General features: G+C 45.3%; 1 protein-coding gene, 48 non-coding genes and 3 pseudogenes across 49 annotated transcripts; 11 read left to right on the forward strand and 41 right to left on the reverse strand.

Annotated features, from left to right (window-relative positions):
* Positions 1–2,746: 2,746 nt before the first annotated feature.
* trnan-guu (transfer RNA asparagine (anticodon GUU)) lies at positions 2,747–2,820 on the reverse strand. Its single transcript has one exon. It is a non-coding gene; the product is annotated as a tRNA-Asn (tRNA).
* A 1,576-nt stretch (positions 2,821–4,396) lies between these two features.
* Positions 4,397–4,468, reverse strand: trnaw-cca (transfer RNA tryptophan (anticodon CCA)). The gene has a single exon. It is a non-coding gene; the product is annotated as a tRNA-Trp (tRNA).
* Positions 4,469–10,101: 5,633 nt separating this feature from the next.
* Positions 10,102–10,173, forward strand: trnaw-cca (transfer RNA tryptophan (anticodon CCA)). The gene has a single exon. It is a non-coding gene; the product is annotated as a tRNA-Trp (tRNA).
* Positions 10,174–10,834: 661 nt separating this feature from the next.
* Positions 10,835–10,908, forward strand: trnan-guu (transfer RNA asparagine (anticodon GUU)). The gene has a single exon. It is a non-coding gene; the product is annotated as a tRNA-Asn (tRNA).
* A 1,440-nt stretch (positions 10,909–12,348) lies between these two features.
* On the forward strand, positions 12,349–12,420 carry trnaw-cca (transfer RNA tryptophan (anticodon CCA)). Its single transcript has one exon. It is a non-coding gene; the product is annotated as a tRNA-Trp (tRNA).
* Positions 12,421–24,047: 11,627 nt separating this feature from the next.
* trnak-uuu (transfer RNA lysine (anticodon UUU)) lies at positions 24,048–24,120 on the forward strand. The gene has a single exon. It is a non-coding gene; the product is annotated as a tRNA-Lys (tRNA).
* Positions 24,121–26,527: 2,407 nt separating this feature from the next.
* trnat-cgu (transfer RNA threonine (anticodon CGU)) lies at positions 26,528–26,599 on the forward strand. The gene has a single exon. It is a non-coding gene; the product is annotated as a tRNA-Thr (tRNA).
* A 13,848-nt stretch (positions 26,600–40,447) lies between these two features.
* trnar-ucu (transfer RNA arginine (anticodon UCU)) lies at positions 40,448–40,540 on the forward strand. Its single transcript has 2 exons — positions 40,448–40,484; positions 40,505–40,540. It is a non-coding gene; the product is annotated as a tRNA-Arg (tRNA).
* Positions 40,541–46,176: 5,636 nt separating this feature from the next.
* trnah-gug (transfer RNA histidin (anticodon GUG)) lies at positions 46,177–46,264 on the forward strand. The gene is given in 2 exon segments: positions 46,177–46,213; positions 46,229–46,264. It is a non-coding gene; the product is annotated as a tRNA-His (tRNA).
* Positions 46,265–49,756: 3,492 nt separating this feature from the next.
* On the forward strand, positions 49,757–49,838 carry trnal-uag (transfer RNA leucine (anticodon UAG)). The gene has a single exon. It is a non-coding gene; the product is annotated as a tRNA-Leu (tRNA).
* Positions 49,839–53,288: 3,450 nt separating this feature from the next.
* On the forward strand, positions 53,289–53,361 carry trnaa-cgc (transfer RNA alanine (anticodon CGC)). Its single transcript has one exon. It is a non-coding gene; the product is annotated as a tRNA-Ala (tRNA).
* Positions 53,362–63,423: 10,062 nt separating this feature from the next.
* Positions 63,424–63,542, reverse strand: LOC138244678 (5S ribosomal RNA). Its single transcript, XR_011193293.1, has one exon. It is a non-coding gene; the product is annotated as a 5S ribosomal RNA (ribosomal RNA).
* A 536-nt stretch (positions 63,543–64,078) lies between these two features.
* Positions 64,079–64,187, reverse strand: LOC138218765 (5S ribosomal RNA; annotated as a pseudogene).
* A 537-nt stretch (positions 64,188–64,724) lies between these two features.
* LOC138218984 (5S ribosomal RNA) lies at positions 64,725–64,833 on the reverse strand (annotated as a pseudogene).
* Positions 64,834–65,370: 537 nt separating this feature from the next.
* On the reverse strand, positions 65,371–65,489 carry LOC138244679 (5S ribosomal RNA). Its single transcript, XR_011193294.1, has one exon. It is a non-coding gene; the product is annotated as a 5S ribosomal RNA (ribosomal RNA).
* Positions 65,490–66,025: 536 nt separating this feature from the next.
* Positions 66,026–66,144, reverse strand: LOC138244680 (5S ribosomal RNA). Its single transcript, XR_011193295.1, has one exon. It is a non-coding gene; the product is annotated as a 5S ribosomal RNA (ribosomal RNA).
* Positions 66,145–66,681: 537 nt separating this feature from the next.
* Positions 66,682–66,800, reverse strand: LOC138244681 (5S ribosomal RNA). Its single transcript, XR_011193296.1, has one exon. It is a non-coding gene; the product is annotated as a 5S ribosomal RNA (ribosomal RNA).
* Positions 66,801–67,336: 536 nt separating this feature from the next.
* On the reverse strand, positions 67,337–67,455 carry LOC138244682 (5S ribosomal RNA). Its single transcript, XR_011193297.1, has one exon. It is a non-coding gene; the product is annotated as a 5S ribosomal RNA (ribosomal RNA).
* A 537-nt stretch (positions 67,456–67,992) lies between these two features.
* On the reverse strand, positions 67,993–68,111 carry LOC138244683 (5S ribosomal RNA). Its single transcript, XR_011193298.1, has one exon. It is a non-coding gene; the product is annotated as a 5S ribosomal RNA (ribosomal RNA).
* A 537-nt stretch (positions 68,112–68,648) lies between these two features.
* Positions 68,649–68,767, reverse strand: LOC138244684 (5S ribosomal RNA). The gene has a single exon (XR_011193299.1). It is a non-coding gene; the product is annotated as a 5S ribosomal RNA (ribosomal RNA).
* Positions 68,768–69,304: 537 nt separating this feature from the next.
* On the reverse strand, positions 69,305–69,423 carry LOC138216923 (5S ribosomal RNA). Its single transcript, XR_011180636.1, has one exon. It is a non-coding gene; the product is annotated as a 5S ribosomal RNA (ribosomal RNA).
* A 536-nt stretch (positions 69,424–69,959) lies between these two features.
* LOC138244686 (5S ribosomal RNA) lies at positions 69,960–70,078 on the reverse strand. Its single transcript, XR_011193301.1, has one exon. It is a non-coding gene; the product is annotated as a 5S ribosomal RNA (ribosomal RNA).
* A 537-nt stretch (positions 70,079–70,615) lies between these two features.
* On the reverse strand, positions 70,616–70,734 carry LOC138245497 (5S ribosomal RNA). Its single transcript, XR_011194107.1, has one exon. It is a non-coding gene; the product is annotated as a 5S ribosomal RNA (ribosomal RNA).
* A 536-nt stretch (positions 70,735–71,270) lies between these two features.
* LOC138216635 (5S ribosomal RNA) lies at positions 71,271–71,389 on the reverse strand. The gene has a single exon (XR_011180347.1). It is a non-coding gene; the product is annotated as a 5S ribosomal RNA (ribosomal RNA).
* Positions 71,390–71,926: 537 nt separating this feature from the next.
* On the reverse strand, positions 71,927–72,045 carry LOC138244687 (5S ribosomal RNA). Its single transcript, XR_011193302.1, has one exon. It is a non-coding gene; the product is annotated as a 5S ribosomal RNA (ribosomal RNA).
* Positions 72,046–72,581: 536 nt separating this feature from the next.
* LOC138245498 (5S ribosomal RNA) lies at positions 72,582–72,700 on the reverse strand. The gene has a single exon (XR_011194108.1). It is a non-coding gene; the product is annotated as a 5S ribosomal RNA (ribosomal RNA).
* Positions 72,701–73,236: 536 nt separating this feature from the next.
* LOC138245499 (5S ribosomal RNA) lies at positions 73,237–73,355 on the reverse strand. Its single transcript, XR_011194109.1, has one exon. It is a non-coding gene; the product is annotated as a 5S ribosomal RNA (ribosomal RNA).
* A 537-nt stretch (positions 73,356–73,892) lies between these two features.
* Positions 73,893–74,011, reverse strand: LOC138244938 (5S ribosomal RNA). Its single transcript, XR_011193555.1, has one exon. It is a non-coding gene; the product is annotated as a 5S ribosomal RNA (ribosomal RNA).
* Positions 74,012–74,548: 537 nt separating this feature from the next.
* LOC138217620 (5S ribosomal RNA) lies at positions 74,549–74,667 on the reverse strand. The gene has a single exon (XR_011181332.1). It is a non-coding gene; the product is annotated as a 5S ribosomal RNA (ribosomal RNA).
* Positions 74,668–75,203: 536 nt separating this feature from the next.
* Positions 75,204–75,322, reverse strand: LOC138244688 (5S ribosomal RNA). Its single transcript, XR_011193303.1, has one exon. It is a non-coding gene; the product is annotated as a 5S ribosomal RNA (ribosomal RNA).
* A 537-nt stretch (positions 75,323–75,859) lies between these two features.
* Positions 75,860–75,978, reverse strand: LOC138244689 (5S ribosomal RNA). The gene has a single exon (XR_011193304.1). It is a non-coding gene; the product is annotated as a 5S ribosomal RNA (ribosomal RNA).
* A 537-nt stretch (positions 75,979–76,515) lies between these two features.
* LOC138244690 (5S ribosomal RNA) lies at positions 76,516–76,634 on the reverse strand. The gene has a single exon (XR_011193305.1). It is a non-coding gene; the product is annotated as a 5S ribosomal RNA (ribosomal RNA).
* Positions 76,635–77,171: 537 nt separating this feature from the next.
* On the reverse strand, positions 77,172–77,290 carry LOC138244692 (5S ribosomal RNA). The gene has a single exon (XR_011193307.1). It is a non-coding gene; the product is annotated as a 5S ribosomal RNA (ribosomal RNA).
* Positions 77,291–77,827: 537 nt separating this feature from the next.
* Positions 77,828–77,946, reverse strand: LOC138244693 (5S ribosomal RNA). The gene has a single exon (XR_011193308.1). It is a non-coding gene; the product is annotated as a 5S ribosomal RNA (ribosomal RNA).
* A 536-nt stretch (positions 77,947–78,482) lies between these two features.
* On the reverse strand, positions 78,483–78,601 carry LOC138245500 (5S ribosomal RNA). The gene has a single exon (XR_011194110.1). It is a non-coding gene; the product is annotated as a 5S ribosomal RNA (ribosomal RNA).
* A 536-nt stretch (positions 78,602–79,137) lies between these two features.
* Positions 79,138–79,256, reverse strand: LOC138244694 (5S ribosomal RNA). Its single transcript, XR_011193309.1, has one exon. It is a non-coding gene; the product is annotated as a 5S ribosomal RNA (ribosomal RNA).
* A 537-nt stretch (positions 79,257–79,793) lies between these two features.
* LOC138244695 (5S ribosomal RNA) lies at positions 79,794–79,912 on the reverse strand. The gene has a single exon (XR_011193310.1). It is a non-coding gene; the product is annotated as a 5S ribosomal RNA (ribosomal RNA).
* Positions 79,913–80,449: 537 nt separating this feature from the next.
* LOC138245501 (5S ribosomal RNA) lies at positions 80,450–80,568 on the reverse strand. Its single transcript, XR_011194111.1, has one exon. It is a non-coding gene; the product is annotated as a 5S ribosomal RNA (ribosomal RNA).
* A 536-nt stretch (positions 80,569–81,104) lies between these two features.
* Positions 81,105–81,223, reverse strand: LOC138244696 (5S ribosomal RNA). The gene has a single exon (XR_011193311.1). It is a non-coding gene; the product is annotated as a 5S ribosomal RNA (ribosomal RNA).
* Positions 81,224–81,760: 537 nt separating this feature from the next.
* On the reverse strand, positions 81,761–81,879 carry LOC138245502 (5S ribosomal RNA). Its single transcript, XR_011194112.1, has one exon. It is a non-coding gene; the product is annotated as a 5S ribosomal RNA (ribosomal RNA).
* Positions 81,880–82,416: 537 nt separating this feature from the next.
* LOC138245475 (5S ribosomal RNA) lies at positions 82,417–82,535 on the reverse strand. The gene has a single exon (XR_011194085.1). It is a non-coding gene; the product is annotated as a 5S ribosomal RNA (ribosomal RNA).
* Positions 82,536–85,931: 3,396 nt separating this feature from the next.
* On the forward strand, positions 85,932–86,090 carry LOC138243698 (U1 spliceosomal RNA). Its single transcript, XR_011192330.1, has one exon. It is a non-coding gene; the product is annotated as a U1 spliceosomal RNA (small nuclear RNA).
* A 1,560-nt stretch (positions 86,091–87,650) lies between these two features.
* trnaf-gaa (transfer RNA phenylalanine (anticodon GAA)) lies at positions 87,651–87,723 on the reverse strand. The gene has a single exon. It is a non-coding gene; the product is annotated as a tRNA-Phe (tRNA).
* Positions 87,724–98,063: 10,340 nt separating this feature from the next.
* On the reverse strand, positions 98,064–109,227 carry LOC138242342 (oocyte zinc finger protein XlCOF22-like). Its single transcript, XM_069197837.1, has 2 exons — positions 108,620–109,227; positions 98,064–100,201 (listed from the first exon to the last, which is right to left on the reverse strand). The coding sequence occupies exons 1-2, from the start codon at positions 109,005–109,007 to the stop codon at positions 98,865–98,867; spliced, it is 1,725 nt and encodes a 574-aa protein (XP_069053938.1). The 5' UTR covers positions 109,008–109,227; the 3' UTR covers positions 98,064–98,864.
* Positions 109,228–113,764: 4,537 nt separating this feature from the next.
* trnav-cac (transfer RNA valine (anticodon CAC)) lies at positions 113,765–113,837 on the reverse strand. Its single transcript has one exon. It is a non-coding gene; the product is annotated as a tRNA-Val (tRNA).
* Positions 113,838–114,282: 445 nt separating this feature from the next.
* Positions 114,283–114,354, reverse strand: trnae-uuc (transfer RNA glutamic acid (anticodon UUC)). Its single transcript has one exon. It is a non-coding gene; the product is annotated as a tRNA-Glu (tRNA).
* Positions 114,355–127,198: 12,844 nt separating this feature from the next.
* Positions 127,199–127,317, reverse strand: LOC138244698 (5S ribosomal RNA). The gene has a single exon (XR_011193313.1). It is a non-coding gene; the product is annotated as a 5S ribosomal RNA (ribosomal RNA).
* Positions 127,318–127,854: 537 nt separating this feature from the next.
* On the reverse strand, positions 127,855–127,973 carry LOC138244699 (5S ribosomal RNA). The gene has a single exon (XR_011193314.1). It is a non-coding gene; the product is annotated as a 5S ribosomal RNA (ribosomal RNA).
* Positions 127,974–128,510: 537 nt separating this feature from the next.
* LOC138218628 (5S ribosomal RNA) lies at positions 128,511–128,629 on the reverse strand (annotated as a pseudogene).
* Positions 128,630–130,136: 1,507 nt separating this feature from the next.
* Positions 130,137–130,299, forward strand: LOC138243571 (U1 spliceosomal RNA). Its single transcript, XR_011192226.1, has one exon. It is a non-coding gene; the product is annotated as a U1 spliceosomal RNA (small nuclear RNA).
* A 1,387-nt stretch (positions 130,300–131,686) lies between these two features.
* Positions 131,687–131,759, reverse strand: trnav-aac (transfer RNA valine (anticodon AAC)). The gene has a single exon. It is a non-coding gene; the product is annotated as a tRNA-Val (tRNA).
* Positions 131,760–131,868: 109 nt separating this feature from the next.
* trnaf-gaa (transfer RNA phenylalanine (anticodon GAA)) lies at positions 131,869–131,941 on the reverse strand. The gene has a single exon. It is a non-coding gene; the product is annotated as a tRNA-Phe (tRNA).
* Between the last annotated feature and the right edge of the window lie 6,028 nt (positions 131,942–137,969).

Here is a 137,969-nt window from a genome sequence, read left to right on the forward strand (position 1 = left end):
TTTTGAGACTCAGCTTGTGCAGCGTATAAGCAGCCTGGCCGGACAACCACTCGGCCACCCGGCCGCGGCTAGCGCCGCTCACACCCCGGGATCTCGCGGCCCGCACCAGACTCCCCGCGCCGCCGTAACTACCCGATTTCCTAGGGTTATAATAGAGCGCACTCAACCCCACGGCAGACATGGTCCCCTTACAAACCAATACACACTTTCACACACCTAAAGCGAGGGATGCACTGCCTTGGGGCTTTGGGACCCTGAGGCTCCGGACCGACCGGCCGGGGGGGGGGAGGCGGGAGTTCCAAAAACGACACACCATTGGCTCCTGAGGGGGTGGGACATGCACAAATAACAACACGCCATTGGCTGGCAAGGGGGCGGGACAGCCAACCACCGCAGACGACCATTGGCTGGAAAAGGGGGCGTGGTACCTGTCAAAAGTTTGACGAAAGGTGTCGCTTTATACTACTAACAGGTCTGTTTTGAGTCTCATGATGATTCTCTTCTGGATCTGAAAAAAAACAAGCAAATTTGTTTCCAATGTATTTTTCAATTTTATCAGATTTTATCAGGTGAATGCAGTCGATACGTTCAAGTTTTTATATGATGACAGGACCCACACTTAGGGCTCAGTACTGATAACACTGCTGATATTGATGGAGTAGAAATAAGTGATGTATTGGCAGCTTTATCTGAAACGAGAAGTCCTAGAACACCTACAAAAATGTTAGGATTCAGAGGAAGAAATATTTTTCTACCTCACCCAATCCTATTGCATTAACGAGGCTGAAGTTGGCTGCTTATTCGCCAGCTTCTTATTCGCGTTTTTTGTTCCACCTTAAGTGCTGCTGCTGTGATGTTATGCCGCCTTTCGCCTGTAGATGGATCTCTATAGTCATTTTTAAAAATACTAATCCGAGTGGATTACTGCACATATCCTCAGTAAAGTGGAATATGTAAGTAATGATTATCCAAATTGCATTTTTGTATGAAACACATTTCAGAAAATCGAAAACCAATTTTTAAAACTCACAATAACACAAACTGGCATGTTAGACAACAAGTAAATAAGACAAAGGCAAAACGTGAATTCTCAAAGTCTCAAAATCTTGCATTTTGCAAGAAATGTTATTATAGCAGTTTACAATGGGACATTTAGAACATGGCATATGAGAATATATGGTTAACGGAGGATGAGCAAAGGGTGATGACACTTTCTGCTGAATTGCTATGACCCTCCCTCCTGATTATAAAATCGTCTCACAATTCTGCCACTGAGGTGTGAGACACAATGTAACAGACTCTCAAAATCCTGAACTTCAGGAAATGTTGCTGTACCATTTTTAAAATATGACCCTCTGAATGTGGCATGAGAGAAATTATAGGGAAAAGCTAATTGCTCTTTCTGTTGTATTGTGATGGCCCCTGTTTAGAAAAAAAACATCTCAGAATTCTGACACAAAGGTGTGAGACACAATGTAACAAATTATGAAAATCATGAAGCATAAGAAAATTTACTGTACCATTTTTTTAATATGACCCTCTGAACATGGCATGTGAGGATTTATAGTCAACAAAATAGCACCCCTTCTGCTGAATTACTTTTTCCCTCCTTCCTCGTTACAAAAACATCTTAGTATTCCGACACTAAGGTAAGAGAGACAAAATCACTCATCACGAACATTTGTAATTACAAAACTTCACTGTTGCATTTCTGCTTTGTGACATTCTGAACATGGCATGTTAAAGTATATAGAAAATCTAGATCAGAACAGGTTAAATGTAATTCATAGTGATTTATATTTTTTAATTCTTTCTAAATGAAAAAATATGTTTTTCAGTGATTATGACACTTCGGTATTACATAAAATATGCTTCAATGCCAAAATAAATAATAATGGAAAAAATACCCACAGTGGACATTCATAGTTGCGATTATAGGAATGTTATATATCAGGTGAGTAGCTGTGTCAGCATGCGTAGGCTGCAAAGGAACAAGTAAAGGATTATTCCATGCTGAAAAGAGAAGAAAGGAAACATAACGTGTTGGCCGTAGAGCCTTCTTCAGGTGTGGAAAGACAGGGCAGTAAGCAAAGATAATTTTCTTTATCTTTGCTTACTGCAGTTTATCTTTGATGACAACATCAAAGACGTTAGGACGTTTTACGGCTAACAGCTCCACATCAACTTCCTTTTATAACTAACCTCATCAGATCCCTCAACTCCCAACTCTTCCAATTTCTCACTTCAGAGAAGGATAAAAACCTCAATCATCCTCTACAGAGAAAAACCATCAACACCCCTACCACCTCCACTAATCCTAACCTCGTTTTTACTATACCTTCTGACCTTTCCCTTTCACCCCTTTGCATCCTCAGCTAACATATTTTAAAATTACAATAGACTGTATAGTATTTATGTTTAAAATTAAGGTAAATATGTCAAAATATCAAAATCCAACTGCACAGTGCCATCTTAACAATGCTTGTCAAGTTCTCAAACAAACCTGCATTGTATTTTTAAAATATTTCAGCAGAGGATTCAACTGGAGTATAAATGAAGATTCAACGATAATATTTTTGGGGTGAATATGGTTTTCTGGGGAGTTGCAATGTTGGGCATTATTGGACATTTCCCGGTGACCCTGACACGTGTTAAACACTCGCATTTCCTGCAAATATTAAAATGGTTATGGTTTCGCTGAGAAATCCAATCGACTGACGACAACGTTTACATCGCAAAAGAACCCCGTCCCTGGGTGGACTCGAACCACCAACCTTTCGGTTAACAGCCGAACGCGCTAACCGATTGCGCCACAGAGAATGACTAGGTGGGTCTTCTTTCGAATCACAAGTTTTAGGTTTTAAAAAAATCTCTTACCGTTTATTTTGCCAGACGGTAATATTTCTTCTGCACTGATAACCAAGAATTGAATTTCATTTTTCGCAAGCTGTGTGAATTTAATCAAAAACAAGTTTTCCAGAAAGGAAATGAACACATGCATTTAACGAAATCAAGCCCTTTGTGATTGCCCGAAATGATACGTTCTGTACTGCAAGATAGGAAGAAGGACACGGCTGGGATTTGAATCTCGGTTCTTTTGTTTGATAGAAAAGCGCTTTAACCAACTAGGCTACGGTGACAGGACAGCCGTCACCGTTTACAGCCACTTGGACACACCACTCTGAGACATCTGCGTTCAGTAAGCGCTGAACATGCACTCAGAGCAAATTGCCTCTTTTACATAGCAGCCCCGACACTGAGAAACGAAGAGAACTGGCTTTTATCTGGCATTTTCATGTCCAATGCGTATGACATCTCCCAAGGGCGACAGAGTTATTTTGCGACACTATTTCTTCTTTTTTATTTCTGTACGCTTTGATAAAAAAAAAAAACGAGAAATCGTGCAAGGGTAAAATTTCTTTTTTTTCATAGAGAAAACGTGCACCAGGAAATGTTGTGTTGAGAAGAAATGATTTAACATGATACGTGACCTAATTTATCGAAGCAATTGCTCAACCAGCAAGGTCTGGAGAGGTTGGAGAGTCTGGTGGATGTGATAATTATACGGTGTTGTGGAAAAAAACAGTCTTTCTGTCAATCTTTCTGACAATTCTCAGTCAATCGGAATTTCAGTGCGAAACACCCCTTGTCTGATTTAAAGAGATTATATTTTAAAACTCATAAAAAATCAGAAAACACATGTTTCTCACTTTGAAATTTTAGACGGAGCTGTGCATTACTAGTAACGGCGCTGAGCACACTATGGGACAATTCAGGTTATGTGAAATACCAGCGGCTTAATAAACAACGCGTCTGATTTCGGATCATAAGATTGTAGCTTCGACTTCTACCTGGCTCGTGTAAATTTTATTCAAGCTCCTCAGTAATAGATGTATATTATGTAATGAACTGCACCTGAAAGCAAACGTTGGATCTGTTTCCTTTGTTTTCCAGCATGAAATAGCAAATCGTTACAAAAAGCACCTGCTAATGTCCAATAGCGTTTTTTTTTTTTCAAATTACATTTTCAGGCTTCAGACACTTTTTAATAAAACAAAAGTGTCCGGAAACTCATTAACTTTCAGGTTTGCTTGAACCTGTATTAAAAAAAAGTTATCTGAAACTTCCGTGATTCCATTATCTGATGTAGCTGTCTCTAAAGTTGGACGTGATGTTAAGCAGATGTGAACTGTGCCTTTTCTCTTAAAAAAAACTAAGTTATTTTTTTCCTCTTCACTCCAATACTGGAGACTGTAAGCCTGTGTGAGCTTCACACTGCGTGTCCTGTACTGCTCGATTTTGTTCAGATTATCTATGTGGTGTATATATAGATAGAACTCAACTGCATGGTGTGAATTCCGTGTTCAGGACCAGCAGAACCTGAAAAAGTAACAGCCGACCTCGACGTGATTTGAACACGCAGCCTTTTGATCTGGAATCAGACGCACTACCGTTGCGCCACGAAGTCACAGCTGCCCGGGCCTTTGAATTCCCCAAAGGAGACAAATCAGCTTCACAAAAAAAAAAAATCTCCTGTGAAGAGCGCAGCTCTTCCGAAGAGAGTCTCTTCTTCCCAGACCACATTTTATTCTTCCTGCGCAGCTCTTGTGCAGGTGTTGTTCTCAATTACAGATCCAGGAACACTGATTGTTTTTTCTAATTTTTTTTAATTGAGTACCCCATGGTGCAACGGTAGCACGTCTGACTTTAAATTTCGAAGTTTATTTTCAAAGTATATCGGAGTCAACTGATACTGATCAGGTTTTGCTGCTACTGAACCCGCAGTCCTCACCTTAAAGTTCAATTCCCCAAGCCTTTTGACCTTATATGTCCATCCCGTCTCGTCAAAACTTGTATTTTCACAGGGTACCCTTCAGAAATCGCAGTATAGAATGAAAAAACTCCAGTAGATCTCGGCCGCTGTTGGTGATTTTCCTTTTAAAATAAATGAATCTCTGGAAATTTTACGGAGTGTATCACTTTCACTGAGACCGAGAAGTGTTAAGCTGTACATGCGTCTTTGTGGTTCGGTTGTTAACCAAAAGGGAGGTGGTTTGAGCCCTTCCAGGGACGCTATGAGCCTTTTAATGTACACACCCTCCTCACTTCATTTCTCCACAGCCGGTCTTGTATCGCTAACAAATACAGAGCCCGTAGGAGGCAGTAAGCTCGCATATATGGCTCACTGTTTATATAATGAAGAAGCAGAGGTTAGTTTCTCATCTGCGCGTTACAGAGCCTTACGCAACTCGTAGTGTACCAACAGCTAGGGTTTGATCCCTGCACGTGCTATTAGTTGAAAGGCCACTGTAAATAACGTATAAGAGATTTATAGATAGATACTTTATTGATCCCGTGAGGGAAATTAATAAAGCTTATCCAGCTGGCTTTTATTTTTCACACTAAATTGCGATCTTGAAACCAAAATTAAATTGACATTTGTACTGTATGTTTTTTTTTTAATTACAAAGCAAACAGAGTATTCCCTACAATCCTCCGCTCTACTAACTGAGCTATCGAAGGGATGTCAAGCAATGCTCCCTAGCACATACTGCCCAATGTAGTGAAATGTTCCGGGTGATTTAAATCCCAGTTCGACATCAAGTTTCCAACTCGTTTCCTTAGTCTTGTTTACCTTGAATTAAAGCCACGAACCAGGATTCTACTGTATAAACTTCCGGGGATATTACAAAATGTTTGATGGGGCATCAATCATTCCAGGCGGAAATTGACTCCTTTTTGTTTCTCGAGGGATCATATTAAACATTTCATTAGTATCGAGAGGAGGATCACCATGAAACACAAAACAAACAGTTTCATTCTGTCTTTTTTAGAAAGTAGCGTTTGTGCTACATTAATTATATTTTGGTGGAAATATAGAAGTTGTAAATGTTAAAATTTATATTTGAATCGAAATGTGGTTTTGAGTTAAATATTAGCGGGATCATGTAATTAGTTTGTTTGTCATTACTATATATATTGCCATGTTACTAGAATTTGTAACTGAAGTTTACTAGTTGTGTTTTTATGATGATTAGCCATTTGTTGATTACAATATTGTATATAATGTATAATTTGAACTACATATTTTTCTAAAACAAATCATTGGCTTTATTTACTAGTTTATACACCTATAAAATATGTATTTGATGTATAATAGACCTTTAACTATATATGTATATTAGTCCTCTAAATGTATCCGTATAATAGAACTCCAACCATTTATGTATAATAAACATATAATCATAGATGTCTAATTGACGTATAACGATATACGTATATTAGAATTTCATTCTAGACCAGTTACGGAGCACATTTATACGTCTAAAGTATGCGTTTAATAGTCGTATATTCTACATCTTTTGTCCACTGGGATGTGCCGATTTTAATTGAACAAAGCTAGATACACATTTTCTAATGCAGCCTTCATTACAAGACAGTTTGTTTCTCGAAAGCGTGTTATGTAAAAAAGAGAAAAACGAAAATATATAGATGACAATCTTTCAAAGCTGAAGATTTTACTTTTGAAAAATTGACATTTTATGTATGCAGATGCATTCACTGGTTTTAGAACTTTACTGTGCTTCCTGAATCATTTTCAGCGTTATAAACTGGGTGTAGAGGGAGCGATCTCTGTGAAAAGCAGTTGACAGGCTGGAGATGTTCAGACTACTCTCGTTATTTCTCAAATGCTTACATCATTTTTCTTTCACACTAGGACGCGAGTGTGTACATGGGCTTGGTTTTCGTTTCACTGATTCTCATTGAAGATTTGGGAATTAACGACGAAAGATTCAGTTTGGCAGAAGGTTTGGTTCACAACGATCTTGAAGACACGCCCATGTAGAGCAGCATGTGATGATTTGTACTATAAAAGACCAAGAGCTCAAAGTGACGTCTGCGTTTACCGTTTACCGTTTAGACTTTTGCATCTCGGGCACACTTTTAGAAAGCAAAGATAGAGTAGTTGTGTTGAATCACACAAAGACATCTGTTAGCAGAGTGGCGCAGCGGAACCGTGCTGGGCCTGTAACACAGAGATCGACTGATTGAAACCATCCTTAGCTATGTACATTTTATGCACGATTGATAAGCACACCATCAGTTTAATGAAGTACATTAAAACTGATTTTTCTCTCGTGTGTGTGCAAGCTTCACACTTACAGTACTCTTTCATCTTTACCAATAGCAGATGCCCAAATGTATCTTTGGTTGTTCAGAGATCCTTGATAGTTCCCTTAACCCCAACTGCTCCAGGGGCGCTCTGACCCCAAACATTAACATTAACATTAACAAATCCTTCAAATGAACATCCATATCAAAGCAATTATGTTTAATTTTATTACAATTAAGGTACATATACAAAATATCAACGCACATTTGTATAATGCTCATTTAATAATGATTGTCAAGGATTGTCAAGTTCTCCAACAAATCTGTGTTCTAATTTTAAAATATTTTTGCTAAGGATACAACGGGTGTATAAATGAATTCTCCTGACAGCCAGTTGAAGATAAAATTCCACATGTGAAAATGGTTTTCTTGGACATTGACAGGTACTTAATTGTTAACTTGTAGTTCCACATGAGTAAAATACATATTTCCTGCAAATTTCAAGAGGGCTTGTGAAGAAATCCCATCAAGTTTTAGCAGAGATTATGGTTACAGCGGAACAGTCTGAAGCTCGTCCCTTAGTGGGTTTGAACCACCAGCCCTTCATTTAACAGCTGCACAGAGACACACTCCCGTTGCTTTTTGCCATTCACACGTTTGTAGTTAAAGAATTATAAAATACTGACATTTTCCTGCCAGCCGGCAGTATTTCTTCTGCACTGACCATGAATAACCAATAACTTTATTTCATCTTTCGCAGTCTGTAAGCCACAGAAAAGGAAGTGAATACTTGTATTAAGCTAAATTAAGATGACGGAGATGCACTGCCGTTGTTTTTCTCCACTTTTCGTTAAAAGGAGAAAAATCACTGACATTTTCTTGCGGTATTTCTTCTGTCCTGATTAGCAAGACTTATATTTTATCGTTCAGAAGTTGTATGAATTTCTTGAAGTTCAGAAACAACTTGTTCCACAAAGGAAATGAACACTTGTTTCAAAGTAAATAAAGACGTATGTCTCCCTCGCTGTGTGTGCTCTTATCTGTCCATCTCTCTACTTTTCTCTCACTCTGACAGTCTGTGCAGAGTGTCTGAAGGGGATGTAACACCACTTGGCAAAGAGAAAAATTATCAGAGGCAGAATAAAAAATCATTATTCTCTTCTTAGTCAGATTCACAGCTCAGAGACAATCGGACAGAAGCTCCATACTTCTTTTTATCCGTCAATCCAGAACCAGAGGACATTCAGACAATCAGTGCTGCTACATGAATAATATCAGACAGAACAGCCTGAATTCAGGTCACATCTCCCCATTTTCGCCTTCCTCACAGCCACTTAGAGACAGAGAAGAGCTCCTGGTTCTCCTCTCTGTGAACTGGGCTCAAGACTCACTGATCTGTCAGCTGTGGACTCTGTTCCAGGTCAGAAGCAAGAAGCTTCTATTAACTCTTTCCAGGACCTCCAGCCCTTCAGTATTACCTTCTTTACTGTATGTCAATCTCCAAACATGTTTTATAAATGTTTTCTAACACACGTGAGTGTGGAATTATCTTTTAATGTAATAAACACAAGTAGTGACACTCTGGTCAGTACACTGTATATTGATTATTAGTAGCCGATGGGCCAATGGCCGTGTCTACAGTAGTGACCAGTTCACCAGTCTGTAGCTCTCAGCAGTGGGACTAAGATCACACAGAAGAAGACCTGTCTGTGTGTGATTACACACCAGCCCAGGGAATCACCAGCTCTCATATGTCTCTCACAGGTGTCTCACAGTCTTATAAATTTACAATTAGATGAATTATTGTAACAGTTATACATTTAATTTAAATAATCAGACTACCTATGGAACTAAGAGCAGGCTGAAAATAAAACCAGGATACACATTTTAACCTCCAGGATCAGGTTCCCGATCCTCCTGGCTTCTCTGATGAATTAAATGATTCGTTTAAAACATTTAAAAGCACTTATTACAGGGACTTGTGCTCGTTCTCTACTGCTCCACACGGGTACGCCTTGTAACACATTAATCTGCGAAGTAAACTATTTTTTTTTCCTGTTTAATGAATTTCATTCCTTGGTTTGTCGCTCTCCTTTTACAACTGTTATGATTCGCTTCTCTTCACAGCCTGGTGTGTTCTTTTTTGGGGGGGATGTTATATCTGTAAGAAAAGAACCCCGGGCTCCGGACAGGAGTCTCCTCCAGCGGAGACTCGCTCTGCTCTGTTAGAAAAAGCGCTGTGATGTCACAGACACCAGCCTGAGCACCTGGATCAGAGAGCAAGACCGCGGGAGGCGCAGGGCGCGCACAGAGGAGAGTTATTGATCACTTATCTATCGAAAACCAATTAATTCAATTGAAAAACCGTAGAATAAACGATTAACTTCACCGATTGGTGAGTACTGGTTCTTTTTCTGTTTTTGATCCTGTTTTAAATATCTAGAAAACAGTCAATAAAGACTGTATCGATCAATTACCACAGTGCGTTTAGTGTAAAAAATGTTCAAACCGAAATTAAACAATGATAATTCTTATTATTATTTAGGTAACTGTATCCTAGAGCTAAAAAAATATATTCCAAGTTGATAAATGTATGTAAGTAACAGTTGTAACACAGTTTCCTGTGTTTATAAATCATAAGTATGGTTACACGGGGACAGGCGCCACGTCACTGTGTGCGTCTAGGTGTATCGTGTTCATCACAAAGAGCGATGTAACGTCATGGGTAGCAACAAATACTAATACTAGTGTATTCATATTAATATTAATGAGAGTACAACTGGTTGTTTTAATGCTAGTGTTCATGTGAGTATTAATGATGATAGCGCTACTGATAGTTTTAGTTTTAATGTTCATATTCATGTAAATATTATTTATAATTATAGTGTTACTGTTAGAGAATTAACAGTAGTAGTATTAGTTTTAATACTAGTTATTCTAGCATTACTGTTATTCTCTTTGGGGGAATTAAAAGGACTTGTCACGAGTGACCTCGTGGCGCAACGGTAGCGTGTCTGACTCCAGATCAGAAGGTTGTGTGTTCAAATCACATCGAGGTCAGCTGGTCTGTTTGCAGGTGCTGCTGGTGCTGAACCTGGAAATTATACCATGCAGTTACGTTTTCTCTGTACACCACATAGGTAATCTGAATGAAATAACAGTGCAGTACAGAACACCCAGATAGGAGCTTATGCAGCAGGTCATCTTGAGTTCAGTTCAGCTACTAGTAATACACCATTTTTCATGTTAACTCACTTCTTCTAAACACAACATTTCCCGGTGCATGTTTTCCTTTACATGTAAAGGAGGCAGCTTGCTCAGCCAGCAGACTCAGGGCTTACTGAATGCAGATGGCTCAGAGCGGTGTGTCCAAGCGGCTATAAAAGAGGAGAATTCTGCCGGCACCGTAGCTGAGTTGGTTTAAGTACCTGTCTCGTTGACTGTAGATCCTAGCTCCACATCCCAGCTGTGCCTTTCTTCCTGTCTTTTTGTGCAGAAACTACCATCTTGGACAACCGCATAGGGCTTGATTTAGTTTAAAGCATGAATGTATTTCCTTTTTGCAACAACTTGTTTTTCAAGAAATTCATACAGCTTGTGAAAAATGAAATGTAATTCTTTGCTATCAGAGCAGTAGGAATATTGCCAACTGGCAAGAAAATGCAAGCAATGTTTATTTTTTGACCGGAAAGGTGCGAATGGAGAAAAGCTTCTCTCATCAGTCTCTGTGGCGCAATTGGCGAGCGCGTTCGGCTGTTAACTGAAAGGTTGGTGGTTTAAACCCACCCAGGGACGATCTTCTTATTATTGTCAATGTAAACACTGTCTCCGCTAAAGCTGAAACCTTAACCCTCTTTATATTTGCAGAAAATGCGAGTCTTTTGCCCGTGTCCAACAACAACACTTGAGACCGGGGAAGTCCAATAGTGATCAACACCGCAACTCCCCAGAAATCCATATTCACTCTTGGAAAAGTATCTTTGAATGGCTTGCAGGAGATATCATTTATACTCCTGTTGCGTCCTCTGCTAAAAGAGTTTAGAAATACAACGCAGATTTTTTTGAGAATTTGACAAGCACTGTTACAGTACGTTAGCACTGTGAAGTTGGATGTTGATATTTTGATATATTTACCTTAATTGTAACATAAATGTAAACATAAATGCTGTACAATCTATGCTGTACAATCAAACACAGGTATATTTTGAGTCTCATGCTGATCGTCCTGTGGATCCAAAAGAAAATTTTAAAGCTGATACATTTTCGATTGGAATTTGCATCTAGCTACAACGTCCCTGGATAAGAGATTTTATTAGGTGCGTGCAATCGGTATCTTTTACTTAATGTATGGTAGTGGAAATAGTTTTAAAAATGTTTTCTAAAGAAGATTGTATTGCCAGGACCTGCCTTTAGCGCTCAGTAGCGATGACGCTGTTGATATAGATGGAGAAGAAATGTAAGATGAATTGATGATCTAAGCTAAAATAGCCCTAACACGCCTCCTGTAACAGTGTTTGTATTCATAGCAAGTAATATATTTTTTCAAACCCGAACGTTGCTTTTGCATTAAGTGTTATGTAACCATTAGCGGTTCCGGTAGCTTCTGAAGAGCGCACTTTTCCAAACTGAAGCCTATAAGAACATTATTCAAGACACACCATGGCCCAGAATCGTGCATCGGGACAAAGATTAACATCCATTGAAAGTACTCCCAAATAAAAGATTTGACCGAAAAATTAAAAGAGTAGGCAAGTATTAAAACAAAACCATAACTTCTTGACTTCCAATCTCTTTCCTGGTTCAGGCCATGTAAAATGACATATTCAGTGGACTCATGCCGAGGTTGTGAGTTTAAGCCTCACCTGGAGCAGCCTGGTTTTCTGTCTTGACAGGTAAACAGTGTTTTGTGTTATTTGCTAAATGGAGAGAGGATTGTGTGTTAATTGTGCTCCTCCTGGGAGAGGTCAAGATGAGAAGTTCACCAGGCTGGTGGTAAATATCCTGTCCAGGAATATCGGGGCTGTAGGGGGTCAGATCTATAGATGTAGTAAACACATTAGTGGAGACAGTGTGTCTGCTCTCCGTGAGAGAGCCGGGCGGGAGGAATAATCTGTGGTCTGGGATGAAGAGATCCTCGTTGGAAGAGCGGCGCTCCTCACAGGAGAGAATGAAAACAATCTTTTTCAGGGACGCTGATATTTCTCTTTGGGTGAATTAAAAGCACATGTCGCAAGTGACCTCGTGGCGCAACGGTAGCGCGTCTGACTCCAGATCAGAAGGTCGCGTGTTCAAATCACGTCGAGGTCAGCTGATGTGTTTGCAGGTGCTGCTGGTGCCAAACCTGGAATTCACACCATGCAGTTGGGTTTTAGCTGTACACCACCTAGGTAATCTGAACAGTACAGAACACCCAGTCAGGAGCTTATGCAGCATTTCATCTTGAACACGACAAGAGAAAAGGCACACTGCACATCCGCGAAACATCACATCCGACTTTAGAGACAGTGACATCAGAGAATGGAAGTTTCAAACCGCTTTTCTGTTACAGGTTCAAGCAAACCTGAAAGTTAGGGAGTGTTTGGTCACTTTTGTATGAAAAAGTGTCTGAAGCCTGTAATTATAATTTGCCCTTCTTTTAATTGTGGTTGAAATCCACTCCCATGTACCAAGACCTTACAGTATATTCATGTTTACTTAAATGACTAACTATTGGACTATTGGACATTAGTTGGTGTTTTTTTTTTTGTAACGATTTGCTATTTCATGCAGGAAAGAAAGGAACCCAGACCCAACGTTTGCTTTCAGGTGCGGTTCATTTACATAACGTACATCTATTTCTGAGGAGCCTGATTTGAATCACACAACCCCGGTAGAAGTTGAATCGACAATCTTATAAACCGAAATCAGACGCGTTATCCATTAAACCACTAGCCCGTCACGTAAATTAATTGCACCATGGTGAGTTCAGTGCCGTTACTAGTAATACCCCACCCCCATCTTAAATTTCTAAGTGAGAAACGTGTTTTCTACATTTTTTTTAGTTTTAAAAAATCATCACTTTTAAGCAGACAAAGCCTTTATGTGTCGCTCTGAATTTTTAATTGATTTAGAATTCCAAGACAAAAGCGTTTCGTTCCACAGCGGCGTGAAATGATCACGTCTTTCACTCTACTTCTCTCTAGTAGTAAAGCAGATCTTGCTTGGTGAGCATTTGCTCTGGTAAATTAGGTCACTTTTCATGTTAACTCACTTCTTCTAAACACAACATTTCCCAGTGCATGTTTTCTCCATGAAAAAAGACATTTTCCCTTACATGATTTCTCGTTTTGTTTCATCAAAGTGTACAGGAAGAAGAAAGAAAGGAAAAGTGTCGTTAATGAACTCTGTCCCCCTTGGGAGATGTCAAGTGCATTGGACATGAAAAGTGCCCAATAAAAGCCATTTCTCTTCATTTCTCTTACGGTCAGGACTCCTGTTCCGTGTAAAGGAGGCAGCTTGCTCAGCCGGCGGACTCAGTGCTTACTAAACGCAGGTGTCTCAGAGCGGTGTGTCCAAGTGGCAGTAAAAGAAGAGAGTTCTGCCGGTGTCGTGGCTTAGATGGTTAAAGCGCCTCTTTAGTAAACAGGAGATCCTGGGTTTAAATCCCAGCGGTGCCTTTCTTCCTGTCTTCTTGCATCGTTTACTGTTATAGACAACATGCTTCTGCATTAAGTTTAATGGAGGTGTTTATTTCGTTTTTGGCACATTTTGTTTTTCAAGAACTCCACACATTGCGAAAGCTAAAATGCTTATCTTTGTTATCAGTGCAAAAGAATTACTGCCAGCTGGCAAGAAAATGACAACGATTTTTTTTTACTTTAGCCAAAAATCTGTGAATGTAGAAAAATATGACATGTGTCAGTTTCTATGGCACACTCAGTCAGGGTGTGCTTCAGTTAAACACAACGTTCGTAGATCAAACGCACCCAGAGACACACTTCGAATTAATCCGATCTAAACATTACCTTCTCTAAATGTGATTGAGTTTCTTTGCACGTCCTTAGCCATCTTGATGTTTGCAGAGATTTTCAACTTTTGACACGAGTCAAACTACAAGTAAATAGTTGAGTACCTAAGTCAATATCAACGGGAATGTGAATATAAATGTAAACATCAATATTTCTGCTGTCTCCTGAGAAACACAAGTATAGAGTCAAAACACAACAAATAATGCTAAAAAAATATTCAGTTAACACCCAGATGTGACAAAACACATTTAAGACGTATATCCCCTTTAAATATGTATTTCCTTAATATCAGTTCTCTTCCCTCCCCAGGATACCTGCAAATTCACTATCGCAAAATAAAGGCTGTGTGTAAGTCTTACGTGTGTTCTGTCACATCTGGGTATTAAATTAATAGATGTGTTGTGTTATTTAATATGATTTGACTCCATGCTTGTGTTTCTCAGGAGACAGCAGAAATATTGGGGATTTGCGGCTACAGAAAATAATGTGAACTTTACAGGCAAAAGTAAGGTTACCTTAAAGAAACAAAAAACGTATTGTCAACGTGATTTTTTAAGACATTTGTTCGGAATAGTGTATCTTCTCGTGTCTGTGGCTGTTGTCCTACAATAACGGTGGTGAAATAGCAGGAATGTGCGGAAAGAATCGGAGATTGAACAGAAGACTCATCCAGTCGATAGTAAGGTTGTGTAGGACCGCACACCCTACGATGTCAGTGTTGAGTAGTGTGGTTTAAAAGCTTTTTCACGAACCAGGAAGGAGTACAAACCTACAGTCTTCTGATCCGTAATCAGACACATTATCCATTGTGCCATTGGCGTTTGTATTGCATTCCCATCCAGCACCACATTGAGTTCAGAGCCGCTACTATTCATGTGTTTTGTAGGTGTGTCTAGTTACTACGTCTTTCATTATGTCTGGTTTAAAATAATGTATCGAGGGATATTGACGGTAATATCATACGGATTTTGGTTTTCTTTTGATGGAAAATTGTATTAAAATACAACCCTCTTTCACATTTGTATAATACTTTCCCTTGCATCCTCAGATAAAAATTCTAAATACCAAAAAGTTACAATATATGGAATAGCATTTATTTTAAAATGTATTTTAAAATTTGCATTTATTTAGAGCTTAGTAAAGATAACATTGCTAATATTGATGGAGTAGAAATGTAAGATGAATTGATAGCTTTTTCTGAGCTTAAAAAGTCCTACAACGCCTCCTGTAACAGATAAGGACTCATAGCAAGACAGGACATGCTATTGCATTGCGCATTTTGCAGATACGACCAGTTTCTGGTTCTGGTGAGTGCATTTTTTCCAAACTGAAATTAACAAGAACATTTTCAAGATGCGCCATGTCCCTAAATCGTTCATCAGGACTACTATTAATATCAGGTGAAAGCAGTACAAAGCATAAATTTAACCTAAATATTAAGAGACTATATCTGTCAGCTACTGCTGTTGTCACGACCACCAGGCAGTCAAGACCAAAGCATAAGCGAGCTAATCAGCCCCAGCAGCGGGTGATTATTAACAAACACCGCCGTACGAGTTAAACCACCTGCCCACACTCACTGTGCGGTGCGCACTGCTATTTAAACCATCTTCACCTGCTTCCCTCTGCTCGGTATTGAGTCTACTCCTTGAGAGCTCTACCTGGCGTTTTTCCCCGTACCTCGTTTATTCTGGATTTTGGATTCCCCTTCTGCCTTTTCGACTTTGCACCTCGCCTCTCGCCTCGGACTGTCTGCTACCGGAGAACTTCCTGGATTACGACTTGCCTTTCGCCTTTTGACTACGACCTTGCCTCTCGTTTTGGTTTGTTCGCCTGCCTCATCTATCACCCGTGCCTGCGTCTGCACAGGATCCGTGTATCTTCCCACCAGGGATTCCTAACAGCTGTAAGCCATGTTCAGCCAACGCTAGAAATATTACTGCTCTACTACAGTAGCTAAAGAAAGCAAGTACAACTTAGAAACAGATCACAAGTCGAAGACATAAACCGACAAGGATGGGATTCGAACCCACGCGTACAAAGCACAACGGATTAGCAGTCCATCACCTTAACCACTCGGCAACCACATCATGAAAGCTGCCTCCCCCGGGCATGATTTTGCTTGGCGACCAGGCTCAGCACATCGACCTCAGATGTCTCAGAGCGGTGTGTCCAAGCGGCTGTATAAGAATAGGTAATAGGTTTATTCCATGCTGAAAAAAAGAAGAAAGAGAGCACAACGTTTCGGCCGTGGAGCCTTCTTCAGGTGTGAGAGAGACAGGGCAGTATTCAAAGGTAAAGTAGCAGGAGAACAAAGGTTTGAGGGTGGGTACCCACCTGTATAAGAATAGTGTTCTGCCGGTGCTGTGGTAAAGCTGGTTAAAACACCTATTTCATAAAGAGGAGATCCTGGATCCGAATTCCAGCGGTACCTTTTTTTCCTGTCTTGTTTTACAGAACATGTAATTTGGGACACTCAAAGAGGTCTTGATTTGGTTTAATGCGTTTATTCATTTCCTTTGAAGAACAACTTGTTTTTTTTAAATCATATAGCTTGCGAAAGATGAAATGCGAGTGAATTTTTTTGTTCACCAAAAGTATGTAAATGAAAAAAATCAAGGTGTAAGCATTTCTGTGGTGCAATCGGTTAGCGTATTTAGCTATTAACCCCAAGGTGGGTTTTTTGATCCCACCCAGGGACGCACTTCTTCCTATAGTAAACATCATCACCGCAAAAATTTAATTGTTCCGCAAAACCTGAACTATTTTGATATTTGTAGTAGTAAACAATTGAGTACCAGAGTCAACATTACCGGGAATTTCCAATAATTTCCGATATTGGCAACTTGCGAGAAAGTTAGTATTCACTCATGGAATTATATGTTCCAGTGGGTGGCGGGAGAATTCACTTATGCTCCCGTTGCATCTTCAGCTAAAGTAATTTAAAATACAACGCAAAATTGTTTGAGAACTTGACAAGCAAAAACGACAGATCGCCGAAGTTGTATTTTAATATTTTCGTATATTTACTTTAATTTGAATATAAATGTTAACATAAATGCTGTTCAATATAATGTAATTTTGTTGTACTTTTGAAATATTTTAGCTGAGGATGCGAGGGGGGCTATTACACCTTGCCAAACATCTAAATAATTGTAAAAGAGGCTGGCATTTTAATAAAACGGGCGATCAAAAGAAAGCTACAAATAGTACGGTATTATGCTCAATATCCCTCAATATTGAAGGTCAAATGAAGAACTTGAAGAAACTCTCAAAGAATCAACGGCAATAGCAGAGGATGTTGATTTTGAACCAATGTTTTCACCTCAGTTATCCAGCAGTCATTGCTTGACAGACTTCCTCAAGATATTCGGTGTTCTATACAGAAAATCGAAAATTAAAGGGCTAATGTGCCAAGAGGGGTGGTCCGAGGCAAAGACTGCGTTAGAGGAAGACTAAGCTCCGCACGATAACACGTGTCTAATACTCGGCCCCTGAAAAGCATCATATTCGTTGAACTGCCTACCAGCTGTGACTCTTGCACGAATTTCGCAGTACGTGGGTACGAGCTTATAATTCAGGAATAACAATGGTCAGACGTTTATGGTGGGTTTGTGTTTTGTATTATTTAATGAATGGAAAAAAACATTTTCAAAACTACAGCTCGAATGGAATAATAAAAAAAGTTTATTTGCCTGTTTGTTGTAACAGCTGTGCCAAAAATATTCATCTACAGATGCAGCCATTCAAAGTGCGCGGTACAGACACGTACTGGAGGTAATTGGCTACGGCGTCACGCATCGTGACACAAGATGACGCGGGGTACCGCGGTATGTGATTGGTTGACTGACAGGGGCACTCGTGGTCCGTTGGTCTGTCGTAGAAAGATTTACAGTAAACGTCTTTACTGTGTCCATTGTAGTATTTAATATTTATATGGAATTTTACCTCTGAAGGGAAATCTTAGTGCCTGAGCATAAAAAGAATAGGAGCATACTGCAACGAGTGTGAAGTCCATAAACGATATTAATTTTGGAACTTAAACATACAGTATATGGCTGGTCTCGGTACTTTAAAGAAAACATACACACCAGTATTCCATTTCTCCCTAAACATTTTAAGCATCGAAGACTTTAACTAACGTGATACCGGAGACAACAAGCATACTTTTAGAATTTGATTAAAAGGGAATATAATATGGAATCGCGTATCTCAAGAAATTAATAACGATATAATTATATTCATGTTGCAAAAAAACTGCAGCGGACATAAAAACTCCCTTGCTTTTAACAGAGCGTTCCATAATTTCTAATTACGAAAATGATTTAAACTGCGACACTTATCATTCACCAAGAGCTTGAAATATCACAAGGATCCTGTAGAGCACAGCAAAGACTGTATCAAAAGAATCACGTATCTCAAGAAATTAATAAGATATAATTATATTTGTGTACTGCAACAGGGCTGTGTAGGGCTGTTTCACCTCTGTCTTCATGTGACTCGATTCAAAAGCCATTTAGCAAAGAGGGGATGAGAAGAGTGACAAACTAGTATACGGTACAGTACTTCAGATCTTTTTTTCTGAACCGGGGAAAATCTGATCATGTTTCTCTATAACAATAATAAAAAAACATTGCCACACCCGGACTGTTAAACCAACGCATTAGCACGTCGAAGCCCATTGAGGAGCCGGGCGCAATAACTGTTTTGTCGTCCCCTGATTTACTGATCGGCATTAATTACAGAAATCGAGTTCCTCCTCTTTGCAGAGGAACTGGTCCTGCTGTCGCCCACAGAACAGAGGCTGGAGCAGCACTGTCAGACCTGGGCGCTGACAGTCAATCTGGACAAGACCAGAGTTATGGTTTTCCAGAAAAAAAGCCAGACCCCCATTAGTCTTCCTGAGATCGTCGGGTTATGAACGAATAAAAGCATCTTATTAAAAACGCGTTTGCTTTTGTCTGGGTATTTACTTTGTAATCTGTGGTTTACATCTACTGTATTATTTTGAGATGCCACTTTTAAAGGTGATATGTAAAATAAAGTTTTTTATTATTGTTATAGAGAAACATGATCAGATTTTCCCTGGTTCAGAAAAAAGACGATTAAAATCTGTAATCTTTCCAAGAAGTTTCTGCTTTGTGCTAAGACATTAACAAGTACAACCCCCCTCTCTGCGGGAGGGCTGGCTGTGATGAATTAAACCGGTTTCACAGGTATTTTCAAAGTAGGAAGTACAGTAGGACAGCACAAAAAAAACAGACATTGTGTGGTACAGCACGGAGCTCAGTCAATTCAAACAAGTTCAGTTTCAAAAGAACTGCAACGGACATAAAAACTCCCTTGCTTTTAACAGAGTGTTTCATAATTGCCAACTACAAAATTTATTTAAACTGCGACACTTATCATTCAACTAGAGCTCGACTATCACAAGGATCCTCTAGAGCACAGCAAAGACTGTATTAAAAGAATCGCGTATCTCAAGAAATTAATAAGATATAATTATATTTGTGTAATTCGCATAATTATATAATGCCAGCAAACTCTTGTTTTTATGTCCACTATAACTACGCTGGGCAAACGTTCCGAGGTCAAATTCTTCCAGCACGGGGGTACCTTTAAAGCGGAGACGACGGCACCGAAATCTTTTGGCGCGCCTTCTCTTTAAAGCCCTGGCCAAATATGAAGACAGTACGTACAGTTATAATTCAAACGGAATTAAAAACTATACATCCCAGTTACCATGGTGGTGCTTGTGATCATTGCGTTTAACCAACGAAACAGGGTGAAAAATCAGTCACATGACTTTGGGGCAGAGTTTCGAAATCTTAACCTATCAGCAACAAAGCGAAATTTACACGATAGGCTACCTCAAACTGTCAGTTACACGACTGTGTATGTCGACATTATGAAAAAAATGTTTCAGGCATTGATGTGAAGGACAAGAGAGCTTTCACTGGCCGATTATCAATATTATCATTATAATCATTATTATTAATAATGATATTAATTTAAGGGTCTAAATATCTAAACATATGTATCTGTATAGCAGGTAGTATCACTGTATTCCACTTTCTTTGGAAAAACAGATTCACAACGCAAAGCTGTATTGCTGTGTAAAAAAACCCGGTTTGTAATGAGCTGCTGAGCTAAGAATAGGAATGTTCCTGCTGGCAGAGGGGGTGGAAAGTGCCTGCGGTCATTTAATTAGTATTGCAATTCGCACTGATTCCCTTGCAAAGATATGGACTTAAGAATATTCGTGCCTGGTCAAAAAATGGCATTAAGCACTTAAAATTAATATGGTTAATAATAGTAAACTGTAACATGCTGTAACAAGATCGGCTAAACTGCGAAGAAAATGCTTTCAGAGAAAATGTTTCAGGTGTGAAGAACATAGATCTCCAATGCAATTTCAACCAAACCTGTTCCCACACACCCTGCCCCCACTACCATTAGAATATACACAAAGCACTCAAATCTTTCGAGCTAATGATCAGGTGACCCGAGAGAGAGCGAGAGAAACACCAAGGGGTGCAGAACCAGGGAACTATTTACATGGAAAACGGGCGATCTCCCCAGACTGTCTGCCCGTTTCACTGTTACCTGGATACCTCTTTATTTAACTCACTAACACTGATTTTTAGTTTAGAAGGATTCAAGTAGGGTTTTAGATGAAAGGCAGCGACCTTAATCTCTGACCAAGGTAAACGTTTCATTTTTTCAAAGAAATGTTTGTTAAAAAATAAAGTCATAGTTCCAAGGGATTCAATCACAGACCATGTGACATGGGAGTCAGGAAACTAACACACAGCGCCACCGGATTTAATAACGCTATAAAAACACTATAAAATAATGTGACTAGGCACAAAACAAGTTTACAGCACAGTACAATAATAAATGCTGACCATGACTTTAGAAGCATAAATTGCCTTACACTCAATTTAAACACAAGCTGTCTTTAGCCCTCTAAGCTGGTTCATACAGAAATGTAGAGATCCAGGCTCAGAACACACAGCTTCATTAGCGAATACATATGCAGGACAACTAGAGAAGACGCTTTACAGAGGATGGATTTTTAGAAACATCCCATCAGTGACATCACTGAAGTCAACTCCTAGGTACTGTAACTGTCATGTGGATAGTTTCACAAGAATCAGACAAAGGTTTAAGCATCGCTTGTTCTAGATAAAACTGCAAAAAAAAAAAAACAACAACCCATAATGTACTTCTTTGCGGCTCTGTTTGCCCAAATCATATATTCACAACGTGAAATCTAAAATCCGCAAAATCAGCAATATGGAAACAGAACCTGTGTAATTGTTGATAGATGATGTACTCGTAACATTTTTACAAGACGAACTACAACATTTAAAAAATGACTTGTATGTACTTGATATCTCTAATCAATCCACGGCGACATTGTTAAAAGCAGAGTCCCAGCACAAAACGAAACTAAAACGCATACCGTTTTGCGCTTCTTATTAGTTGCTCAAAAGTAATTTGACCGTATGAAATACATAATATAAACCTAGAAACATATACGTGAGCAGTATTTACGCACTGTAGTATCGGTGTTAAGACATACCTCTCAAATACTGTAAATCAAGTTAAAAATATCTCAAGACCGATTCTGGTCATAATGAAACCATGTTTCGTGAATGTTTTCTTTAAAGTACCGAGACCAGCCATGTACTGTATGTTTATGTTCCAAAATTAATATCGTTTATGGCCTTCACACGCGTTGCAGTATGCTCCTATTCTTTTTATGCTCAGCTACTAAGATTTCCCTTCAGTGGTAAAATTAGATATGAATATTCAATACTTAAACGGCCACAGTTAAGACATTAAATATACATATACATACTGTATACAGTACAGTTTTCATACTGTAATATGTTTACGTTCCTAAATCAATCTCTTTTATGAGCATGTGAAAGGCATGGTGAATCGGAGATTCTCAAAAATTACTGTACTTTGCATGATTGGAAACAAATGCGTGATTGCGAAATGCTGTGGTGTTACTTTTAACAAGACGGTCAATGAAAAAAAGAATGTTGACCAGGGCAATACTTTGAGTTTACACTTACAGCTTGTCCAAGGTCATTCATTATTAATACTATTAGTAATATCTTCTTTAAAGACTTTAATGGCCACAGCTCAAACATGAGAGGTTGAGCTTTATTAGCTCCACCTTGCCGAAATTCCGGATACTATTATTTTGCTTGTCATATTATAGGAGAATTTACGGTAACTCGCGGTATTTACCAGTAGCTTGCGGTAGACTGCGTACAGCGTACCGCAAAATAATGCGGTATCCCCCGCGCATTTTGAATGGCTGCATCTGTACATGCGAAGCATGCGCTCTACCACTGAGCTACATCCCCGATGGAAAAGGTAATGGAACAGACTTGTCCAGATGCTCACTGATCACAATCCACCACTCACGAAGAATGCCTGCACTTTCCCACTTTCGCGTTTCCTCTACTACAGAGTAAATTCATGGGAATGAAGAAATAAGGAAGGAAAAATAATCGCATTAAAGCTTCAAGAGACTGGGAACAAATTAATCTATTATTTTTGTATCCAGTCACACGTGCGACGGTGGTTAATTCCCAGACGGGGAAGTGCTTTTTTTCTACCTCCTTACTCGACTGTCTTTCAATTCTGTTTTATTTGAAAGCTTTTTGCATCTTTTAAGTGCTCTTGATTAAACTATGCATAGAAAAACAGCACTACTGATGATTTTCATGGACCGATGCACACTTGTTCTGTACAACTCGAGTGATAAAGCCCTGTCTGCAAGTAATGTAGAAGAAAATAAAAGGGTGAAACAATGCCCCAGCCACAGGAATGGTAACAGGAAGGATCGTGTTCTTATTTGATAAGTCCTTTTGAGATGTCTTGTCAATGCACACAGGCGTTAGAGCTGAATAATTTACTTTTAGTGGTGTTTTTAAACAAAGATGGAACATGTTATTTCTATACCAGGAAGAAAGGAGCAGACTTTAACTTTAAGAGGCAAAAATGACACCTTATCAAAGCTAATATTAATTAAAATGACATCACAACAAAAGTGGAGCCTTGAGTGAATAAAATTAGTTTTCATTGGAGGTCTGTGTCTCCATAACTTTGTAGGTGAGAGAGAGGATTGTGATAATTTGCAGGTGCTTCTCGGAAGTGCGTTGGTGGTACAGGCGCCTTCCAAATAATTGAGTCGGGTTTGAATCCCAGCCAGTACAAACCCAAATCTTTTCAAGATAATTTGTGGTCCACTAACACATCTTTTGAAACACTACAACAGGTAACACCCCGTGTGAAACATCATGAACATCTGTTAAAGCCTGAGTTTTACATACTCTAACGTAAATAAACGTTAGTGTCTTCCGGTGTGTGAGCCAATTTCTCCAAAAATATATTTGTTAGTCTGCTGGGAGGCTGTGCAAGGTGTTATAAAATAGAATTTCCAAAAGACAGGCTTCCTAAGCTTAACATCAAGGCAGAAAAAATGCTGTTTTCTCTACAGAAATGATCTTTACATTTCAGCAATGTTGCAACTCCCTTTATAAACGTATACAACCAAGGCATTGAAAGTTTTTTTTTTAATTATTGTTCCAAAAAATGTTCCATTTGTTTTCTTTTTAATGTTGTTGATTAAAAGATTTTATTAAATGTGAAAAAAATCTGAATGTGAAAAAAGGTCAAAATGCTATTGAAAAAAATCAGTAATGTGAGGAAAGATGGATTGTGGGAGCCCCTTAACTACCCATGTCATGCTGTATTTCTCACTCATTCTACTGGGAGTGGTGCCGTCGCTTCATGATAAAGTCTGTCAGTGGTCATTCCAGACGGGTCAGGTATGACTGCTCTTCGGCACAAGAGACACGTGACTTGCGAGGATCCCGACAGTGTCGGCGTCCTTTCAGAGCCCGGATAGCTCAGTCGGTAGAGCATCAGACTTTTAATCTGAGGTCCCAGGGTTCAAGTCCCTGTTCGGGCGGCTGTGCCGTTTTTAATTCTATTGTGAATGTCATTCTAAATAGTCTTTTATCTTTCACTCTTCTAGCTTTACTGTGGTTATTTTAAATGTCCATTACTTGTATTTACAGTAGTGTATTTAGTGTTTCATTTCACAAACAGAAAATGTTCAAGTAGATCTTGTCACTCTACTCCACGTAATCATCTAAATTAAATCACAGTAGAGCACAGAACACGCAGTGAGGAACTCACACAGTGAGTACTCTTGAATACGACAAGAGGAAAGGCACACTGCACATCTGCAGAACATCACGTCCGAGTTTACAGTGACAGCAGAGGTTGGAAGCGACGTAGTGTTTTAATACTCGCTCGCTGAACGATCTCTCAAGAAACCTCGGTGGAGATTTAACGGGTGTCTAATAATCACGTTCAAAAAGATGACGATAAGTTTTTTTTTAACTAGGTAGCCTTAATGGCAACACGGTGTGAGTAGATCTTAAAGCAGCTACAGACAGAATACCCGTAATGGCAACACACTGCTTTGAGTTCGGCTTTTCTTATTTCTTCTGCAGAACCAGTGGTATCGGAATATACTGATCCGCATAAGAAGCGCTTTCGGTTTCTGATCATTTTTAATGAGCGCTGCTCTAAGTACCACAGGCAAGATGGCTGGTGGTCTAAGGCGTTGCGTTCAGGTCGCAGTTAACCCTGGAGACGTTTGTTAAAATCTCACTTCTAATAAAGAGGTCTTTCTCGTTAGAGTAGAAACGGTAGAAGCCTTTCTCGCATTTCACGTGTTTAATGTTAACTGTCTCATTGGTTGCCTCAGTGATTGATGGCTCTTCTCCCTCGCAGGGTGACGGCAAACTTCTTCAGAGAGGGAGTCTCCCACGCACGGCTTTTCTTTATCAAGAGCTGAGACAACAGAAACAGACTTCAAACTGACATGAATTACTTCTTGAGCGTTTATGACCGTCTTTAAAAGCTGAGAGCAGGTGAAAAAGTATTTGGAAATGAGGAAATGACTGCTGACAGTAAACAGAGCTGATGCTCAGCTGCAGACAAGCGCTCCTCGTTAGTATAGTGCTGAGTACCCCCGCTTGTTGCGCGGGAGACTGGGGTACGTTTCTGTGACAGGGCACTGGTTTAATTTTTTAACAACCTGAGTTCACTTAAAAAGTGTGTACTGTGTACTACGTTTCGGACTAGTTACTGCGGTAAAATATGGAGATCATCTCCAGCTTTGAGCTCAACGGCAACAAGAAGTCATGCTAAATGTAGTATAGTGAGTAGACATCGCGAGACAACAGAACGAGAGAGTAGAAGGCGGGAATATATGGTGTAAGGGCGTGATCTGTGTAGTTAACAAAATAGTTAAAATAATATAAAAACATCTCTTTATTAAGATACACAACATTTATGGCGACGAGAGATGAGTGCTTGACGGACTCAAAGCGAGCAGAACACTGCAGATTTTAGTTCTCTTGCTGGTAAAACGAACTTCTGAATTTTCGGACTTTGCGTTTAGCTTGCGCATTGGAAGATATGGCCGCCGCGCCGAGAAGCTTTGCTTATGCCCGGCTTTTTCCACCGCTTCTACTGAACCTCGGAGCTCCGGATTTGTATACGGAATACAAGATATGGATGGAGTCGTACAGATTTTTTTTAAATAGCCGGTGGATCTACAGATGGATGCCGTGAGACGTGCTACATTACTGCACTGTATCGGGGCTTCCGTGCAGCGGATTTTTGCCAACCTCCCTGGAGAAAAAGACTGTAGCTGCCTTAGACGCTTCCTTTACACCGCGGAGAAATGTGGTTTTGGAACGGCATAAATTTAGGCAGAGAACTTAGTCTCAGGACGAATCTGTTGATGCTTTTGTGACTGCACTAAGAGAACTGTCTAAATCTTGTGACTTTGGAGTATTGGAAACTGACATGTTAAGAGATCAACTTGTGGAAAAATGTGCACATAAGAGACTATAAATTGCTGCAGGAGGAAGGGCTGACTTTAAAAAGAGCTCTTACAGTCGCTAGAATTCATGAAGCAGCTCAAGCAGAATCAAGAATGCTTTCTGACCACAGTGACAAAGTGACACTGAATGGGGCGCTCGCTCAAACTTTACAAACAAAAGCCGAGCAGCAGGACACAGTCATGCTAGAGAAATAGAAGAACAGGGGACGGCTGACATTACATGTTACAGGTGCGGACTAACAACGCACAAAGCAGATGAATGCGGATCGTGAACAGCAAAATGTCTACACCGCAAGAAAACAGGACATTGTGCACATGTCTGCAGAACATCACGTCCAAGTTTAAGGACAAGTATCCTTTTTATTGTTGTTGCTGCCTCCGGTTTACATTTGGCGATGTAAACCAGATTCAGAAAAAAATAATTTGAACAACCTTATTCCCATACTTACTCGAAGGCGCGGTGGCCAAGTGGTAAGGCGTCGGTCTCGTAAACCAAAGAGCGTGGGTTCAAACCCCACCCGTGCCTGTTTCATTTGTCACCGCTTTCCTTTAGTTTCAAAGTCTTAAAAAAACTCGCAATGTAGGGATCTCAATAGTAAGAGAACATAACTTTCGCCAATGATTAGTATTCTTGCATATCCTGCCTTGTTTTTTAGTCGACAAAGCTTATCTCTCTTCACACCCATCTTCCGAATGATCGCCTCAGCATTGGGAAGGAACGTGCGCTTGGTACAGCCCCCGACTCCATGGTCTGATCACAAACAGATCTGGTGAGCTGTCAGTCCAGGTTGGAAGTAACGTTCGAAAGCACTAAAAATCTGACTTAGGAACGAGAAGACCGTGTTTTTTTATACGAGTAAACGATAAAATAATATACTGCCTGCAAGACTATGTCAAGTTCAAGTTCAAGTCCAAGTTTATTGTCATTATACTCATACACAGGTATATGGTATAACGAAATGGTATTTAGCTAGCTCTCGGACATAAGTAGTACAAAGAAAAAACACAACAACAATACAATTGTATAACAAAAGAAAGACAACAGCCGATGTGCAAAAAACAACAACAGGCAGTGTGCAAAACAACAAAAAGGTAACAGGTTATGTGCAAAAACATGCATCAAAAGAATTAAATAAAGGGATAGAAATGATGGGGAGTGAGCTTTTGACATGTATGGTAGAGATAGATTTTCAATGTGTGTTTGGGTTTTTGGTAAGAAAGAAGGCACTGTGAGGTTCAGATCATAGGTGAGAGGTGAGGAGAGAGTGGGAGAGGCTGGGAGTTTAATAGTTTGATAGTGCGGGGGTAAAAACTGTTTCTGAGTCTGGTAGTCCGGACCCGAATGCTCCGGTACCGTTTTCCATGTCATGCTAAACGCCATAAATTGTGTTCGTCCAGTCGTATCAATCGTTCTAAAGTTACGGAAAATCGGATGCAACTGGTGCAATAAGTACCCATTTTTTCAGGATAGTCAAGCGGTTTAAAACAGCAAATTCACAGCTTCGTGTCTTTTAAGCTTTGTGTTTCGATCTCCAAATAGAGGCACGGGTTCAAATCCCACTCCCGTGCCTCTATTTGGAGATCGAAACACAAAGCTTAAAAGCTTTCTATTTTACCTGCCTTTACACTGTTTCAGTCTTGTTGTGCTCGCTGACAATCACAGTACGAGGAAAATGGAGAAACTGCTTAGCAAAAACATAACGGACAGAAAAAAGCTTCGTAAACACGTGAATGTGATTAGCAGCAGTAAGGTATGCATTCAAATGTTTAAGGCTGATTTAAAAAAGCAGCAGAAGAAAGGTGCAGCACAATGCAGCACAATTTGTGAGAATTCGTGGGTTTTTATGCTCCTTGGACTTCTTTCAAGCCTATGAGGTGACCCCCGTTTTATTTTCATTTTCAAACTTCAGAACCGAATAACAAAAAGGTTTCATGTGTGACAGCATTCCGTTGCAAATACCATTTCCACGATGTATTCAAGCGACGGGAATGAAATATTTTAGTGCTGGCTCAAATGCGAGGAATTTCAGAAAAAACTGGAAAAGCAACGCTTGCAGTAAATGACAAATTTAAAGCGTGTAGTCACCATGAACAGAACAACGCAATGCTCTAGAAAATATGATCTGAAGCCGCACTTACTCTTTTATCGCGGGCAGTTCATTCCGATACGATGTTTCCGCAGAATAAATGAAATGCCTAACTCCAAACATGTTGTTGCCATTATTATTAGTCCTGCTACTGTAGTTTTAAGCTTTAATCAGAGGGTATGTAATGTTGTAAAGGGCCTGGACTACTTTGTTCAGTCCAAATTCCATTATATGAATTTATGCTTTTTTAATATAAGCATTAACAATACAATGCGTGCTCAAAAACCGTTACTTATTAGCTTAAGAAGCGGCAGTGTTTTGACAAAGTGTGGTATTCCAACATTAAATGCTGAAGTGTTTAATACTTGCTTGTGAGCAGATCTCCCTCGATTTAGACAAACTCTTGTTCGGCCGATGATTTCAGATCAAAATCTGAATCAAGTGGAAAGAAAGCTGAATTACGCTGGGTACTGGGTATCACTGTTACGCCATCAGGTCATGCTAGAAGGATTGGGGGGATCAAATTGACACAGAGGGACCCAATGTGGGGGCTGAACCCACAATTCTGAGATTAAGAGATTCTTGCTCTATGGACTGCGCCTATATAACTCTTGTGCTACAGCAGTAATGTTTCTGGGTGTGGATGAACATGACATAATAGGCTGACAGCAGGAACACGTGGCCCACAGGCAGTGACAGTATCGCTATCACATTTGGCTGCAGTATATTGTGTTGAGAGCAGCAATAACTTTCCTGTAGAGATGGGAGTGCCTTTAATACAGCGCTTTCAATCGGACAGAGTAACAGGAACTGACCTAAAGTTTCAGCTGTGGATCCATCTCCACATAGGGGAAGGAGACAGTAAAATAGCGATGAAGAAACAGAAAGATTTGTGCTCGCTGCAAAGTAGGAAAGAGGTGGTCAGACACATAAAACAGCTTGGTGATAATTTGCAGCGACAGTTTTATGTTATTTAGTACACGGATTTCTCTTCATGTTCCTTAAGATGTGTAATTTGTATGTTGGTTGTATGAGAACAGTTTCTTCTAAAGTCCTTTCAATTGACAGTGGAGAGCTAGCTGGTGCACATCTTCAAGAAGACTCTCTTTAAGGCGATTACAAGTTTCTCGAACAAATCTGTGTCATATTTTTAAAATAGTTTAGCTAATGAGCAACGAGAGTATAAATGAATTCTCCCACCCTCCATTCGAAGATAAAACTCCATGTGCGAGTCTAAGTTTCCTTGAAGCTACTGATGTTCGTCATTATTGGACATTCCCGGTGATATTGACTAAGGAGCTCAATTTTTACTTCTTGTAGTTCAACATGAGCAAAACATTCGTATCCCCTGCAAATATCGGCAAGGTCAGTGATATTCTCAACAATTTGTGCCATTGCAATTCGTGCAATTCGTGCCATACTTTTTCGAAATGTATTCTGACATGCCAGGATCAGAGGGTCATATTTAAAAAACTGGTGCATTAAAGTTTCTTGTACTTCAGGATTTTGATAGTCTGTAACATTGTCTTTCACACGTCGGTGTCAGAACTGTGAGACATTTTCATAATCGGGGGGAAGGCTGTAGCAATAAGCAGAAAGTGCAATCACCTTTTCCCAGTGTAAGTCCGTGTTGTGGTGAGTTTTTAAAATTGGTTTGCGATTTTCTGAAATATATTCCATACAAAAATATAATTTGGACAGTTGCTATTTATTTAGATATTCCCTTTCAGTGAAGATGTCTGCAGTATTCCAGCCGGATTAGTACTGATCGAAGAGAGCCATCTACAGGCGAAAGGCGACATAACATCACAGCAGCACCATTTAAGGTGGAACGAAAAACACGCATAAGAAGCTGGCGAATAAGAAGCTACTGTAACTTCAGCCTCGTAGCAGAACCTGGGAGGCACACTCAAAATAATCATCTTTCCCAGTACTTCAGAGTCATATTTAGATCGCTTTACTGCAATTTTATTTGATTGATGGGAGATGTGAAGCCATCGAGCCTGTACTGCGCTTTCACATTGAAATTGAAGCCATTTCTCATACTTTCTCTCAGTGTCCAGGCTGCAATTGCGTGTAAAGGAGGCGACTTGAAAATGAAACGTGTAATCATCTTACAGAGTGATTACAGAAGAAACCTATCTACAACGAAGATACAAACTGCACAGTTTAAGGCACATGAAGAGAAATCTGTTTGCTGATTGACTCAAAAAATGTCGATACAAATAATCTGCCAGGTTGATTTACTTGTCCGACCACCTCCCTCCGTCCCCCTTTGCTGTTAGCACAATTCTTTCAGTTTCTTTTCTTGTATTTTCCTTGCTATTTTAGTGTTCCCCATGTATAGATGGATCCACAACCGAAACCGTTTTCACCCTGTTCCTGCGCACTTTGCACAGTTCCAGTGGCGCAATCGGTTCGCGTGCGGCACTTATACAGCAGTGCACAGCAGAGTCATGCCGAGGTTGTGAGTTCAAGCCTCACCTAGAGTAGTGTCTTTAGCTACTGAAAGCAACTGTTAAGTTTAGATACTATCAGGTATCCGATGGAGATAAATTAACATCAAACGAAGAAGTAAAGGTTTACTTCGAGTCACAATCAAATAAGGCTCCACAGCTGAAACATTGTGTTTCCTTCTCTTTTCAGCATGGAATAAACCTTGACTTTTTCCTTTGAAGCCCATGCGTGCTGACGCAGCTCCCTACTTAAATTACCATCAGCTGTGTACCTCCAGCTGACCTGTACACAAATATATGAGAAAGGTCTACTGAGACGAGAGGAGCACTGAAGACTTGAAAAAGCTCTCGTATTAGACTCTGTGTTTTTGTTGTTCCCCAGATTTGTTTTTAATGTTCTTTTTCTTTTGAAGTTGTTGCGTTTGGTTTTTTTTTCGTAGTTGTTAGACTACTACAGGGATTTACCTAGGTTCCTGGAAGACTTCTTGTTTTGTGTTTGTTGTGTTTTCAGGTTACAACAATTTTTTTTTCTATTGATAGGACCCCACGCATTACTATGGGAGTAGTTAACATTAGTTCTTACATTGTACAGTACCTGAAATTACCACATAAACTACTACTCTGTTTCCTTTTTTTTAAAAGGCACAAGTGAAGTTTGTTTTTCCTTGCTGCTGATTGGTAGCTACAATGGAGATGGAACAGGAGGCTTATTCAGTCAATAGAAAGGTTGTGTAGGACTGAACACACTATGGTTATGGTATTGGGTTTAAGAGCATTACGATCCTACAGTCTCCTGATCCGTAATCAGATGCGTTATCCAATGCACCACTGGCCCTTGTACCGCATTCCTCAAGTGCACCACTGTGAGCTTGTGCCGCTACAATAATAAATCGCCCCAGTCCAAATTTTCTCAATTAGGTGCACGTTTTCTACGTGTATTTAGTTAATAAGTCTTTCATTTTGTCTGTTTTAAAAATTGCATCTCTTTAAAACAGACAAACAAGTTTATGTCGCACTGAAATTCACACGAGGGAATTCAAATGAAAGAAATCGCAGAAAAGATATCGCGCTTAAAAAGAAATCCAGAGTGGAGACGCTGGTGATAAAAAACAGAGCTTCATATGATGCATGAGATGCTTTACCTCTGAACTAAACTCGGCTCTTTAATCGTGTTAGGAAGAGTGTATAGTCAACAGTGTACATTTTAAAAATCAAAGCAAGACAATGAGACACGAAGTGAATTCGGAACACGAGCCTCTCCTTCATTGTTTAATAAGCTTTTGATAAACATCTAAGTGAAAGACAAATTCACTATTTTCACTTTGTGATTAAAAAACACTTTTATCACATGTTAAGCACTCCTGATGGTGTCGAATAGTTCTCTTTTCTACCCTCATCATTTGAGGATCCCCAGCTAAAATATCTTTTTAAACTACAACAAAATTGCAATATTTTGAATACTATTTAAGTTTACATAGTCACATTCCCGGTGATATTGATATTGCTCAACTATTAACTTCTTGTAGTTTGACTTTAGCCAAAAGTTTGAAATCTCTGCAACTATCAGGATGCTTAAGGACATCCAAAGAAACCCCATCACATTTAGGGGAGACGGTGTTGAGGTCGGATTAATTTGAAATGCGTCTCTGGGGACTTTTGATTTACCAACGTTATGTTTAACTGAAGGATATGCGGACTGACTGTGCCATAGAAACTAACGCACATCACCTTTCTTCTACATTCACAGGTTTTTGGCTAAAGACAAAAAATCTTTTTCGTTTCTTTGCCAGCTGGCAGTAATTCCTCTGCACTGACAAAACAGATGAGAATTTTATCTTTCGCAATTTGTATTATTTTTTTAAAAAACAAGTTGTTCCAAAAATTAAATGAACACTTCCATTAAATTTAATGTAGAAGCATGTTGCTGTCCATAATGATAAACTGTGTGGCAAGACAGGCACCACTGAGACTCAACCCCAGGATCTCCTGTTTAATAAACAGGCACCTTAACCAACTACACCACAGCATTCTCGCATCCTAGTGTTAATCCCGCATCAGCAGGGTCAGCTTGTCGGCACGCCTGTCTCCATTTGGTGGTTTGAGCTGACGTTGCCATGACGTTGCCATTAAAGGCGACCGAGAATACTCCAACCGGCGCGCCGCTATGCCTGCCGTCGGAGAACTAAGCCATGGCACTGGCATCAGATATCCCTTTTACAGCCACTTGGACACATCTCAATTGCTCTGAGACACCTGCATTCAGTGTGCGCTGAGCAAGTGACGAGAAATGGCTTATGTCCAAGGAGTTCAATATGCTTTTTATGTTCAATGGGGTGTCCACTACAGCTAACACTGAAGCGCAGCACAGGCTCTGTGGTTTGACATCTCCCAAGGTAAATGTTGAAATTGTAGGTGGAAGAGGAAAATTACCCTTGAGTATGGGGAAAGAGGCAACTCATGTCCGGAGGGGGCTGAAGTGTGTATGGAGGTGGCCTAGTGGTTAGGCAATCTCCTCTTAATACATGATACTCTGCACAAGTAGGTTTGAACCCCATTCTCCTCGAGGAAGGGCTTTGACACATTTTGACCTTTTTAAACTTGGTGTGCTTTCGTTTTGTTTCTTCGCTCCTGTACTACAGCAGTAATATTTCTATAGGTGTATGATCATGGTAGGCTGACAGCAGGAACACGTGGCCCACAAGCAGTGACAATATCAGATGTGTCTGCAGTGTGTTGGTTTGTAAGCAACGATAAAATAACTTGACATGGAAGCAGGTGTGCCTGCATTAATACAGCTCCATCGAGAGGAAAAAGTAACACAAGAACCGACATAAATTCAACAGCACATTTCTGCAGCTGAAAACGGAACCTACTCCACGTGATGATTGAGCTCACAACCTCGGTATAACTCCACTATAAAAGCACTACAACCTGACCAATTGCGCTACTGGAGCAGCACAGCACAGTAGCACATTTTCCTCAGTGCACTCAAACTCAAACTCAAACTGTGCTTCTTCCCTAGCCTACCAGCTTCAAGACTTTTTTAAATTGATCAAAGATTCATTGGAAAAGGTTTGTCGATGGGTCAGGTGGGAATCACACCCAGATTCACTGCTTGCAAGGCAGCTATGTTCATCATTATACCCAGGACTGGCGCCAGGGGAATGATCTGTAGGGGGGGGGGGGGTCTGAAATCCTGAGGGGGGTAGTGATATTTCGGTTTAAACGGAGCCATTGCAACCATCCAAGTGAATTCTCGCAAGCATGCCACTGATTAGTATTTCATGTTAGAAGATAACGACAAGCAATCTGGTATTTATAATAATAATAATAATAATTGCTTACACTTATATAGCGCTTTTCTGGACACTCCACTCAAAGCGCTTTACAGGTAATGGGGACTCCCCTCCACCACCACCAATGTGCAGCATCCACCTGGATGATGCGACGGCAGCCATAGTGCGCCAGAACGCTCACCACACATCAGCTATTAGTGGGGAGGAGAGCAGAGTAATGTAGCCAATTCATAGAGGGGGATTATTAGGAGGCCATGATGGGGTAAAGTCCAGGGGGGAAATTTGGCCAGGACACCGGGGTTACACCCCTACTCTTTTCGAGGAGCGCCCTGGGATTTTTAATGACCACAGAGAGTCAGGACCTCGGTTTTACGTCTCATCCGAAGGACGGCACCTGTTTACAGTATAGTGTCCCCGTCACTATACTGGGGCATTAGGACCCACATGGACCACAGGGTGAGCGCCCCCTGCTGGCCCCACTAACACCTCTTCCAGCAGCAACCTTAGTTTTTCCCAGGAGGTGAACGTGGAACTGTTCTTAGTGATGAAGAACAGTTCCACGTTCATCAGAACTCACGTGATTATTTTTGCCTGGAGCATCAACCATATGTGTTCATTTTTGCAACAACATCAACGGTAACGAGGTTCTGAATCATTAAGAAATCATTGTAAAACCAACAGAAAGTACAAACTTCTATAACTACAGTCCTAGTTATATAACGATTGTAAGTATAAGGATAAACTACTGCAAGGCATTGGTCCACCTGAGCAAATAAGGTCATAATAATGTTGACACCCCAAAACATAGACACTATGTAACGTGCTGTTCCTGGACAGATAGCCCTCCTGCACATCAAACAGTCTGATGTAGTAACTGTGAATTCGGGGTTAGTGTAGTTATCTGACCATTGACAAAGTACAACTATTTTTTACGGCTCAAGTTAAGTAAGTGAAAGTGTTCAAAAACTTTTTATCCAAACCTTTTATCCAAAACTGAGGGGGGTGGGACTGTTCAGTTGAGGGGGCGATTTTGGCATGCCAGTAACATTTTGACAAAACGTCCAAGAGTTACGAAAACACTTACTTTGTGTATAAAGTACATTGTGTACACACTGTAAGTTCAGAACGCGAGAAATACTGCTCAATATGGGATCCTGTCCAGGAATATCAGGGCTGTAAGGGGGTCAGATCTATAGATGTAGTAAACACATTAGTGGAGACAGTGTGTCTGCTCTCTGTGTGAGAGCCGGACAGGAAAAATAATCTGTGGTCTGGGAAGAAGAGACCCTCGTTGGAAGAGCGGTGCTTCTCACAGGAGAGAATGAAAAAAAAATATTTTTCTCCTTGGGGGAATTAAAAGCACTTATGGGGAGTGGTGTGATGGTAGTGCATCTGATACCACATCAAAAGGTTGTGTGTTCAAATCATGTTGAGATCGGATGATGTATGTTCAGGTTCAGCTGGTGACGAACCCAGGAATTAGACCATGCAGTTTGGTTTTATCTGTACACCACATAGATAATCTAAATGAAATAACAGAGCAGTACAGGACACGCATTCAGGAAATTACACAGCAAGTCATTTTGAACATGACAAGAGAAAAGGCACACTGCACTTTAGAGACAGTTACATCACAGAATGGAAGTTTCAGGCCCCTTTTTCATTACAGGTTCAAACTAACCTGAAAGTTACAGAGTTTTAGGTAACTTTTGTATTAAAAAGTGTCTGAAGCCTATAAATATAATTTGCCCTTTTTTAAATTGTGGATGAAATCCAATCCCATGTACCAAGACCTTACAGTATATTCATGTTAATTAAAATGACTAATGCTATTGGACATTAGCTGGTGCTTTTTGTAACGATTTGCTATTTCATGCTGGAAAGAAGGAAACCCAACCAACGTTTGCTTTCAGGTGCGGTTCATTCACATAATGGACATCTATTTCTGAGTAGCCTGATTTAAAAACACACGAACCCAGTAGAAGTCGAACCTACAATCTCATGATGCAAAATCAGACGCGTTATCCATGAAACCACTGGCAAATCATGTAACTGAATTGCACCATGGTGAGTTCAGTACTGCAACTAGTAATTACTAGTAATAGTAATAATCCCATCCTAAATTTCTAAGTGAGAAACGTGTTTTCTACATTTTTATCAGTTTTAAAATATCATCTCTTTAATACAGACAAAGGGTTTGTGTGTCACTTTGAAATTCTGATTGATTTAGAATTCAAAGAAAAAGATGTTTTCTTCAACAACGCAGTGAAATTATGACATCTTTCACTCTACTTCTCTCTTGTAGTAAAGCAGACCTTGCAGTGTGAGCATTTACTCTAGTAAATTAGGTCATATATCATGTTAAATCACTTCTTCAAAACAAAACATTTCCTGGTGCACGTTTTCTCCATGAAAAAAATACATTTTTCCCTTACATGATTTCTTTTTTTTTTTCCATCAGAGTACAGAAAGAAGAAAAAAGGGAAAAGCAGTGTCGCAAAAAAACTCCATCGCCCTTGGGAGATGTCAAGCTCATCGGATATGAAAAGTGCCCACTAAAAGCAATTTCTTTTCATTTATCTTAGCGTCGGGGCTGCTATTGTGTGTAGAGGAGGCAACTTGCTCAGCCAGCAGACTCACCGCTTACTGAATACAGGTATGTTTTGAGTGTCATGCTGATCGTCTTATAAATGCAAAAGAAACTTTTAAAGCTGATAAAGTTTTCCATTGTAATTTGCATGTAGCTACAACGAGAGATTTTATCAGTTGCACGTAATCAGTATTTTTTACTTTTTGTTTAGTACTGGAAATATATATTTTTTAAATTTTTCTAAAGAAGATCTCAAGAAGTATTGCCAGGACCTACCTTTAGCACTCAATAGCGATATTAATGGAGTAGAAATGTAAGGTAAATTGGTGATCTGAGCCAAAATAGTCCTTACACGCCTCCTGGAACAGTGTTCGTATTCATAGCAAGTTATATTCTTTTTCAACCCCAAACGTTGCTATTGCATTAAGCTTTGTGTGACCATTAGAGGTTTCGATAGCTTCTGGAGAGCGCACTTTTCCAAACTGAAACCTATAAGAACATTATTCAAGACGCACCATGTCCCCGAATCATTCATCGGGACTAGGATTAATATCAATGGAAAGTACTTCAAAATAAAAGATTTAACTGAAATATTAAAAGAGTAGGAAAGCATTTAAAGTAGAAAAAAATCAGTTCAGATGATATTTAATTTTTTGAGAAATGGGCACATACATCAGCTCAGTGAGCAGTGCGAGGTGCTCTTCTGGAGATGATGTTAAATTAGTTAAAATCATGTGATAGTTAAAAAAGCTTAATACTTAGTTAAACAGCCAGCACAAATGGTTGCGTTTGTGATTATGTCACTTCTCTACTACAGCAACGTCGGTAAAAGACCCTCTGAAAGCAGTAAAGCTCTGCACAACTGAATTCGTTGCTATTTGGAGAAATCCACAAACTCGTGTTTTTCATGTGCTTTAAAAGACAGCCATACTCACCGACAAAATAAAGACACTGCTGCTGGTTTTTTCCGAAGCACAGTTGACCTTTCTGAGCCAATTGATGAAGCTCACCCAATGAATACTATAGCAGAAGGTGGAGGAAAGTGCAACTTTGTAACTATCGCAACCACAGGAACAACTGCAAGAAGTAGAATCAATTTCCCATCGAATGGTGGTGTTGTTTGAGGTACGCGATGTGAACGTGTGCAGAGAATCCCACAATCTCTTCAAAACTTGGACAAAGTATTTCTGATAGAGCGCTGTGCGCAAAGATTGAATAAGCTTTGCTCCTGCCAATGATTCTGCGTGAAAAAGCACAGCATTCAAGTTTCACAGACAAATGCACCATGCCTACTGTAGCGGCGAGGCTTATTAATAAGAAAGAATTAAGTGTTCTGAGCCTTCCCAAATGAGGCCCCATTTCTCTGTTCATCTCTGTGGTGCAGCCACAGAGAAACTATTCATGCAGGCTGATTTAAGGTTCCTGATAAGGACAGCTCCCAAAGGGGGATGCACTTAGCTAAGCCTGGCTATCATGATCAATGGTCATCCATTGGTGCCTATCTGTCTAGGGAGTGCCAGTTGGACATCTGGACTGCATTCCTAAGTGTCAGGAGTAAGTGACTCATATCTCACCTTGATCAACCAATCAGGGGCTGGTAGGGCCGAGTAACCCACATGGGACTCTGATGCCCATGGAACTTTCAGCCAATCAACGAGCTGAAGTTCCTCCAGGTAAAAACAGGCAACACAGAGATTCAGGGAGATTCAGTGAGATCAGTAAGATTCTGGAGAGGATTCTGTGGACTGTTCTAAAGGGAATTCAAAGGAGAATTCCAGGGCAGGACGGCCCAGGAGCAGAAGGCTCCCAAGGGCAGGACATTCTCGCAGCGTGCCTCCTGACCATCCTGAGACTCAGCCCGGACAACCACGGAACGGCCAGTGTGTCCGAGTGCCAGAACTTTCCTTTGTTCTTAGAGTCTAGAGTGGAGGTTGCCAGAGAGTAACCAGCAGCAGGCCTCGTGAACAGGTCGGAACTGTGGACAGCTGAATCACTATTCAGAACTAGCTCTTCATCAGGAATGAACCGGTCCTCTTCCTGACTTTCTGGGACCCACAGTCATATTTTCTCCTGTGCACAAACTTTGCTAGTTAAAGCCAACAGTGAGCATCAGCAGTGCACCGTCACAAGCCGCACAGCACAGCCTGGCACCGAGCCAGAGAGCGCGGATTGGACAGCAACAGCCTGCAACTGTTTCTTTGTGCCCGCAGAAGATCTGAATCCCCAGAAATTGGATGAGTATTCAACTTCACTGCATTACAGCTTGAGAATTCAATTGTTATCCAAACCAGTTGATATCAATTTAATTCCTAAGAGTTATGTACTTGTTTTGAGTATCTAATGTAGAAGTTGTAACCAAGTTCACTTTACGAAACAGTCTTAATGAATGATATACTGAACGTATGTCCTCTTGATATGTGTAACACTTTGTAACTGATTGAATATATATCTTTTGTATTTTGATAACCCTCTCGATAAGATCTGTTAGGTTTACATGCATATTCTATGTATTAATAAATGTATCCTCGTGTATTAGCACCTGTGTGTGTGCGTTGTTTGAGTTATGTCGCATGGTTGGACTCTAAAGCCATCAAAAGAATCAACTTTGTGATTTACTGCTACAATTAATAATTGTCTCAGTAAATGCCCAAACCCTACAGAACTGGTGCCTTCAGAGAGCCACTACAGTTACATATTTGGTGTCCCTGAACGGCCGGTTTTTCTTACACTACAGAACCAATTTTAAAAACAATTGCGGCACACTACGATTCACACTGACTCAAAAGTGATCACGGCAGATGTTGTTCCCTGCACAATGCTGAAGGGACCAAAGAGCATTGCTGATGCTTTTTTATGCCTTGATGTTAAGCTGACAAAGACTATCTTGAAACACCTAGTTCAGTCTCTCGACAGACTGCCAAGCAAAGCTTTTACCCATTGACGTCGCAATAGAAGGAAGGTCTTAACCCACCAACACTTAGCAGCGGCAAGATTCAAACCTAACCCAGTGAAGAAAATGGAGCACAAACCCAGCACTTAGACCACCCAGCCACACTCCTTACACCTTACTCTTTTGGAGAAAGTCGGGTGGGTTCAGCTCTTGTTGTGCGACGCGTGGAAATGACTGCATCTTCGTTTTCCGAGATGTTTCCTATCACATCTTTGTCAGCTCTGAATATAGTGCTTCTTTGGAGCAGGCTTCAGACCTTTTATTTTATTTATAAAGGAGGGCCATTCAGAAACATGTAATTCCTGTTTTAGAAATGCTTTGGGCGGTGTGTTTTATATAATGCACAAACAGTATTCTGATTGTATACTGTAGACCTGTGTAGCAATCATACTGGACGTGACTGGGATTCTGAAATGTTTCTTGAAAAGGTATTCAGGGCTGCTTGAATCTATAATAAAAAAGTGACCCGAAACTTCCAACCTTCCAATCACTGATGTCGCTCTCCCTAAACCTGTACGGGATGTTTTGCTGATGTGCAATGTGCCTTTACTCCTGTATTAAAAACGACCTCTGTTGTTGGGCGGAGTTGAAGGAGAACTAACTGCACAGAAAAAGTACGTAACGATAAAATATTTCTGCGCGTGAAACACATCAATCGTTCAGCATTTCTAAAATGTTTAATTGAATTGACAAAGAAATCCTCTCCTTAAACTTCGAAAAGGATTATCTGTTGAGCCAGCAGGCGTAACACTGCAGTTGCCCGTTTCTCACAGGTGTTTGAAGTTGTGGATAACATTTAGCAGGTTTGGCACCATGGCTTAGCTGGTTAAGCCGCCTCACTAAAAACCAGGAGACCCTGGGTGTGAATCCCAGTGGTATCTATTCGTAGACAACAGGCCACTCATTGTCAATATTTATGGAGCTTAATTTAAAGACAACGGGAGAAGCATGAGTTACAGCTTTCTGTAGCTGTTTTATATAGCGATGTATTGGTTGGCTCTGTGGCGCAATGGAGAGCGCGTTGGACTTCTAGGCTTTGATAGAATGAAGTCATTCAAAGGTTGTGGGTTTGAGTCCCACCAGAGTCATGTATCATTTTGATTCAACCTTTCAAAATCCTCTAGGGATTAGTGTTGATCAAGTCAAATAAAGGACTTCTTAAGAGTCCACAGTTGAAAATGAACCAGCAGCCACAAGAAAGAAATTAGCACTGGACTGTGATCACATTACTCCTGTCCTGGACTCCTTGCACTGGCTTCCTGTCAACTTCAAAATCCTCATGCTCACCTATAAGGCTCTCCATGGCTTGACACCACAGTACCTGTCTGGGTTATCGCCCTACTCCCCACCTCACAACCTTGCTCTTCTAATTCTGGTCTCCTATCTGTCCCCCAGTCCATCTACACTCTATGGGTGACAGGGCCTTCTCCTGTTTTGCACCAAAGCTCTGGATCTTTATTCCCAAGGATATCAGAGAGTCACCTTCTCTAAACTCCTTCAAATCCAGACTCAAAACCCTCTTCTTTAGAAGAGCCTTTAATGAACTATTCTTTACCCCTCTGTTCCTACTGTATTTAATACCACCATCTATTGTCTCCTCTAACTGTGTATTCTCATCCTGCTTATCTTGTGTATTTTTTAACTTTATTGGTTTCATTCTGTAAAGCACTTTGAAAAGCCACCTTTAAAGGCACTATATAATGTATAGATTATTATTATTAATAATAATAATGAACAGCGCATTTAACACTGAGCACATGCGGTCCTTCTTTGCAAAGGATTGCAAAGGTTGGGAATTAGCCTTTCACTCGTGTTGTTGAAGACCGTATCCTGGCTTTGTTGCAGGAAATGTCTGGATGCCATCACCGGATCAAGGAGAGGATCAGGGTTTTGGGAAGTCTTTTTGATGCCTGACACTGTGTGTTTCCTGGTTGTAACGGGTGTCATTCTGGACCTAAACAACAGAGAACACCGTTGAAATAGCTGAACTGCCTAGCGGACACTTTGTCGCCTTCTTCTGACCTGTATTTAATGCGATTCTCTGAAAACTTGGCACATTATATCTGTGCTACCTTTATGGAGGGCACACTCATAAGAATCATAGATTCGATCACAAGCATCTAAAAATGAGCATGAGAAAATGACATCACGCTATGAGGCTGAATGGCACAAATTCTCCTGTTACTTCTGCAGCAAATGTGTGTTTTTTGCTTCTTAACACTGAGATAGTTGGAGATATTTGGCAGCAGTGGGATTCCAACTCACACCCCCAAAGAGACTAGAGCTTTAATCCACCTCTAAATTAAAAACTAGGTGACTTGTAATGGCTGGTAGGAGAGGAAAGGTATAAATGCTTCTTTTTTGGACAAAGTCTTTATCTTTTTTTTCACCAGTTGTTTTGATCAAATTATTGTAACGCAGTACCATATTAAGGTATAATATGTACATGAACGTCATGTCTGAGTCGATGATGGCAGCTGAGTATCGCTGGAGGACAGTTCATCATGAGTGGGTAAGCCTGCATAATGAGGGAGAAGAGATCGGCCTCTCTGACGCAGTGTCCAGTGACACTAACCTTCTGTCCTACTGTTCTCTGCTAATGTAGATGGTGAATGTTTATTTAGGTGAATGTAAGGTTTCATTCTTGTAAAATATTTCCGAGCACTTTTTTTGTTGCTGAAAATTAATCCTGTGCATTTGAATGAATTCCGATATTGTCACCTTACATTTCATTCCATGCATTGTTTCATCAAACTAGAACATTTAGAGGAGGTCAATTGCATTTATGAATTGCATAGTGATAGTATTTCTTTCCATTTAAATACTTCAGTCAAAAATGTAGAGAAGGTGCTCCTGTTTTCACCATTATAAGAACTGTGATGCACCAGTAATATTTACTCTCATAAAAGTATTGTAATTGTATTGTTCTGTTCTGTAACAATCTTGAGTGACACAAACCTTCTGTTTTACTGCACTACACTTCTCCAGAGGCCAGTTCAGCACACAAGGATCCTCAGTCAAACAAACACTGCAATCGCTTGATAAACGCTATTTCTCATCCTTTCTCTTAGTGTCGGTGCTACTATTGTATGCAAAGGAGGCGACTTGACAATGAAATCTTAAAGAGAGTCTTCATGAAGGTGTGTGTCGACAAGCTCTCCACCTGGCAATTGACTGGGCTTGTGAAGAAATCAATCTCATTCAACAACCATACAAATTGCACAGCTTAAGGCACATGAAGCGAAATCTGTGAGCTGATTGACACAAAACAATGTCACTTCACATTATCTGCAAAGTTGTTTTGCTTGTCTGACCACCTCTTCCTACTTTACAGTGAGCACATATATTTCAGTTTCTTTCCCCCATGTGGAGATGTATCCACTGCCAAAACTGCTGTCTGATTATTTAAATTATCTGTAAAACTGTTACATGACTTCATCTAATTGTAAATTTATAAGACGGTCTGTGAGACATTTGTGAGAGTAGCTGAATCCCAGGGCTGGTATGGAATCACACAGACAGGTCTTCTGTGTGATCTGAGTCCCACTGCTCAGAGCTACAGACTGGTCAAATGGTCACTATTGTAGACACGACCATCGGACCATCGGCTACAAATAATCAATATACCGATCATAGTGTCACTACTGGTGTTTATTACATAAATACTGTATATAAATAATAAGATAATTCCACACTCATAAAACATTTATAAACATTTTGGGAGGCTGACATACAGTAAAGAAAGTAATACTGAAGGGCTGGAAGTCCTGGAAAGCGTTAATAGATCCTTCTTGCTTTCGACCTGGAACAGAGCCCACAACTGCCAGATCAGTGACCCCTGAGCCCAGTTCACAGAGAGGAGAACCAGGAGCTCTTTTATGTCTCTAAGAGGGCTGGGAGGAAGGATAAAAGGGGGAAATGTGACATGAGTCCAGGCTGTTCTGTCTGATATTGTTCATGTAGCAGCACTGATTGTCTGAATATCTTCTGGTTCTGGATTGTGAGGATAGAGAGCAGTACGGAGTTGAGATCCTGTCTGAGTGTGAGTCTGAGCTGTGAATCTGACTGAGAAGAGAATAATGATTTTTTATTCTGCCTGAGAATTTTCCTGAGAATTTTTTTCTTTTCCAAGTGGTGTTACATCCCCTTCAGATACTCTACACAGACTGCCAGAGAGAAGAGGATAGAGATGGACAGATAAGAGCACACACAGCAAGAGACACCGACATCTTGATTTACTTTGAAGCAAGTGTTAATTTCTTTTCTGGAAAAAGTTGTTTCTGAACTTCAAGAAATTCATACAACTTCTGAAAGATAAAATACAAATCTTGCTTCTCAGGACAGAAGAAATTATTCCAAAAAATGCCAGTGATTTTTTTCTCCTTTTAACGAAAAGTGGAGAAAAACAACAGCAGTGCAACTCCGTCGGCTTGATTTAGCTTAATACAAGTATTCACTTCCTTTTCTGTAGATTACAGCCTGCGAAAGATGAAATGAAGTTCTTGGTTACTCTTGGTCAGTGCAGAAGAAATACTGCCAGCTGGCAGGAAAATGACAGTATTTTATTTTCTTTAACTACAAACATGTGAGTTGTGAAAAGCAACGGGAATGCGTCCCTGTGCAGCTGTTAAACAAAGGGCTGGTGGGTCAAACGTACTCAGGGACGTGCTTCAGATTGTGATGATGTAAACAAAATCTCCGCTAAAAATTGAAGGGATTTCTTCGCAAACCCTCTTGAATGTGGCAGGAAATCTTCGTGTTTTACTCGTGTGCAACTACAACAAGTAAACAAATAAGTACCTAAGTCAATGTCCAAGAAAACCATCTTCACGTGTGGAATTTTTCTTTAACTGGCTGTTGGGAGAATTCATTTATACACCAGTTGTATCCTTAGCAAAAATATTTTAAAATTAGAACACAGATTTGTTGGAGAACTTGACAATCCTTGACAATCATTATTAAATGAGCATTATACAAATGTGCGTTGATATTTTTAATATGTACCTTAATTGTAATATATATATATACATAATTGCTTTGATATGGATGTTCATTTGAAGGAATTGAGGAAACTATGAAGGATCGCAGAACAACCAAAGATACATTTGGGCATCTGCTATTGGTAAAGATGAAAGAGTACCTTAAGTGTGAAGCTTTCATACACACGAGAGAAAAAAACAGTTTTAATGCACTTCATTAAACTGATGGTATGCTTATCAATCGTGCATAAAGTGTACATAGCAGAGGATGGTTTCGATCCATCGACCTCTGGGTTATGGGCCCAGCACGCTTCCGCTGCGCCACTCTGCTGACAGCTGTTATAATGTGATTCAACACAACTGCTCTATCTTTGCTTTCTAAAAGTGCGCCCGAGATGAAAAGTCTAAACGGTAAACGCAGACGTCACTTTGAGCACTTGGTCTTTTATAGCACAAATCATCACCTGCTGCTCTACATGGGCGTGTCTTCAATATCGTTGAGAACCAAATCTTCTGCTTTCCGAGGCAACTGATTCTTTCGTCGTTAATTCCCAAATCTTCAATGAGAATCAGTGAAACGAAAATCAAACACATGTACACACTCGCGTCCTAACCTGAAAGAAAAATCTACACCCACTTTATAATACTGAAAATGATTCAGGAAGTACAGCAAAGTTCTAAAACCAGCGAATGCATCTGCATACAGTACATAAAATGTCAATTTTTCAAAAGTAAAATCTTCAGCTTTGAAAGATTACCATCCATATATTTTCGTTTTTCTCTTTTTTTACATAACACGCTTTCGAGAAACAAACTCTTTTAATTAAGGTTTCATTAGAAAATGTGTATCTTGGTTTGCCAAGTTAAAATCGGCACATCCCAGTGGGCAAAAGATGTAGAATATACGACTATTGAACGCATACCAGACGTGTAACTGTGCTCCGTAACTGGTCTAGAATGAAATTCTAATATACGTATATCGTTATACGTCAATTAGACATCTATGATTATATGTTTATTATACATAAATGGTTGTAGTTCTATTATACGGATAAATTTAGAAGACTACTATACATATATAGTTAAAGGTCTATTATACATCAAAGAAAGATTTTTATAGGTGTAGAAACTAGTAAATAAAGCCAATGATTTATTTTAGAAATTTATTCTTAAAATATACAACTATTCACACCTGAAAAATATGTAGTTCAAATTATACATTATATACAATATTGTAATCAACAAATGTCTAACCATCATAAAAAACACAACTAGTAAACTTCAGTTACAAATTCTAGTAACATGGCAATATATATATATAGTAATGACAAACACAAACTAATTACATGAACACGCTAATATTTAACTCAAAACCACATTTCGAAACTTCTTTATTTCCACGAAAATATTATTAATGTAGCACAAACGCTACTTTCTAATAAAGACAGAAAGAAACTATTTGTTTTGTGTCTCATGGTGATCCTCCTCTCGATACTAATGAAATGTTTAATATGATCCCTCGAGAAAAAAAAGGAGTCAATTTCCGCCTGGAATGATTGATGCCCCATCAAACATTTTGTAATATCCCTGGAAGTTTATACAGTAGAATCCTGGTTCGTGGCTTAAATTCAAGGTAAACAAGACTAAGGAAACGAGTTGGAAACTTGATGTCGAAGTGGGATTTAAATCACCCGGAACATTTCACTACATTGGGCAGTATGTGCTAGGGAGCATTGCTTGACATCCCTTCGATAGCTCAGTTGGTAGAGCGGAGGACTGTGGTGGAGTCATTAGGGAATCCTAAGGTCGCTGGTTTGATTCCGGCTCGAAGGAAGGTGCTTTTTGTGTACTTTAATCAAAGAGTTAAAAAAGCGAATCTGTTTCATTCAGACATTTATCAAAAGTTCAATAAACGACGAAGTAGAGGTTCCTGTTCCGAATTCAGCCCACGTCTGATTGTCTTGTTTTGGCCAAGATCCGATCTTTGAATTAAGGGACTACTCTGTCTGCTTTGTAATTCAAAAATACATACAAATGTCAAGTTTTTTGTAGATATAAAGGTGTTCTCTGTTTTCAAAGGATAGGTACTTAATTGGCATAATGATTTGGTATTGATTTTGTATCGTTGTATTATGAAGTTTGTGCTTTCTGTGTTTTTATCGTATTGTGAACTTATTTTTTAAACAAATGCTTACAAAGGCAAACAGGGCACACATCTGTTTATACCAGTGGTGAATTGTACATTTGTACAAGCTACTGTGCACTTCTGGGAGTATAACAGGTTCGATATAAAGTGGCAAAAATATAAAAGGGGAATATACCCCAGACTGCGTATAAGCTCTCGTTGTGACTGTTGTTTTATTTTTAGATAAAAATGGCGTACTGTGCACGAAATGTTGCAGAAACACAATTTGATATTTTAATAATTATTATTTTAATAATTTGATCAAATTGAGGCCCAGGATCCAAATCTTCAGTTCTGATTTTTTTAAGTGATATCTTTCCTTCCTGTCGTGGAAGTCACACGATGTGAGCAATTGTTTTTTTTACGTTGCGATCCAAAGATCCTCAGGCGCACTGTAACCAAACCAGGATGGATTCTGCTCGGAGCCGGACTGAGCTCATTCTCACTCCCTGTGCTAAAAACAGAACTAGCTCTTCCCCGAACATCGTCTACAGCTGCTGGATGGTGCTCTGCGTCTTACTGCTCTGGCAATTACTTTGACGAAAGACAGATCACTTGTGCGCTTTTAACCTTCTCGCAGCTACAGCTATAGCCCTGAAAAAAGCATTAGCTTTATCAGTTTTTACATTAATCTATTTTGAATCAAAGTTTGATATTTTTTTTTATTGCATTTTACATTACAATTATAATAATAATAATAATTATTATTATTATTACGCACACTTATATAGCGCTGTTCTGGATACTCCACTCAATGCGCTTTACAGGTAATGGGGACTCCCCTCCACCACCACCATTCTCCTGAATGATCACAGAGAGTCAGGACCTCGGTTTTACATCTCAGCCGAAGGACGGCACCTGTTTACAGTTTAGTGTCCCCTTCATTGTATTGGGGTATTAGGACCCGCATGGACCGCAGGGTGTGCGTCAAGCGACAGAAACCAGACGTGTGTCGGGCTCGGCTGCGAGCAGGACAATGACATCACAGGGACAAAGTAGAGGAAATCAAAAGGGTTCTATAAAAGACCTGTGTAAGCTGTTGGTTTGCAGTCTGGACTCTAAATCCTCCGATCGGATTTTAAATCTCTCTAATACCTGAGCTGCGGCTTCTTCCGAGTATTTATTCGTATACTTATTATGTGTAAGTGTATAGATGAAACCTTTCATATATTGTTCAGTTTAAATCAAAATGCTTTACTAATACAAGAGAGAAGTATAGTATGAAGGATGTGACAAATCTATGATTTCTTGGAACAAAACGGTTTTTATTTGCATTCGAAATGAAGCGGAATTTTAGCGGGACACACAAACCCTTTGTCCTTTTTAGAGTTTTTAGAGTGAACAGACATAAATGTAGAAAACGTGTTTTTTAGCACTACAATAGCAGGGTCAGTGGCATAATGAATAACGCGTCAGGCCTCGCGTCAGAAAATTATAAGTTGGACTGCCGTCTGGCTTGTTGCGTTTATACCACTTACGTTGTTTTATATAAATGAACTCCACCTGAAAGCTATAGAAAACACTTTGGGTAAGTTGTCTGCAGCCTCATGCGAATTTCGACAACTTACCCAAAACACTGTACTGTCTGGAGATCAGCTCCAGCTCTGAACTCAATTGCAATGAAAAAGCATGCGTAACAAAACTGGAGAACAGCTGAACTTGTGTTCAGTTCGGTGATGAGGGATCAGAACTGTCCTTGTTGTAATTAGCACGAACTGCACAGGCTCTGAATCAGACCATGTCAATTAGTCTGATCAATGTAGGACACGTTAATGTAGAATTATTAAAAGGTTTATTAGTTAGTTAGTTCAGGTTTACCCACCTGAACTAATGTAGAATTATTACTTGGTCTGTCTCTTGTTTGTATATAAATGAATGTCTCTGACAACTTAATGTTAGTTTTACGATGTAGGTCAGGCGTTGACATATGCACGAGTATACTAAATGTCTCACTCCTGATTCAACTCATGTTCTATAGGAGATTGGCGATTCCTCCTGTTTCTCATACAACCATATCAGAACAGAAGCCCATTTCACCCAGCTCTGATTCAAGATCGACTTGCATCTTTATCCCTTTTTTGTTCGTGATCATTATTTTCTTTAGTTATGATCAATATTGAACTTTTTCTAAGTGAAATGACAATAATCAAACATGCAGGCAGATTTTTGAAAAGTATTCGGAATTGACAGGGTGCCCCTTTGGAACAATCGTCAGAAATTGTGAGAAAATGAAAGTTATGTAAGCTCTCACACAAAGCATTGAAGATTGGAATCTGAGTGTAAAAAAGTTACCCGTCTCCCAATGATAGGCAGGGATACACACCATGACTCGAATAGACTCAGCGAACTTTAACACCTATGATATTACGAGTGCTTTGCACGTGTCGAATTTCAAGAAGGAACTACTACAACAGTTGTGGACATAATTCAATACCACCGGCAAAGTCCAATGCCGGCAACATCTGAGAAAATAATGTTCACTCATGGAATTTGGTCTTTGAATGGCTGGCGGGAAAATTCATTTATACTCCTGTTGCACCCTCAGCTGAAACATGTTAAAATAACAACGCAGATTTGTTGCAGAACCTGACAAGAATTATTGGGTTAGCACTGTATGTATTCTTGTATATTTACTTTAATTTTAATATAAATGTAAACATGCATGCTGTATAAGCTATTGTAATTTTAAAATATGTTAGCTGAGGATGCGAAGGGGGCTATTATACCTTGTGAAACACGCAAGGAACTGTAAAAAAGGCTGTTATTTGAATAAAATTGGCGATCACAAGAAAACCACAATTTATGTGGTATTATCATCAATATCCTTCAAAATCTACGTTCAAATGAAGGATTTGAAGAAACTATGAAAAAAGCAACAGTAATAGCAGAGGATTTTGATTTTTGCTCTTCAAGTCAGCAGATCACCGTAGAGTTACACCCCTACAAACAGCACAAAGGATGAATCCCACCACCTTCATTATTGCTGTGTTTGTGCCAGTGAAAGTAGCGTTTGTGTTATTGAAAGCATCTCGGAAGATGAAGGTGCAGTCACTTCCACGTCATGATATCATTAGATCTGACGACAAGAGCTGAAGCCCCCCCTAGTCCAAGCCAGCAATGTGAAGATGGGTATGGAGGAAGGTAGCGTGGCTGAGTGGTCTAAGGTACTGGATTTAGGCTCCAGTCTCTCTGGGGGTGTGGGTTTGAATCCCACTGCTGCCAAATATTAATGTTTTAAGACCTGCAATACAATCAGTAAAAGCGCTTTTTGTTAGGCTGCGGGAGGTGTTTAGAGATAGACTTTCTAAAAGACAGGCTTAACATCAAGGCAGAAAAAATATTTTTTCTCAATAGAAATTCTCTTTGGCACGTTCAGCTTTATGTAGGGAACAACGTCTGCCGAGATCACTTTTGAGGCAGTGCACATGATAGTGTACCGGCAAGTACATTTAATATTGGCTGTGGTGGTGAGCTGCTTTTGTCTGTGAAACTTTTAATTCTTCACGCCGAATCGTTGGCAGGGGTAAAGCTTATTAAATCTTTGAACATAGCGCTCCATCAGAAATACTTTGTTCGTGATCAAAAGAGATCAGAGGATTAACTTCATGGATTCACATAGCATACCTTACAGGAAAGATTTAAAAGGGGAATTGATTGTGCTTCCTGATGTTGTTCCTGTCGTTTCTTTGGATACAAAGGTGAATGTTCTTTGACGTTCTGCTAGAGTATCCACTGGGTGGGCTTTATCAATCAGCTCGGAGAGGTCATCAGTGCTCTGTCTCTGGAAAATAATCAGCACTGTCGTTTTTCCCTGTGCTGTCTTTTAAAACATATAAGATCACGAGTTTACAGATTTCTCCAAATAACAACTATACATTTTAACCCAGCGGTTAGCATTCCTTCAATCCAATAGTTTTACTCCGGGTAAAAAGCAGCGAAATATATAGAGAGATTATATTCAAATATTTAAACGTTCTTATTGGATTACCTGTATGGAGATATCGCTCAGAATTCCTAATATGATTTTGAGTTCAGTTTTGCTTTACTACTTTCAGAGTCTTTTATTGACCTTGCTGAAGCAGAGAAGTGACATAATCACAAATGCGACTTACCTGTGCTGCTGTTTTTGGTTAATTATGATTATTGCAAGGAAAAAAAACAGCTCCTTGCATTAAGAGCAAGAGCAACCAACACGCTCGCTTGTTGAGTTGGGTTTTTTTTCCGTGGTGCTCTTCCTCAGATGTAAAGTTATTTGGCGAGCAAGGACCTCTGAGAAGGAGCCTGAATCCATCAAGAACTCAGAAATTCTAATATCGCACTACTGTCTTGTGTACAGAGATCTGCTTCTTCCTTTTTGAGTGTTTTGGTGTTTAAGAGCACGCTTCCTACCTCGAATGTTAGTTTCAGGAGATGTGCTACCGGATAAATGATTATCTTGAAAAGGTTTGGGGATGCACTGGCCGGGATTAAAACCCGGCTCAATTATTTGGAAGTCACCTGTACTACCAACACACTTCTAAGAAGCACCCGCACATTTTCGCAATCCTCTCTCTCACCTACAAAGTTATGAAGACACAGACGACCAATGAAAACTAATTTGATTCACCCAAGGCTTCACTCTTCTGTTGTGATGTTGTTTTAATTAGTGTTAGCTGTGATGAGGTATTGTTTCTGTCTCTTAAAGTTTAAGAGTCTGCTCCTTTCTTCCTGGTATAGAAAAAAACATGTTCCATCTTTGTTTACAAACACCACTGTAAATTATTTGTCCATCTCTAAAGCCTGTGTGTATTGACAAGGCAATTCAAAAGCACATATTAAATAAGAACACGATCCTTCTTGTTACCATTCCCGTGGTTGGAGCGTTGTTTCGCCCTTTAACGTTCTTCTACAATATTTACAGACAGGGCTTTATCACTGGAGTTGTGTGCATCGGTCCATGAACATCAACTGTACTGCTGTTTTTCTATGCGTAATTTAATCGCAAGCACTTAAAAGATGCAAAAAGATTTCAAGGAAAACATAATTGAAAGACAGTCGAGTAAGGAGGTAGAAAAACGCTCTCCCCCATTGAAGAATCAACCACCGTCGCCCATGTGACTGGATATAAAAATAAATTATTCATTTCAATTATTCATGAAGGGTGGATTGTGGTCAGTGAACATATGCACATCTTTAAGTCAGTTCCACCATCTGTGCCATAGGGGATGTAGTTCAATGGTTTTCATGTATGAAGTTCCGAGTTCAATCCCTGGCATCACCAGATGTCTTACATTATTGTGCTCACATCGCAATCTTCTGTTGAGTGAGAACTCTTTGCTCGTGTTCATAGAGAGACAGGTTTACACAATTAAACTCAGTCACACACGAAGTGCTACAGTGTTGCTCTGCTGTTTTAAATGTACCTCCAAAGCATTTTGTTCTGTTAACTACCAAATGATTTGAACTAATTTTACATCATATTCAGGAAATCCAGAGAAGGTCATCAGACTTTTAGTGGCTGTTGAAGAAAACACCTGTTGAATCTCACCAGGGATTTCTTGAGAGATCATTCAGCAAGCGAGTTAACAGGGGTTAACGTAGAGAGTGGCGGAGGTGGGATGTCAGGGCTTGACGTCACTGCTTTATGCAAAGAATGGAGGGGTGGTCGTCAGGGCTATATGACTGTGCTTCACGCAGAGAGTGGTGGGGGTGTGATGTCAGGGCCATACGACAGTGCTTTACACAGAGAGTGGCGGAGGTGGGATGTCAGGGCCTGACAACACAGCTTAACGCAGAGAGTGGATGGGTGGGTGTCAGGGCCATATGACACTTCTTTACGTAGAGAATGGCGGGGGTGGGATGTCAGGGCTTGACGACACTGCTTTATTCAAAGAGTGGAGGGGTGGGTGTCAGGGCTATATGACAGTGCTTTCCGCAGAGAGTGGTGGGGGTGGGATGTCAGGGCCATATGACACTGCTTTACACAGAGAATGGAGGAGGTGGGATGTCAGGGCCTGAAAACACAGCTTAACGCAGAGAGTGGAGGGGTGGTGTCAGGGCCATACGACACTTCTTTACACAGAGAGTGGTGGGGGTGGGATGTCAGGGCCATATGACACTGCTTTATACAGAGAGTGGCGGAGGTGGGATGTCAGGGCCTGAAGATACTGCTTTACGCAGAGAGTGGCGGAGGTGGGATGTCAGGGCCTGACAACACAGCTTAACGCAGAGAGTGGAGGGGTGGGCGTCAGGGCCATACGACACTTCTTTATGCAGAGAGTGGTGGGGGTGGGATGTCATGGTTATACGACAGTGCTTTCCATTGAGAGTGGTGGGGGTGGGATGTTATGGCCATAAGACACTGATTTATGCAGAGAGTTGAGGGATTGATGTCAGGGCCATACGACAGTGCTCCACTCAGGCCTCTGCTTGAATTTGTACTCCTCCTCTCTCCCTACCTCTACCTCTATGATATTTGCACTTTCTGGAGAGGCGATTTTCTCCACTTCAGTAGCCCGATTGCGTGGAGAGGGCTGTAGAATGTGGCACCGCCTTTCCTGCTCCGTCCATGACAGGCGTGCTGGTCTCTGGAGAGAGAGCACGGTCCATCAGCGCACTCCAATAAAGGCACTGGAAGCAGCTGAAACGCATTGGCGAAGCTCAGCACTGGGCCGCTGGGCACATCTTACCACTGTTTCCGTAGTGTAGTGGTTATCATGTTCGCCTCGCATGCGAAAGGCCCTTGGTTCGAAACCGGGTGGAAACAGACTGGCTTCTTTTGTCGCATACAAATGGGTTGTACAACTTTTAACTAGCAAATGGAAGAGGGCTGAAGTAAGAGACAAGATGTAAATAGGGTTAACTTAAGTCAGTTCTGCCTGAAAATTAGACTTCTAAGCAACAGGGGTTTATGGCAGGAAAGGGGGTTAACTGATAAGGATTCCAGATGCGAGGGGGCATAATCTTAAACTGACCATTTGGCCAGGGTCTCTTAACTGGCCAAATACCACGACCCCCCCCTTACCATAACACCGAATGACGTCTGAAGCAGCAAGGAAGGACTATATAACCTAAAAGTTTGTACCGGCACATCGAACAATACTTCGGTTTTGTTGTTTCTTGTGGGAAACAAGACTTCGGCTTTATTGTTCCTTGTGTCCGTCATGGCAGTGAACAGGTCCTGGTTACAGGATCTCTAAAAAAGGAAATAAAGACTGAAATCAGATCCGACCCACCATGCTGCCACGGTGACGGTGCACTGCCCAGTGAAAGTGGCAGCCTGTCCCTGGACTGTGGGAAACTGGAGCACCTGGAGGAAACCCCCACAGACCAGGGAGAGAACATGCAAACTCCACACAGACAGCACCCACACCCCAGGTCCAGCACTGTGAAGCATGCCCGACGATGCGGTAGGGTTTTTACAAATGAGTGTGTAACTCACACTGGTGCCCAGGATGGCCTGCTACCGGAACGCAACCTAATTTTCTTACTGCAGTTTGTTCGAAGCGGTTTGCAGGAGCTGGAGGTGAGGACTGAGCTGGGGTCCAGTGTGCAAGAGTGACTACTGATGTCGTGTGTGTGTGTGTGTGTGTGTGTGTGTGTGTGTCTGGATCATTGTGAGCGCCGTCAGGTTTGTGTATTTGTTTAAACAAGAGGACGTGTCTGTGCGGGTCTGACTCTGTGTGAGGGTGCAGCTCTAACTGTTCGCGCGCGGGCGTGTCTATCTCTCGACAATGCATGAGGGGCTAAATCTGCCTCTGAGAAACTGACTTTTCAGAAGAAAAATCTATGAAAAGGCACGGCCTGGCCCTCTTCTCTTGCTCCCGACGTATAACACACTGGGGGATGAAGCTGGTGTCTTCAGCTGTAACCCTAGCTATTTATGCAAACAGCTCTTTTATGAAAAGCAGCTCTAGGCCTAGACAAGAGGAACAGATAAATCAAATCTTAGATTTATGGCTTATTCAAAGCAGACTGAGCGCTGCTATACTGTATGTAGGAGCCAGAGATGAAGAATGAGCTATTTAAGGAAATCAGGAGTGTGAGAGAGGGAGTGTGTGTTTTTCCTCCCAATAGAGAAGGCTTGTGGTTCTTTCTGCTTTTCTGCACAGGCTGCCAACATAAGTACGTGTTGGGTTCTTGGTTTGAATGCTCGAGTTGTCAGGCTGGCGTTTTTTGTTCCTATTGGAGCCCATAATTGTGAACAAGGCGCTTGAGGACGTCTCTGTGCAGGTGTGCGTTTGTAATGACGTGTGTGCGCATCTCTGTAGCGGATGTTTCAGTAAAAAAACGCATTTAAAACATTCAACCTTTTCATGTTCCTAATATTCTTTCATTCTTCACAATAATAACTAAGGTTGCTGCTGGAAGAGGTGTTAGTGGGGCCACCAGGGGGAACTCTCACCCTGTGGCCCATGTGGGTCCTAATGCCCCAGTATAGTGACGGGGACACTGGAAAAACTGTAAACAGGTGCCGTCCTTCAGATGAGACGTAAAACCGAGGTCCTGACTCTCTGTGGTCATTAAAAATCCCGGGGTGTTTCTCGAAAAGAGTAGGGGTTTTACCCCAGTGTCCTGGCCAAATTTCCCATTGACCCTTACCAATCATGGCCTCCTAATAACCCCCATTTATGAATTGGCTTCATTACTCTGCTCTCCTCCCCACTCATAGCTGGTGTGTGGGGAGCGTTCTGGTGCACTATGGCTGCCGTCCCATCATCCAGGTGGATGCTGCACATTTGTGGTGGTGGAGGGGAGTCCCCATGTCCTGCAAAGCGCTTTGAGTGGAGTGTCCAGAAAAGCACTATATAAGTGTAAGCAATTATTATTCATTATAATGTAATAAGTCCATTATTTCTCACCCCTCCATTGCAAGGCATACACAACACAAACACCAGGAACAATTATCTCAGAAGTGAATTGCAAATGTATTGAGTTGTGATGCAACTGTAACTTGAACCTAACATGACTGTGGCGTGCATTTTTGAAATTGCATTTTCACAGCTGAAATACAAAATGAAGCTGATCGCAGTCCAAACTCAAGGTATTGTTGTAAAACTAAATATTCAACATGTTTCTACCTGTCCCTTTTCAGCTCACTCAGAAGTCCACAGCCTGCAGCCTGGTGCCTCTCTGTCTCCCCCCTCCACACTGCTGGTCCAGTGGAGGTGCTGTTTGATCCTGCACGATCTGTCCGGAATCGTATAGTCTTACTGAGCAGCGCAGGGCTCCCTGGCCCCAGGTACGAACAGTGAGTGTCAGTGCAGAACAGCTCTCTGACACTCCGCTCCCTCACTCCAGCTGATCAGGGCAACTACACAGTGAGGGACCTTAATGGAAGCAGTATCAGCACTGTGATCGTCACTGTGGGTGGTGAGCAGGTCTACAGTAGGATCACTAGAGGGCTCTATATTCTTGACAGAGTGTGTTCTTATATCATCCTCTGTCCTGATTGTCTTTCAGCTCACAGAGACAATGTCACCCTGCAGCCTGAAGCCTCTCTGTCTGTCCCTCTGTTCACTGGAGAGCCAGTGGAGGTGCTGTTTGATCCTGCAGGAGGTGGAAACTGGACCTCAGTGTGTTCTGTCCAGAACAGCACAGCCAGCTGTGTCCCCCAGTACAGTTTTTTTTATTTTTGATGATTAGCCATATGTTGATTACAATATTGTACATAATGTATAATTTGAACTCGATATTTTTCAGGAGTGAATGATTGTATATTTTCAGAATAAATTTCGAAACCAAATTATTGTCATTCGATCTCTGTCTCTCTCTCGTCCTGCTGTCTGTCTGTCCCTGCCTCTCTGTCTCTCTCTCTTTCAGCCCCGTCTGTCAGTCTGTCTGTCCTTCTCTCTCCTTCCTCTCTCTCTCTCCTTCCGCTCTCTCTCTCGGTTTGTTTGTCCCTCAATCTCAATCTTTCTCTTTGCCTGCTGTCTTTCTGTGCCTTCATCTTTGTGTCTCTCTCTCCTTCCTTTCTGTCTGTCTCTCTGTCTGTCCTGCGTTGTCCCAGCTGGGCCTGTCTCCCCGGCTCTCTGCCTTCAGCTCTGTTCGCCGATGTCCCACCAGCCCGTCTCTCTCTCAGCCTGTCTCTTGACTTGCAGGAGGAAGAGGAGGTGGAGACAGCTCCTCCGGCAGGAGAGAGGAAGAAGGTCAGTGCTGGTCCCACCCTGCCTCCTGTCCTGTCTGTGGTGGAGTTTCGCCATCTTGTCTGTCTTGTCAGCCCTGTCTGTCACTGTCTCTCTCCTCCTCCTCTCTGTGCTGTGGTGTCCAGTCAGTGTGTCTCTCTCCTCCTCCTCTCTGTCCTGTGGTGTCTAGGCAGTGTGTCTCTCTCCTCCTCCTCTTCTCTGTCCTATGGTGTACAGTGGGTCAGTATTAGTGGGCTACACCCAGGCTCACTCACTGCGAGTGTGATCTCAGCAGAGTCTCTGTACTCTTGGGACACTTGACTCACCTGTCTCTCTCTTTCTCTCCCTGTGCTGTCCCTCTCCTGCCCCCTCTCTCCCTACTCGGACTCCAGCTGGAGGAGGTCCAATCACCACCTCCTGTGAGACAGAAGAAAAAGAAAGTGGGTAATGCTCTGATTCTCTCTTTACTCCTGTCCAGTGTCCAGTCAGTGTGTGTGTATGAACCCCTCTCTCTCTCAGTGCAGTGTTCATGTACTGGAGTGTCCAGTCAGTGTGTGTGTATGAACCCCTCTCTCTCTCAGTGCAGTGTTCATGTCCTGGAGTGTCCAGTCCGACTCTTAACGTGACTCTCCTGTCTCTGCTTCAGAAGTGCTGGTGCGTCTTTTTAAAGTCCCTGAGCTGCATGTCGGTGGAGACAGATGATAAGGACGAGCCGATGGAGGCGGCGGAGACCGTGTGTCAGGAGAGGAAGAGCGAGGGAGAGGAGGAGCAGGTGAGCAGACAGGGGGACGCCGCCCGGTCGTGTCTGTGATTCAAGAAGGAGTCTCCTCTTGCTGTTTGATGTCATGGTGATGTCCGTGTCTGTGTCCCTCACACCTGCAATAACAATATTCTTTCCAGGTTCCTTTCCTGGTTCTGTGCCAGCTAAGATCGGAGTCGCCTTCCCCACCAAGGACTGGACTGGACTGGACTGGAGCTGAGGGACACCAGACTGGACTGGACTGGAGCCAAGGGACCCCAGACTGTGCTGGACCGAAGCTGAGGGACCCCAGACTGCACTGGACCGGAGCTGAGAGACACCAGACTGGACTGGACTGGAGCTGAGGGACCCCAGTCTGTGCTGGGCCAAAGCTGAGGGACCCCAGTCTGTGCTGGACCGAAGCTGAGGGACTCCAGACTGTGCTGGACCAAAGCTGAGGGGCCCCAGACTGGACTGGACTGGAGCTGAGGGGCCCCAGGCTGTGCTGGACAGAAGCTGAGGGACCCCAGACTGGACTGGACCAAAGCTAAGGGACCCCAGACTGTGCTGGACTGAAGCTGAGGGACCCCAGTCTGGACCGAAGCTGAGAGACCCCAGTCTGTGCTGGACCGAAGCTGAGGGACCCCAGTCTGGACTGCACTGGAGCTGAGGGACCCCAGTCTGGACCGAAGCTGAGGGACCCCAGTCTGTGCTGGGCCGAAGCTGAGGGACACCAGTCTGGACTGAAGCTGAGGGACCCCAGACTGTGCTGGACCGAAGCTGAGGGACCCCAGTCTGTGCTGGGCCGAAGCTGAGGGACCCCAGTCTGTGCTGGACCAAAGCTGAGGGACCCCAGACTGGGCTGCACTGGAGCTGAGGGACACCAGACTGGACTGGACTGCACTGGAGCTGAGGGGCCCCATACTGGACTGGACCAGAGCTGAGGGGCCCCAGACTGGACTGGACCGGAGCTGAGGGACCCCAGATCCCAGTCTGGACTGAAGCTGAGGGACCCCAGACCCCAGTCTGGACTGAAGCTGAGGGACCCTAGACTGGACTGTGGAAAACTTTCACATTATCTCCACCTGAGTCCTCAGATCGTCTGCATGACCTTGTATTATTAAGTATTATTTTAAGGTCCTGTGATGATCGTAAGATGGGGGGGGGGGGGGTGTGTCCCTTGACATTAATCTGTATTGTAATTTTTGTTCTTTTGTTAAGCATCATTAAAATGTTTTTTAAAAAAAGCTTTTGGTTTTTTCCCTCCCCCCCCGAAACGAACAAACAGAGTCTGTCTTTCTCTTTCATCCCGGAGAGTTTGTGGTTGATGGATTGAGGCCGAGAGCCCTCGTTGTCGGCGTGCCACCAGTTAGCGGGGCTAAAGCAGGGGGGGCATCGTGTCCAATACTCCTTGAAACGAGACAGATTTCAAGCCACCTCCGTCTGAAGAGAAGGAAGTTGACCACGAACTCCAGGGTGTCCTAGGAAGCTCTTTAGCCATCGTTTGCCCAGCAGCCATCTCACCCTGCAGCTCCCAGCTAGCAGCCCCCTCCCCACTGGAGCCCAGCAGGTAGAAGCCTGGTCAGTACCTGGAGGGGAGACTCCTGGGAAAAACTGAGGTTGCTGCTGGGAGAGGTGTGAGTGGGGCCAGCAGGGGGCGCTTTCACCCTGCGGTCTGTGTGGGTCCTGATGCCCCAGTATAGTGACGGGGGACACTGGACTGTAAACAGGCGCCGTCCTTCGGATAAGACGTCAAACCGAGGTCCTGACTCTCTGTGCTCATTAACAATCCCGGGGTGTTTCTGGAGAGGAGTAGGGGTGTTACCCCAGTGTCCTGGCCTGATTCCCCCCCTGGTCTTGACCCATCATGGCCTCCTTATCACCCCCCCTCTCTGAACTGGCTCCATCCCTCTGCTCTCCTCCCCACTGAGAGCTGCTGTGTGCTGAGCGGACTGGAGCATCATCCACGTGGGGGCTGCACACTGGGGGGGCTGGAGGGGATCCCCCTGACCTGGGAAGAGCTCTGAGTGGAGAGTCCAGACTTATTAATTATTATTATTATTCGTGCTGCACTGGGCTTCAGTCCTGGTAGTGAGAGGGGGATCTGTGATCAGTACAGATACTTATGACTGTATAATAATACACGATAGAAATGGAAAACAGGGTAGCGCTGTAGTCTCTTCGAAACGTTTTGAACTGCCAGAAGAAGTTTTCACAACCCGGACTCGTGAAGGTACAGGTCTTCTCCCTTCGTCCGGAGTAAGGTGAGAGGTTATCCCCTCGGGGCGCAGTATCCCCGATGCACCCCCCCACCACCACCCAAAATGACACACACTTCTGTGACGATTGGGAGACCCCGGTTCGATCAGCCCCTGCAGTGTAGGAAACGACCCGCTGGAGAGAACACGCAGACTCCACACAGAAGGGTCACCTCGGCATTTATTCCAACAGCAAAACACCAGAGAGAAACGGGTCTCCGAAAGATGAGCGCACACCGGGAAAAACACTACGGGGTCATTACAAATGGGAATAGGAGTTCTTTTTTTCTTTTCCGGACGTCAGTTGTATCGTGTCCTGGTGATTTCTCCTGTTTCGAACGGAGTTCAATGTCACGTTTCTACTTTATTAGAGAGAGGCACTGAACTTTGGGGAATGTGACATCCACCCAGTATTACTAGTAGGTTGATAAATATAAATGTTCTTTTTCCCCCCGTATGATACCTCGCGAAATATAACGATGGCCAACTCATTAAGTCGAAATTTAAACCCTTCTCACGCTACAAGACAGTCCGTCAACATCGCCGCGGCCCGAAGCGCGACCTTCGGTATGACGTTGGCGGAAGGGGGTAGGGTAAGTACGTCACAGCCGGGGGAAGCCCCTATCACGTGAGAGGGGTGCTGCGGGCGACGAGCCCCCGGGGGCGAAGAGAAGTTGATTTGCGTGGGGTGTGGAAACACTACACGACCGGGCAAGCGAGCCGTTTTTTTTTTTGTTTTGTTTTTTCAGAACATCAGAACAACCGCAGAGATGACCATCGATCCACTCCGGACGTTTCCTTTTTTGTCCTTTTTCGCCTCCAAAATAAAAAAAAAACTGGGATCCATCGTGGCGTTGCCAAATTAAAACGTCAACCACTTTTCGGGCTTTCGTGCTGTCCATGATGAAACCGTCATGGTTGTGTAAGGATACGTTACGTCACAGACCGGCGGCGCTCGGACGTGAGGAGTGTCGTTACGTTTTTGAAACGGGCACGTCAGACAAGATCTCTGACAAGATCTCTGAAAAACCCAAACCTGTAAGATTCAATTTCAATTCAGTTTTTTATATAGCGCCTTTCACAACAAGAATGCCCCAAGGCCCCGAACAAAGGAGTTGTTCCACACCCCCGCCACCCTCTGTGTACAGTAGAGCCCCCTGTACTGACTGGAGGAGCTCACCCAGCTGTGTCTGGAGAGAAGCCGGGGTATCGGCTTCAACCACAGGGCTGGGCGGCTTGTTCCCCACCCCCATCCCCTTCTGTGTACAGAAGAGCCTCCTGTCCTGACTCCAGTAGGAAATGTCACCTGGAGGCAACACACCGGCTTCTTTTAACAGATCACCTCGGGAATCGGGAACAACGGAGCTGTGTGCGGCCGTCTGTACGGAGGGGTTCAGCGCGGGGGGGCTCCGGGCTCGGGTCTGGACCCGGGGGGGGGCTGTCTGTGTGGAGTCTGCATGTTCTCCCTGTGTTCTTCGGGTCCAAAGACAGGCTTTTGGGCTAATTGGCTTCTGGGAAAACTGGCCCTGGTGTGTGTGTGTCCTATGATGGAGTGCTGTCCTGTCCAGGGTGTGTGAGTGAATGTGTGTTTGTCATGTGATGGACTGGTTCCTGTCCAGGGTGTGTGAGTGTGTGTGTCTGAGTGTCCTGTGAGGGACTGGTGTCCTGTCCAGGGTGTGTGAGTGTGTGTGTCCTGTGATGGACTGGTGTCCTATCTAGGGTGTGTGTATGTCCTGTGATGGACTGGTGTCCTGTCCAGGGTGTGTGAGTGAGTGTGTGTGTGTCCTGTGATGGACTGGTGTCCTGTCCAGGGTGTGTGAGTGTGTGTGTCTGTGTGTCCTGTGATGGACAGATGGTACCAAGCCTGGACACCCATGAGACACTGGCTTCCTCAGAAGACTCTCACGGAGGGCACACTGTCCCTAACCCGGGTCCAGAAGAAACTACAGTGATCTATAATTCCTGCGCCTCGGAAGGGTTTATGACGTCTATGTCCGGCGCCCGCGCCCGTGGACTGGCGGTTTGGCGTCGCGCTCCGCAGCTCGAGCTTCGGTGCGAGGCAGGGCGGGAGGGAGCCGATGTGGCCTCGGCGCCATCTTTGCTGGTGAGTCAATTGTGACCGTTGCGGTACAATAAACCATCAATAAACCTTTTCCCACCCCGTCCAGTATTTCTGTCGCGGCCCACGTCCCTTACAATCGACAAACTAAAAAAAAAACAGTAGCCCTTCGCAACATTACACGCCATTTTTTTTATTTTAAACGTCCGCTAGATACGCAGGTGGCTCGATACCTGTCTTATCCTCGCCGGCGTCTTTATACCGGCAAGTGAATTTTATTTGGGGTCCCTCAGAATTGTGACAGAAATGTCAGTGAACCACAATAAAAAACGAAACTTTTTTTTTAAAGGCGGTGAATGGATTTTTTGAGTAACCGTGTAGCGACTAACGTAAGGAAAAAAAAGTTGTCTTTCCCTACGAAGACGTTTTGGTACAGGACTTTCTTTAAATATCAGTTGTGCATAGCGTTTTACAAAAAGTTGATGATGATCTTGGAGATAATTGCAAAGGAAAATTGAGATAACTACCAAAACATTACGTGTGAAACGACAGGACAGAACTTTGAACCCACAAAGAAACAAAGGTATGAAATATTGCCTCGTCATGGGGGGTTGATAATTGTAGTAAGTGTTCCTAATTTTCGTAAAGAAATGTATATTATGGGAGTCACACGTGAGATTTAGTGTATATACGTTTCATATTGTGCATATATACGGGGTTAAAAAGTGGAATGAGTATGATTATAAACTCGTGTGTCCTATAATCAGATAATTTTTGAACAAGCTTTGATTAGACAGGTGAAAAACAACATCAGATCCTTTATTTTAATATATTCTCACGTCTGAATATCAGCTTCTCCCCTCTGGCCAACATTTCAGGGCTCCCAGGTGTAGATCCCAAATTGAAACAAATATTAATTTGTTACCCAGTTAAACAGTTAATAGAAGTGAGTGACCAGGGTAAATAAAGGTGGGTCAGTGTAAACTGTTTATTCTGGACCAGACTTCGTCATGTGTGATATGTCATGACTTCTTATATTAAGTTTTATCTTTATATTTAGTTCTACATGTGTAATAGATGCGATGTGTGTCCATAAAAAGGTTTCTCCAGGGGAAAATCAAGTTCGTTTTAAAACCGTGTTTCCTTTTTAGGGTAGGTTTGCATTCCAAGTGTGGGGTTTTTGCCTTTTTGCTGAGACAAGTTGCCTTTCTTATACGCGGAGGGATCTGCTCGTGAGATATCCGCTTGGTCCATTTCTGAGCTCAGTATAAGGTGTAGAAAGCATGACTGTCATCATAACCCGCATCTCACCCAGGTGTGGAATAATGTTGTGACTATTGCTTCAGCAATAACATGCTGATTGCATGTTTCTAGATGGGAATAACAGAGATCTCAACTACTGAGGGGCCTTATTAATAAAGTCTCCACAGCCGAAGCGCTGTGTCTCTTTTCAGCTGGCGATAAACCTTTCCTCGATCCTTTGCGGACTTGTAAAACTGTTCCTGATCAGAATAAAAAACGCTCACGCTAATACACAAGCACCCGTGTCTCGCCAAAGCTGACAAATAAACAGACGGACAAGCCGCACTGCTCGTGTGAACAGGGGAATGAGCGAGCGAGCGGGGATAGGGCGCCTCCTGCGCTTAAAAGCTTACAGCACCTGGTATTCCCAGGCGGTCTCCCATCCAAGTACTAACCAGGCCCATCCCTGTTTAGCTTCCGAGATCAGACGAGATCAGGCGTGCTCAAGGGGGTGTGGCCGTAAGCGAGAGCAAGGCTCGCTGGCACCCTTCTTATTGAGAGGACAGCTCCGTCACCTCTTTTACGACGCTGCTTTTTTTCCCTTGCGTTTTTCTCTTCTTCCCACGTTCTCTCTCTTCACTGCCTTCGTCCCCGCTCTATTTCACTTCAGCCTTTCACTCTTGCTTCCTTCCAATGAGGACGGAGCTGCGGGAGAAAGGGCGCTATAGAGGATCGCTGTGGAGAGCTGCTGCTGTGCTTTGACATCTGAGCTCTGTGGAAAACGATCTCAATACAATTCTGAAAAACGCGACTCTCCGAACGCCAGCCGAACAAGTCTCCACAGCCGAAGCGCTGTGTCTCTTTTCAGCTGGCGATAAACCTTTCCTCGATCCTTTGCGGACTTGTAAAACTGTTCCTGATCAGAATAAAAACGCTCACGCTAATACACAAGCACCCGTGTCTCGCCAAAGCTGACAAATAAACAGACGGACAAGCCGCACTGCACGTGTGAACAGGGGAATGAGCGAGCGAGCGGGGATAGGGCGCCTCCTGCGCTTAAAAGCTTACAGCACCTGGTATTCCCAGGCGGTCTCCCATCCAAGTACTAACCAGGCCCATCCCTGTTTAGCTTCCGAGATCAGGTGTGCTCAAGGGGGTGTGGCCGTAAGCGAGAGCAAGGCTCGCTGGCACCCTTCTTATTGAGAGGACAGCTCCGTCACCTCTTTTACGACGCTGCTTTTTTTCCCTTGCGTTTTTCTCTTCTTCCCACGTTCTCTCTCTTCACTGCCTTCGTCCCCGCTCTATTTCACTTCAGCCTTTCACTCTTGCTTCCTTCCAATGAGGACGGAGCTGCGGGAGAAAGGGCGCTATAGAGGATCGCTGTGGAGAGCTGCTGCTGTGCTTTGACATCTGAGCTCTGTGGAAAACGATCTCAATACAATTCTGAAAAACGCGACTCTCCGAACGCCAGCCGAACAAGTCTCCACAGCCGAAGCGCTGTGTCTCTTTTCAGCTGGCGATAAACCTTTCCTCGATCCTTTGCGGACTTGTAAAACTGTTCCTGATCAGAATAAAAAACGCTCACGCTAATACACAAGCACCCGTGTCTCGCCAAAGCTGACAAATAAACAGACGGACAAGCCGCACTGCACGTGTGAACAGGGGAATGGGCGAGCGAGCGGGGATAGGGCGCCTCCTGCGCTTAAAAGCTTACAGCACCTGGTATTCCCAGGCGGTCTCCCATCCACGTACTAACCAGGCCCATCCCTGTTTAGCTTCCGAGATCAGGTGTGCTCAAGGGGGTGTGGCCGTAAGCGAGAGCAAGGCTCGCTGGCACCCTTCTTATTGAGAGGACAGCTCCGTCACCTCTTTTACGACGCTGCTTTTTTTCCCTTGCGTTTTTCTCTTCTTCCCACGTTCTCTCTCTTCACTGCCTTCGTCCCTGCTCTATTTCGCTTCAGCCTTTCACTCTTGCTTCCTTCCAATGAGGACGGAGCTGCGGGAGAAAGGGCGCTATAGAGGATCGCTGTGGAGAGCTGCTGCTGTGCTTTGACATCTGAGCTCTGTGGAAAACGATCTCAATACAATTCTGAAAAACGCGACTCTCCGAACGCCAGCCGAACAAGTCTCCACAGCCGAAGCGCTGTGTCTCTTTTCAGCTGGCGATAAACCTTTCCTCGATCCTTTGCGGACTTGTAAAACTGTTCCTGATCAGAATAAAAAACGCTCACGCTAATACACAAGCACCCGTGTCTCGCCAAAGCTGACAAATATACAGACGGACAAGCCGCACTGCACGTGTGAACAGGGGAATGAGCGAGCGAGCGGGGATAGGGCGCCTTCTGCGCTTAAAAGCTTACAGCACCTGGTATTCCCAGGCGGTCTCCCATCCAAGTACTAACCAGGCCCATCCCTGTTTAGCTTCCGAGATCAGACGAGATCAGGCGTGCTCAAGGGGGTGTGGCCGTAAGCGAGAGCGAGGTTCGCTGGCACCCTTCTTATTGAGAGGACAGCTCCGTCACCTCTTTTACGACGCTGCTTATTTTCCCTTGCGTTTTTCTCTTCTTCCCACGTTCTCTCTCTTCACTGCCTTCGTCCCGCTCTATTTCACTTCAGCCTTTCACTCTTGCTTCCTTCCAATGAGGACGGAGCTGCGGGAGAAAGGGCGCTATAGAGGATCGCTGTGGAGAGCTGCTGCTGTGCTTTGACATCTGAGCTCTGTGGAAAACGATCTCAATACAATTCTGAAAAACGCGACTCTCCGAACGCCAGCCGAACAAGTCTCCACAGCCGAAGCGCTGTGTCTCTTTTCAGCTGGCGATAAACCTTTCCTCGATCCTTTGCGGACTTGTAAAACTGTTCCTGATCAGAATAAAAAACGCTCACGCTAATACACAAGCACCCGTGTCTCGCCAAAGCTGACAAATAAACAGACAGACAAGCCGCACTGCACGTGTGAACAGGGGAATGAGCGAGCGAGCGGGGATAGGGCGCCTCCTGTGCTTAAAAGCTTACAGCACCTGGTATTCCCAGGCGGTCTCCCATCCAAGTACTAACCAGGCCCATCCCTGTTTAGCTTCCGAGATCAGACGAGATCAGGCGTGCTCAAGGGGGTGTGGCCGTAAGCGAGAGCAAGGCTCGCTGGCACCCTTCTTATTGAGAGGACAGCTCCGTCACCTCTTTTACGACGCTGCTTTTTTTCCCTTGCATTTTTCTCTTCTTCCCACGTTCTCTCTCTTCACTGCCTTCGTCCCCGCTCTATTTCACTTCAGCCTTTCACTCTTGCTTCCTTCCAATGAGAACGGAGCTGCGGGAGAAAGGGCGCTATAGAAGATCGCTGTGGAGAGCTGCTGCTGTGCTTTGACATCTGAGCTCTGTGGAAAACGATCTCAATACAATTCTGAAAAACGCGACTCTCCGAACGCCAGCCGAACAAGTCTCCACAGCCGAAGCGCTGTGTCTCTTTTCAGCTGGCGATAAACCTTTCCTCGATCCTTTGCGGACTTGTTAAACTGTTCCTGATCAGAATAAAAAACGCTCACGCTAATACACAAGCACCCGTGTCTCGCCAAAGCTGACAAATAAACAGACGGACAAGCCGCACTGCACGTGTGAACAGGGGAATGAGCGAGCGAGCGGGGATAGGGCGCCTCCTGTGCTTAAAAGCTTACAGCACCTGGTATTCCCAGGCGGTCTCCCATCCAAGTACTAACCAGGCCCATCCCTGTTTAGCTTCCGAGATCAGACGAGATCAGGCGTGCTCAAGGGGGTGTGGCCGTAAGCGAGAGCGAGGTTCGCTGGCACCCTTCTTATTGAGAGGACAGCTCCGTCACCTCTTTTACGACGCTGCTTATTTTCCCTTGCGTTTTTCTCTTCTTCCCACGTTCTCTCTCTTCACTGCCTTCGTCCCGCTCTATTTCACTTCAGCCTTTCACTCTTGCTTCCTTCCAATGAGGACGGAGCTGCGGGAGAAAGGGCGCTATAGAGGATCGCTGTGGAGAGCTGCTGCTGTGCTTTGACATCTGAGCTCTGTGGAAAACGATCTCAATACAATTCTGAAAAACGCGACTCTCCGAACGCCAGCCGAACAAGTCTCCACAGCCGAAGCGCTGTGTCTCTTTTCAGCTGGCGATAAACCTTTCCTCGATCCTTTGCGGACTTGTAAAACTGTTCCTGATCAGAATAAAAAACGCTCACGCTAATACACAAGCACCCGTGTCTCGCCAAAGCTGACAAATAAACAGACGGACAAGCCGCACTGCACGTGTGAACAGGGGAATGAGCGAGCGAGCGGGGATAGGGCGCCTCCTGCGCTTAAAAGCTTACAGCACCTGGTATTCCCAGGCGGTCTCCCATCCAAGTACTAACCAGGCCCATCCCTGTTTAGCTTCCGAGATCAGACGAGATCAGGCGTGCTCAAGGGGGTGTGGCCGTAAGCGAGAGCAAGGCTCGCTGGCACCCTTCTTATTGAGAGGACAGCTCCGTCACCTCTTTTACGACGCTGCTTTTTTTCCCTTGCGTTTTTCTCTTCTTCCCACGTTCTCTCTCTTCACTGCCTTCGTCCCCGCTCTATTTCACTTCAGCCTTTCACTCTTGCTTCCTTCCAATGAGGACGGAGCTGCGGGAGAAAGGGCGCTATAGAGGATCGCTGTGGAGAGTTGCTGCTGTGCTTTGACATCTGAGCTCTGTGGATAACGATCTCAATACAATTCTGAAAAACGCGACTCTCCGAACGCCAGCCGAACAAGTCTCCACAGCCGAAACGCTGTGTCTCTTTTCAGCTGGCGATAAACCTTTCCTCGATCCTTTGCGGACTTGTAAAACTGTTCCTGATCAGAATAAAAAACGCTCACGCTAATACACAAGCACCCGTGTCTCGCCAAAGCTGACAAATAAACAGACAGACAAGCCGCACTGCACGTGTGAACAGGGGAATGAGCGAGCGAGCGGGGATAGGGCGCCTCCTGTGCTTAAAAGCTTACAGCACCTGGTATTCCCAGGCGGTCTCCCATCCAAGTACTAACCAGGCCCATCCCTGTTTAGCTTCCGAGATCAGACGAGATCAGGCGTGCTCAAGGGGGTGTGGCCGTAAGCGAGAGCAAGGCTCGCTGGCACCCTTCTTATTGAGAGGACAGCTCCGTCACCTCTTTTACGACGCTGCTTTTTTTCCCTTGCATTTTTCTCTTCTTCCCACGTTCTCTCTCTTCACTGCCTTCGTCCCCGCTCTATTTCACTTCAGCCTTTCACTCTTGCTTCCTTCCAATGAGAACGGAGCTGCGGGAGAAAGGGCGCTATAGAAGATCGCTGTGGAGAGCTGCTGCTGTGCTTTGACATCTGAGCTCTGTGGAAAACGATCTCAATACAATTCTGAAAAACGCGACTCTCCGAACGCCAGCCGAACAAGTCTCCACAGCCGAAGCGCTGTGTCTCTTTTCAGCTGGCGATAAACCTTTCCTCGATCCTTTGCGGACTTGTTAAACTGTTCCTGATCAGAATAAAAAACGCTCACGCTAATACACAAGCACCCGTGTCTCGCCAAAGCTGACAAATAAACAGACGGACAAGCCGCACTGCACGTGTGAACAGGGGAATGAGCGAGCGAGCGGGGATAGGGCGCCTCCTGTGCTTAAAAGCTTACAGCACCTGGTATTCCCAGGCGGTCTCCCATCCAAGTACTAACCAGGCCCATCCCTGTTTAGCTTCCGAGATCAGACGAGATCAGGCGTGCTCAAGGGGGTGTGGCCGTAAGCGAGAGCGAGGTTCGCTGGCACCCTTCTTATTGAGAGGACAGCTCCGTCACCTCTTTTACGACGCTGCTTTTTTTCCCTTGCGTTTTTCTCTTCTTCCCACGTTCTCTCTCTTCACTGCCTTCGTCCCCGCTCTATTTCACTTCAGCCTTTCACTCTTGCTTCCTTCCAATGAGGACGGAGCTGCGGGAGAAAGGGCGCTATAGAGGATCGCTGTGGAGAGCTGCTGCTGTGCTTTGACATCTGAGCTCTGTGGAAAACGATCTCAATACAATTCTGAAAAACGCGACTCTCCGAACGCCAGCCGAACAAGTCTCCACAGCCGAAGCGCTGTGTCTCTTTTCAGCTGGCGATAAACCTTTCCTCGATCCTTTGCGGACTTGTTAAACTGTTCATGATCAGAATAAAAAACGCTCACGCTAATACACAAGCACCCGTGTCTCGCCAAAGCTGACAAATATACAGACGGACAAGCCGCACTGCACGTGTGAACAGGGGAATGAGCGAGCGAGCGGGGATAGGGCGCCTTCTGCGCTTAAAAGCTGACAGCACCTGGTATTCCCAGGCGGTCTCCCATCCAAGTACTAACCAGGCCCATCCCTGTTTAGCTTCCGAGATCAGATGAGATCAGGCATGCTCAAGGGGGTGTGGCCGTAAGCGAGAGCAAGGCTCGCTGGCACCCTTCTTATTCAGAGGACAGCTCTGTCAACTCTTTTTCGACGCTGCTTATTTTCCCTTGCGTTTTTCTCTTCTTCCCACGTTCTCTCTCTTCACTGCCTTCGTCCCGCTCTATTTCACTTCAGCCTTTCACTCTTGCTTCCTTCCAATGAGGACGGAGCTGCGGGAGAAAGGGCGCTATAGAGGATCGCTGTGGAGAGCTGCTGCTGTGCTTTGACATCTGAGCTCTGTGGAAAACGATCTCAATACAATTCTGAAAAACGCGACTCTCCGAACGCCAGCCGAACAAGTCTCCACAGCCGAAGCGCTGTGTCTCTTTTCAGCTGGCGATAAACCTTTCCTCGATCCTTTGCGGACTTGTAAAACTGTTCCTGATCAGAATAAAAAACGCTCACGCTAATACACAAGCACCCGTGTCTCGCCAAAGCTGACAAATAAACAGACGGACAAGCCGCACTGCACGTGTGAACAGGGGAATGAGCGAGCGAGCGGGGATAGGGCGCCTCCTGTGCTTAAAAGCTTACAGCACCTGGTATTCCCAGGCGGTCTCCCATCCAAGTACTAACCAGGCCCATCCCTGTTTAGCTTCCGAGATCAGACGAGATCAGGCGTGCTCAAGGGGGTGTGGCCGTAAGCGAGAGCGAGGTTCGCTGGCACCCTTCTTATTGAGAGGACAGCTCCGTCACCTCTTTTACGACGCTGCTTTTTTTCCCTTGCGTTTTTCTCTTCTTCCCACGTTCTCTCTCTTCACTGCCTTCGTCCCCGCTCTATTTCACTTCAGCCTTTCACTCTTGCTTCCTTCCAATGAGGACGGAGCTGCGGGAGAAAGGGCGCTATAGAGGATCGCTGTGGAGAGCTGCTGCTGTGCTTTGACATCTGAGCTCTGTGGAAAACGATCTCAATACAATTCTGAAAAACGCGACTCTCCGAACGCCAGCCGAACAAGTCTCCACAGCCGAAGCGCTGTGTCTCTTTTCAGCTGGCGATAAACCTTTCCTCGATCCTTTGCGGACTTGTTAAACTGTTCATGATCAGAATAAAAAACGCTCACGCTAATACACAAGCACCCGTGTCTCGCCAAAGCTGACAAATATACAGACGGACAAGCCGCACTGCACGTGTGAACAGGGGAATGAGCGAGCGAGCGGGGATAGGGCGCCTTCTGCGCTTAAAAGCTTACAGCACCTGGTATTCCCAGGCGGTCTCCCATCCAAGTACTAACCAGGCCCATCCCTGTTTAGCTTCCGAGATCAGACGAGATCAGGCATGCTCAAGGGGGTGTGGCCGTAAGCGAGAGCAAGGCTCGCTGGCACCCTTCTTATTGAGAGGACAGCTCCGTCAACTCTTTTACGACGCTGCTTATTTTCCCTTGCGTTTTTCTCTTCTTCCCACGTTCTCTCTCTTCACTGCCTTCGTCCCGCTCTATTTCACTTCAGCCTTTCACTCTTGCTTCCTTCCAATGAGGACGGAGCTGCGGGAGAAAGGGCGCTATAGAGGATCGCTGTGGAGAGCTGCTGCTGTGCTTTGACATCTGAGCTCTGTGGAAAACGATCTCAATACAATTCTGAAAAACGCGACTCTCCGAACGCCAGCCGAACAAGTCTCCACAGCCGAAGCGCTGTGTCTCTTTTCAGCTGGCGATAAACCTTTCCTCGATCCTTTGCGGACTTGTAAAACTGTTCCTGATCAGAATAAAAAACGCTCACGCTAATACACAAGCACCCGTGTCTCGCCAAAGCTGACAAATAAACAGACGGACAAGCCGCACTGCACGTGTGAACAGGGGAATGAGCGAGCGAGCGGGGATAGGGCGCCTCCTGCGCTTAAAAGCTTACAGCACCTGGTATTCCCAGGCGGTCTCCCATCCAAGTACTAACCAGGCCCATCCCTGTTTAGCTTCCAAGATCAGACGAGATCAGGCGTGCTCAAGGGGGTGTGGCCGTAAGCGAGAGCAAGGCTCGCTGGCACCCTTCTTATTGAGAGGACAGCTCCGTCACCTCTTTTACGACGCTGCTTTTTTTCCCTTGCGTTTTTCTCTTCTTCCCACGTTCTCTCTCTTCACTGCCTTCGTCCCCGCTCTATTTCACTTCAGCCTTTCACTCTTGCTTCCTTCCAATGAGGACGGAGCTGCGGGAGAAAGGGCGCTATAGAGGATCGCTGTGGAGAGCTGCTGCTGTGCTTTGACATCTGAGCTCTGTGGAAAACGATCTCAATACAATTCTGAAAAACGCGACTCTCCGAACGCCAGCCGAACAAGTCTCCACAGCCGAAGCGCTGTGTCTCTTTTCAGCTGGCGATAAACCTTTCCTCGATCCTTTGCGGACTTGTTAAACTGTTCCTGATCAGAATAAAAAACGCTCACGCTAATACACAAGCACCCGTGTCTCGCCAAAGCTGACAAATATACAGACGGACAAGCCGCACTGCACGTGTGAACAGGGGAATGAGCGAGCGAGCGGGGATAGGGCGCCTTCTGCGCTTAAAAGCTTACAGCACCTGGTATTCCCAGGCGGTCTCCCATCCAAGTACTAACCAGGCCCATCCCTGTTTAGCTTCCGAGATCAGACGAGATCAGGCGTGCTCAAGGGGGTGTGGCCGTAAGCGAGAGCAAGGCTCGCTGGCACCCTTCTTATTGAGAGGACAGCTCCGTCACCTCTTTTACGACGCTGCTTATTTTCCCTTGCGTTTTTCTCTTCTTCCCACGTTCTCTCTCTTCACTGCCTTCGTCCCGCTCTATTTCACTTCAGCCTTTCACTCTTGCTTCCTTCCAATGAGGACGGAGCTGCGGGAGAAAGGGCGCTATAGAGGATCGCTGTGGAGAGCTGCTGCTGTGCTTTGACATCTGAGCTCTGTGGAAAACGATCTCAATACAATTCTGAAAAACGCGACTCTCCGAACGCCAGCCGAACAAGTCTCCACAGCCGAAGCGCTGTGTCTCTTTTCAGCTGGCGATAAACCTTTCCTCGATCCTTTGCGGACTTGTAAAACTGTTCCTGATCAGAATAAAAAACGCTCACGCTAATACACAAGCACCCGTGTCTCGCCAAAGCTGACAAATAAACAGACGGACAAGCCGCACTGCACGTGTGAACAGGGGAATGAGCGAGCAAGCGGGGATAGGGCGCCTTCTGCGCTTAAAAGCTTACAGCACCTGGTATTCCCAGGCGGTCTCCCATCCAAGTACTAACCAGGCCCATCCCTGTTTAGCTTCCGAGATCAGACGAGATCAGGCATGCTCAAGGGGGTGTGGCCGTAAGCGAGAGCGAGGTTCGCTGGCACCCTTCTTATTGAGAGGACAGCTCCGTCACCTCTTTTACGACGCTGCTTTTTTTCCCTTGCGTTTTTCTCTTCTTCCCACGTTCTCTCTCTTCACTGCCTTCGTCCCCGCTCTATTTCACTTCAGCCTTTCACTCTTGCTTCCTTCCAATGAGGACGGAGCTGCGGGAGAAAGGGCGCTATAGAGGATCGCTGTGGAGAGCTGCTGCTGTGCTTTGACATCTGAGCTCTGTGCAAAACGATCTCAATACAATTCTGAAAAACGCGACTCTCCGAACGCCAGCCGAACAAGTCTCCACAGCCGAAGCGCTGTGTCTCTTTTCAGCTGGCGATAAACCTTTCCTCGATCCTTTGCGGACTTGTTAAACTGTTCATGATCAGAATAAAAACGCTCACGCTAATACACAAGCACCCGTGTCTCGCCAAAGCTGACAAATATACAGACGGACAAGCCGCACTGCACGTGTGAACAGGGGAATGAGCGAGCGAGCGGGGATAGGGCGCCTTCTGCGCTTAAAAGCTTACAGCACCTGGTATTCCCAGGCGGTCTCCCATCCAAGTACTAACCAGGCCCATCCCTGTTTAGCTTCCGAGATCAGACGAGATCAGGCATGCTCAAGGGGGTGTGGCCGTAAGCGAGAGCAAGGCTCGCTGGCACCCTTCTTATTGAGAGGACAGCTCCGTCACCTCTTTTACGACGCTGCTTATTTTCCCTTGCGTTTTTCTCTTCTTCCCACGTTCTCTCTCTTCACTGCCTTTGTCCCCGCTCTATTTCACTTCAGCCTTTCACTCTTGCTTCCTTCCAATGAGGACGGAGCTGCGGGAGAGAGGGCGCTATAGAGGATCGCTGTGGGGAGCTGCTGCTGTGCTTTGACATCTGAGCTCTGTGGAAAACGATCTCAATACAATTCTGAAAAACGCGACTCTCCGAACGCCAGCCGAACAAGTCTCCACAGCCGAAGCGCTGTGTCTCTTTTCAGCTGGCGATAAACCTTTCCTCGATCCTTTGCGGACTTGTAAAACTGTTCCTGATCAGAATAAAAAACGCTCACGCTAATACACAAGCACCCGTGTCTCGCCAAAGCTGACAAATAAACAGACGGACAAGCCGCACTGCACGTGTGAACAGGGGAATGAGCGAGCGAGCGGGGATAGGGCGCCTCCTGCGCTTAAAAGCTTACAGCACCTGGTATTCCCAGGCGGTCTCCCATCGAAGTACTAACCAGGCCCATCCCTGTTTAGCTTCCGAGATCAGACGAGATCAGGCGTGCTCAAGGGGGTGTGGCCGTAAGCGAGAGCAAGGCTCGCTGGCACCCTTCTTATTGAGAGGACAGCTCCGTCACCTCTTTTACGACGCTGCTTTTTTTCCCTTGCGTTTTTCTCTTCTTCCCACGTTCTCTCTCTTCACTGCCTTCGTCCCCGCTCTATTTCACTTCAGCCTTTCACTCTTGCTTCCTTCCAATGAGGACGGAGCTGCGGGAGAAAGGGCGCTATAGAGGATCGCTGTGGAGAGTTGCTGCTGTGCTTTGACATCTGAGCTCTGTGGATAACGATCTCAATACAATTCTGAAAAACGCGACTCTCCGAACGCCAGCCGAACAAGTCTCCACAGCCGAAACGCTGTGTCTCTTTTCAGCTGGCGATAAACCTTTCCTCGATCCTTTGCGGACTTGTAAAACTGTTCCTGATCAGAATAAAAAACGCTCACGCTAATACACAAGCACCCGTGTCTCGCCAAAGCTGACAAATAAACAGACGGACAAGCCGCACTGCACGTGTGAACAGGGGAATGAGCGAGCGAGCGGGGATAGGGCGCCTTCTGCGCTTAAAAGCTTACAGCACCTGGTATTCCCAGGCGGTCTCCCATCCAAGTACTAACCAGGCCCATCCCTGTTTAGCTTCCGAGATCAGACAAGATCAGGCATGCTCAAGGGGGTGTGGCCGTAAGCGAGAGCAAGGCTCGCTGGCACCCTTCTTATTGAGAGGACAGCTCCGTCAACTCTTTTACGACGCTGCTTATTTTCCCTTGCGTTTTTCTCTTCTTCCCACGTTCTCTCTCTTCACTGCCTTCGTCCCGCTCTATTTCACTTCAGCCTTTCACTCTTGCTTCCTTCCAATGAGGACGGAGCTGCGGGAGAAAGGGCGCTATAGAGGATCGCTGTGGAGAGCTGCTGCTGTGCTTTGACATCTGAGCTCTGTGGAAAACGATCTCAATACAATTCTGAAAAACGCGACTCTCCGAACGCCAGCCGAACAAGTCTCCACAGCCGAAGCGCTGTGTCTCTTTTCAGCTGGCGATAAACCTTTCCTCGATCCTTTGCGGACTTGTAAAACTGTTCCTGATCAGAATAAAAAACGCTCACGCTAATACACAAGCACCCGTGTCTCGCCAAAGCTGACAAATAAACAGACGGACGAGCCGCACTGCACGTGTGAACAGGGGAATGAGCGAGCGAGCGGGGATAGGGCGCCTCCTGCGCTTAAAAGCTTACAGCACCTGGTATTCCCAGGCGGTCTCCCATCCAAGTACTAACCAGGCCCATCCCTGTTTAGCTTCCGAGATCAGACGAGATCAGGCGTGCTCAAGGGGGTGTGGCCGTAAGCGAGAGCAAGGCTCGCTGGCACCCTTCTTATTGAGAGGACAGCTCCGTCACCTCTTTTACGACGCTGCTTTTTTTCCCTTGCGTTTTTCTCTTCTTCCCACGTTCTCTCTCTTCACTGCCTTCGTCCCCGCTCTATTTCACTTCAGCCTTTCACTCTTGCTTCCTTCCAATGAGGACGGAGCTGCGGGAGAAAGGGCGCTATAGAGGATCGCTGTGGAGAGTTGCTGCTGTGCTTTGACATCTGAGCTCTGTGGATAACGATCTCAATACAATTCTGAAAAACGCGACTCTCCGAACGCCAGCCGAACAAGTCTCCACAGCCGAAACGCTGTGTCTCTTTTCAGCTTGCGATAAACCTTTCCTCGATCCTTTGCGGACTTGTAAAACTGTTCCTGATCAGAATAAAAAACGCTCACGCTAATACACAAGCACCCGTGTCTCGCCAAAGCTGACAAATAAACAGACAGACAAGCCGCACTGCACGTGTGAACAGGGGAATGAGCGAGCGAGCGGGGATAGGGCGCCTCCTGCGCTTAAAAGCTTACAGCACCTGGTATTCCCAGGCGGTCTCCCATCCAAGTACTAACCAGGCCCATCCCTGTTTAGCTTCCGAGATCAGACGAGATCAGGCGTGCTCAAGGGGGTGTGGCCGTAAGCGAGAGCAAGGCTCGCTGGCACCCTTCTTATTGAGAGGACAGCTCCGTCACCTCTTTTACGACGCTGCTTTTTTTCCCTTGCGTTTTTCTCTTCTTCCCACGTTCTCTCTCTTCACTGCCTTCGTCCCCGCTCTATTTCACTTCAGCCTTTCACTCTTGCTTCCTTCCAATGAGGACGGAGCTGCGGGAGAAAGGGCGCTATAGAGGATCGCTGTGGAGAGTTGCTGCTGTGCTTTGACATCTGAGCTCTGTGGATAACGATCTCAATACAATTCTGAAAAACGCGACTCTCCGAACGCCAGCCGAACAAGTCTCCACAGCCGAAACGCTGTGTCTCTTTTCAGCTGGCGATAAACCTTTCCTCGATCCTTTGCGGACTTGTAAAACTGTTCCTGATCAGAATAAAAAACGCTCACGCTAATACACAAGCACCCGTGTCTCGCCAAAGCTGACAAATAAACAGACAGACAAGCCGCACTGCACGTGTGAACAGGGGAATGAGCGAGCGAGCGGGGATAGGGCGCCTCCTGTGCTTAAAAGCTTACAGCACCTGGTATTCCCAGGCGGTCTCCCATCCAAGTACTAACCAGGCCCATCCCTGTTTAGCTTCCGAGATCAGACGAGATCAGGCGTGCTCAAGGGGGTGTGGCCGTAAGCGAGAGCAAGGCTCGCTGGCACCCTTCTTATTGAGAGGACAGCTCCGTCACCTCTTTTACGACGCTGCTTTTTTTCCCTTGCATTTTTCTCTTCTTCCCACGTTCTCTCTCTTCACTGCCTTCGTCCCCGCTCTATTTCACTTCAGCCTTTCACTCTTGCTTCCTTCCAATGAGAACGGAGCTGCGGGAGAAAGGGCGCTATAGAAGATCGCTGTGGAGAGCTGCTGCTGTGCTTTGACATCTGAGCTCTGTGGAAAACGATCTCAATACAATTCTGAAAAACGCGACTCTCCGAACGCCAGCCGAACAAGTCTCCACAGCCGAAACGCTGTGTCTCTTTTCAGCTGGCGATAAACCTTTCCTCGATCCTTTGCGGACTTGTAAAACTGTTCCTGATCAGAATAAAAAACGCTCACGCTAATACACAAGCACCCGTGTCTCGCCAAAGCTGACAAATAAACAGACAGACAAGCCGCACTGCACGTGTGAACAGGGGAATGAGCGAGCGAGCGGGGATAGGGCGCCTCCTGTGCTTAAAAGCTTACAGCACCTGGTATTCCCAGGCGGTCTCCCATCCAAGTACTAACCAGGCCCATCCCTGTTTAGCTTCCGAGATCAGACGAGATCAGGCGTGCTCAAGGGGGTGTGGCCGTAAGCGAGAGCAAGGCTCGCTGGCACCCTTCTTATTGAGAGGACAGCTCCGTCACCTCTTTTACGACGCTGCTTTTTTTCCCTTGCGTTTTTCTCTTCTTCCCACGTTCTCTCTCTTCACTGCCTTCGTCCCCGCTCTATTTCACTTCAGCCTTTCACTCTTGCTTCCTTCCAATGAGAACGGAGCTGCGGGAGAAAGGGCGCTATAGAAGATCGCTGTGGAGAGCTGCTGCTGTGCTTTGACATCTGAGCTCTGTGGAAAACGATCTCAATACAATTCTGAAAAACGCGACTCTCCGAACGCCAGCCGAACAAGTCTCCACAGCCGAAGCGCTGTGTCTCTTTTCAGCTGGCGATAAACCTTTCCTCGATCCTTTGCGGACTTGTTAAACTGTTCCTGATCAGAATAAAAAACGCTCACGCTAATACACAAGCACCCGTGTCTCGCCAAAGCTGACAAATATACAGACGGACAAGCCGCACTGCACGTGTGAACAGGGGAATGAGCGAGCGAGCGGGGATAGGGCGCCTCCTGTGCTTAAAAGCTTACAGCACCTGGTATTCCCAGGCGGTCTCCCATCCAAGTACTAACCAGGCCCATCCCTGTTTAGCTTCCGAGATCAGACGAGATCAGGCGTGCTCAAGGGGGTGTGGCCGTAAGCGAGAGCGAGGTTCGCTGGCACCCTTCTTATTGAGAGGACAGCTCCGTCACCTCTTTTACGACGCTGCTTTTTTCCCTTGCGTTTTTCTCTTCTTCCCACGTTCTCTCTCTTCACTGCCTTGGTCCCCGCTCTATTTCACTTCAGCCTTTCACTCTTGCTTCCTTCCAATGAGGACGGAGCTGCGGGAGAAAGGGCGCTATAGAGGATCGCTGTGGAGAGGTGCTGCTGTGCTTTGACATCTGAGCTCTGTGGAAAACGATCTCAATACAATTCTGAAAAACGCGACTCTCCGAACGCCAGCCGAACAAGTCTCCACAGCCGAAGCGCTGTGTCTCTTTTCAGCTGGCGATAAACCTTTCCTCGATCCTTTGCGGACTTGTTAAACTGTTCATGATCAGAATAAAAAACGCTCACGCTAATACACAAGCACCCGTGTCTCGCCAAAGCTGACAAATATACAGACGGACAAGCCGCACTGCACGTGTGAACAGGGGAATGAGCGAGCGAGCGGGGATAGGGCGCCTTCTGCGCTTAAAAGCTTACAGCACCTGGTATTCCCAGGCGGTCTCCCATCCAAGTACTAACCAGGCCCATCCCTGTTTAGCTTCCGAGATCAGACGAGATCAGGCATGCTCAAGGGGGTGTGGCCGTAAGCGAGAGCAAGGCTCGCTGGCACCCTTCTTATTGAGAGGACAGCTCCGTCAACTCTTTTACGACGCTGCTTATTTTCCCTTGCGTTTTTCTCTTCTTCCCACGTTCTCTCTCTTCACTGCCTTCGTCCCGCTCTATTTCACTTCAGCCTTTCACTCTTGCTTCCTTCCAATGAGGACGGAGCTGCGGGAGAAAGGGCGCTATAGAGGATCGCTGTGGAGAGCTGCTGCTGTGCTTTGACATCTGAGCTCTGTGGAAAACGATCTCAATACAATTCTGAAAAACGCGACTCTCCGAACGCCAGCCGAACAAGTCTCCACAGCCGAAGCGCTGTGTCTCTTTTCAGCTGGCGATAAACCTTTCCTCGATCCTTTGCGGACTTGTAAAACTGTTCCTGATCAGAATAAAAAACGCTCACGCTAATACACAAGCACCCGTGTCTCGCCAAAGCTGACAAATAAACAGACGGACAAGCCGCACTGCACGTGTGAACAGGGGAATGAGCGAGCGAGCGGGGATAGGGCGCCTCCTGCGCTTAAAAGCTTACAGCACCTGGTATTCCCAGGCGGTCTCCCATCCAAGTACTAACCAGGCCCATCCCTGTTTAGCTTCCGAGATCAGACGAGATCAGGCGTGCTCAAGGGGGTGTGGCCGTAAGCGAGAGCAAGGCTCGCTGGCACCCTTCTTATTGAGAGGACAGCTCCGTCACCTCTTTTACGACGCTGCTTTTTTTCCCTTGCGTTTTTCTCTTCTTCCCACGTTCTCTCTCTTCACTGCCTTCGTCCCCGCTCTATTTCACTTCAGCCTTTCACTCTTGCTTCCTTCCAATGAGGACGGAGCTGCGGGAGAAAGGGCGCTATAGAGGATCGCTGTGGAGAGTTGCTGCTGTGCTTTGACATCTGAGCTCTGTGGATAACGATCTCAATACAATTCTGAAAAACGCGACTCTCCGAACGCCAGCCGAACAAGTCTCCACAGCCGAAACGCTGTGTCTCTTTTCAGCTGGCGATAAACCTTTCCTCGATCCTTTGCGGACTTGTAAAACTGTTCCTGATCAGAATAAAAAACGCTCACGCTAATACACAAGCACCCGTGTCTCGCCAAAGCTGACAAATAAACAGACAGACAAGCCGCACTGCACGTGTGAACAGGGGAATGAGCGAGCGAGCGGGGATAGGGCGCCTCCTGTGCTTAAAAGCTTACAGCACCTGGTATTCCCAGGCGGTCTCCCATCCAAGTACTAACCAGGCCCATCCCTGTTTAGCTTCCGAGATCAGACGAGATCAGGCGTGCTCAAGGGGGTGTGGCCGTAAGCGAGAGCGAGGTTCGCTGGCACCCTTCTTATTGAGAGGACAGCTCCGTCACCTCTTTTACGACGCTGCTTTTTTTCCCTTGCGTTTTTCTCTTCTTCCCACGTTCTCTCTCTTCACTGCCTTCGTCCCCGCTCTATTTCACTTCAGCCTTTCACTCTTGCTTCCTTCCAATGAGGACGGAGCTGCGGGAGAAAGGGCGCTATAGAGGATCGCTGTGGAGAGCTGCTGCTGTGCTTTGACATCTGAGCTCTGTGGAAAACGATCTCAATACAATTCTGAAAAACGCGACTCTCCGAACGCCAGCCGAACAAGTCTCCACAGCCGAAGCGCTGTGTCTCTTTTCAGCTGGCGATAAACCTTTCCTCGATCCTTTGCGGACTTGTTAAACTGTTCATGATCAGAATAAAAAACGCTCACGCTAATACACAAGCACCCGTGTCTCGCCAAAGCTGACAAATATACAGACGGACAAGCCGCACTGCACGTGTGAACAGGGGAATGAGCGAGCGAGCGGGGATAGGGCGCCTTCTGCGCTTAAAAGCTTACAGCACCTGGTATTCCCAGGCGGTCTCCCATCCAAGTACTAACCAGGCCCATCCCTGTTTAGCTTCCGAGATCAGACGAGATCAGGCATGCTCAAGGGGGTGTGGCCGTAAGCGAGAGCAAGGCTCGCTGGCACCCTTCTTATTGAGAGGACAGCTCCGTCAACTCTTTTACGACGCTGCTTATTTTCCCTTGCGTTTTTCTCTTCTTCCCACGTTCTCTCTCTTCACTGCCTTCGTCCCGCTCTATTTCACTTCAGCCTTTCACTCTTGCTTCCTTCCAATGAGGACGGAGCTGCGGGAGAAAGGGCGCTATAGAGGATCGCTGTGGAGAGCTGCTGCTGTGCTTTGACATCTGAGCTCTGTGGAAAACGATCTCAATACAATTCTGAAAAACGCGACTCTCCGAACGCCAGCCGAACAAGTCTCCACAGCCGAAGCGCTGTGTCTCTTTTCAGCTGGCGATAAACCTTTCCTCGATCCTTTGCGGACTTGTAAAACTGTTCCTGATCAGAATAAAAAACGCTCACGCTAATACACAAGCACCCGTGTATCGCCAAAGCTGACAAATAAACAGACGGACAAGCCGCACTGCACGTGTGAACAGGGGAATGAGCGAGCGAGCGGGGATAGGGCGCCTCCTGCGCTTAAAAGCTTACAGCACCTGGTATTCCCAGGCGGTCTCCCATCCAAGTACTAACCAGGCCCATCCCTGTTTAGCTTCCGAGATCAGACGAGATCAGGCGTGCTCAAGGGGGTGTGGCCGTAAGCGAGAGCAAGGCTCGCTGGCACCCTTCTTATTGAGAGGACAGCTCCGTCACCTCTTTTACGACGCTGCTTTTTTTCCCTTGCGTTTTTCTCTTCTTCCCACGTTCTCTCTCTTCACTGCCTTCGTCCCCGCTCTATTTCACTTCAGCCTTTCACTCTTGCTTCCTTCCAATGAGGACGGAGCTGCGGGAGAAAGGGCGCTATAGAGGATCGCTGTGGAGAGCTGCTGCTGTGCTTTGACATCTGAGCTCTGTGGATAACGATCTCAATACAATTCTGAAAAACGCGACTCTCCGAACGCCAGCCGAACAAGTCTCCACAGCCGAAGCGCTGTGTCTCTTTTCAGCTGGCGATAAACCTTTCCTCGATCCTTTGCGGACTTGTAAAACTGTTCCTGATCAGAATAAAAAACGCTCACGCTAATACACAAGCACCCGTGTCTCGCCAAAGCTGACAAATAAACAGACGGACAAGCCGCACTGCACGTGTGAACAGGGGAATGAGCGAGCAAGCGGGGATAGGGCGCCTTCTGCGCTTAAAAGCTTACAGCACCTGGTATTCCCAGGCGGTCTCCCATCCAAGTACTAACCAGGCCCATCCCTGTTTAGCTTCCGAGATCAGACGAGATCAGGCATGCTCAAGGGGGTGTGGCCGTAAGCGAGAGCAAGGCTCGCTGGCACCCTTCTTATTGAGAGGACAGCTCCGTCACCTCTTTTACGACGCTGCTTATTTTCCCTTGCGTTTTTCTCTTCTTCCCACGTTCTCTCTCTTCACTGCCTTTGTCCCCGCTCTATTTCACTTCAGCCTTTCACTCTTGCTTCCTTCCAATGAGGACGGAGCTGCGGGAGAAAGGGCGCTATAGAGGATCGCTGTGGAGAGCTGCTGCTGTGCTTTGACATCTGAGCTCTGTGGAAAACGATCTCGATACAATTCTGAAAAACGCGACTCTCCGAACGCCAGCCGAACAAGTCTCCACAGCCGAAGCGCTGTGTCTCTTTTCAGCTGGCGATAAACCTTTCCTCGATCCTTTGCGGACTTGTAAAACTGTTCCTGATCAGAATAAAAAACGCTCACGCTAATACACAAGCACCCGTGTCTCGCCAAAGCTGACAAATAAACAGACGGACAAGCCGCACTGCACGTGTGAACAGGGGAATGAGCGAGCGAGCGGGGATAGGGCGCCTCCTGCGCTTAAAAGCTTACAGCACCTGGTATTCCCAGTTGGTCTCCCATCCAAGTACTAACCAGGCCCATCCCTGTTTAGCTTCCGAGATCAGACGAGATCAGGCGTGCTCAAGGGGGTGTGGCCGTAAGCGAGAGCAAGGCTCGCTGGCACCCTTCTTATTGAGAGGACAGCTCCGTCACCTCTTTTACGACGCTGCTTTTTTTCCCTTGCATTTTTCTCTTCTTCCCACGTTCTCTCTCTTCACTGCCTTCGTCCCCGCTCTATTTCACTTCAGCCTTTCACTCTTGCTTCCTTCCAATGAGAACGGAGCTGCGGGAGAAAGGGCGCTATAGAAGATCGCTGTGGAGAGCTGCTGCTGTGCTTTGACATCTGAGCTCTGTGGAAAACGATCTCAATACAATTCTGAAAAACGCGACTCCCCGAACGCCAGCCGAACAAGTCTTTAAGTGGAAATCTAATAAGTAAATTGATTCTTAAAATGTAGAGAGCTTTGCAAAGAAATATATTGGGGCTTTTAGATAATATATTTCAAGGATGTAATTGCTGTGCTACAGTACGTGCAGAATTTTAGAAAACAGTGCGTCAACAAAGTACACTGTTTAGGTTACTTTAGAAGACAATGTACCAAAACAATATATGCTGTCTGGGTCGTTAGAATTAGCTGAAAGTAACTGATAAGCTTTGAATAACATATCTAGTGCTTCTTCTTTTGCTTTTTGATGTAATCTGTTTTCTCTCAGGGAAAGTGGGAGTTTTAGAAGGGACAAAGCGCTGAGCTTTTTTACAGCGCAACGTCTTATGAAAACCCTGTACTGCTTGGAACAAATTGAGTCTCTGGTTGCTCCCAATATTGAAATAAAGACCTTACTCAGGTGAGAACTCTCTCTTGTGGCTTCCTTGATAGTTATATTTCCATGACACCGGTTTTAATGTCTGTAGATTGTATCTTATTTTTATTTTTTGTTTTGTTTCATGTTCATATTATGTGTTTTCACCCAGTTGACTCCAGTTAATAACAGTTCACCCAGTTAATAGCCACTTTTTATGCGCGAAAAACGGGTGATCTTTCTATCGCGTGATCAGCTTAGTATCTTTCTGTAAGTTTTTTTCTTCTTAATTAAACGTTTAAAATACATGAATTTCATAAAGACAACACACGTTTCGAACAGAAAAAAATCATATTCTGTTCTCTTCCTGGTATATATAACAGATCAGCAGGTCTTATTTTCCCAATTGCTTTTTTCCACTGTATTTATCATAATGGCTAGCCAATGTCCTCTCTTAGCTAGGTAATGTTACTTGTGGATGTGCTTCTGCGTTGCGTAGAAGCACATGTATCCATAGAAAGTGTATTATACTACTATTTGAGCTACAGTACATAAAAATAATTATATTGTCATTAATTTCTTTAGGTACGTGATTCCATATTATATTCCCTTTTAATCAAATTCTAAAAGTATGCTTTTGTTTACTCCGATAACGAGCACATTCACAGAAAATGTTAATATCTTATGACTTTTCACAAAGTATATAAAGTTAAGATGGTCAGAAGGAGCATGTAAAAACGTTTCCGAAACGTGGTAAAATCTTACTACATGTAAGACTTTGATGCTTAAAATGTTTAGGAAGAAAGTGGAATACTGGTGTGTTTTTTTTCTTTAAACTACCAATACCAGCCATATACAGTTTACACTATATGTTTATGTTCCTAAATTAATATAGTTTATGGTGGTGTATCGTGGTTGTAGAGGTTTGATGGGTTTACTGAGACAATTATTAATTGTAGCAGTAATCACGAGGTTGTTCGTTGTGGCTTTTAGAAAATCAATCGTCAGAACAACTAACAACGCACACACACGGGTTCAATACATGAGATACATTTATTCATATAAATTGTGCACCAAACATATACTAGTCTGCCTGGATACGAGCGGCAGACCTTACTGTGAGGGTTATCAATATACGAGGTATATAATCTCGAAGAGATGCCAACACAAAGAGATACACAACAGAGAATATATGTCAATATATATCGTTCGCTAATCAGTGTTATTACCCACTGTTACTCTAAACTCGGAAGTAAATACATTACTCATGAATTAAATTGATAACAACTTGTGTTGAGGTACAATTGAATTCTCGAGACACAATGTAGAACATGGGGTTTACTTATCCACTGTGTATGGATTTGGAATCTCCCGGCACGAACACCAAACCAGCTGACAGGCTCTGTTGCAGCCTCTGTTCCAGCGGTTGTCCAATGGGCGTTGTCCCGGCGTCCTCTGGCTACCGGCCAACCAGTTGAGGTACAGCTCGGAGTAGGACGGGCGGAGAAATCTGACTGCGGCGCACAGGGCAGTCGTTGCTCCGAGGAGATCTACCAGCAGTCCAGCTGGCTAGTAGAAAGTCTCTATGCACAGAGCGTGACCGCGAGTCCTCACAAGTCACTCTTTTGCCTGGGAAGAAGCTGGTTCGTTCCTGGTCCAGCGCTGCTTCTGAATAAGCTATTCAGGTTGTCGATGAGGGTCCAACTGTAGGCTGCCGTTGATCAAGCGGATCATTCACGTTGGTAGAATTCTGAGTACGTATGGGATCCTCGGCCTCGCGCTTAGAACAAAGTCCAAGTCCCTTTGCAGACAACAGCAGTTGTCACGTGATTGTCTCTGAGGATGCGCGAAAATGGCCAAGGAGAGCCCCGATCTGAGCTTGCACTCCCTTTTTGACCAAGACATAGATGTATGCTGATTGGTTGAGAGTTTGGCGGGCATTAGAGACCCACGTGGTATTACCACGCCCTGCCAGTCCCTGATTGGTTGGTCAAGGTGAGATATGAGTCACTTACTCTTGACACTTAGGAATGCAGTCCAGATGTCCATTCGACACTCCCTAGACAGATAGGCACCAACGGATGACCATTGATCATGATAGCCAGGCTAAGCTAAGTGCATCCCCATCTGGGAGCTGTCCATTATCAAAAGAAAACATCTTTAAATCAACCTGCATGAATACTTTCTCTGTGGCTGCACCACAAAGATGGAGGGTGAGATGGGGCCTCATTTAGGCCACCGCCTAATTCTGTCTTATTAACAAGCATTGCCGCTACAACGGCATCCCTCCTGTCAAACTTCCTCCTGACGTGTTTGACAGGATCTGGGCCGTGGTGAACAGTGGCAAAGACGCCCTGTGGAGAGTGAGGAACATGGGGCTGTTCAAAGGCATCGAGGTCCCAGTCAAGGCAGCAGGTAGCCTGGCCCTGTTCATCACCCTAGAGAACTATTACTTCAGAGATCTGTGGAGAGAAGGGAGGGAGGAAGCAGAAAATCTGTGGGAAATTGAGAGCATAGGTCAATATCTCAAGAAACTGTAAAAAACATTATCATGTTTAAGTAAAGAATGTGATTTGCACCAGAAAAAAATAAATTGTTGCTATATAACTGGTACCGTGTCAAAATGTAATGAGATGTGATTATATATACTGTTTTAAGTATGTATATAAATGTAAAGCTTTCTAATTTGTGATGTCCTGTATTTTTTTGTGAAAAGAAAATAAAGTTCTTAAAAAATCGATTCACCCAGGGCGAGGCTCGGCCATTGCACTCCGGCTGTGCTGACCCCTGCGAATTCCCCAAATGTGGAATCTGCATAATTTCTGGTAGTGGGGGACTGCGTTCGCGCTCTCTCCTGATGTGCTTGGTCCAATATCAGATACGGGAGAGTTAGGACACCACGAGCTGCGATAGGATCCCAGTTCGAAAGGAGTCGATGCCACTGCTGGTTCCCGGTTTCTTTTAGTTAGAGGTCCGGAGAAGCATTTCAAGCTGGTTACACTACTCCTTCCGGACATTCATTCCCTTTTCAAAGTCAGTCGTTTTGCTGTTTATGATTGTGATTATCGAGGTTAGCCTTTATTTGGTCATGGGGGCCTCGGTACTGTATGCTAATTCTCAAGACAGTTTCACCCGTTTTCTGATTGCTAGGTTCTGTACCAGTGCAGACATGTCAAACAGTGAATGGCTGTACCTCTATTGTATCCGTGCTCAATGAATGAAATCAGTAATAAATGAATATATGTATAGTTATACGAAAAACAAGTGGTTTATCGACTCATCTTCATTTGCAGATTTAGAGACAGCTTCGATATTCGGGGGAGGCGTAAAACATGGTGCTGATCTTTGGAAAGCAGGAGGCAAAACTGACACGTTCTCATACAAGGAGCTGAAACCAGGCCACCTGGGTGAAGATCAGGTATCGTAACCGCTAGACCATATGGGAACATACAGCCATGTTGTGCGTGCGTCATGTAAGCAAACTGTAATTGCTGCCTTCATGACCTGCTTGATGGAGAAAACACACAAGAGAGTTGGCACTCAGAGTGTCGAAGAGTTGATGTATACTAGGGCTCAGTTGAAATGCAGTGTCAGGACTTTTCCGACTAGTGTCACACAAAGAGAGTACATCCTTTCCTACTGGCTGTGTATGTCTCGCTAACTCGCTGTGATCGTATAGTGCTCAGAATTTGTGTTGTGGCCGCAACAACCCCGGTTCGAATCCGCATACTGGCAGAATAGGAGGAGTACTGCCTGACTGGATCGTTGATGAACGACAGAGGCCACTCCGACCTCTTCTTGGTTTTCTTCAATGACTTACTAAGGATCTTCTTCACATTCGCCCATGCATGGGAAGCCAGTTACACCAAAGCAAACGCAGGAAAGTGCATTTCAAGCAGAGACCAGGAGGGACTTGTTTACACCGAGAGTGGTCGGAGAATGGAACAATGCGCCCAGCCCTGTTGCTGGAGCCGATTCTTGATGAGATCTTGGGCTCACTAAGAGGCCCCCGCTGGATGCTAATCTTTCTGTTGTTCTTGCAGGTCCTGCGCTGCTTTTGAGCCGACAGAGCTCGTCCTGGTCTGTCGGCACAGCCCAATTGCAAATGATCGGCTCCACGTACAGAAGGAACGTGCGTTTGGTACAAGAGTGCATGAAGGCACCGGAAATACATTGGGAACAAATGACCGGTCGTTCAAGACCTCTGTGAAGTACAGGAGCGTGCAAAACGAGGCTGCTTCCACCTGGTCTCGAACCGGGGACTTTTCGCGTGGTAGGCAAACATGATAGCCGCTACACTACGGAAACCTACAAGGAGCGCTGCTGGTGTCTTGCTTGCGTTTCGGGCTGAGAAAGGGACGCGTCACTTTAGGCAGGGTGCGCTGGAGAGAGGAACAAAGGGCGCGATGAAACAAAATGCCAAAACCCGGGATCAAACCAGGGACCTTTAGATCTTCAGTCTAACGCTCTCCCAAATGAGCTATTTCGGCGGTGCGCAGAGCCCACGGCCACCTGCTCCAGCCTTCGTGTGTTGCGACATGAGCGCACCAAGAGTAGCGGGAGAGTGTTGCAGGAACGTCACTCTGAAGGAAAGCCACCCAGGTGCGCCCTCTGAGCTCTGTCCAGCGCATCTTCCTCGCATGGACTCCTGCCTGCGACGGGCAGGAAACAATTAGCAAGAACAGAACCACACCCCATGGGTGTTTCATGACCACACCTTAGGTTGTGACACGTGCAGGTGTGAGGGGTTGCCGGGCTACTTTGGAGCAGAGCTTGGGCGGAGGGGGGCGGGAAAGCAGACAAAGAGGTGACACCTCAAGGTCTGCACGATCACAGCTCTCCGCCGCCCCAGGCTTCCGCTCGATAAGCTACTGGACACACCCGCCCCTCCTCACACAGACCGTGGAAAAGCCCCCGAGTGGGAGGGCTCTCTCTTCCTCCCAGGAGCTCTTGGACACGACGCACAGACAGGGCGCGGGGAGCCGCCGCCTGCAAACGCGGCTCCAGGCAGGACTCCACTCCGCAGGAGCCGCAGAGCAGAGGAGATGGGGGCAGCTTAGCTCCTGTGCAGAGACCTGAGCTGTTGTTGCTGTGGATGCTGTCTTTTCTGCACTCGGGGTAGGAGTGAATGTTGAGTTGCCCTTAGAAATGAAGCAGAGCACTTCAACGGCACGGGTGTGTGTGTGTGTGTGTGTGTGTGTGTGTGTGCCCTGGTGATTCTGGGAGACAGATCTAACCTGGGCTAAAAGAGAGGGGGCTTAGCCCTCTTCCATTTGCTAGTTCAAAGTTGTACAACCCATTTGTATCTGCTAGGCAGCGCAGTCGTCGTGCACAAAGAACGCTTTGAAAAGCGTCAAAGGCAAGTCATTCCGAGTTGGTCGCGAAATGCTGAAATGATCTCTCGGCTCCTCGGTTGTCATCCCTGACATCCCAACCCCGCCACTCACTGTGTAAAGCAGTGTCGTATGGCCCTGACATCACACCCCCACCACTCTCTACGGAAAGCACTGTCGTATAGCCCTGACACCCACCCCTCCACTCATTGAATAAAGCAGTGTCATCAAGCCCCGACATCCCACCCCTGCCACTCTCTACGTAAAGAAGTGCCGTATGGCCCTGATATCCCACCCCCACCACTAACTGCGTAAAGTAGTATCTTCAGGCCCTGACATCCCAATCCCGCAACTCTCTGCGTAAAGAAGTGTCGTATGGACCTGACACCCACCCGTCCACTCTGTGCTTAAAGCAGTGACGTCAAGCCCTGACATTCCACCCCCTTCACTCCATGCGTAAGGCACTGTCATATGGCCCTGACACCCACCCCTCCACTCTCTGTGTAAAACAGTGTCATATGGCCCTGACATCACAACCCCACCACTCTCTGCGTAAAGCAGTATCGTCAGGCCCTGACATCCCACCCCTGCCACTCCCTGCGTAAAGCACTGTCGTATAGCCCTGAAACCCACCCCTCCACTCTCTGTGTAAAACAGTGTCATATTGCCCTGACATCCCAACCCCGCCACTCACTGTGTAAAGCAGTGTCGTATGGCCCTGACATCACACCCCTGCCACTATCTGCGTAAAGCAATATCGTCAGGCCCTAACATCCCACCCCTCCACTCTCTGCATAAAGCAGTGTCGTATGGCCCTGACATCCCAGCCTCGCCGCTCACTGCGTTAAACACTGTCATATGGCCCTGACACCCACCCCCTAAACTCTCTGCGTAAAGAAGTGTCGTATAGCCCCGACACCCACCCCTCCACTGTCTGCATTAAGCAGTCTCGTCAGGCCCTGACATCCAACCCCCGCCACTCTCTGCGTAAAGCAGTATGGTCAGGCCCTGACATCCCACCCACGCCACTCTCTGCCTAAAGCACTGTCATATGGCCCTGACACTCACCCCTCCACTCTCGACGTTAAGCAGTGTTGTCAGGCCCTGACATCCCAGCCTCGCCACTCACTGCGTTAAGCACTGTCGTATGGCCCTGACACCCACCCCTCCACTCTCTGCATAAAGCAGTGTTGTTAAGCCCTGACATCCCACACCCTCCACTATCTGCGTTAAGCACTTTCGTATGGCCCTGATATCCCACCCCCGTCACTCTCTGCGTAAAGCAGTATGGTCAGGCCCTGACATCCCAGCCTCGTCGCTCACTGCGTTAAGCACTGTCGTATGGCCCTGACACCCACCCCTCCACTCTCTGCAGGAAGAAGTGTCTTCATGCCCTGACATCCCACCCCCGCCACTCTCCACGTAAAGAAGTGTCGTATGGCCCTGACACCCACCCCTCCACTCTCTGCATAAAGCAGTGTTGTTAAGCCTTGACATCCCACACCCTCCACTATCTGCGTTAAGCACTTTTGTATGGCCCTGACATCCCACCCCCGTCACTCTCTGCGTAAAGCAGTATGGTCAGGCCCTGAAATTCCAGCCTCGCCGCTCACTGCATTAAGCACTGTCGTATGGACCTGACACCCACCCCCTCCACTCTCTGTGTAAAGAAATGTCATATGGCCCTGATACCAACCCCTCCACTCTCTGCATAATGCAGTCTCGTGAGGCCCTGACATCCCATCCCCGCCACTCTCTGTGTAAAGCACTGTCGTATGGCCCTGACATCACACCCCTCCACTCTTTGCGTTAACCCCTGTCGTATGGCCCTGACACCCACCCCTCCGCACTCTGCATAAGGCAGTCTCATCTGGCCCTGAAAATCCACCCCCACCACTTTCTGCATAAAGCACTGTCGTATGGCCCTGTCACTCTCTGCGTAAGGAATTGTCGTATGGCCCTGACACCCACCCTTCCACTCTCTGCATGAAGCAGTGTCTTCATGCCCTGACATACCACCCCCGCCACTATATGCGTAAAGCAGTATTGTCAGGCCCTGACATCCCACCCCTGCCACTCTCTGCGAAAAGAAGTGTCGTATTGCCCTGATACCCACCCCTCCACACTCTGTGTTAAGCAGTGCTGTCAGGCTCTGACATCCCAACCCTGCCACTCTCTGAATAAATAAGTGTCGTATAGCCCCGACACCCACCCCTCCACTGTCTGCATTAAGCAGTCTCGTCAGGCCCTGACATCCAACCCCCGCCACTCTCTGCGTAAAGCAGTATGGTCAGGCCCTGACATCCCACCCACGCCACTCTCTGCCTAAAGCACTGTCATATGGCCCTGACACTCACCCCTCCACTCTCGACGTTAAGCAGTGTTGTCAGGCCCTGACATCCCAGCCTCGCCACTCACTGCGTTAAGCACTGTCGTATGGCCCTGACACCCACCCCTCCACTCTCTGCATAAAGCAGTGTTGTTAAGCCCTGACATCCCACACCCTCCACTATCTGCGTTAAGCACTTTCGTATGGCCCTGATATCCCACCCCCGTCACTCTCTGCGTAAAGCAGTATGGTCAGGCCCTGACATCCCAGCCTCGTCGCTCACTGCGTTAAGCACTGTCGTATGGCCCTGACACCCACCCCTCCACTCTCTGCAGGAAGAAGTGTCTTCATGCCCTGACATCCCACCCCCGCCACTCTCCACGTAAAGAAGTGTCGTATGGCCCTGACACCCACCCCTCCACTCTCTGCATAAAGCAGTGTTGTTAAGCCTTGACATCCCACACCCTCCACTATCTGCGTTAAGCACTTTTGTATGGCCCTGACATCCCACCCCCGTCACTCTCTGCGTAAAGCAGTATGGTCAGGCCCTGAAATTCCAGCCTCGCCGCTCACTGCATTAAGCACTGTCGTATGGACCTGACACCCACCCCCTCCACTCTCTGTGTAAAGAAGTGTCATATGGCCCTGATACCAACCCCTCCACTCTCTGCATAATGCAGTCTCGTGAGGCCCTGACATCCCATCCCCGCCACTCTCTGTGTAAAGCACTGTCGTATGGCCCTGACATCACACCCCTCCACTCTTTGCGTTAACCCCTGTCGTATGGCCCTGACACCCACCCCTCCACTCTCTGCATAAAGCAGTGTCGTATGGCCCTGACATCCCAGCCTCGCCGCTCACTGCGTTAAACACTGTCATATGGCCCTGACACCCACCCCCTAAACTCTCTGCGTAAAGAAGTGTCATATGGCCCTGATACCAACCCCTCCACTCTCTGCATTAAGCAGTGCTGTCAGGCTCTGACATCCCAACCCCGCCACTCTCTGCGAAAAGAATTGTCGTATGGCCCTGACACCCACCCCTCCACTCTCTGCATAAAGCAGTGTCCTCAAGCCCTGACATCCCACCCCCGCCACTATCTGTGTAAAGCAGTATCGTTAGGCCCTGACATCCCACCCCTGCCACTCTCTGCGTAAAGCAGTATCGTCAGGCCCTGACTTCCCACCCCCGCCACTCTCTGCGTTAACCCCTGTCGTATAGCCCTGACACCCACCCCTGCACACTCTGCATAAAGCAGTGTTGTCAAACCCTGACATCCCACACCCTCCACTATCTGCATAATGCACTGTCGTATGGCCCTGACATCCAACCCCCGCCAATCTCTGCGTAAAGCAGTATCGTCAGGCCCTGACATCCAACCCCCGCCACTCTCTGAATAAATAAGTGCCGTATAGCCCTGACACCCACCCCTCCACTCTTTGCATTAAGCAGTCTCGTCAGGCCCTGACATCCCACCCCCGCCACTCTCTGCGTAAAGCAGTATGGTCAGAACCTGACGTCCCACCCACGCTACTCTCTGCCTAAAGCACTGTCACATGGCCCTGACACTCACCCCTCCACTCTCTGCGTTAACACTGTCGTATGGCCCTGACATCCCAGCCTCGCCGCTCACTGCGTTAAGCACTGTCGTATGGCCCTGACACCCACCTCTCCACTCTCTGCGAAAAGCAGTGTCGTCAAGCCCTGACATCCCACCCCCGCCACTATCTGCATAAAGCAGTATCGTCAGGCCCTGACACTCACCCCTCCACTCTCTGCATTAAGCAGTGCTCTCAGGCTCTGACATCCCAACCCCGCCACTCTCTGCGTAAGGAATTGTCGTATGGCCCTGACACCCACCCCTCCACTCTCTGCATAAAGCAGTGTCGTCAAGCCCTGACATCCCACCCCCGCCACTATCTTCGTAAAGCAGTATCGTCAGGCCCTGACATCCCACCCCTGCCACTCTCTGCGAAAAGAAGTGTCGTATGGCCCTGATACCCACCCCTCCACACTCTGCGTTAAGCTGTGCTGTCAGGCTCTGACATCCCAACCCCGCCACTCTCTGCCTAAAGAATTGTCGTATGGCCCTGACACCCACCCCTCCATTTTCTACAAAAAGCATTGTCTTCATGCCCTGACATCCCAAACTCACCACTGTCTGCGTAAAGAAATGTCGTATGGCCCTAACATCTAACCCCCGCCACTCTCTACGATAAGCAGTATCGTCAGTCCCTGACATCCCACCCCAGCCACTCTCTGCGTAAAGAAGTGTCGCATGGCCCTGACACCCAACCCTCAACTCTCTGCATAATGCAGTCTCGTGAGGCCCTGACATCCCAACCCCGCCACTCTCTGTGTAAAGCAGTATCATCAGGCCCTGACATCTCAACCCTGCCACTCTCTGCGTAAAGTAGTATGGTCAGACTCTGACATCCCACCCCTCCACTCTCTGCATGAAGCAGTGTATTTATGCCCTGACATCCCACCCCTCCACTCTCTGCATAAACCAGTGTCTTCATGCACTGACATCCCACCCCCGCCAATCTCTGCGTAAAGCAGTATCGTCAGGCCCTGACATCCCACCCCCGACACTCTCTGCGTAAAGCACTGTCATATGGCCCTGACACTCACCCCTCCACTCTCTGCGTTAAGCACGGTCGTATGGCCCTGACATCCCAGCCTCGCCGCTCACTGCGTTAAGCACTGTCGTATGGCCCTGACACCCACCCCTCCACTCTCTGCATAAAGCAGTGTCGTCAAGCCCTGACATCCCACCCCCGCCACTATCTGCGTAAAGCAGTATCGTCAGGCCCTGACATCCCACCCCTGCCACTATCTGCGTAAAGCAGTATCGTCATGCCCTGACATCCCACCCCTGCCACTCTCTGCGAAAAGAAGTGTCGTATGGCCTTGTTACCCACCCCTCTACTCTCTGCGTTAAGCAGTGCTGTCAGGATCTGACATCCCAACCCTGCCACTCTCTGCTTAAAGAATTGTCGTATGGCCCTGACACCCACCCCTCCACTCTCTGCATAAAGCAGTCTCATCGGGCCCTGACATCCCACCCCTGCCACTCTGTGCGTTAACCCCTGTCGTATGGCCCTGACACCCACACCTCCATTCTCTAAGTAAAGCAGTGTTTTCATGCCCTGACATCCCACCCCCGCCACTCTCTGCGTAAAGCAGTATCGTCATTCCCTGACATCCCACACTCGCCACTGTCTGCGTAAAGAAATGTCATATGGCCCTAACATCTAACCCCCTGCCACTCTCTACGATAAGCAGTATCGTCAGGCCCTGACATCCCAACCCTGCCACTCTCTGCGTAAAGCACTGTCGTATGGCCCTGACATCCAACCCCTTCCACTCTCTGCGTATAGCAGTATCGTCAGGCCCTGACATCCCACTCCTGCCACTCTGTGCTTAAAGAAGTGTCTTATGGCTCTGACAATCACCCCTCCACTATCTGCATAAAGCAGTGTCTTATGGCCATGACACCCACCCCTCCACTCTCTGCATTAAGCAGTGTTGTCAGGCCCTGACATCCCACCCCCGCCACTCTCTGCATAAAGCAGTGTCGTCAAGCCCTGATATCCCACCCCCACCACTCTCTGCATAAAGCAGTGTTGTCAGGCCCTGACATCCTACCCCCGCCACCTTCTGCCTAAAGCACTGTCATATGGCCCTGACACCCACCCCTCCACTCTCTGCGTTAAGCAGTGTTGTCAGGCCCTGACATCCCGCCCCCTCCACTCTGCGTAAAGCACTGTCGTATAGCCCTGACATCCCAGCCTCACCACTCACTGCGTTAAGCACTGTCATATGGCCCTGAGACCCACCCCTCCACTCTCTGCGTTAAGCAGTGTTGTCAGGCCCTGACATTGCACGCCTGCCACTCTCTACGTAAAGAAGTGTCGTATGGCCCTGACATCCCACCCCCGCTACTCTCTGCATAAATCAGTGTCAAGTAATAGGTTTATTCCATGCTGAAAAAAAGAAAGAGAACACAACGTTTCGGCCGTGGAGCCTTCTTCAGGTGTGAGAGAGACAGGGCAGTAGGCAAAGGTAAAGTAGCGGGAGAACAAAGGCTGGGAGAGAGGAGGAGTGAGAGGCGGGAGCAGGGGACAGAAAGAGAGGCCAATCAAGAGGTTTGAAGTCAGATTGGGTGCAGAGAGGTGTGAAATGAAACTTTCAATGAATGGAGAAAATTTAAAAGAACAGTAGTCTGTCGTTAAGGGAACGGAGAATGTGTGATCCTAGCTGGAGAATAATTTTAGTTTCGGTGGTCTTTCTGATGTATGAGTTTCTGAAAACTGTCTTTGAGAACACATACAGAGAGATTAGAGTGGTTGTGGCCGTCAGAGGTGAAATGAGAAACAATGGGCTTGGAGAGATCTTTAATCTTCACAGCCCTGACGTGTTCTCTGAAGCGGTCTTCGAGTCTCCTTCCTGTTTCTCCAATGTAGATGGCTGGGCATTTACTGCAAGAGATACAGTAAATAAGGTTGCTGGAGGTACAAGATGCTGTCTGGGTGATCCGGAAATTGTCCTGAGGGGCCTTGAATGAGTGTGGTCGTGGCTGTGTACTTGCAGGTGATACAGCTAGCTCTGTTGCAAGGGAAAGTGCCTGGTGTGGATGGTTGTTGAGGGCGGTCAAGGGAGCTGTGAACAAGGAGGTTACGCAGATTAGGTGGTCGGCGATATGAGATGATAGGGCGGTCAGAAAAGAGGGCCCCAATGGAGGGATCATCCTGTACGATGGAAAAGTTCTGGTTAATGGTCCTGGGGATAGGAAGTGTGTTAGGGTGGTAAGGAAGCACCAAAGGAATGCAGTTTTTACGGCGGGAGTTCCTGATCGGGTTGATGGTCCGGGGGGTGTTTTTGGCTCGGGCAAGGGCCTTGTCAATCACACTGCTGGGGTATCCTCTGTTGATGAAAAATGAGTACATTTCGAGGGCTTGGTTCTCGAAGTCGATGTCGTCGCTGCATAATCGTCGTAACCTAAGGAATTGTGAAAAAGGAAGAGAGTTTTTAGTGTGGTTGGGGTAAAATTAGCTGTACAGGAGGTAGCTGTGTGAATCCGTGGGTTTGTAATAAACTGAAGTGGACAGTCGGGGGTAGTTGATAGACAAGTGGATGTCTAGAAATGGAAGAGTGGTGGAAGATATGTTAACCGTATATTTGAGGGACGGGTGGAAGTTGGTGAAATGGTGCAGGAAGAACTCAAGCTGATCGTTGGAGCATGTGGCGGCACCGACGCAGTCATCAATATATCGCTTGTAGAGGTCAGGGACATAGCCAGTGTAGGAAGCGAAGAAGCGTTCTTCTACCCAGCTGACAAAAATGTTGGCATAGCTGGGTCCCATTCTGGTGCCCATGGCAACTCCACTGACCTGTTGGTAAAAAAGATTATTGAAAGAGAATGCGTTCAGTGTGAGGACCAATTCTGCACGGCGTACCAGGGTGTGGGTGGGTGGATCAAGCACTGTGCGTTTGTCCAGCGTGTGCTTGAGGGCTGTAAGGCCGTCATTATGGGGAATGACGGTGTACAGAGATGTGATGTCCATGGTAAAAATGTAGCATTCGGTACCCTGAAATTGGAAATCATTAAAAAGTTGGAGCGCGTGGTTGGTGTCTTTGATGTATGAGGGAAGATCAACCAGCGGTCTCATGAGGCTGTCGAGAAAGGCTGAGATGTAAGTAGTTGGACAGTTACATGCTGATACGATGGGCCGTCCAGGGGTGTCCGGTTTGTGGATTTTGGGGAGGAGGTAAAATTGAGATACCTGTGGATGTTCCATGATGAGCTGGTTCGCCTCCTGGGGGAGCTCGTTACCGCTGATAAGAAGGGAAATGGTGGATACCACTTCCTTTTGGTAGTCAGTGGTAGGGTCCTGTTGGAGAGGGAGGTAGGCAGAAGTGTCAGTTAGTGTCAGTTAGTTGTTTAGGCTTCAAAGACATACAGATCCTTATGCCACACCACAACAGCACCTCCTTTGTCCGCTGGTTTGATGACGATATCATCCCTGTTGCGGAGAGACTGGAGCGCCTGATTTTCTCCTTGGGTGAGGTTAGACCTATGTTTACTGGGTATAGAGAGTGCCTTGGGAGCTTGATTAGTGCATTGGTTGATGAAATAATCAACTGGTGGAAAACGGCCAGAGGAGGGAGTCCAACAGCTCTGTTTGGGATTAATGTTGTTAATGACATCAATAACCGGGTTGTTATCAGCTGCCTGTGAAGAGGAATTGTCGGCAAAATGTGCTCTGAGACGGATCCTGCGGTAAAAGCGGTTAAGGTCGACATTGGTCTGGGGGATGTCCAGCTTCCTTGGAACTGGTACAAAACTGAGCCCTTTGCTGAGGAGGGATCGCTCATCCTAATGTAATCGCTCATATAATCGCTCATCCTAACATGTAAATCTTTATACATGTTATTATACACATAAAGTAAACTGCATGACTAGAACCAATTCTGTTCTAATCAACCATAAGAGTAATTATAGTCAACATTTAGTTGACTAGACTAAATCAAAAGTGGGTGACTACAAAGTAACTAATAGACATTTTAGGAACAAGTACAGGTTTGTTCCATGCTGAAAAGAGAAGAAAACGCAAAGTGTCAGCTGAGGAACCTTTAACAGATGTCACATGCTGACGCAGTTACCTACTTCAACTAATAGACATTTCAGTTGACTTGACTAAGACTATGATTAAATCAAAAACTAAAGTGGTGACTAAAGCGGTGTATTTTTAAGTCACCTGACTGGATAAAACCCTTTCCACACTGACTGCAGCTGGAAGGTCCCTCTCTGGTGTGATTAGGTGCAGTGGCTCTGTAGCTAAGGATGTATATCTGTGGGTGGAAAGTTGCTGGTTCAAATCCCACAGCTGGCAGAGAAATCCTATGCTGGTGGGCCCCTGAGCAAGGCCCTTAACCACAACTACACCAGAGATGCTGACCCCTAGCTTCTCTTCCTATCTGTGGGCCTCATAGTGAGAGTGTTGTGAGAAGACAAAATCCTAATGTGAGAAAGTGATCTTATCTTATGCGCTGGTGGTGTCTTAAGGTGATTCAGTCACTAAAACTCTTCCCACGCTGACTGCAACAATTTATTTTCAAAGTTTATTTATCAAATGCACAACAACAGAGCATGCAGCAGTAGTTGCTGGCAATTAAATGTCTTTTCTGCAAGCTCACAAAAATCACAAGAATCACAGAAATCACAAAAACACAAAAATCACAAAATTGAGATTATGAAAATAAGGTTACATAATAACAGATGTAATAGAAATTTAATAAAACTCAATATGAGTAGAGCTGCTATGTGTCCATGGTGTATGCAATATATACAAGTAGTGCAGTTATGCTGAATACAGTGAAAACTGTGTGTCCATGTAGCCATTACAGGTGATTTGCTAAAGGAGCTGGAGGTTGGCTATTTAGCAGTCTGATTGCCTGGAGGTAGAAGCTGTTCCGTAGTCTGTTGGACTTGGACCGAATACTTTGGTACCGTTAACCGGATGGTAGGAGGGAAAATAGTTTGTGACTGCGATGACTGCGGTCCTTGAGAACGGACCTGGCCTTCTTCAGACATCTAGCTGAGTAGATATCCTGGATGTTTTGTAGCTCACAGCCGGTGATGAGCTGTGCTGACTTCACCACCCTCTGCAGTACTTTGCGATCCCGGGCGGAGCAGTTCCCATACCAGGCAGTGATGCAACCAGTCAGGATGCTCTCAATAGTGCACCTGTAGACGTTGGCCTGGATATGTGATGGCATGCCAAACCTCTTTAGCCTACGGAGAAAGAATAGGCGCTGCCGTGCTGTTTTGACCATGGTTTTAGTGTGGTGGGTCCAGGTTAAGTCCTCTGAGATGTTAACTCCCAGGATCTTGAAACTGCTGACCCTCTCCACTGCAGTTCCACTGATGTAGATAGGTGTGTGATCTCCTCCCTAGTGTTTTCTATTGCCTCTCTCCTGTGTGAATGCGCTGATGGGCTCTTAAGTTACTTGAAAGACTAAAACATTTCCCACACTGACTGCAGCTGAACGGTCTCTCTCCTGTGTGAACAAGCTGGTGCCTTTTTAAGTCATGTGATTGACTAAAACTCTTCCCACACTGACTGCAGCTGAATGGTTTCTCTCCTGTGTGAGTGCGCTGGTGGGCTCTTAAGTTACTTGATTTACTAAAACTCTTCCCACACTGACTGCAGCTGAACAGTCTCTCTCCAGTGTGAGTGCGATTGTGGGCTAATAAGGCACTTGAGACTCTAAAACTCTTCCCACACTGACTGCAACTGAATGGTCTCTCTCCTGTGTGAATACGCTGGTGTCTTTTTAAGTAGTGTGACTGACTAAAACGCTTCCCACACTGACAGCAGCTGAATAATTTATCTCCTGTGTGAATGCCCTGGTGGACTATTAAGGTTCTTGACTGACTAAAACTCTTCCCACACTGACTGCAGCTGAATGGTCTCTCTCCTGTGTGAATGCGCTGGTGGACTATTAAGGCACTTGAGTCTCTAAAACTCTTCTCACACTGATTGCAGCTGAATGGTCTCTCTCCTGTGTGAATACCCTGGTGTCTTTTTAAGTTGTGTGACTGACTAAAACTCTTCCCACACTGACGGCAAGTGAAAGATTTCTCTCCTGAGCGAAGGTTTTTTGAAATTCTAGACTGACAAAAAGGCTGCTCATCCCTGTGTTGTAATGGCAGTTTGTCCACTCCATCTGAGCAAGGCTTTGAGTGATTCTTCCTCATTGTCTGATCATGCTGGGGTTTCTTATTCTGCAAATCCTTCATGGAATGATTTTGCTCTCTGTTCTGAAACTGAGATTTGTTTTCTCCATCGTGTCCTTCAGTGTGCAGCTCAGCAGTCTGAATCACCTGGGGCTCCTTCTTCAGCTCTGCGGGGTTAATCAACTGGGGCTCCATGTCCTTATCTGTAAGATTAAACTCACTCAGTTCTTCTTTGAGCTCTTGTACAGAGACACAGTAAAGTTCATTACAACCTTGTGACATATTGTTCGTGTCCTGATTATTAATCTTCTCTGTAAAAGCATCACATACTAAGAGTCCAGGTGTCCCACTCTCAGGCTCCGTCTTCATCAAGGGCACAGAGTCCAGATCCTCCACACTCTGTCTGCTCTCTGTGTGCTGCTCACTGAGTGTCTCTTTCCCTTCTGTAGCAGTGATCTCTGTCTCCTGCATCAGACGGGAGCTCCACTCCTCCTCCTCACTGTGCTGCTGTTCAAGAGGAGCCCTTTCCCCAGCATCAGGGAGAACACTGGCCTCTGAGCCTGAAAACACAGGACAAGAAGACAAGACCTTTATTATAATAATAATAATAATAATAAACTTTATTATACAGATGCAGCCATTTAAAATGCACGGTACCGACGGGCACTCATGGTGCATTAGTCGATAGTGAAAAGATTTAATCATTTAATCTCTTTACTGTGCACATTTTAATCCGCTTAGTATTGAATATTTATAGGAAATTTTACCGCTAAAGGGAAATTTTAGTAGCTGAGCATAAAAAGAAGAGGAGCAGAAGAAGGTATATAGATAGAAGGTCATAAATGATATTAATTTAGGAACATACAGTAGGCTAGTCAAACGTTCTGAGGTCAAATTCTTCCAGGACGACGGCATCGAATATTTTTGGCGCGCCCTCTCTTTAAAGCCCTTGCCAAATATGAAGACAGTACGTACAGTTATAATTCAAACTGAATTAAAAACTACACATCCAAGTTACCATGGTGGTGCATGTGATCATTGCGTTTAACCAATGAAACAGGGTGAAAAATCAGTCACATGAATTTGGGGCTGAGTTTCGAAAGCTTAATCTATCAGCAACAAAGCGAAATCTATACGATAGGCTACCTCAAACTGTCAGTTACATGACTGTGTACATCGCTTAAGCCACTCCTATTTGGCATTTTAGTTATGGAGGCAGGAAGACGCACCCCCTCTCCCCCTCCCTCTGGGTGCCTGACTTGTCGCCATCTTTAACCGTTCCGTTTCCGAATCACAGTAGGTACACGTACAAAAATTAGGTCATCCCAGATACAATACATATAGATTTTTGTGGTAAGAGGGAGCAAAACATCAGTATTTACCGCTAGTAATTAGTGTGAGATTTATAGTTGAAATCTGAGCCTAAATATAAAGTTAAAATCTCGACAAAGCAATGTAGGAAATACGCACACAGAAATACACAGAGAAAATAAATTCTTTCTGACATCTAAAATCAGTTTCGATCAAGGTCTCCAAAACGAACAAGAAAACATTTTCAGAGAGCAATTACGCTGTGTTTATTTAGAATAAGTGATTTATGAGCAATCTAATTTCTTATTCGTTTAAAACAGTGAAATGTCAGCTGCAAAAGATCGCACCAGAGACAGCACTATCTCTGCCACTCACAGATGTTCAGGAAAGGGTGAATCAAGTCATGTCAAGTACAATATTTCGATGATCAATAATAACAGTTGAAGGACAAGAAACAAAAGATAGTGAAAACTGAAGCTTTTTAAGGCTAAAACTAAAATTCGTCCTACAAATTAAGGCAAATATAAATTCAGGACGTTAAAGTGCTAGAGGTGTAAAAAATACAAAAATGCACAAGAGCAAAAAGTTTTAGAAATGGAGCAGGTGTTACTTTGAAATAAGCAAACAGAAAAAAGCCATGACTATACATAGTGCAGAAGAGGGATGCAGGAACACTTGCTTAGATATACAAAAAAATCACAAAAAGTGTATATTACAAAAGAACATGCAAACATGTTCATGAACATGTACGTCCATTTCCCTTTGGGATCAATAAAGTCTTATCCATCTCTACACATGAAACAGAGTGAGGAATCAGAAACTTAGCACGCATAAAAAACAGCAATTCTGTCAGTGAGATCCAAATGAATTAATAGCAAACATGGTTTCATGGAGGGCTTCACAGATAGTTGGGCATTCAGGTAGATTGCCAGGCGAAAGGATCTGTAAATATATTTTGTTAAAGCAAGTCAGTTTTTCGCAACACATAAAATACATTTTTCCAAGAAAGTTTAGCCTGTGTCACTAATGAAACCACTAGATAAAGACAAATATAGAAATCTAAAGATTTTTTTATTCAATGTTGGTAGCACGATGAACTGTCAGGTTGAGCTAAGTGTATATTTTGTCGCATAGTTGCTGCAAGATATTAACAGTGAAAAAAGGTATTTAAAAATGAGTCATTTCAAGAAGAAAAATTTCAGAATAATTGTAAATCTAACAGGATAGAGAAAGCACAGAAAATAAGCAGTTAGATTGATCAGATTAGTATGAAAAGTCATTTAGCAAAGAGCGAATGAGAAGAATGACAAAGCAATAAAGCAATACAGTAGATGTAAAAACAGTTATAAGGACCACAGATTACAAAGTAAATACATAAAAGAAAGACAAGCAGTTAGAAGTGCTACCACAATTAGAAAATGAAGCAGATACAGACACTAATTCTTCTGAAAAAGGTTTTGAGGTTAGATTTAAATGCACTCAGGGTGACTGATATCACTGGGGATACAAATCCAGAGCTCTGGGGTGCAGCTAGAGAAGGTCCTGTCACCCACAGAATGTAGATGTTCTTGAGGACAGCTAGAAGACCAGAGTCAGACGGACAAAGGTGGGGAGTAGACAGATAATAAGCCAGATAGGTACTGAATGAGGATGAGGATTTTGAAGTTGACTCGAAACCTGATAGGAAGCCAGTGCAAGGACAGGCGTAATGCATCCCGATCAGGATTCTCGCTGTCAAATTCTGAACATATTAAAGATGCATATTAAAGTGTGGATTTAACTTCCCCAGTGAACAGGATGTGCATTTATTAATTCTAGAAAGAAATGGCTTTCTTGATTTCTCTAGTTCCTAGTTTCTCTAGTTCCCTTTAAAATAAACTATTATTCCACCATGCAGAGTATTACATGGCGAGTATTTACATATGATATTTGTGATTTAAAGAAATTAACACATGCAGCTTTTGAGGGGTTAAGTGTTGGCTGAGTTATTGCAGGATATAAGACTAGAGATGTTGGTAGGAAAAAGATAATTTGAGGAAAGTTGAGGAATACACTGATAACAAGAACACAACCTGATGGGGTTAGGCATACTTTTGATGAAGATGATGAAGTTAACAGACTGTATGTTTACATAGATACTGAAATGAGGATTGTATTTTAGATTTTGTGTAGTTGCTAGCATTGAACTGTGTGTTGGATGCACATGAATTGAAGGAATGGACAAACATAGCTGATGCGGATCCACAGAGCCAGCATCTTAAGATTTGTTGAAATAACTAACTAGGTATGGCTATTGATGTGCAAGAGAGGTGGAAAGGCTGTTTCCTTAAGCCAGCCCTATAAAATAATTTAGCCTCAGTGAGATGCTGCCATCTCACAGTGGGTTTCTAACACTGTGTATAGTTCCATCCACACAGTGCCTTTACTTCCATCCATTTTCTAATCTCTTTATCCAGTACAGAGGATTTGGAGCCTATCCCAGTAAGCAACGGACACAAGGCAGAATACACCCTGGACATAGCGCAAGTCCATCACAGGACAGACAGACACAAACACACATAACCAGGGCCAGTTTTCCCATAAGCCAATTAACCTACCAGTATGTTTTGGAGTGCGAGAGGGAATCATTAAAATAAATACAGCTTTTTAGTATAGATTACACTTTCCTAAAATGTATTTAAAAAATAAAAATGATTACAATCTAATCTTCCCACGTTTGATCCCAAAATCCCAAGAAAAATAAATCTAAACGGGGAGAAAGCTATGCTGATAGTTTATTAAGATACTTAAAAGACAAAGATAACAATTTATGTTGCATTTGTCTGATTGTATCAAAAAGACATTTAATAAAACTGATAATTCTGGTCCCAAAGTCTGATTGCCTGACACACATTCGAAGAAGTCCTATATTTTCTAATATACGCACATCCCGGAATTTTGACTTCACTGTGTGATGAAGAAATTTTAAAGACTACTTCTTAGCGTAGATAAAAAAAGCTTGGATTCTCATGTACAGTATCTGATACACATATCTTTTTCTGTTGTCTTTGTTGAAATCTTGAGGATCCTTGTGATATTTTGAGCTCTTGATATAAAAGTGTCGCAGTTTAAATCATTTTCGTTGTTAGAAATTATGAAACGCTCTGTTAAAAGCAAGGGAGTTTTTATGTCTGTTATAGTAAAAGAAAATGCCCGACGAACTAGGGATTTGGCAGTTTTTCAGTGCTTGTACAATCGATGGAAATGTTCAAATAAATGTGCTAAAGAAATAAACCAAAAAAGTCATTTATTCCTTTATCATATTGTCTAGCTAATGTCCCATTCTTGTTAGTTAGATCAACGAAATGCTGTGGTGTTACTTTTTGTCGATGAAAAATTAAAAGTATTTTCATTTAAAATGATGGTTACAAATAATGTGGACCAGCGTAATACTTTGAGTTTACAGCTTATCCAAGGTCATTCATTAATACTATTAGTGATATCTTCGGTAAAGGCTTTGATGCATAAAATATTTCTGCATAATTAAAATATTTATGATAAAGGTTGTGTTGTGTACTTTTGCCCAACTGAACAATCTTGCATTCAAAAAATATACTAACTTTTTAATGACTGATGATTAACATGCTGTAATACACAGTTTAAATTTAAAAGCTCAAATGCTGTACATGAGAGTTAACCTTTAATAGCTCCTCCTGGCAGTTTTACAAGGTGATTCCGGATACTTTCCGATATGACGTCATATGACACGTTACACTGCATCATACCGTGTTTTGATGCGACACGCCCACCATGTTGTACCATGGTGTACCTCACGCGTTTTGAATGGCTGCATCTGTACATAAAACCTTCAAAGGTGGCTGTATAGTATGTGAAAGGAAGATGCTTTGACAATATGCTGCACATATGGGTCCAATGTCAGGTCTGAGTTAAATATCTTCGGGTTTTCAATTTAGACTGAAGCTCAAGTACAGAACTATCTACGGATAGGTCTAGAGCATTGGTTTTACAAAGTTTGTGGGTGGTGCCAATAAGCATGACTCTAGTCTTGTCACAGTTAAGATGAAGGAAATTCTGAGTCACATAGGTTTTTTATGTCGGAGATGCAATTCGATAAAATAGAGAAAGCCACATCAGTGTCAGGTTTGGTATGGACGTCTAGGTGAAAATCATCAGCATAGAAATGACAGTTGAGGCCATGTGACCTTAAAAGCTGACCAAGTGGACACATGTAAATGCTGAAAAGTAAAGGGTCAAGTATTGAGCCCTGAGTTTTAACACGAGCTTCGAGTAGTGCTCAGAAGGAAGTAATATCCACACAAAAAGTACTAGCTTAAAATTTAAATTTCAGATAGCAAAGACGTTATTTAGCAGTGAAGAGATAAGGGAGAGACCTGGGAAGTGAGATGATAATATCATTTTTTTGTTTTTGTATTTTTTTGTATTTTGCAAACTATGCAGTCTAGTGTCTTGAAGTTAGCTTTGTGCCCAAATATTTAAAGATGCTGCCTGTTCTTGGTCAGTAAGGTAAAGGGCATGTATTTGGTAAGCTGGCTGTACGCCCAGAACGTGAAAAGAACTAACTGTTGTCTAGTCTGCAACTTAGATATAATTAATCGGCATGTGTTGCTGTCTTATCATTTGTTTAGAATGCGTCATAGTAACTTGTTTGTTTAAAGGTATAAAAGAACATCTTTAGCTACTTAAGTCCGGTGGTTGGAAGCCAGACTTCCATATGCATATGAAATAAAGAGACTTCTGCTTCACTGACACCTGAACTTTGTCATTTGTATGACACAACAGTAGTAAGTAAATTAACTTTTCAAAACTCATTTTCAGAACTTGATATACATCACAGATACAAACACACTTCATCTCTGAACACATAACTTGAAAAAGGATTTAAAATACAGCAGACTCATATTTAACGTTACGTATTTTTACACAAATTCATGTATAGCCAGTCAGCTGTGAAAAAAAAATCAAATACTATAAATAAAGATGTGGGAATCCCCAAAAATTCAAGTCTTAACAGCACGCAGCTGAGCTGCTCTTTGGGAACTAGTCACTAGTTATCATGCAGCATGAACATCAATATAAGTACAAAGAGGGAAAAAAAGCAAGACTAGAAAAGTTAAATTGTATCACTGTTTTTATTGTAATTTACACTATATACATGGACATGCTAGTACAGTGACAGATGAGTTGTTTAAGATAAGATAAGATTACTTTATTAGCCCTATACAATTTCTTGCATTAGGAATTTATCTTTTCACATACACTAGCTTGTTCTCCATGAGACAAGCAGATAGGGAGAGAGGCTTGGGGTCAGAACGCAGGGTCAGCCATTGTATAGCACCTCTGGAGCAGTTAGGGTTAAGGGCCTTACTCAGGGGCCCAATGGAGTAGGATTCCTCTGCCAGCCGCAGGATTTGAACCTGCGACCTTCCAGCCACAGGCGCAGATCCTTAGCCACAGAGCCACTGCTCCGCCCCTCCACTCCATTTAAGGATGGTGTTCTGATTATATGCAATTTTGGATATACAGGCTTTGTCAGGACCGAAACTGCTGTATAAAATGCGAGTCTACTGGAATAATATCACAACAACATTACACATGTAGCGGCGAGGCTTAATAATAATGCAGAATTAAGTGTTTCTGAGCTTCCCAAATGAGGCCCCATTTCTCTGTTCATCTCTGTGGTGCAGCCACAGAGAAACCATTCATGCAAGATGTTTTCTTTTGATAAGGACAGCTCCCAAAGGGGGATGCACTTAGCTAAGCCTGGCTATCATGATCAATGGTCATCCATTGGTGCCTATCTGTCTAGGGAGTGCGAGTTGGACATCTGGATTGCATTCCTAAGTGTCAGGACTAAGTGACTCATATCTCACCTTGATCAACCAATCAGGGACTGGTAGGGCCGAGTAACCCACGTGGGACTCTGATGCCCATGGAACTTTCAGCCAATCAATGAGCTGAAGTTACTCCAGGTAAAAAAACAGGCAACACAGAGAGCCTGTGAGATTCAGATTCAGATTCAGAAAGATAGATTCAGTAAGATTCTGGAGAGGATTCTGTGGACTGTTCTAAAGGGAATTCAAAGGAGAATTCAAGGGCAGGACGGCCCAGGAGCAGAAGGCTCCCAAGGGCAGGACATCCTCGCAGCGCGCCTCCTGACCATCCTGAGACTCAGCCCGGACAACCAAGGAACGGCCAGTGTGTCCGAGTGCCAGAACTTTCCTTTGTTCTAAGAGTCTAGAGTGGAGGTTGCCAGAGAGTAACCAGCAGCAGGCCTCCTGAACAGGTCGGAACTGTGGAAAGCTGAATCACTATTCAGAACTAGCTCTTCATCAGGAACGAACCGGTCCTCTTCCTGACTTGCTGGGACTCACAGTCATCTTTTCTCCTGTGCACAAACTTAACTAGCAGGCCAGTGAGCATCAGCAGCACACCGTCGCAAGCCGCACAGCACAGCCTGGCACCGAGCCAGAGAGCGCGGATTGGACAGCAACAGCCTGCAACTGTTTCTTTGTGCCCGCAGGAGATCTGAATCCCCAGAGATTGGATGAGTATTCAACTTCAATGCATTACAGCTCGAGAATTCAATTGTTATCCAAACCAGTTGATATCAATTTAATTCCTAAGAGTTATGTACTTGTTTTGAGTATCTAATGTAGAAGTTGTAACCAAGTTCACTTTACGAAACGGTCTTAATGAATGATATACTGAACGTATGTCCTCTTGATATGTGTAACACTTTGTAACTGATTGAATATATACCTTTTGTATTCTGATAACCCTCTCGATAAGATCTGTTAGGTTTACATACATATTCTATGTATTAATAAATGTATCCTCGTGTATTAGTACCTGTGTGTGCGCGTTGTTTGAGTTATGTCGCATGGTTGGACTCTAAAGCCATCAAAAGAATCAACTTTGTGATTTACTGCTACAATTAATAATTGTCTCAGTAAATGCCCAAACCCTACAGAACTGGTGCCTTCAGAGAGCCACTACATTACATTTTGGCTATGGCAACGTTACATATTTGGCGTCCCTGAACCGGTTTTCACTATACACATAACGCTGCACACTACATTTAACACTGCACTGACACTGAGAGGTTAATAGAGACACACTGACTGGACACTAAAGTACACTAACATTGCACTGAGAGAAAGAGGGGTTAATACAGACACAATGACTGGACACTGTAGTACAATAACACAGCACTGAGAGAGAGGGGTTAATGCAGACTCACTGACCGACTGGACACTACAGTACATTAAGATTAAGACTGCATTGAGAAGAGGAGGACCGGAGGACTGAAATACTTAAACCGATTAAAATTATTGTTATATACACATTCATCAGTAAATATATAAAAAGCCAATACGACGTAAAATCAATATCTATACGTTTTCTTTCCTAATGACGTTGTATTTATTCACTGATTCAGTGAAACAATTGCTGAATCTGAACGAGGTGTTTATTACCGTAACCAGACAAAACAGTTTAGTTTCCAGTAAAAAATCCCGTTGCTACAACACACAAGTCTTTCCCACTTCACTCTGCATCTCTCCACTATACTCTCACCAGTGAGGAAGTTAAAGACACTGTTTTTAAACTCGCACAGATCCCGACTACATACAAGTCACCACACTGACCTGAAAGCTCTAGTTTCGTGTCCATTTCTTCTTTTATTCCTGCAGTCACTTCACAGGGAAGCGTGTATCCAACATGATCTGTCGGTCCCTGATATCCTTCTGCTCCCGACTCCTTCTCCCACAGCTTCAATCTCCACTTCAAGCTCTCGTTTTCCTTCTTCAGTTGCGCCATTTCACTCCCGACACTGTCCTCCACACACTGTGTGATTTTAAACACGGCCCGTCTCACCAGGATCTGGGAGATATTGCGGAGTTTGTCTTGAAACTCGTTCTCGGAGTCAGACATCCTGTTTCCAAAAACTTCTGACACTTCATACACGATCGATTTGAGCAAAACGTGCATGAAAGAGTCAAGCTGGGTTTGCAGATTTAACAAGCACTCCGCCATCCTTCTTCAGAATCGGTCAGAAACAAAGACTGACTTCCGAAGTTTAAACAGAACAACTTATTTTTTATTCTTCACAGATCCTGTTGTCAGGGCTGTGCTCTGTTCAAGCATAAACACAGTCGACAAGACGTTACGTATTCAGAACCTGAAGTTATTTTAAAGAAAAACATCAACTTTCGTTATCTAAAGAAAATTATTCAGTCACCCACACGTGGTTGAAGTACATGCAGGGTCGCGTAGTATAATGACGTCATTCGTTAGCGCGGCCGCAACTTCAAAACAATAGAGAAGCGGAGCTGAGAAAGAGGAGTTTCTTCAGCCGGATATAAACTCTGCACTTCCTAGCGCCACCTAGTCAAGAGGAGTGAATCACCTGCGACCTTCGCCGTTCGTAACGGAACAGATGGATTTTTTTGCCCTTCCACAACCATCTTCCCCAACGAAAACTTCTCAAGTGGATTTTTTCAATTGGATTTTTATCTCCCTATGCAGGTTTTTGGTTAAAGAAAAAAAAATGGTGTCGTTCTCTTGCCAACTGGCAGTATTTCTTCTGCACTTATAAGCAAGATTTCTATTTCATATTTCACAAATTGTTAGAAATTCTCGAAAAACAAGTGGTTCCAAGAAAGGAAATAAATACTTGCATTTAACAAAATCAAGCCATATGTGGTCGTCCTTAATGATACATTCTGTATGACAAGACAGGAAGAAAGACACCTCAGGACTTCGGACACAGGATCTCCTGTTTATTGAGAGAAGGTTTAACCATCTGTCAGTTTTCATGTCCAAGGAGCTCAATTTGCATTCCGTGTACAACAGCGTGTCTTCTACACCTGCCACTGAAGCACAGCACAGGCTCAGCATCTTGACATCTCCCAAACAGAGACACACAGAGACCTTTTGGTGGGATTGTGGCTCACAAGGGGAGAAGAGACAATTTCCAGAGCAGGATTTGTTACATTTGAGTATCGTGAACACAAATCAGTGCCCGCTTGTATTTCTGTGTTTTTTTTAAATTTTACAGAAAGTTTAAACGTGACTTTAAAGGCATTATAATATTCACAACCTTGGCAAAAAATGGTTGTCCATAATTGTTGTTTATGTTTGATTAACAGACAAAATATGACAACCCCTCTACTGAGCATATGCTTTATTTTCCTGATGTACAGTACATTGATTAAACACATACCTTAGATGTATAAATGTGGTCCGTAATTGGTCTAGAATGAAATTTTAATATACATATATCATTATACGTCAATTACACATCTCTGATTAAACAGTATGTCCATTATACATAAATGGTTGGAGTTTTATTATACGGAAACATTTAGAGGACTATTATACCTATATAGTTAAAGGTCTATTATACATCAAAGATAGGTCTCATAGGTGTAGAAACTAGTAAATCAAGCCAATGATTTGGTCTAGAAATTTATTCTGAGAATATACAATTATTCACCCCTGAAAAATATATAGTTCAAATTATGCATTTTATACAATATTGTAATAAACAAATAGCTAATCATCATAAAAAACACAAGTATTAAACTTCAGCTACAAATTCTGGTAACATGGCTATATATATATAGTAATGACAAACACAAACTAATTCCATGAACACGCTAATATTTAACTCAAAACCACATTTTGATTCAAATATAAGTTTTAAAAATTACAACTTCTATATTTCCACGAAAATATTATTAATGTAGCACAAATGCTACTTTCTAAGAAAGACAGAAAGAAACTGTTTTGTGTCTCATGGCGATCCTCCTCTCGATCCTAATGAAATGTTTAATATGATCCCTCGAGAAAAAAAGGTGTCAATATCCGCCTGGAATGATTGATGCCCCATCAAACATTTTGTAATATCTCCAGAAGCTCATACTGTAGAAACCTGATTCGTGGCTTAAATTCAAGGTAAACAAGACTAAGGAAACGAGTTGAAAACTTGATGTCGAACTGTGATTTAAATCACCCAAAACATTGCACAACATTTGGCAGTATGTGCCAGAAACAGATAGCTCAGTTGATAGAGCAGAGGACTGTAGTGGCAATAATGAAGAATCCTTAGGTTGCTGGTTTGACTCTGGCTTGGAGGAATGTGTTTCTTGTGTACTTCAATCAAAGAGTTGAAATAGCCATTTTTTTTAACTCAGACGTTGATCAAAAGCTCAATAAACCACGAAGCAGAGGCTCTTGTTCCGAATTCAACTCCCGTCTGATTGTCTTGTTTTGGCCAAAATCTGATCTTTGAATTCAGAGGACTACTCTGCCTGCATTGTAATTCAAAAGTATACACAAATGTCACGTTTTTTTTGTAGATATAAAGGTGTTCTCTGTTTTCAAAGGATAGGTATTTAATTGGCATAATGATTTGGTATTGAGTTTGTATCGTTATATGATTAAATTTGTGTTTTTTTGTGTTTTTAACGTATTGTGAACTTATTTTTTAAACAAATGCTTACAAAGGCAAACAAGGCCCACATCTGTTTATACCAGCGGTGAATTGTACATTTTTATTTACAAGCTACTCTGCACTTTTGGGAGTGTAAAAGGTTCGATATAAAGTGGCAAAAATATAAAAGGGGAAAATACCCCGGACTGCGTGTAAAGCCCTCGTTGTGACTGTTTTTTTATTGTTAAATACGGCGTCCTGTGCACGAAATGTTGCAGAAACACAATCTGATATTTTAATAAGTATTATTTTAATAATTTGATAAGTATGAGGTCCCGGATCCAAATATTCAGTCTTATTTTTTTAAGTGATATCTTCCCTTCCTCTCGTGGATTTTGAATCAAATTTGATCTTTGTACATTACATTTTACATTGAAAAAAACGAGCATACCTCTTCCACCAACGGACAGAGCAATCTTTTATGTTGCCTTCCAGAGCTTCCAGCTTGTGATGGATTTGTATGGGCGTCTGTATGATACCACTACAGCACTGGCACAGGTGTAAAATCCACTTTCTCACGACTTTTTCAGTGTCTTCTCCTCTCACAAATGGTCCGAAGCACAGGAGCCAATATTAGAGAAAACAACAGGTGTTTAAACAGAGTATGTCCAAATGTCAGCGACAACGTTTTGTCATTTTGTATAAACGCAAATGGTTCATCATTTAAAAGCCAACGACGTTCTTTTTCTCCCTGGCGCTAATAAGCTACAGTACCACACATGCGAGCTGTTGAGTGAAAGGAAATTCATATGTGCGTAGGAAGGCAGAATAAAATCCAGAACTGTACTGGTGATATTGATAAACAGGGCCGATGTTCACATTAAAACGTTATTGTATAAAACATTAAGATTCATAAATATATTTTTTTAATCATGCAAAGTGTCTGTTAAACCATTCATGAACGATTTTTAGACAAAAAAACACACCATTATATGAGAAAATACATTTACTATATGTGCATTTAATGTAAATTGTTGCCCTGCTTTTTTTTTCATAAATACACAAGCTTGTTATGTCTTATGTCAGAAATAAACTGCATGAAATTCGATAAAGCAACAAAAAGTAAGCGCCACAAAGACGACAAACATTTGCGTTTATATTGCACTGTTATCTCGAGCCTTTAAACTTACTTTAAACGCAATTTGTTTTTCTCTGTAGTTCTAAGGCTTTGTCATTTAGGTGTGCTGTTTTTTTCTACATGTTGTAAAAAAAGTCACTAAATCATACGAAACATAAAAGCTCCAATTGTAAACAATTGACCATTCATATTCCTGAATTTTAAACCTATGGAGTATTTTAAACCTTGTCTTCGTATTTGTGAATATTAGAGCTCCTTTTCAAAAGCTGTCACTATGGATAAGTGCTTAGGTTTCCTGTTTTTTTACCCAGGCGGTCCAGGTTTGGCTCTTGGTATAGGAGCGCGTCTGTGTTGCCTTCTGGATTTCAAATGAGCAGCTCAGTGCAGATCAGCATGTACATTTGTCTGGACAGTAGAATTTTCAGAAAGTGTAGTTGGATTATAGCACGTGCCCCTGACGATGTTATTGATACGTCACATGTGCTCTTTTTTGTATAATATTTATTTTTGTTGTTCAAATAAAAAACGGTTTCTCCGTTTTCCTCTTCATGCCGTTGTCAGCTAGCACAACAAGACGGGAAAAATGCAAGGGGGGGAAGAGGAAGCGGCTGTCAGGAGCTTTCTACCTCCTTTTGCTTTCACTTCTCTGTGTTTCTTTCCACAGCGCCGTGCACCTTTTCATTGCTCTCGCTTTCAGAGCCTCCGCACGGCACACGACTCGACATCACGACGCGCATTGAAGTGAAAACAGGAAGCGCTGCGACATGCACTGTGCAGATCCCGCCACACTAAGAGGTGAGTGGGTCTGTTCGATGCACAAAGAACGCTTTGATAAGCGTCAAAGGCAAGTCATTCCGAGTTGGTCGTCTGTGTTTTCCGTTCAGACGCGAAATGCTGAAATGATCTCTCGGCTCCTCGGTTGTCATTTCTGCTCCGTAAAGGAATCACAGCACGCGTCGGCTTCCAGCACGGTGGGTCGGGACACGATGCCGGGGGTCGGAGAGAGCGATGTCTTCCTCGTTAGTATAGGACCTGTCACCTGTCCCCACTTGTCACGCGGGAGACCGGGGTACATCAGGACGCGCATTGAAGTGAAGGCAGGATGCGCTGCGACATGCACTGTGCAGATCCCGCCACACTAAGAGGTGAGTGGGTCTGTTCGATCACAGCGCTAGGCGAATCCCCAATCCCCTTTTGTGCGTGGCGACAAAAGAAGGCTGTTTCCGCCCGGTTTCGAACCGGGGACCTTTTGCGTGTGAGGCGAACGTGATAACCACTACACTACGGAAACGGTGGTAAGACGTGCCCAGCGGCCCAGCGCTGAGCTTCGCCAATGCGATTCAGCTGCTTCCAGTGCCTTTATTGGAGTGCGCTGATGGACTGTGCTCTCTCTCCAGAGACCAGCACGCCTGTCATGGATGGAGCAGGAAAGGCGGCGCCACATTCTACAGCCCTCTCCACGCAATCGACGAAATCGGGCTACTGAAGTGGAGTAAATCGCTTCTCCAGAAAGTGCAAACATAATCTTGGAGAGTCTAAATCCTATTGCCGAAGGTCAGCCCTGTCTACCAGAGTAACCCTCCCACAGCGATGATCAGCTCGTCTCACACGCGAGAAGTTACGGTTGGAAACAAGCGCCCCCTCTTCTCGCACGTTTTGCACGTTCGAGTGGTTTTAATGCGGCTCTTTCGTACACGGTGCTGATCTTTTGGAAAGCAGGAGGCAAAACGGACACGTTCCCATACCGGGAGTCGAACCCGGGCCGCCTGGGTGAAAACCAGGAATCCTAACCGCTAGACCATATGGGAGCACACAACCCCGCTGTTCCGGGCATCATGGAAGCAAACTACGTAAATATGAGAAAACACGCAAGAGAGTTGTCACTCAGAGTGTCGAAGGGTCGATGTATACTGGGGCTCAGTTGAAATGCAACGTCAGGACTTTTCCGAATTATGTCACACGAAGAGAGCACAGCCCTTTCCGCGCTGCCACGTGTGTCTCGGTAACTCGCCGTGATCGTATAGTGGTCAGTACTTTGCGTTGTAGCCGCAACCGAGTCACGGCAGAATAGGGGCGTCTGCTTTTACTACTTGTACGAATGAAGGCAAAAAAAAGCCAATCGATGTGAACGAACGGCACTTTACAGAGGAGTACTGCCTGACTGGATTGTTGATGAACGACAGAGGCCACTCCGACCTCTTCTCGGTTTTCTTCAATGACTTACTAAGGATCTTCTACACATTCGCCCATGCAGGGGAAGCCAGTTACACCAAAGCAAACGCAGGAAAGTGCAATTCAAGCAGAGACCAGGAGGGACTTGTTTACACCGAGAGTGGTCGGAGAATGGAACAATGCGCCCAGCCCTGTTGCTGGAGCCGATTCTTGATGAGATCTTGGGCTCACTATGAAGCCCCCGCTGGATGCTAATCTTTCTGTTGTTCTTGCAGGTCCTGCGCTGCTTTTGAGCCGACAGAGCTCGTCCTGGTCTGTCGGCACAGCCCAATTGCAAATGATCGGCTCCGCGTCCAGTGTGTGATCTCCTGTTCAAGCCCAAGCGAAGACACAGTGAGCCTATCTGTCAATAATAGTAATACAGTGTGGGATGTCCTGTCCCAGTCTGAGGAACAAACAGTGAGCATGTCTCTCAATAATAATAATAATACAGTGTGATCTTCTCTCCCAGCCCGGGAAAAAAAACCGTGAGCCTGTTTCACAATAATAATAATACAGTGTGTGATCTCCTGTCCCAGCCTGAGGAACAGACAGAGACCCTGTCTCTCAATACTAATAATACAGTGTGTGATCTCTTGTCCCAGCATGAGGAACAGACAGTGAGCCTCTCTCTCAGTAATAATAATACAGTGTGTGATCTCCTGTCCCAGCCCAAACGACGACACAGTGTGCCTATCTGTCAATAATAATAATACAGGGTGCGATCTCCTGTCCCAGCCTGAGGAACAGTGTGCCTGTCAATCAATAATAATATTACAGTATGTGATCTCCTGCTCCAGCCTGAGGAACAGACAGTGAGACTGTCTCTCAATAATAATAATACAGTGTATGTCCTCCTGTCCCAGCCTGAGGAAAAGACAGTGAGCCTGTCTCTCAATAATAATAATCCAGTGTGTGATCTCCTGTTCAAGCCGAAGCGAAGACACAGTGAGCCTATCTGTCAATAATAGTAATACAGTGTGGGATGTCCTGTCCCAGTCTGAGGAACAAACAGTGAGCATGTCTCTCAATAATAATAATATAGTGTGGGATCTCCTGTCACAGCCTGGGGAACAGTGAGCCAGACTCTCAATAATAATAATAATACAGTGTGATCTTCTCTCCCAGCCCGGGAAAAAAAACCGTGAGCCTGTTTCACAATAATAATAATACAGTGTGTGATCTCTTGTCCCAGCCTGAGGAACAGACAGAGAGCCTGTCTCTCAATACTAATAATACAGTGTGTGATCTCCTGTCCCAGCCTGAGGAACAGACAGTGAGCCTGTCTCTCAATAATAATAATACAGTGTGTGATCTCTTGTCCCAGCATGAGGAACAGACAGTGAGCCTCTCTCTCAGTAATAATAATACAGTGTGTGATCTCCTGTCCCAGCCCAAACGACGACACAGTGTGCCTATCTGTCAATAATAATAATACAGGGTGCGATCTCCTGTCCCAGCCTGAGGAACAGTGTGCCTGTCAATCAATAATAATATTACAGTATGTGATCTCCTGTCCCAGCCTGAGGAACAGACAGTGAGCCTGTCTCTCAATAATAATAATACAGTGTATGTCCGCCTGTCCCAGTCTGAGGAACAGACAGTCAGCCTATCTGTCAATAATAATAATACAGTGTGTGATCTCCTGTCCCAGCCTGAGGAACAGAGAGTGAGCCTGTCTCTCAATAATAATACAGTGTGTGATCTCTTGTCCCAGCCTGAGGAACAGACAGAGAGCCTGTCTCTCAATACTAATAATACAGTATGTGATCTCCTGTCCCAGCCTGAGGAACAGAGAGTGAGCCTGTCTCTCAATAATAATACAGTGTGTGATCCTCTGTCCCAGCCTGAGGAACAGACAGTGAGCCTGTCTCACAATAAAAATAATACAGTGTGTGATCCCCTGTCCCAGCCAGAGGAACAGACAGTGAGCCCGTCTCTCAATAATAATAATACAGTGTGTTATCTCCTGTCCCAGCCTGAGGAACAGTGAGCCTGTCAATCAATAATAATAATACAATATGTGATGTCCTGTCTCAGCCTGTGGAACAGAGAGTAAGCCTGTCTCTCAATAATAATAATACAGTGTGTGATCTCCTGTCCCACCCAGGGGAACAGTGAGCCAGACTCTCAGTAATAATAATACAGTGTGATCTACTGTCCCAGCATGAGGAACAGTGAGACTGTCTCTCAATAATAATAATACAGTATGTGACCAACTGTCCCAGACTGAGGAAAAGATAGTGAGTCTGTCTCTCAATAATAATAATACAGTGTGAATTCCTGTCTCAGCTTGTGGAACATACAGTGAGCCTGTCTCTCTATAATAATAATATAATATATGACCTCCTGTCCCAGCCTGGGGAATATACAGTGAGCCTGTCTCACTATAATAATAATAATACAGTGTGTGATCTCCTGTCCCAGCCTGAGGAACAAACAGTGAGCCTGTCTCTCAATAATAATAATACAGTGTGGGATCTCCTGTCCCAGCCTGGGGAACAGTGTGCCAGACTCTCAATAATATTAATAATAATAATACAGTGTGATCTACTGTCCCAGCCTGAGGAACAGACAGTGAGCCTGTCTCAATAATAATACAGTGTGTGACCATCTGTCCCAGACCGAGGAAAAGACAGTGAGCCAGACTCTCAATAATAATAATACAGTGTGACCTACTGTCCCAGCCTGAGGAACAGACAGTGAGTTTGTCTCTCAATAATAATAATACAGTGTGTAATCTCCTGTCCCAGACTGAGGAACAGACAGTGAGACTGTCTCTCAATAATAATAATACAGTGTGTGATCTCCTGTCCCAGCCTGAGGAACAGTGAGCCTGTCAATCAATAATAATACAGTATGTGATGTCCTGTCTCAGCTTGAGGAACAGAGAGTAAGCCTGTCTCTCAATAATAATAATACAGTGTGGGATCTCCTGTCCCAGCCTGGGGAACAGTGTGCCAGACTCTCAATAATATTAATAATAATAATACAGTGTTATCTCCTGTCCCAGCCTGGGGAACAGACAGTGAGCCTGTCTCTCAATAATAATAATACAGTGTGTAATCTCCTGTCCCAGACTGAGGAACAGACAGTGAGACTGTCTCTCAATAATAATAATACAGTGTGTGATCTCCTGTCCCAGCCTGAGGAACAGTGAGCCTGTCAATCAATAATAATACAGTATGTGATGTCCTGTCTCAGCTTGAGGAACAGAGAGTAAGCCTGTCTCTCAATAATAATAATACAGTGTGGGATCTCCTGTCCCAGCCTGGGGAACAGTGTGCCAGACTCTCAATAATATTAATAATAATAATACAATGTGATCTACTGTCCCAGCCTGAGGAACAGACAGTGAGCCTGTCTCAATAGTAATACAGTGTGTGACCATCTGTCCCAGACCGAGGAAAAGACAGTGAGTCTGTCTCTAAATAATAATAATACAGTGTGGGATCTCCTGTCCCAGCCTGGGGAACAGTGAGCCACACTCTCAATAATAATAATACAGTGTGACCTACTGTCCCAGCCTGAGGAACAGACAGTGAGTTTGTCTCTCAATAATAATACAGTGTTATCTCCTGTCCCAGCCTGGGGAACAGACAGTGAGCCTGTCTCTCAATAATAATAATACAGTGTGTAATCTCCTGTCCCAGACTGAGGAACAGACAGTGAGACTGTCTCTCAATAATTATAATAATACTGTGTGAGCTCCTGACCCAGCCTGGGGAACATACAGTGAGCCTGTCTCTCTATAATAATAATACAGTGTGTGATCCTCTGTCCCAGCCTGAGGAACAGACAGTGAGCCTGTCTCTCAATAATAATAATTCAGTGTGGGATCTCCTGTCCAACTCTGAGGAACAGACAGTGAGCCTCTCTCTAAATAATAATAATACAGTGTGTGATCCTCTGTCGCAGCCTGAGGAACAGACAGTGAGCCTGTCTCTCAATTATAATAATACAGTGTGTGATCTCCTGTCCCAGCCTGAGGAACAGACAGTGAGCCTGTCTCTCAATAATAATAATACTGTGTGTTATCTCCTGTCCCAGCCTGAGGAACAGTGAGCCTGTCAATCAATAATAATATAGTATGTGATGTCCTGTCTCAGCTTGAGGAACAGAGAGTAAGCCTGTCTCTCAATAATAATAATACAGTGTGGGATCCTCTGTCCCAGCCTAAGGAACAGACAGTGAGCCTGTCTCTCAATAATAATACAGTATGTGATCTCCTGTCCCAGCCTGGGGAACAGTGAGCCAGACTCTCAATAATATTAATAATAATAATACAGTGTGATTTACTGTTCCAGCCTGAGATACAGACAGTGAGCCTGTCTCTAAATAATAATATAGTGTGTGACCACCTTCTGTGGTCTGTTTCAAATCCGCCCGCAATGAGACACCGAGGAGAAATGAAGAGCCCCAGTCGTGCTAGAAAATCACCCGGGAAAGTGACTTTCAATGTAGGAAAAAAAAGTCGTTAGTAACAGACATAATATGTTTGTTTTGTTTTTTTAATCGCTGCGATGTGTGCCTAAGCTCATACGACTAAGAGTTGCTCCCTTTGTCTAGATCTGGTAACCTGCTCGTCGCTGGTGGGCCAGATCGTGTCCCCCGTCTCTACACTGGGGCATTAAGACCCACACAGACCGCAGGGTGAGTGCCCCCTGCTGGCCCCACTGAGAGGTCGTATCCCACCTCCTCCGCTCTCTGAGAAAAGCAGTATCTTCAGGCCCTGACATCCCACCCCTGCCACTCTCTGCGTAAATAAGTATCGTCAGGCCCTGACATCCCACCCCTGCCACTCCCTGCGTAAAGAAGTGTCGTATGGCTCTGACATCACACCCCCACCACTCTCTGCGGAAAGCACTGTCGTATAGCCCTGACACCCACCCCTCCACTCTTTGAATAAAGCAGTGTCGTCAGGGCCTGACATCCCACTCCCACCACTCTCTGTGTAAAGTAGTGTCATATGGCCCTGACACCAATCCCTCCACTCTCTGCATAAAGCAGTGTTTTATGGCCCTGAAACCCTCCCCTCCACTCTCTACATGAAGCAGTGTTGTCAAGCCCTGACATCCCTCCCCCGCCACTCTCTATGTAAAGCACTGTCGTATGGCCCTGACATCACACCCCCACCACTCTCTGTGTAAAGCACTGCTGTATGGCCCTGACATCACACCCCCACCACTCTCTGCGGAAAGCACTGTCATATAGCCCTGACACCCACCCCTCCATTTTTTGCATAAAGCAGTGTCGTCAGACCCTGCCACTCTCTGCGTAAAGAAGTGTCGTATGGCCCTGACATCCCATCCCCACCACTAACTGTGTAAAGTAGTATCGTCAGGCCCTGACATCCCACCCCTGCCACTCCCTGCGTAAAGAAGTGTCGTATGGCCCTGACATCACACCCCCACCACTCTCTGCCGAAAGCACTGTCGTATAGCCCTGACATCCCACCCCTCCACTCTCTGCATAAAGCAGTGTCGTCAAGCCCTGACATCCCACCCCCACCACTCTCTGTGTAAAGCAGTGTCCTATGGCCCTGACATCACACCCCCACCACTCTCTATGTAAAGCACTGTCCTATGGCCCTGACATCACACCCCCACCACTCTCTGCGGAAAGCACTGTCGTATAGCCTTGACACCCACCTCTCCACTCTCTGTGTAAAGCAGTGTCATCTAGCCCTGACATCCCACCCCCTCCACTCTCTGAATAAAGAAGTGTCGTATGGCCCTGACACCCACCCCTCCATTCTCTGCATAAAGCAGTGTCGTCAGGCCCTGACATCCCACCCCTCCACTCTCTGCGTAATGCGGTATCGTCAGGCCTTGATATCCAACCCCCGCCACTCTCTGCGTAAAGCAGACATGTTACAGACATTTACAACAAAGACATATTATAAAATATTGACATATACTGTAGGCGGCTGGAGCATTATTGGGAGACAGACTCACTGTTCCTCAGGCTGTGACAGGAGATCACATACTGGGCTGCCAGATCAACTGAGTTCCCTCCTCCCTCTCCCAGTAGGATTGGGACCCGTTGTGATTCTGGCGGGTGTGGGAACTCTGGGATTAGATTTCTGAATTTCGGGAAGAATGTTTCTCTAATCCCAGAGTATCTGTCACAGTGCAGTAGGAAGTGCACCTCTGTCTCTATTTCTCCCCGCTGGCAGTGGGAGCACAGCCTGTCCTCTCTGGGCAGCCAGGTCTGCCTGTGTCGCCCAGTTTCTATGGCCAAGTTGTGGTCACTGAGCCTGTACTTCGTCAGGGTCTGTTTCTGTTTGTTATTTTTTATTTTGGTCAAATATTCAGCTAGTGTGTATTGTCTGTTTAAGGTTCTGTAGCATTCCAGTTTATGTTGTATTTGTGTGTGTGTGTCCCAATGTGTGAGATATTGCTGTTTGATCTGTGCTGTGATGTGGTTGAGTCTGGGTTGTGGTGCTCTAGCAGTGCTGTCCTGAGGCTGGTTAGTGTCGGTGTCACTCACTGCGAGTGTGATTTCAGCAGAGTCTCTGTACTCTTGGGACACTTGACTCACCTGTCTCTCTCTTTCTCTCCCTGTGCTGTCCCTCTCCTGCCCCCTCTCTCCCTCCTCGGACTCCAGCTGGAGGAGGTCCAATCACCACCTCCTGTGAGACAGAAGAAAAAGAAGGTGGGTAATGCTCTGATCCTCTCTTTACTCCTGTCCAGTGTCCAGTCAGTGTGTCTGTATGAACCCCTCTCTCTCTCATTGTAGTGTTCATGTACTGGAGTGTCCAGTCAGTGTGTCTGTATGAACCCCTCTCTCTCTCAGTGCAGTGTTCATGTACTGGAGTGTCCAGTCAGTGTGTGTGTATGAACCCCTCTCTCTCTCAGTGCAGTGTTCATGTCCTGGAGTGTCCAGTCAGTGTGTCTGTATCAACCCTTCTCTCCCAGTGCAGTGTTCATGTACTGGAGTGTCCAGTCCGACTCTTAATGTGACTCTCCTGTCTCTGCTTCAGAAGCGCTGGTGCGTCTTTTTAAACTCTCTGAGCTGCGTGTCGGTGGAGACAGATGATCAGGACGAGCCGATGGAGGCGGCGGAGACCGTGGGTCAGGAGAGGAAAAGCGAGGGAGAGGAGGAGCAGGCTGCCGGGAAGGACAAGAAGAGGAAGAGGAGGTGCAGGTGAGCAGACAGGGGGGCGCCGCCCGGTCGTGTCTGTGATTCAAGGAGGAGTCTCCTCTTGCTGTTTGATGTCATGGTGACGTCTGTGTCTGTGTCCCTCACACCTGCAATAACAATATTCTTTCCAGGTTCCTTTCCTGGTTCTGTGCCTGCTAAGATCTGGACTGGACTGGACTGAATTGGACTGGACCGGAGCTGAGGGACACCAGACGACTGGACTGCAGCCTAGGGACACCAGACTGGACTGGACCGGAGCTGAGAGACACCAGACTGGACCGAAGCTGAGGGACCCCAGACTGTGCTGGACCGAAGCTGAGGGACCCCAGACTGGACTGGACAGGAGCTGAGGGACACCAGACTGTGCTGGACCGAAGCTGAGGGACCCCAGACTGTGCTGGTCTGAAGCTGAGGGACCCCAGACTGGACAGCACTGGAGCTGAGGGACACCAGACTGGACTGGACTGGAGCTGAGGGGCCCCAGACTGGACTAGACTGGAGCTGAGAGGCCCCAGACTGGACTGGACCAAAGCTGAGGGACCTCAGGCTGTGCTGGACCGAAGCTGAGGGACCCCAGACTGGACCGAAGCTGAGGGACCCCAGTCTGTGCTGGACCGAAGCTGAGGGACCCCAGACTGTGCTGGACCGATGCTGAGGGACCCCAGTCTGGACTGAAGCTGAGGGACCCCAGACTGCACTGGACTGAAGCTGAGGGTCCCCAGACTGGACTGAAGCTGAGGGGCCCCAGACTGGTCTGGACTGAAGCTGAGGGGCCCCAGACTGGACTGATGACCTTTTGTTAAGCATCAATAAACATTTTTAAAAAAAAAATCTGTTTAGCTTTTGGTTTTTTACCTCCCCCCCCCCCTAAGGTTGCTGCTGGGAGAGGTGTGAGTGGGGCCAGCAGGGGGCGCTCTCACCCTGCAGTCTGTGTGGGTCCTGATGCCCCAGTATAGTGACGGGGGACACTGGACTGTAAACAGGCGCCGTCCTTCGGATGAGACGTAAAACCGAGGTCCTGACTCTCTGTGCTCGTTAACAATCCCGGGGTGTTTCTGGAGAAGAGTAGGGGTGTTATCCCAGTGTCCTGGCCTGATTCCCCCCCTGGTCTTGACCCATCATGGCCTCCGTATCACCCCCCTCTCTGAACTGGCTCCATCCCTCTGCTCTCCTCCCCACTGAGAGCTGCTGTGTGCTGAGCAGACTGGAGCATCATCCAGGTAGGGGCTGCACACTGGGGGGGCTGGAGGGGATCCCCCTGACCTGGGAGGAGCTCTGAGTGGAGAGTCCAGACTTATTAATTATTATTATTATTCGTGCTGCACTGGGCTTCAGTCCTGGCAGTGAGAGGGGGACTCTGTGATCAGTACAGATACTTATGACTGTCTAATAATACACGATACAAATGGAAAACAGGGTAGCGCTGTAGTCCCTTCGAAACGTTTTGAACTGCCAGAAGAAGTTTTCACAACCCGGACTCGTGAAGGTACAGGTCTTCTCCCTTCGTCCGGAGTAAGGTGAGAGGTCACCCCCTTGGGGCGCAGTATCCCCGATGCACCCCCCCACCACCGCCCAAAACGACACACACTTCTGTGACGATTGGGAGACCCCGGTTCGACCAGCCCCTGCGGAGAGAATACGCAGACTCCACACAGAAGGGTCACCTCGCCATTTATTCCAACAGCAAAACAACACCAGAGAGAAACGGTCTCCGAAAGATAAGCGCACACCGGGAAAAACACGACGGGGTCATTACAAATGGGAATAGGAGTTCTTTTTTTCTTTTCCGGACGTTGTATCGTGTCCTGGTGATTTCTCCCGTTTCGAACGGAGTTTAATGTCGCCTTTCTACTTTATTAGAGAGAGGCACTGAACTTTGGGGAACGTGACATCCACCCAGTATTACTAGTAGGTTGATAAATATAAATGTTCTTTTTCCCCCCGTATGATACCTCGCGAAATATAACGATGGCCAACTCCTTAAGTCGAAATTTAAACCCTTCTCACGCTACAAGACAGTCCGTCAACATCGCCGCGGCCCGAAGCGCGACCTTCGGTATGACGTTGGCGGAAGGGGGTAGGGTAAGTACGTCACAGCCGGGGGAAGCCCCTATCACGTGAGAGGGGTGCGGCGGGCGACGAGCCCCCGGGGGCGAACAGAAGTTGATTTGCGTGGGGTGTGGAAACACTACACGACCGGGCAAGCGAGCCGTTTTTTTTTTTGTTTTGTTTTTTCCAGAACATCAGAACAACCGCAGAGATGACCATCGATCCACCTCCGGACGTTTCCTTTTTTGTCCTCTTTGGCCCCCAAAATAAAAAAAAAACTGGGATCCATCGTGGCGTTGCCAAATTAAAACGTCAACCGCTTTTCGGGCTTTCGTGCTGTCCATGATGAAACCGTCATGGTTGTGTAAGCATATGTTACGTCACAGACCGGCGGCGCTCGGACGTGAGGAGTGTCGTTACGTTTTTGAAATGGCACGTCAGACAAGATCTCTGACAAGATCTCTGAAAAACCCAAACCTGTAAGATTCAATTTCAATTCAGTTTTTTTTATATAGCGCCTTTCACAACAAGAATGCCCCAAGGCCCCGAACAAAGGAGTTGTTCCACACCCCCGCCACCCTCTGTGTACAGTAGAGCCCCCTGTACTGACTGGAGGAGCTCACCCAGCTGTGTCTGGAGAGAAGCCGGGGTATCGGCTTCAACCACAGGGCTGGGCGGCTTGTTCCCCACCCCCACCCCCTTCTGTGTACAGAAGAGCCTCCTGTCCTGACTCCAGTAGGAAATGTCACCTGGAGGCAACACACCGGCTTCTTTTAACAGATCACCTTGGGAATCGGGAACAACGGAGCTGTGTGCGGACGTCTGTACGGAGGGGTTCAGCGCGGAAGGGCTCCGGGCTCGGGTCTGGACCCGGAGGGGGGGGAGACTGTCTGTGTGGAGTCTGCATGTTCTCCCTGTGTCCTTCGGGTCCAAAGACAGGCTTTTGGGCTAATTGGCTTTTGGGAAAACTGGCCCTGGTGTGTGTGTGTCCTATGATGGAGTGCTGTCCTGTCCAGGGTGTGTGAGTGAGTGTGTGTTTGTCATGTGATGGACTGGTTCCTGTCCAGGGTGTGTGAGTGTGTGTGTCTGAGTGTCCTGTGAGGGACTGGTGTCCTATCCAGGTTGTGTGTGTGTGTCCTATGAGGGACTGGTGTCCTGTTCAGGGTGTGTGAGTGTGAGTGTGAGTGTGAGTGTGTCTGTCCTGTGAGTGACTGGTGTCCTATCTAGGGTGTGTGTATGTCCTGTGATGGACTGGTGTCCTGTCCAGGGTGTGTGAGTGAGTGTGTGTGTGTCCTGTGATGGACTGGTGTCCTGTCCAGGGTGTGTGAGTTTGTGTGTCTGTGTGTCCTGTGATGGACAGATGGTACCAAGCCTGGACACCCATGAGACACTGGCTTCCTCAGAAGACTCTCACGGAGGGCACACTGTCCCTAACCCGGGTCCAGAAGAAACTACAGTGATTTATAATTCCTGCGCCTCGGAAGGGTTTATGACGTCTATGTCCGGCGCCCGCGCCTGGGCCAGTGGACCGGCGGTTTGGCGTCGCGCTCCACCTCGAGCTTCGGTGCGAGGCAGGGCGGGAGGGAGTCGATGTGGCCTCGGCGCCATCTTTGCTGGTGAGTCAATTGTGACCGTTGCGGTACAATAAACCATCAATAAACCTTTTCCCACCCCGTCCAGTATTTCTGTCGCGGCCCACGTCCCTTACAATCGACAAACTAAAAAAAAAACAGTAGCCCTTCGCAACATTACACGCCATTTTTTTTATTTTAAACGTCCGCTAGATACGCAGGTGGCTCGATACCTGTCTTATCCTCGCCGGCGTCTTTATACCGGCAAGTGAATTTTATTTGGGGTCCCTCAGAATTGTGACAGAAATGTCAGTGAACCACAATAAAAAACGAAACTTTTTTTTTAAAGGCGGTGAATGGATTTTTTGAGTAACCGTGTAGCGACTAACGTAAGGAAAAAAGTTGTCTTTCCGTACGAAGACGTTTTGGTACAGGACTTTCTTTAAATATCAGTTGTGCATAGCGTTTTACAAAAAGTTGATGATGATCTTGGAGATAATTGCAAAGGAAAATTGAGATAACTACCAAAACATTACGTGTGAAACGACAGGACAGAACTTTGAACCCACAAAGAAACAAAGGTATGAAATATTGCCTCGTCATGGGGGGTTGATAATTGTAGTAAGTGTTCCTAATTTTCGTAAAGAAATGTATATTATGGGAGTCACACGTGAGATTTAGTGTATATACGTTTCATATTGTGCATATATACGGGGTTAAAAAGTGGAATGAGTATGATTATAAACTCGTGTGTCCTATAATCAGTTAATTTTTGAACAAGCTTTGATTAGACAGGTGAAAAACAACATCAGATCCTTTAAATATATTCTCACGTCTGAATATCAGCTTCTCCCCTCTGGCCAACATTTCAGGGCTCCCAGGTGTAGATCCCAAATTGAAACAAATATTAATTTGTTACCCAGTTAAACAGTTATTAGAAGTGAGTGACCAGGGTAAATTAAGGTGGGTCAGTGTAAACTGTTTATTCTGGACCAGACTTCGTCATGTGTGATATGTCATGACTTCTTATATTAAGTTTTATCTTTATATTTAGTTCTACATGTGTAATAGATGCGATGTGTGTCCATAAAAAGGTTTCTCCAGGGGAAAATCAAGTTCGTTTTAAAACCGTGTTTCCTTTTTAGGGTACGTTTGCATTCCAAGTGTGGGGTTTTTGCCTTTTTATCATATTTTGGATGTGAATCCGTGGTATTTTTGCTGAGACAAGTTGCCTTTCTTATACGCGGAGGGATCTGCTCGTGAGATGTCCGCTTGGTCCATTTCTGAGCTCAGTATAAGGTGTAGAAAGCATGACTGTCATCATAACCCGCATCTCACCCAGGTGTGGAATAATGTTGTGACTATTGCTTCAGCAATAACATGCTGATTGCATGTTTCTAGATGGGTATAACAGAGATCTCAACTACTGAGGGGCCTTATTAATAAAGTCTCCACAGCCGAAGCGCTGTGTCTCTTTTCAGCTGGCGATAAACCTTTCCTCGATCCTTTGCGGACTTGTTAAACTGTTCATGATCAGAATAAAAAACGCTCATGCTAATACACAAGCACCCGTGTCTCGCCAAAGCTGACAAATAAACAGACGGACAAGCCGCACTGCACGTGTGAGCAGGGGAATGAGCGAGCGAGCGGGGATAGGGCGCCTCCTGCGCTTAAAAGCTTACAGCACCTGGTATTCCCAGGCGGTCTCCCATCCAAGTACTAACCAGGCCCATCCCTGTTTAGCTTCCGAGATCAGACGAGATCAGGCGTGCTCAAGGGGGTGTGGCCGTAAGCGAGAGCAAGGCTCGCTGGCACCCTTCTTATTGAGAGGACAGCTCCGTCACCTCTTTTACGACGCTGCTTTTTTTCCCTTGCGTTTTTCTCTTCTTCCCACGTTCTCTCTCCTCACTGCCTTCGTCCCCGCTCTATTTCACTTCAGCCTTTCACTCTTGCTTCCTTCCAATGAGGACGGAGCTGCGGGAGAAAGGGCGCTATAGAGGATCGCTGTGGAGAGCTGCTGCTGTGCTTTGACATCTGAGCTCTGTGGAAAACGATCTCAATACAATTCTGAAAAACGCGACTGTCCGAACGCCAGCCGAACAAGTCTCCACAGCCGAAGCGCTGTGTCTCTTTTCAGCTGGCGATAAACCTTTCCTCGATCCTTTGCGGACTTGTAAAACTGTTCCTGATCAGAATAAAAAACGCTCACGCTAATACACAAGCACCCGTGTCTCGCCAAAGCTGACAAATAAACAGACGGACAAGCCGCACTGCACGTGTGAGCAGGGGAATGAGCGAGCGAGCGGGGATAGGGCGCCTCCTGCGCTTAAAAGCTTACAGCACCTGGTATTCCCAGGCGGTCTCCCATCCAAGTACTAACCAGGCCCATCCCTGTTTAGCTTCCGAGATCAGACGAGATCAGGCGTGCTCAAGGGGGTGTGGCCGTAAGCGAGAGCAAGGCTCGCTGGCACCCTTCTTATTGAGAGGACAGCTCCGTCACCTCTTTTACGACGCTGCTTTTTTTCCCTTGCGTTTTTCTCTTCTTCCCACGTTCTCTCTCCTCACTGCCTTCGTCCCCGCTCTATTTCACTTCAGCCTTTCACTCTTGCTTCCTTCCAATGAGGACGGAGCTGCGGGAGAAAGGGCGCTATAGAGGATCGCTGTGGAGAGCTGCTGCTGTGCTTTGACATCTGAGCTCTGTGGAAAACGATCTCAATACAATTCTGAAAAACGCGACTCTCCGAACGCCAGCCGAACAAGTCTCCACAGCCGAAGCGCTGTGTCTCTTTTCAGCTGGCGATAAACCTTTCCTCGATCCTTTGCGGACTTGTAAAACTGTTCCTGATCAGAATAAAAAACGCTCACGCTAATACACAAGCACCCGTGTCTCGCCAAAGCTGACAAATAAACAGACGGACAAGCCGCACTGCACGTGTGAACAGGGGAATGAGCGAACGAGCGGGGATAGGGCGCCTCCTGCGCTTAAAAGCTTACAGCACCTGGTAATCCCAAGCGGTCTCCCATCCAAGTACTAACCAGGCCCATCCCTGTTTAGATTCCGAGATCAGATGAGATCAGGCGTGCTAAAGGGGGTGTGGCCGTAAGCGAGAGCAAGGCTCGCTGGCACCCTTCTTATTGAGAGGACAGCTCCATCACCTCTTTTACGACGCTGCTTTTTTTCCCTTGCGTTTTTCTCTTCTTCCCACGTTCTCTCTCTTCACTGCCTTCGTCCCCGCTCTATTTCACTTCAGCCTTTCACTCTTGCTTCCTTCCAATGAGGACGGAGCTGCGGGAGAAAGGGCGCTATAGAGGATAGCTGTGGAGAGCTGCTGCTGTGCTTTGACATCTGAGCTCTGTGGAAAACGATCTCAATACAATTCTGAAAAACGCGACTCTCCGAACGCCAGCCGAACAAGTCTCCACAGCCGAAGCGCTGTGTCTCTTTTCAGCTGGCGATAAACCTTTCCTCGATCCTTTGCGGACTTGTTAAACTGTTCATGATCAGAATAAAAAACGCTCACGCTAATACACAAGCACCTGTGTCTCGCCAAAGCTGACAAATAAACAGACGGACAAGCCGCACTGCACATGTGAACAGGGGAATGAGCGAGCGAGCGGGGATAGGGCGCCTCCTGCGCTTAAAAGCTTTCTGAATTCTGAGTACGTACGGGATCCTCGGCCTTGCGCTTATAACAAAGTCCAAGTCCCTTTGCAGACAACAGCAGTTGTCACATGATTGTCTCTGAGGATGTGCGACAATGGCCAAGGAGAGCCCCGATCTGAGCTTGCGCTCACTTTTTGACCAAGACACAGATGTGTGCTGATTGGTTGAGAGGTTGGCGGGCATTGGAGACCCACGTGGTATTACCACGCCCTGCCAGTCCCTGATTGGTTGATCAAGGTGAGATATGAGTCACTTACTCTTGACACTTAGGAATGCAGTCCAGATGTCCATTTGGCACTCCCTAGACAGATAGGCGCCAATGGATGACCATTGATCATGATAGCCAGGCTTAGCTAAGTGCATCCCCATCTGGGAGCTGTCCCTTACCAAAAGAAAACATCTTAAATCAGCCTGCATGAATACTTTCTCTGTGGCTGCACCACAGAGATGGAAAGTGAGATGGGGCCTCATTTAGGACAGCATACCACCGCTTAATTCTGTCTTATTAACAAGCATTGCCACTACAACGGCATCTCTCCTGTCAAACTTCCTCCTGACTTGTTTGACAGGATCTGGGCCGTGGTGAACAGTGGGAAAGACGCCCTGTGGAGAGTGAGGAACATGGGGCTGTTCAAAGGCATCGAGGTCCCAGTCAAGGCAGCAGGTAGCCTGGCCCTATTCATCACCCGAGAGAACTATTACCTCAGAGATCTGTGGAGAGAAAGGAGGGTGGAAGCAGAAAATCTGTGGGAAATAGAGAGCATAGGTCAATATCTCAAGAAACTGTGAAAAACATTATCATGTTTAAGTAAAGAATGTGATTTACACCAGAAAAAAAGAAATTGTTGCTATGTAACTGGTACCGTGTCAAAATGTAATGAGATGTGATCATATATACTGTTTTAAGTATGTATATTAATGTAAAGCTTTCTAATTTGTGATGTCCTGTATTCTTTTGTGAAAAGAAAATAAAGTTCTTAAAAAATCGATTCACCCAGGGCGAGGCTCGGCCATTGCACTCCGGCTGTGCTGACCCCTGCGAATTCCCCAAATGTGGGAATCTCGACTGCATAATTTCTGGTAGTGGGGGACTGCGTTCGCGCTCTCTCCTGATGTGCCTGGTCCAATATCAGATACGGGAGAGTTAGGACACCACGAGCTGCGATAGGATCCCAGTTCGAAAGGAGTCGATGCCACTGCTGGTTCCCGGTTTCTTTTAGTTAGAGGTCCGGAGAAGCATTTCAAGCTGGTTACACTACTCCTTCCGGACATTCATTCCCTTTTCAAAGTCAGTCGTTTTGCTGTTGTCTGCATTATTTAGGCTGATTATCGAGGTTAGCCTTTATTTGGTCATGGGGGCCTCGGTACTGTATGCTAATTCTCAAGACAGTTTCACCCGTTTTCTGATTGCTAGGTTCTGTACCAGTGCAGACATGTCAAACAGTGAATGGCTGTACCTCTATTGTATCCGTGCTCAATGAATGAAATCAGTAATAAATGAATATATGTTTAGTTATACGAAAAACAAGTGGTTTATCGACTCATCTTCATTTGCTGATTTAGAGGCAGCTTCGATATTCGGGGGAGGCGTAAAACATGGTGCTGATCTTTGGAAAGCAGGAGGCAAAACTGACACGTTCTCATACAAGGAGCTGAAACCAGGCCACCTGGGTGAAGATCAGGTATCGTAACCGCTAGACCATATGGGAGCATACAGCCATGTTGTGCGTGTGTCATGTAAGCAAACTGTAATTGCTGCCTTCATGACCTGCTTGATGGAGAAAACACACAAGAGAGTTGGCACTCAGAGTGTCGAAGGGTTGATGTATACTAGGGCTCAGTTGAAATGCAGTGTCAGGACTTTTCCGACTAGTGTCACACAAAGAGAGTACATCCTTTCCTACTGGCCGTGTATGTCTCGGTAACTCGCTGTGATCGTATAGTGCTCAGAATTTGTGTTGTGGCCGCAACAACCCCGGTTCGAATCCGCATACTGGCAGAATAGGAGGAGTACTGCCTGACTGGATCGTTGATGAACGACAGAGGCCACTCCGACCTCCTCTTGGTTTTCTTCAATGACTTACTAAGGATCTTCTTCACATTCTCCCATGCAGGAGAAGCCAGTTACACCAAAGCAAACGCAGGAAAGTGCATTTCAAGCAGAGACCAGGAGGGACTTGTTTACACCGAGAGTGGGCGGAGAATGGAACAATGCGCCCAGCCCTGTTGCTGGAGCCGATTCTTGATGAGATCTTGGGCTCACTAAGAGGCCCCCGCTGGATGCTAATCTTTCTGTTGTTCTTGCAGGTCCTGCGCTGCTTTTGAGCCGACAGAGCTCGTCCTGGTCTGTCGGCACAGCCCAATTGCAAATGATCGGCTCCACGTACAGAAGGAACGTGCGTTTGGTACAAGAGTGCATGAAGGCACCGGAAATACATTGGGAACAAATGACCGGTCGTTCAAGACCTCTGTGAAGTACAGGAGCGTGCAAAACGAGGCTGTTTCCGCCCGGTCTCGAACCGGGGACCTTTCGTGTGTTAGGCGAACGTGATAGCCGCTACACTACGGAAACCTGCAGGGACTGCTGCTGGTGTCTTGCTTGTGTTTCGGGCTGAGAAAGGGACGCGTCACTTTAGGCAGGGGGCGCTGGAGAGAGGAACAAAGGGCGTGATGAAACAAAATGCCGAAACCCGGGATCAAACCAGGGACCTGTAGATCTTCGGTCTAACGCTCTCCCAACTGAGCTATTTTGGCGGTGCGGAGAGCCCACAGCCACCTGCTCCAGCCTTCCTGTGTTGCGGCATGAGCGCACCAAGAGTAGCGGGAGAGTGTTGCAGGAACGTCACTCTGAAGGAAAGCCACCCAGGTGCGCCCTCTGAGCTCTGTCCAGCGCATCTTCCTCGCATGGACTCCTGCCTGCGACGGGCAGGAAACAATTAGCAAGAACAGAACGACACCCCATGGGTGTCTCATGACCGCACCTTAGGTTGTGACACGTGCAGGTGTGAGGGGTTGCCGGGCTACTTTGGAGCAGAGCTTGGGCGGAGGGGGGGCTGGAAAGCAGACAAAGAGGTGACACCTCAAGGTCTGCACGATCACAGCTCTCCGCCGCCCCAGGCTTCCGCTCGATAAGCTACTGGACACACCCGCCCCTCCTCACACAGACCGTGGAAAAGCCCCCGAGTGGGAGGGCTCTCTCTTCCTCCCAGGAGCTCTTGGACACGACGCACAGACAGGGCGCGGGGAGCTGCCGCCTGCAAACACGGCTCCAGGCAGGACTCCACTCCGCAGGAGCCGCAGAGCAGAGGAGATGGGGGCAGCTTAGCTCCTGTGCAGAGACCTGAGCTGTTGTTGCTGCGGACGCTGTCTTTTCTGCACTCGGGGTAGGAGTGAATGTTGAGTTGCCCTTAGAAATGAAGCAGAGCACTTCAACGGCACGGGTGTGTGTGTGTGCGTGCGCCCTGGTGATTCTGGGAGACAGATCGAACCTGGGCTAAAAGAGAGGGGGCTTAGCCCTCTTCCATTTGCTAGTTCAAAGTTGTACAACCCATTTGTATCTGCTAGGTGGCGCAGTCGTCGTGCACAAAGAACGCTTTGAAAAGTGTCAAAGGCAAGTCATTCCGAGTTGGTCGTTTGTGTTTTCCGTTCAGACGCGAAATGCTGAAATGATCTCTCGGCTCCTCGGTTGTCATCCCTGACATCCCAACCCCACCACTCACTGTGTAAAGCAGTGTCGTATGGCCCTGACATCACACCCCCACCACTCTCTACGGAAAGCACTGTCGTATAGCCCTGACACCCACCCCTCCACTCATTGAATAAAGCAGTGTCATCAAGCCCCGACATCCCACCCCCGCCACTCTCTACATAAAGAAGTGTCGTATGGCCCTGATATCCCACCCCCACCACTAACTGCGTAAGGTAGTATCTTCAGGCCCTGACATCCCAATCCCGCAACTCTCTGCGTAAAGAAGTGTCATATGGACCTGACAACCACCCGTCCACTCTGTGCTTAAAGCAATGACATCAAGCCCTGACATTCCACCCCCTTCACTCCCTGCACTGTCATATGGCCCTGACACCCACCCCTCCACTCTCTGTGTAAAACAGTGTCATATGGCCCTGACATCACACCCCCACCACTCTCTGCGTAAAGCAGTATCGTCAGGCCCTGACATCACACCCCTGCGACTCCCTGCGTAAAGCACTGTCGTATAGCCCTGACACCCACCCCTCCACTCTCTGTGTAAAACAGTGTCGTTTAGCCCTGACATCCCAACCCTGCCACTCTCTGTGTAAAGCAGTATCGTCGGGCCCTGACATCCCACCCCTGTCACTCTCTTCGTAAAGGAGTATGGTCAGGCCCTGACATCCCACCCACGCCACTCTGTGCCTAAAGCACTGTCATATGGCCCTGACACTCACCCCTCCACTCTCTACGTTAAGCAGTGTTGTCAGGCCCTGACATCCCACCCCCTACACTCTCTGCGTAAAGCACTGTCGTATGGCCCTGACATCCCAGCCTCACCGCTCACTGCGTTAAGCACTGTCGTATGGCCCTGACACTCACCCCTCCACTCTCTGCATTAAGCAGTGCTGTCAGGCTCTGACATCCCAACCCCGCCACTCTCTGCGTAAAGAATTGTCGTATGGCCCTGACACCCACCCCTCCACTCTCTGCATAAAGCAGTGTCCTCAAGCCCTGACATCCCACCCCCGCCACTATCTGTGTAAAGCAGTATCGTCAGGCCCTGACATCCCACCTCTGCCACTCTCTGCGAAAAGAAGTGTCATATGGCCCTGATACCCACCCCTCCATTCTCTGCATAAACCAGTGTCTTCATGCCCTGACACCCACCCCTCCACTCTCTGCATAAAGCAGTGTTGTTAAGCCCTGACATCCCACACCCTCCACTATCTGCGTTAAGCACTTTCGTATGGCCCCGACATCCCACCCCCGTCAATCTCTGCGTAAAGCAGTATGGTCAGGCCCTGACATCCCAGCCTCGTCGCTCACTGCGTTAAGCACTGTCGTATGGCCCTGACATCCCACCCCTGCCACTCTCTGCGTAAAGATGTGTCGCATGGCCCTGACACCCACCCCTCAACTCTCTGCATAATGCAGTCTCGTGAGGCCCTGACATCCCAACCCCGCCACTCTCTGTGTAAAGCACTGTCGTATGGCCCTGACATCACACCCCTCCACTCTTTGCGTTAACCCCTGTCGTATGGCCCTGACACCCACCCCTCCACTCTCTGCATAAAGCAGTGTCGTATGGCCCTGATACCAACCCCTCCACTCTCTGCATTAAGCAGTGCTGTCAGGCTCTGACATCCCAACCCCGCCACTCTCTGCGTAAAGAATTGTCGTATGGCCCTGACACCCACCCCTCCACTCTCTGCATAAAGCAGTGTCCTCAAGCCCTGACATCCCACCCCCGCCACTATCTGTGTAAAGCAGTATCGTCAGGCCCTGACATCCCACCTCTGCCACTCTCTGCGAAAAGAAGTGTCATATGGCCCTGATACCCACCCCTCCATTCTCTGCATAAACCAGTGTCTTCATGCCCTGACATCCCACCCCCGCCACTCTCTGCGTAAAGCAGTATCGTCAGGCCCTGACTTCCCACCCCCGCCACTCTCTGCGTTAACCCCTGTCGTATAGCCCTGACACCCACCCCTGCACACTCTGCATAAAGCAGTGTTGTCAAACCCTGACATCCCACACCCTCCACTATCTGCGTAAAGCAGTATCGTCAGGCCCTGACATCCAACCCCCGCCACTCTCTGAATAAATAAGTGCCGTATAGCCCTGACACCCACCCCTCCACTCTTTGCATTAAGCAGTCTCGTCAGGCCCTGACACTCACCCCTCCACTCTCTGCATTAAGCAGTGCTGTCAGGCTCTGACATCCCAACCCCGCCACTCTCTGCGTAAGGAATTGTCGTATGGCCCTGACACCCACCCCTCCACACTCTACATTAAGCAGTGCTGTCAGGCTCTGACATCCCAACCCAGCCACTCTCTGCGAAAAGAAGTGTCGTATGGCCCTGATACCCACCCCTCCACTCTCTGGGTTAAGCAGTGCTGTCAGGATCTGACATCCCAAACCCGTGACTCTCTCCGTAAAGAATTGTCATATGGCCCTGACACCCACCCCTCCATTCTCTGCATAAACCAGTGTCTTCATGCCCTGACATCCCAAACTCGCCTCTCTCTGCGTTAAGCAGTGCTGTCAGGCCCTGACATCCCACCCCCGCCACTCTCTGCGTTAACCCCTGTTGTATGGCCCTGACACCCACCCCTCCACTCTCTGCATAAAGCAGTCTCATCAGGCCCTGACAGCCACCTTCTGCCTAAAGCACTGTCATATGGCCCTGACACCCACCCCTCCACTCTCTGCGTTAAGCAGTGTTGTCAGGCCCTGACATCCCGCCCCCTCCACTCTGCGTAAAGCACTGTCGTATAGCCCTGACATCCCAGCCTCGCCACTCACTGCGTTAAGCACTGTCATATGGCCCTGAGACCCACCCCTCCACTCTCTGCGTTAAGCAGTGTTGTCAGGCCCTGACATTGCACGCCTGCCACTCTCTACGTAAAGAATTGTCATATGGCCCTGACATCCCACCCCCGCTACTCTCTGCATAAATCAGTGTCAAGTAATAGGTTTATTCCATGCTGAAAAAAAGAAGAAAGAGAACACAACATTTCGGCCGTGGAGCCTTCTTCAGGTGTGAGAGAGACAGGACAGTAGGCAAAGGTAAAGTAGCGGGAGAACAAAGGCTGGGAGAGAGGAGGAGTGAGAGGCGGGAGCAGGGGACAGAAAGAGAGGCCAATCAAGAGGTTTGAAGTCAGATTGGGTGCAGAGAGGTGTGAAATGAAACTTCCAATGAATGGAGAAAATTTAAAAGAACAGTAGTCTGTCGTTAAGGGAAGGGAGAATGTGTGATCCTAGCTGCAGAATAATTTTAGTTTCGGTGGTCTTTCTGATGTATGAGTTTCTGAAAACTGTCTTTGAGAACACATACAGAGAGATTAGAGTGGTTGTGGCCGTCAGAGGTGAAATGAGAAACAATGGGCTTGGAGAGATCTTAAATCTTCACAGCCCTGACGTGTTCTCTGAAGCGGTCTTCGAGTCTCCTTCCTGTTTCTCCAATGTAGATGGCTGGGCATTTACTGCAAGAGATACAGTAAATAAGGTTGCTGGAGGTACAAGATGCTGTCTGGGTGATCCGGAAATTGTCCTGAGGGGCCTTGAATGAGTGTGGTGGTGGCTGTGTACTTGCAGGTGATACAGCGAGCTCTGTTGCAAGGGAAAGTGCCTGGTGTGGATAATAATTATAATAATAATAATAAACTTTATTTTATATAGCGCCTTTAAAGGTGGCTTCTCAAAGTGCTTTACAGGATGACAATAACAATAAATAAGAAGACTACAACAATAAATAAGAAAATTTCACAAGACAGGACACAATTATAATTACAACAATACAACAATAACAATAGAGGAGACCGTGGAAGATGGTATTAAGAAGAGCAGAGGGGTGAAGAATGGAACCAGTTAAGTAAAGGCTTTTCTGAAAAGGAGGGTTTTGAGTCTGGATTTGAAGGAGTTTAGAGAAGGTGACTCTCTAATATCCTTGGGCAAAGAGTTCCAGAGCTTGGGGGCATAGCAGGAGAAGGCCCTGTCGCCCATACAATGTAGACGGGCTTGGGGGACAGTAAGGAGGGCAGAATTTGAAGAGCGGAGGTTGCGAGGTGGGGAGTAGGGCGATAAAAGTTCAGACAGGTATTGAGGTGCCAAGCCATGTAAAGCCTTGTAGGTGAGCATGAGGATTTTAAAGTCTACGCGGAATTTGACCGGAAGCCAGTGCAAGGACTCCAGGATAGGAGTAATGTGAACACTTGCACTAGACCTGGTCAGGATTCTGGCTGCTGAATTTTGGACATACTGCAGCTTGTTCAGAGTAGATTTAGATACCCCAGGGAGCAGAGCATTGCAGTAGTCAATTCGAGAGAATACAAATATGTTGATCAGCTTTTCAGCCACAGTTAATGATAGCATAGGGCGTAGTCTTGCGATATTTCTAAGGTGAAAAAAAGATGTTTTGACAGTATGCTGTACATGTGGGTCGAATGTTAAGCCAGAATCGAATATAACCCCAAGGTTTTTCAATTTTGATTGGAGCTCAAGTACAGAGCCATCTACAGACAGGGTTACATGGTTGTTGAGGGCGGTCAAGGGAGCTGTGAACAAGGAGGTTACGCAGATTCGGTGGTCGGCGATATGAGATGACAGGGCGATCAGAAAAGAGGGCCCCAATGGAGGGATCATCCTGTACGATGGAAAAGTTCTGGTTAATGGTCCTGGGGATAGGAAGTGTGTTAGGGTGGTAAGGAAGCACCAAAGAAATGCAGTTTTTACGGCGAGAGTTCCTGATCGGGTTGATGGTCCGGGGGGTGTTTTTGGCTCGGGCAAGGGCCTTGTCAATCACACTGCTGGGGTATCCTCTGTTGATGAAAAATGAGTACATTTCGAGGGCTTGGTTCTCGAAGTTGATGTCGTCGCTGCATAATCGTCGTAACCTAAGGAATTGTGAAAAAGGAAGAGAGTTTTTAGTGTGGTTGGGGTGAAATTAGCTGTACAGGAGGTAGCTGTGTGAATCCGTGGGTTTGTAATAAACTGAAGTGGACAGTCGGGGGTAGTTGATAGACAAGTGGATGTCTAGAAACGGAAGAGTGGTGGAAGATATGTTAACCGTATATTTGAGGGACGGGTGG

Source organism: Lepisosteus oculatus, chromosome 14 (assembly GCF_040954835.1).
Source record: "Lepisosteus oculatus isolate fLepOcu1 chromosome 14, fLepOcu1.hap2, whole genome shotgun sequence".
NCBI lineage: Eukaryota > Metazoa > Chordata > Actinopteri > Semionotiformes > Lepisosteidae > Lepisosteus > Lepisosteus oculatus.

Bases quoted from the DNA above. Each gene is read 5' to 3' on its own strand.
- LOC138242342 (XM_069197837.1), bottom strand. From the start codon at position 109,007: ATGGCGGAGTGCTTGTTAAATCTGCAAACCCAGCTTGACTCTTTCATG. The intron at 100,202-108,619 runs GTCAGTGTGGTG...CTGTGTTTTCAG, and splicing joins CACGAAACTAGAGCTTTCAG to GCTCAGAGGCCAGTGTTCTC.